General features: G+C 37.6%; 1 protein-coding gene across 5 annotated transcripts; it reads right to left on the bottom strand.

The window, feature by feature from the left end:
- Window positions 1-18,234: 18,234 nt before the first annotated feature.
- Window positions 18,235-85,258, bottom strand: PKP4 (plakophilin 4). Of its 5 annotated transcripts, none has more exons than XM_026080777.1 (21): window positions 85,112-85,258; window positions 72,948-73,060; window positions 60,062-60,096; window positions 54,334-54,465; window positions 53,988-54,178; window positions 52,594-53,140; window positions 49,645-49,836; window positions 47,912-48,132; window positions 45,322-45,450; window positions 40,945-41,158; window positions 32,474-32,657; window positions 31,005-31,122; window positions 30,312-30,503; window positions 29,965-30,138; window positions 28,845-28,995; window positions 25,604-25,799; window positions 23,801-23,885; window positions 23,579-23,696; window positions 20,656-20,787; window positions 19,184-19,257; window positions 18,235-18,597 (listed from the first exon to the last, which is right to left on the bottom strand). In XM_026080777.1, exons 1-21 carry the CDS (start codon window positions 85,238-85,240, stop codon window positions 18,349-18,351), a joined length of 3,576 nt encoding a protein of 1,191 aa, XP_025936562.1. In that variant the 5' UTR covers window positions 85,241-85,258; the 3' UTR covers window positions 18,235-18,348. The 5 variants fall into 5 exon arrangements, with proteins under 5 accessions (XP_025936562.1, XP_025936533.1, XP_025936543.1 ...); XM_026080748.1 differs by having other exon boundaries at window positions 20,656-20,792; window positions 23,575-23,696; window positions 85,112-85,240; XM_026080758.1 differs by having other exon boundaries at window positions 18,235-18,532; window positions 19,191-19,257; window positions 85,112-85,240.
- Between the last annotated feature and the right edge of the window lie 17,281 nt (window positions 85,259-102,539).

Raw genomic sequence — 102,539 nt, 5'->3', positions numbered from 1 at the left:
GTGGGAACCAAGGTTAAGGGCTAGACAGCTTTGCYAAACAAGCAGCAAGGTACAAGGCATGACCGCTGTGTGCGTGATCGGTGCAATGATTGGCTACCTGTGACATAATCTGTATGAACCACAAATCAAGGGCCAGAGCGCCGAATACTTGTACTTATAAAATAGGCAAATTGCTGAATAAAGATGGAATTGAACCTGCATTCTGTGAATGCGTATGATTCATTCCCGTCACTCCCGCGGACCGCGACACTCAGTATGTTTGTTCCTGTGGTGAGATAGTGCTCCCTGCACAACCTCTTTGCCATTAGACTAGACAGCTTTTATGGTCTTATTTGTTATTAACTGCCACCTTATCTAGCACATTATTTTATAACCGATTAGACTGGGGAAGGTAATCACTGAAGCAAAGAAAATTACATGTCAGCTAGATCTACAAAAAAAAAAAGCAGACACCTAGTTAGCATTTTCAGAGTGGCTTCCTTTTTGGTGCAGTTGGTTGGACTTTGTTGAAGACTATATTCTTAGGTTTCAAGTATGGGTCATTTTTGACCCAGTTCAAAAAAATACACTCAGAAATTTACTCAGTTAGGTTTTTGTTTTGTTATATGGGAGAAGTTAAAAAAAAAAAACAGCTGAGATTGGTTTGGCTTAGTCTTTTTTACAAATTTCATTGTCAAACAGAAACCAAAACTGGTAAAGAATTGAACAGGATGTATGTTGCAGAGAGTTACAGGGATGTGAAAGGGGTGGGATTATAACAATTTTCTTTGTAGCCCTTAGTATGTCGACCTGAGTAGAGGATACGACAGGTCAACATATCTATAACGTTTAAAAGATTTTCATTCTTTGTTTCCAGCATCTGAATGTCTAATAACATCAGCAAGCTAGACAGATTCAGATTAAATGCCTTTTGACAGTTGATGAATGGCCTGATCCCTGTTTCATTGCATGGGATTATAACTGTGTGCAATACTTGGAATTAGATAAATCCTCTTCTAAAACAGCCTAGTAACCTCTCTGGATGACTGACAACTTTAAATAGGATCTGGATCAATAGGAGTGCCAAGGGATTTACAGCCAAACAGAAGGAACATACATTTTGTTCCCACATTAAGCACTCATATACAAAGATTGATTTTTTGGGCAGAGGTGAGATTGTCAAAAATAGTCATTCAGCATTCCATGTGATACGATAATCTCAATCTCATCTATCTCTCTGGCCATCTGAGGATGCACTGGCTGATTCTAGAGTTATTTAACAATTTGAATAATTTTAGGAGATAGTAAACAATTTGTGCTCCAATGCAGTGACTTGATTATAAGCCCTTTGTAATAAGCTGGAGGTTTTTTGCACTTAGTCCTAATGGAGATCAGTCTCTTCTCATAGTATGTGATTACTTCGTGCTGATGCACAGGGAGATAATTCATTTCACACTCCTTCTAGTTAAGAAAAATGAATCTATATATACCTTAAACAACTAGCCTAAAACATAAATTATTCCATTAATATCCTGCTGCTTGTGTTATTCTTTTTCATGGTAATTCATACAGAGAACAACAGACTACAAGAAAACATTTAATGTCAACAAGAAATGGTATGTATAAGATGATTCCTAATATTTAGGGTGTTCTGAAATAGTAAGGAGAGGGGGTGTCAGAGATTGGCCTACTCTGGGACTCAAATTGGTCAGCTTCATGGCTAAGATCAGTGAACTGGTTGACCTTGACGAGTCCATGCTGCCCGTTGGATGTCTGGAAATGCTACTACCACAGTGTATCAAGGGAAATGCCTGCTTTGATTTCTACAGCAATGCCAATCCCTATTGGCATGAGAAAAAGAGAGTTGAACTTTGTTTCTTCCTGTGGCAGGATAGTGCTTCTTGCGCAAACCACCCCTAGGCTATTGGACCAGACAGCTGTTGTGACCTTGCTTGTTATTAGCTGCTGCCACACCTGTAACATTCTTTTATAACCATTTTTATTTCCTAGACTAACCACAGAAGCAAGCACTTTCCTTCTATTTTTGTAGATAATAGCTTACCTTCCCAGTGAACACTACCTTACTGTCTGCTTTTCCTGGCCTGTATTCAAAAAGGGTGTGATCAGCAACTGAAATTTCATCTGTCCACATTAACTAGTCTGCCCTCAATCTATGGTAGTGCTCCCCACGTCTTTAAATAATGCGTAGGAGACAAATTAACTTTTTATGCAGTTTGAGCAGAAAGAAGTGCTTTGATCTTACAAAGAGAACCAAAACCTTAATATTGTATATAAATGCCCATGTTCAACACCAGAGTGGGCAGTTAAGTATGATGGTATCTCTGAAGAAGCCATTGCATTCTTTTATTAAAGCTCCATAATGTACTGTCCTGTTCTGATGCTTTTTCTTGTCCTCACATTGCCCTCTAGAGCTTGCCTGTGGATGTGAGAAATTCCTCAATTTTCTGTTTCAACTATCCATCTTTTTTTAAAAAACTCACTAGGTTCCACAGACAAGGGAAGCTGTTGTCTTGTTTGGTTGCATGACCCAGCATGTCGCTCAAGATAAAAGGTGCAGATTCTTAGTATTCTCATTGGGAATGTATTTTAGAACAGATAATCATTGCCATTCTTAGAATTACTAAATCTTTTTGCTTTGGGGAAAGAGCCTATTTTAAAAATTTTTTAAATCACAGTCTTCACAGTGGAAGAGTAAATGTGTGGTTTTCTGCTCTGTGTGTATCTTAACCCTCCTTCTAATACTTCCATTGATGGAGCTATGAGTGTCTGCTGTTTAGTTTCCTGGGGTAACATTGCTGCTGGTGACTGGCGGATTTTCACTGTTCTGCATACGGTATTGTGTTAATGCACTGATGGAGCTCTGAATCTGAAAACATTCAGTGTGTTAGTGATCAGATTGGGTGAAATGGTGAAAGTCTACCCTATAAATTTCGGGTAGCCTGCAGATTAGCTACCACGTGTAAAGCTTTCATAGGGCATGTTGATTTTTCCCCTGCTTATCCTCAGTAACAAATGGGGAAAAAATATCACTTGTGTGAAAGTACTACACAAACACATGCACAATTCATCTCAGTAGAAATAGGGATAAAAATTTTGAATGTTTTTGTCTGTATCAAGAATACTTTTTAATTGTTTTCTAACATCCTTACAAAGTTTAGTATAAATGTATGTTACCTCTAAGGACATATATGTCCTGTCTAAGATATAGAGAAGTTGCCTTTAAATTTGCTAGTGTGAGTACAGCTAACAGTAACAAGAAGCTCATTGTGGATTAACAACGTAAGTATCTACCCAGCTTCTTGGATAGATTTTGAAGTCGGCACTGCGTTCTGTGCTATTGAAGCTATGTATTTAACAATAATCAAAGTAGACTAAAGCTGTAGTCCCCAAATGGTGGCACTTGGGCCACTGGGGTTCTCGAAGTCATGCTAAGTTTTTTGGAGAACTGTGCTGTCATTGTAGTGTTTCCAGTTATACATATGAGGACACAGACTGACACACAACACACATTACCAACACACAGCCATAATCCATTTTCCTGTTCTGTCCTTTAGCACAAGATACACATGCTGCAATCCAATGTAACTGTGTTACCAGCCTGTTGTTTTCAAATCTCCTTTTTATTCTATATGCTCCTCTGGCCAGATGATTACTTTCCTGACTGAAAGTTGCAATACACTAATACCATTAGATAAATGAAATCAATGTAAGTTAAGTCTTGTCAATGTAAGTCTGAACTGAATGCTCCAATCAGATATGCTTTTCCTTCTCTCATGAACTGTCATATTCTAGATATGGTTTTGTGATATTCTTGATACGATTCTATAATTCCCCATTTTGCAATTCTCCACTGAAAAAGGAGTTTCCTTTTCTATAAACAAGTCAACTCTTCTTCACACTTTTACCATTGTGGTGGGCAGTCTGTACTTGTAGATGACAAACTTGAGCAAATCAGAATGCCAAAATTACAACAGGTCCTGAAGGCAGCATCAAAGCAACAGTCTTTTGACTTGCTCACATTAAGAAGTGTTTTGGCTCTCAGGTGTGGGTCTTGAATCTTGTCCATTGTCTTTCTGACTCTTCCTTATTTTACAGTGTTTATACTTTGGTTATTTTCATTTTATCTTTTTCCTTTTGAAGGATATTTCTGAGCAGTACAAATGACACCCAATTTGATCCAAGAAAGTAAAATGTAGACAAATTCTAAAGGAGCTGTGTTAGTTTAGAGTGTGTAACACATGGGACCTGTCTTTGTTTTATAATTTAATTTATTTGAATGTAGCTTTTTATGAATTAAGTTCAGCAGAGCCTGATTTTCTCTGTTCTAGTGGGATACTTGGATAGATAGCCCATTCTCTATCTGACATGCATTTGTATTTGTAGGATTGATTATATATTAATATAAATTTACCTTACCTAACCTTAATTTTAATAGCAAAACAATTGGTATTAGAACTTGGTATCAACAGCAGATGATGCTTATTTACTGTAATAAGCTCTATTGTGGAATTTGCATTTTAAGAGGAGGGTATTGTGCACAAGTAACGTGAATATAAAGCAGAAGTGAAGGAGGGAAGCCACTTACATATAAGACTGGTATTAGTCAGTGTTTTTCATAACATAAGTAATGCATTCTAGTTGAGTGTTTATATAATACAGATTTCTGTTTTCATATGTCCGTTGTTTTCTAGAAAGTTCCTCATCCATATTGGCACTCTGCACATGGTCTCAGTCCACATGTGAGTCATTCCATGGGAAAGTGAGCATTCGGGGGCTTTGAGTTATTCAGAGACTGTATTACAAAACTGTTCCATAAAAGGGGGTAAAAGAACCACATGAAGTTATGTTAAAATCTCACAAAGCCTTAAATTACTTTTTGAGTAAACTTATTAAACATATGCAGAACTTAGAAAAATGGAAAAATGTAATGAATCCTTTCCCTTCAAAACATCCTCCTTGGCATCATTCAAGGTTAAGGAAAAACAAAGTATGACTTTATTTGTGTTTCAGATCTTCATTTGTAGCTGATTTACAGATTTCATAAAGACTTAAAGCTCTAGGTTATTTTGTTGGGAAAATATATGCTATTGCTTCATCTACCATATATGCTATAGCTGCTGAAGTAGGTGATACAGAAAGTGTTTGAGATATCGTACTATGGATGCTTTGTTTTGGCACTGCCTATTTTAAAATGCTGTGATAAGTGGAATCATGATCATGGCGGATTGAAATTAAAGTAAACAAAACTCAGAGAAGTCTCCATGTTTTCTTCTCAAAACTGAGAAGACAGGCTTTTGAATATTATGTTTGCTCTAGGAAATAATCTATACCACATGTTCTACTGAAACTTGTACCAGGTTTGTATAGATACAAATAGTCCCGCACAGATTTGAGGAAGGGTTTAATGAAGCAAATCGTCACTGTAGTAGTTAAGTAGTTCATACCTGTTCTAAGTCTGTATGTTAGTTCAGTTTCATTTATGTTGTTTTTTTTCTTAACATTATGGTTTCAGAATGGATGTTTGGTGTGGGAAGCTATATAGGTGATGATGGATTTGGTTGTCTTGTTCACAAAATCTAATCAGAACTGTTTTTCTCAGGTTAATCTAAAAGTCCTCTAGAATGTTCCAATTATACATTTTAAACATACCTGATTAGGTTTTTTGAAAAACAGCGTATCTAGGATGATTATGCTAGCATGTCTAATTATGATGCAATTATCAACTCTACTGTTAATTAAAACAGCATAAAGAAAGCAAAGTAAATTTTAGAAATTTAGCCTGAAACAGCCTAGTAAGATAGCCTGAAACACCCAGTAAGAACACAAAGGAGACGCTATTATTTTTGAAAATACATGCATTTTAAATTAATTAATGCTCTGTAGGTTGTATGTGTCTAAATATAAGGTATTTAGAGTCTCTAATAAAATAATGGTATCTTTTGTATAAAGGAAATCACAAAATATCACTGTGATGCTAATTGTGAGCAAATGAAGAACCTTGATGCTGATTTCCCTCTTCCTTTGCAGACAGTGACATCTTCCATCTATGTTGCGTGTCTGGGGAGATGTATCTTTCCCTATCCCCTGACAGAATACTCAGAACATTACCTTGCTCCTGATCTCGGCTTTCCTGAGATAAAACTTCAGGTCTTCTCCTTAAGAAGAAATAATTATAATGTAGTGTGTATTCTGCATTCATGTTGCATTGAAGGCATGTTCTAGCTTTGGAAAATGCTGTTACCTGCTTCATAGAAATTTATGTGATGGGTAGTGAACATCTCTCAATAGTCACTGCAAGGCCTGAGGCCTCTGCAGCAGATTCTTCCAAAAAATCAGTCTAAAAGACATCAAACCTTTTGCTACAGCTCTAAATTGACAATAAGCAGCTATTTCAAGTCCCCCTTTGTGCAGTCCAGCTGCCATGCTTACACATTGCTTGACAAGATGCGAGGCAGCATGTACCAGTCACCCATGTGAATTGTCTTTTGGCAGTATCATCTATTGACAACCAATAATGTAATGACATTTGTAATGATGTATTTCCTGTCAGGCTTCCCATTCACAGCAGTAGTGTGGGAGGGGTGTACAGCTGTTAGTTGTTTGTGAAGAGATTTGCAGGAACTAAGCTTTGACAGTGGTTACTTGCTGCTAAAAACCTTTGCCATGTGAGTGACAAGCTTAGTTCTATAAACTTTGCAATAAGGCGATGAGGTTTAGCCAACCAAAGCTTATGGCTGTGTTGCTTTAGCTATGTCATTTGGCTTAGTTTTTATGAGTAAAATATGGAATTTGCTTCACTAGCAGGTCAGTTTGAAGGTGCTCTTTCCTGAAACATCATGACATAGGTTTTGAGTTTGTTTATACTCGTCTTAGAGAAGAGGAAGTATGGTCTGATGTTTGTAAAGAAATGCACATGGATAGAGTGAGTGTTCATATGAATCTTGCTAATTGAGTCGCTCGAGATGCTGCTGTCTGTACAGGGTAAATGTCTACCTTACAGACATCATCATAACTCCCCTGCAGTATGAGGGCATTCCTAAATGCTGGAACTTGAATGGGTTTGGGCACATCTCTTTGGAACGGTTGTACTTTTGATACAGTTTGGCAGGGTGGCAGATCAGGAAGAGTATTGAAGTCTCCCACTGTTGCTTTTAGGTATGGGGAAAGGATGCTGCCCTAGAAGAGCTGAGAACAATGTAAGTTAACCATAAAAGGAATTTACGCTGTACAGATAAGAAACTGGATGTTTCCACTTTAGTGAAATAGAAGGCTAGTGTAGCTTCTCAGATGCCAGCTCAGGTAGGAATCAGTATGGAGAACCTATGGGTTATAAATCCTGATTAATTCTATGATTACTGTTTTGTAGTGTAAATAAAAGACAGTTGGTAGATCATCCAGAAGAAATTTCAGACCAGGTAAGTTATTCACTGATTTGGCATGTATACATTTTTTAAAAGGGAGGAGAGGGAGGACTGGAATTATATTTATTCTGCGGCCCTGACTTGTGTGCCAAAATGGGCAATAGAAAGAGTGTACAATTTCTAATTTTTTTGAGAGTAGGAAAAGGTGTTTACATTGAAAGGGTAAAACCTCCAAGTATTTTTATTAACAACCAATTATCTTTAAGGAAAGGTCACTCGCTGCATTAGGAAAATGGTGGACTTTGTGCTGTTTCTCCGCAATTCTTCAGTCCTGTGTGTTAAATCACAATCCTGGTTATGTGAGTGGAGCATATGGAAGCTGACTGTGCTTAGTATTTTATGCAGTACTTATTTGCCAAGGCACACACACATGCACATATATATATGTATAGATTTTAAAATGGGGTATAATAGGAATTTATAAACACAGGGATAGGGAAAATGTGAGACAGGAAGATAGTAAACAAATAGAACATAAAGAACATATGGCTCCAGACCGATGAGGGGGTTCTTGGTCTCACAGGGCAACATGCTGATGCTAAGCAGTCATGAGTTCTCCCTGCCAAGAGGTGATTCCATCTCTAGGAGAAAACAAAAATAGGAAAAACAGTGAGTTTTATGTATTTGCATACTCTTGTTTGCTGCCTGTGTCTAGGAAGGACTTTTTTAAATGAAAATACGCTGTTCAGGTGAATCTGCCTTGATTTGAAGCCTGCAATTGTTGCTCAAAAATAACACACCTGGACTGGTTCCAATGGAAAGAGAGCTTTCCAGAAGTACATGAATTCTATCCATATGCAGTAGTCTCATAAACACTAGTTTAGCTGTTATGCTAGAACGTGTACGTGCTCTAAGCTTTAAAAAGAGGAGGAGATACTGTCTATATCCGCTTGAAAATGAGATGTTTGCTTGTCCTCATGCAGAAGCAGGAAGCTCTGTTCCAACACTAACTGCTGTGGCGATGAGCAAGTTCTTAGTGCTTTTTCCATCTGTGGAAGGATAAAGGCAGGCGTGCTTTCCGTACAGCTCAAAAGAACATCCATTTTGTTCTGCTACACACAGCTCAAATTGTAGACCAGACAAGTCCTCTTCCTCCATCTCAGATCTTAACTGGCACATTGAGTTAGTGAACATATGCGTTTATCTGATCATGCTGTGCCAACCATATCCTCTTGCATAAAATTTCAGATTCTGTGGGAAAAGCCTTAGACAAATTTTAGCTTACCTTAAAACAAATAATCAGTGTTGAGTATTTTCCTGTCATCTTAAGAACAGGTAATTAATTGTGTCTGTAAAGACATTCAGAACACACAGACTACTTTGCTTTAAAGTAACAACTCTGACAAACACGTTTGTCAGTGTCTTTTTTTTTTTTAATCTAACAGAACAAAACCAGTAGATACAACTCAGTTTCTTCCTTTAATTTGACTTTGTCCCACAGCAGATACTTTTTGTGTGGTTAGGTCAGGAAGTTCACAGCCCCTTTGATATATCTGTGTTGAAAACCAGCCATTATGTTCAATCACTGTGCTATTTATTAATCAGAAGGAAAACATTTGCAACTATATTGTCTGATCTTAAAACTAAAATAAGCAGGGGAGAAAAATGCATCGATGTAAATGCCCCCTGCATAAAAAGTGACACACACATCCCTCAGAAGCTAGATAGATCTCCCTCTATAGAGATATTTTGGCTGTATTTATATTCTAGTTTTTTCATAATGACAGTAAAGATGACTGCTGTTCTAGATGTTTCCTCAGAAGCAAACAGTTTTGTGAATAGTAATGATCAAAATAAAGCAAGAATTCGAGAAAGTGATTTACATCGAAGTTCCAGGTACTTAATTGTAATAGCCTTTACATACTGGGAATTTCAGTAATTAGTCTCACTCAGCATAATGACTCTAAGCTTAAGTTGTTTTACATCATAAAAATAAATCTCTGTAAGAATCTCAAAAGATTTGTTTTTCCTTCTCTTGATGTTTTCAAGGTTTCCTGCTCTCCAGTCACCCTGCATTTCCACTTTAGGTCATTAACATAGGCACTAAGAAACTCAGTTTGTCTTCATTATCATCTTTGCTCATGAAGGTTAATGACAGGATGCACAAAGCTTTTGATGAGAAAAGAGGACTTCAGTTCCTAGTCTTCAGACAGCAGAGGCCTATTTTAATGGATTGTTTTTTTATATGGCTTAGTAACACATGCACAGATATAAATGTTTAAATTATAGGATTAAAGGTCCTGAGGACACCTCAGGACCTAGCGTAACAATCCAGGAAGAGTGGAAGGCAGCCATGGTCATTTGCACTAAGCTACTTCGGACAAGTACAGTCCAAGCAATCCAAGTCCCAGTTCTGTTGTCTGTTGTTCTCCCCCCGCAATGAGCCTTGGTAACACAAATGAGCTGCTGTCACAAGCCAGGAGCTTGCTAACTAGCTTGCTAATAGTCATAGTAACTAAAGCCTAATTAAGATCACACTCACTAAAGCAAATATTTACCGTGATTCATGCGACGTTCTCAACGGTGCCCCCATAGACAAATGCTGTAAGATCTTTCAGTAGCCTTGGCGTATTTTTAGAACTCTGCTAGTGTTTTTTTATAGTTGAAGGGATGAGTTGCTTTGCCTTGTCTTATACGTTCCTTTAGCGTGGCAGTAAATGGTTGTGCAAGCAGACCTGAAGGAAGGATGTCCTGTGGACCAATGTGAAGAGTACGTTGCTTTGTCCCTGCTTGCTGCTGTCTTTCACCTGCGGAAGGAATGCACCTTTTGCCTTGAAAAAGGTACTAGGTATTAATGGTAGGAATAGCAAACGTCTTGCAAACAAGGTGTCAAAATGGCTCTGTATAAAGGTATGAGTTGAAGAAATATTGGGTCCAGAATCTAGATTCCTTGGTGGGGAATATATCTAGAATAGCCCCAGTTAAATCCATACAGTAGTCAGATTTGGAGTCAAACTTTACTGCATAGGGTGATTATCATAATTAAAATTCTTATTTGATAACAAGCCCCAAAGTCTTCAAATGTTAAAAAAAGGTTTATTCCAAATTATATGTCTATTCCATGACAATGGACCAAGATTTGTATTTTTCCAGAATTATTAAAATAAAATAATATTTAAAAGGTTCCTTTGGAAGTAGGCCCCAGGTGGATTTTCTGAGATCAGATCTGGTTGTAATTACTTAGTGTTATGAGATCTGTATACATAGGATTCTTTGTGAGGATGTGAATTTGTGCTGCCTATGTTGCAAGCTGAGCAAAACCCATGTAATTGCAGTTTATCAACCCAGACTTTCAGAAGTCAAAAGTGCCGTTCAGTAACTTCTCTTACTCCAGTAACTCAGTTAAAAATAATGTTGCGTGTCTTTTTGACCTTCAGAAACATGATTGTTCACCTTAAACCTAGGAAAGGCTTTACCACATCAGACTAAGTGCCTGAGCACTTTGCTCTGATAGTGAGCTGTGGGAGTTGGCTCGGGAACAGAACAGGACAGGTGTACAGTAAAATCTTGCTGCAGTGGCTGTGTTCAACAAATGGAAGAAGAATTCATCTACTAATTTTTCAATGCACAAACTTTTAGTATCCCTGTTATCCTGGAGTAAGGCGTTTTATAGCTTAACTGTGGTGAATGAAGCAATGTCTCCTTTTGATGCTTTTGAACTTGCAACATGTTTTTATCTGCTTTTTCCCTTTTCATATTTAAAGAGACAGTGAATAATCTTTCCCTATTATGTTTTCTAGGCCACTCATAATTTTAGTAGGCCTTACTTGGTGATATCTTCAAAAAACTTAATTTGATTTGTGATTTGTAAATTTGCAAAAGTTTTGTTGACTTGTTCCAGTTGACTCTTTCCGGACTCTTCTATGTGTCCTCCTATTTCTTTCTCTCTGGGCCGACACCACCTGCTCCTGGAAATTTGTTACTGTTCACTTTGATTTTTATTCTATTGCCTCTTCTCCTGACGCTTCAGTCTGAGACAGATTTTTTTTTTACTTCCCTTATGAAGTTAAAAAGTGCTGGCATGTGATTCATCCTAAGCTACTCCAGGGTAAATGAGACTATGAAAACTGATAAAGGTGTTTGGGATTTCTTTCTTTCTTCTCTTCTCCTTCATCTCCTTCCTTCTTTTTTTCCCCTTCTTTTCCTTCTTTCTATGGCACCTTCAAGTGTACCTCTGTCAGGCTTACTGTTTCTTCAGTAATTGGTTTTTAAAGTCACTTTACAAATTGCTCTTCAAGCTCTTCCTTTGTTTGGCAGATTTTTGCATTTAACCTACCAAAGATTTTGACCCTTTTTCTTTTCCTCATTTGTTCATGGCTTCAGCCTTTTGAAGGATGAATATTTACTTCTCTCCTCTTCCCTTATCTTGCTGTTTAATCACACTGGCTTGGGATCCTTTGGAAGGAAAATTTCTTGAAAGCTGTAAGATACTACTGCTGTATATCCAGCAGTTAAGGTGTTGCCACTGGGATGGAATCTATCATCTAGACGATTTTTGAAAAGTTGTTCAAGAGCTTGAGGAATGGAAATCTCGTGGTTGCTTTTAGACTTGTGTGCCTTACATAGCAGCAGAACAGATGCCTATTCCTATTCACCATCTTTAATTCCTGCTGTCTCCCTGAAGTATAAATGATTACCTGGTGCTGAGTTAAAGCTGTGAATATCAACCTTAATGTAAAAAAAGAGGTTACCAGGGACTGAGCTCAAAACATCAGCACACTTAATCTGTAACAAATGCCTTAAACTGTTTTTGTAGAAAGCAGCCTATTTTATTTTATGGAATATTCATGAAAAAATCCATAAGCAGATCACTTCAGGGACACTAGTGAGGTAGAAATAATTTAGAATAGGGCATTTTCATGATCACCAGCTGCAATAGGCAAGGTTTAAATTAAGAACAGTTAATAAGATATCTCATAAAAATATAGCTTTTTACTTGAACTTCTCTAATCTCCAAAGTTTAAATTTGCCCAGATACACTTAATAGTAATATAACCTCATTTGCCTCAGTGAAGCATCAATTTCTTTTAAATGCCCATTGGGCATTCTGATGTAGAAACACATTTTAGCCTGGATGACTTGTTAAATTCACCCAGAATAAATTCACCTAGAAACCTAAAGAACAGTGCTCCTGTGACAGAATAGCTATAGATCCCCAAACATGCTGCTATTGCAGGGTCATAATATGCCATTTCTTACATGGTAGTTAATGACAGAGAGTGATAAGCATAACAGGAGACTTACTGCTACAAATATTTGAGCTAATTAAAATATTAAATCACTTTGTTGCTTGCCAGGGAGATCTTGGTCTGTTCTGCAGTGATAGTGCTGGGGAGCTTGCAAATGGCTTCTCATCTGTTATTCGTCCAGGCTATTTTTTCCAGACTCCCAAAAGGGTACACACTGAAAATGCCATCACAAAATCTCAACTAAATAAAAAACTCCCTCCCTTCCCTCCCCCCCCTCCTCCATGGGAGTACAAGCAAATTCCATTATGATTCTGTAATGATGTGGGAAATTATTATGGAATGAGCCAAGCAGAATATTGATGCTGTAAGGGAGAACGCACACTTAAGCGTACCATTTTAAATGACCTTGGTTACAAATAAAGGCCAAGACATACAAAAAAGCTGCCAAAAAAAGAATGATTTCAAACAGATTTTTCCATGTACTGTTTTGCAAAAGCCATCATCAACTTTTTAACAAAGTTATGACTATTTCATCAGAAAGTACAGTGACTAAGCAAACAAACAAAAGGGCTGTTAGAAATGAAACTGTGTAACTAACTATCCATACAGTATAAGGCTCAGTAAATAAGAGGCATTGTACACTCATCAAAAGAACTTAAAAACCCTTTACAAGTTAATTTAACATACATAAATGAATTGTATTTTTCTACGCAGCTGCATGATTGCTGCCCATGAATGCAACAAAAAAAAAAATTATGCATGCAAACAGAACCAAGCTTAAATTCTCTAAAATTAGTAACATAAAACTTGACATGCCAGCTGGAAACTTGTTTCTGGAAAAAAAAAAAAAATCATGTTCTTGTCAGCAATTTACATGGCTCTCAAAGTTATAGTATCCCTCCTAGAATACCTTGGATCTTCTTAAAAATGCTCTGATTTATCTTCCCCCCCCCCCCATGCATAGCTCTGTAATAGAAACTGTATTACAGTGCAGAAAGTTTCTGATTACCTATTCACAGATGCTTCATTTATGTAACCTTAGCATAGTTAAACAAGTTTTAATTCCTAGTCTGTTGAATTAGTGTTACAGGCTATGACACAGCGTGACTAAACTTCATATTTTTAAGCCCATAAACAATTTTGTTGCGCTTTCCATTTTCATTTCATAGGTGGCATAGCAGTTTCTCCCCCGTGAATGTTTTTAGCCCAGTGTACTATCGGACTGGCGGAAGTCCGGACGTTCCTAATGCCGCCGCCGTTCGCTGGTGTTCAGCTCGACCGCAGCCTGCAAGGGGCCCGTGTTTGGAAGCCAGGCGGGAGAGGCACTGTCGGTGGGATAGTTACGCTGAAGTTCTGTTTTGTCTATAAAGCGGCTATTTTCTCGTCGATGAAGACTAGTAAATCTACAAAACCAGACCGCGCTAGCTGCTCAGCGTCGTTAGGAAGGTGCCGTTGTGCACAGCAGTAGTAGAGGTATCAGACAGCCTTAACAAGCTTCGGTAAGGTCTGGCTGGTTCCGAGGGCTGGCACAGCGAAAGAAGCGGTGCAACCAGAAGTGAAGCCGTGTCTCATAGAAGATACAAGCTAATACTTATCCTCTCCCCTCTCCCCCTCTCATTTTTTTTGGTAATGAAAACTTTACATTTCTTGTGGTACAATATTTGTGAGTTGGGAAATAACACACTCTCTTCTCCCAGATACCTTAGACTGCGTTTGGTGAAGAGGGGGCCTGTGCTGACCCTGACTAGCTTTACCTGTTACTAACTTAACATATCACCTTTATTTCACAGTGTGCGATGTTTTCCTGTAGGCCTTTCTATCCAGACTTACCTATCAGATTTTTCATGGTTGGCTGTATTCTCAAAATGACAAAGCTAAAAGACTTTGAAGACTTTGTTTCCTTCTAATCCTTTAATCTACTGTTGTTGGCAGCTGTCCTAATTTATCCAGGGCCACACAGGGCCACAAAATCTTTTTTCTTTTTTAATTCTTGATTAATGTTCACATCTTTAATATTAGTCTTTCTTACAATAACACAAACAGCAGCTACAAATGACTAGCGTCATTGGATTCCTTCACTTCAGTTAAGCTGGTGTCTGTCAGCTCTGATAGTCTGAATAGTTCATCTTTTTCCAAAGCGTTTACAATATCTCTTACTAAATCTTTTTTCTGCTTAACACAGCTCACCTCCCGTGAGGCTCACCCATGCTGTGCTTTTCTTTTTTTTTTCTGTGCTGGAAAGTTTTGTTGGTGTGGTGGAGTGCCAAGTGAGACGAAAACCTTCATTAAGCCTATTCTGCCTTTGCATAGCTGTGTTGCCAAGCCATGTCTAGGTGTCCTCGCTGGAGCTGTACGCCTCTGTGAGTGTTTCTAGAATTGGTATTTTAGGGTATATTCTAGCGCATTGTGCTACAATAAGCTGAGTCAATCCATTTCTCTCCCAGTAAGCTGCCAAAACATTTGTCTGCCGTCAAGCGTACAGGAAAAATTTTAGAAGGCGGTGGAAGACTGCAGCATTTAAATAACTTCAGTTATAGGGGACTGCTTCTTATTTTGATATAGCAATCCCCCAGCTCAAGCAAAATGGATCTTCCACACAAGCTAAGCCTCTAGCTGAATATATTGGGTGCTTGATGGTTAAAAGGATAGACATCTGAGGAAAGGTACAAGTTGACTTTAGAATTAAGACATACTCATTAAGACAACTAACATTAACTCAAAGAAAATAATCGTGTGAATGCTGTCCTGAAAAAAATTCTCATCTGTCCTTTGATATGACTTCTTGTATATAACTATACCAATTACACCAAAATTTCAAGTCAGGCAGTTGAAGATTATGAACATTTTTGTACAATTTATATTGCTTAATTATTTGTTCATAATGGACACTTCTTATTCGGGCAGGAGTAAAGACCAGGAAAGAAAAATCTTTTTGCAGGGGGCAGGATTTATTCTGTGGCTAGTTAAATACAAATCTACTTTAAGCTTTTTACGAGATAGGGTAGCATGGACACAGGTTATTTTCAGCACTTGTCTCTTATCATCCTCTGGCATTTAGTGATAACAGCTGTTTCACTGGGGTCAGTGTTGCTTTGAATTGTCCTCCACAGGAATTTTTTTCATAAAGGGACGTGTACAAGTCTGCTGTTGAGTCTCACTGTACATGTTCTTGATCTGTTCTAATCTGAATCTGTTTAACTCCCTGCTTTTGATAAAGTTCAATTTCTCTTTTTCCTTTCATGCATTTACAATTTAATTGTTTGAAAGGTGGAAACAAAGAAGTGCATTTCCCAGCGCACTATTACTGTTAACCTCCAAATTAGCATCACCCTCTCCTGAGGCCATCTGCTTTTTGAAAAAAATCAACAATTTTAATTGTCCTCACTGGAATGTCGAACTGAGTGCAAAATGGCAAATATGATCTATTTTAAAAGAATTCAGCTTACCTTTATGCTCCTGACATTTTAAAATGGTCTCAAAAGCCAGACTGCATTGTGAAAATGAACAGTGAAATGAAATCTTGCCCCATCTATTTTTTCCCCATTTTAACCCATTCAGTTTGAAACTGTATATAAATGGAATTAACCAACAAATATACTGTACAGATCATTTTAATCAGTATAGCACCAAGACATAACAATGTGTAAAATACATAAATAAATGAGACCAGTAAAAAACAAAAGAAAATGAACATAATGAAATATATATGCTACAGCACAGAAGATCCAGGTTGTGGTGCTGTCCCAGATCTTACTGCTTTTGATCGTTATGAAACAGCCTCAGGTGAGAAGCAAAAATCATTCCATCATTCCATCATACAGCTGTTTGTTACACTGAAATGACTACCTTCCTTTTTTTTTTTTCTTTTTTTTTTTTGGAGAGCTGTTAGTGGATTCAGAGAAGAAAATAATGATAATGCACTATGACTCTTTTCAGAGAAACAGTATCCCATTTTGTTATCTGAAGCTAATTTAGTCTTCCTGGGACAATGAAATGCCAAATAAGTGTATCTGGCTCAGAGAGCTTACCACCTTAGTGAGTTATAGGCATACCGTATAAACAACAGTCATCTACATTTATCTGTGTACCAGCTTACAACTGACCCTGAAGGCAGCTAGAACTATGATGAAAGATCAGTGCGGAAATTGTTCTTACGAGAAAAAGTCAGAGTGAAGTAAATGGAAACTATATTCTGCCTTAAAAGAAAAAAAATAGTCTTTTTGGGAAGGCAAGGCACCACCTGCGCAATACCGGACCATATTGCCCTCAGGAACACACGTGTAGTCACACTGCAATCAATGGGAATCGCATGGCTGCATACAAAAGTTAAGACCTAATTCATTACTTTCATTGGGCTGTTTGTCATTCCTTTCTTTTCCCTTTTACAGTCGGGGGCCAGCAGCAGTCCAGCCAAGGAAGGAAAAGTGAGTGTGGCTTGCTCTCTAAACTTGGGAGCAATTCTGCTCACCTTTTCGCTTTTGATTGATGCAGTAGTGCAATGATGGGTAATGATGCTTACTTACGATTACAGACAGTGTAAAGTTAATAGACCCTAAAACATGAGGAAAGTATACAATTTAGTTACTTTTTTTAAAAAAATCAACAATTGGGATTGTAAATAGATCTAAGCAAAACATTCTTCAGGTAGTCCAAATGGAGACTGCACTTTCTATGAAAGCAAAATGATCCTGATTTTCTTTGCGGGGGAGCAAGGGAAGGAGTGGAGAAATGGTGGGAAGACAACAGGGTAGTGTTGTGAAATCTCTTGGATTGCCCATATCAAAAGTAAAAATATTAGTTTGGGGGGGGAAAAAAAAAAAAGAGAGAGGAAAGTGCGTAATTTCATGCTTTGGTATGCCAGCCTGAACAAACTGTAGAAAGCTGGGGAAATGGCCAAAATGTTTTTGACATATTCAACCTGCTTATAACATGCAATTTGACTTCACATTCACTGTATTTGTTTCTGAATATCACACACAAAATAAAAAAAATGAACAGGGAACAACTTTCCATGGATGAGACTTCCATATTTATTGTTCTTCCATGTGCATAGAAAATGGCAGTGAAGTTTCTTATGAAAGAGGCAGGGAATGGGAAAGGTGTAGATATACTGTACTGGACTTTGTGCTTCAGAATTACACTATTCATTTTAAAAAGTTTTTTTTTTTTAATTTATAACACTTCCTTGGATTTTATTTTTTGTACGATGTTTCAAATGTGTTTTAAAATGACACACTGCATTACAAATGATGGCACTTTTAACCAATGTGGCATTTCCATATTTACACCAACAAAATAAATTTACAAGACGTAATAGCATACAATCTTGACATTTAGTAATAGCAATAAAACCAGGGCATCCATTTTATTTTTTTCTGTACAAACTATCAGAACAAGACTTTTATTCACATTAAAAAAATCAGCTTTAATTTGCTCTGACCTACACACTTTCAAAATTCATTTTACTCAATTCTCAAACCTTTCATCACATCGCCCACACCCTCACCAGACTATAGGATCTACAAGTAATTATACCTAACATCTAAACAGAGCAAAAAAACCCATCCCTTCCAGTTTTTCTTGCACCTTCCTCATAATTCCTCATTAAAAAAAAAAAATCTTCTTTGTTCCTTCTTTTATTTCACTTTCACATTTCATCACCAAAACAGCAAATGAGGCCATTCCACTTCTTCTCAAGCAAGATGAGAAATATACTGTTTATTTTTATTTCTTTAATGCTACACCCAGGAGTCAGGTGAGCCTGGGTATTGTTCTGCTCTATAAGAAGATCGTCTGGTGGAATAAAAGTCTACATAATTTGTGGTTGATTTCAGTCCATATTGTGTTGTGTAATCTGAAGTAGCAGGAAAGTGAACTCGATCATCAAAATATGGGTCTTCATAGCTATGTGGAGATTGCAAATATAACCTGTATGCATCATAGTTTTTTCTGTTGGTATCCTCTTGACTGTAGTACAATTGCTGATGCTGTTGCAAAAATGAAAGAAAAATATTCTTAAAAAATAATTAACAGAGAAAAGACTTGTTTCTCAAACTTACCATTTATGGAAAGGTGGTGTATAATGTATGGAAATGCAGCTGCACCAACAATGTTAGTAGCATAGGTTTCACCCTCCATGAAATGTACCCAATGTTTAAATGAAACTAAAACGGTGGAAAACCACCTCTAAGCCTACCTGCATGACACCTTCTGCGTTCACTGGGAACCTAATAACTGTCTAAAAGTAGTATTTTTAAAGCATACATAGACAGTACAGAGTCTGACTACTCACCAAAACAAAAAAAAAAAAGTCAGGAGACTGGTTTTAGATCCAACCATAAGAAGAACAGACTAAAATAAGTGACTATAAAAAGAAAATTCACAGACAATAAACTAACAATTGCTAATATCCTTCTAAGTACAGTAATCCCCAATAACAAATTAACTGTTATAGATATATGCTATAAAAAGCTCCGATATTAAAATATATACTCAAAGACCCTTAAGTTCCATTGAAACACCACATGCTGAATCTTCTATCAATATCCTTTCAAAATAAAATTTCAAAGTCACCTGTAGTCGTCTATTTTGTTCTCTTGCTGGTGAGGAATAGGAACTGATGTAAATTGGCGAAGGTTTGCTGGAACCTGTGAGAAAACAGTTTATGGCATCAATTTTAATATTTATTTTTTTTTTACCATTCTTTTTGCTTTTATTTTACCCACAGAAATTATATGGCACCCAAACAGTTAAGTTTGCAGATTTTGGTATCTACTGTCTAATAATGTAGTCATACAGGTAACAAAGTGTCATGAATACTGGCTAAACTCTGCACCTTGCACATTGTTGCCAGAAAGTGCTTCCCTTTCAGTCTGTGTACGCAGCGATGTGTTTGACGCTTTCTGAATACAGTACAGGACGACAGAATCCACACGGCGCTGGTAAACACGAGCCTTCTCCTTTTCATTCTTACAATTTTACAAGAATATCTGTCTTAGCACTGTACTTATGAAAACTCTCAAATGCTCTGAGAACCCCAAAGTTGAGTCCTAAAAGATAAACCCTGGGTGGATGGAAAGCCTTTGCCAGTATATTCAGTCATATTTATGTAGTTACTAACTTAAAAAGTATATATATATATATATATATATATATATATATATATATATATACAGTATGCAATTGTTCCCTCAAGAGGGCTCATACAGACTTGCCATGTGTAGTTTATCATGCAACCTTTCTTTTCAAGTCTAATGCAGTATTTTAAAGTGAAACAATATATACAAAAACAAAACATACACAAAACAAACAAAATATATGCAAATATATCTACTGCAGAATAACATACCTGATTGAAAAAAAAAATAAAAGGTTGCTTTATAAACAAGGCATCACACTGTTTTCTTAAAAATACCAGTGTTTTAACATACCATTCATGGCTGTAAGGGCTGTTAAATTGCCTAGGAACCATATATCACCGTTAGTAAACGGTAGCATGAACTTTATATTTAAAAACAACAATACAAGAAAATTCTGTCCCTCAGCAATAGCTAAAATTGAAACCAGGAGGCTTTTCTGTGTTGCTGTGGGGTTTTTTTTGTTTTTTTTTTTCAGACAAATAATCATTACAACAAGGAATTTGTTTCTCCTTGTTCACTGTCATCTCATGACTTAGGTCAAATAGTATGGAGGAAAGGTGAAATCAAGTATGAAGTCTTGGTATGTTTTTTGTAATATTTATGAATAAGAGTATAATAAAATGATTTTCTGTAACAGCGTTAAATAAGATTAAATTTTCCAAATACCTCTTATCTCCTAATATGCAAACAAATCTCTTCTTATTCTGGTAGTGTGTGCAATTTTAAAGAAAATAGCACAGTGAAGACAGATGAACAGCCTGCTCTGTTCCACGTGCAATGAATATGAATAAAAATGGAAAACAACATTAAGCAACAGTAACAAGCCTGCTAATGCAACTGTCCGTACTGTGATTGTATAAACTTCTCATATGAGGAATATTTATGTATTCCTAATTGGTATCTTACCAGTATATATGTCTTTATGCGTAATGACATCACCTTGGTTATTGTAATACTGCATAGAAGGTTGTGTTCTATCATATTCAGATCGGGGTTCTCTAATTCCTAATAAAGCCGGTGATGAGGATGTGCTGCCAACTGATGAAAAAAGAAAGAAAGATTATCAGTATAGGCAATAAGAGTCTATAAAAAATTTTAAAACCTAACCTTCTCTTTCCTCCCTCCTCTCCCCTTCCATCTCCAAGGATGGGGATTAGCAAATGACAGAGATGGCCAGACTCGTGTAATGAACAAAACTAGTACATGATTCTACCGGGATGAAGCACCCCAGTGACAAAAGCTATCAACAACGAATCATCAAATTATCATTCTATATTTTTATGGCAAGTCACTGGTCCACAATGCTTACAACTGAAATAAGAGACCTTACCCATTTCAGTTTGTATATGACATCCTGAGAACTTTATTTAGTGTAGGGTATTCAAATACAAATGTAAATGTTCACTTGTTTGCAATTAGAAGATAATACTCCTGCTAGCTTTTATGATTTTATGTAAGCTATCCTTAAATACAATCTTTAAGTCCATCACATCAGCTGGGACATCAGAAACTTTACAGTCTATCTGGCTGAAATGATCCATGCACACACGTATGTTACTGTTCGTTGATCAGCATGCAGAAGTGAACCTTGGGTGTGTTGTGCTCCAGGGGGCTGGTAACCACTGTAAGAGCATAACAATGGGTTACTTATTTTTTATCCTTACAGTGAATATATAAATCTCAATTTTAGTTGTAAAAAGTTTGTTCTGGTAAATCTTTTCTCTTTCACAGAGAACTCAACTGTTTTGTTAGCTTAGACAAGCTCTACTTAACACGGGAGAAAAAATAATTTCTAGAAATTTTGCTTCAATTGTTAATCAATGATATGATCTTCCATTAGCCACGCTCATTATGTCATATCCCACGATTCTGTGTTATTATGCACAGTTAATTATTGATAGTATCCTAGCACACTGATGGTTGTAAAAAGCTAAATTTTGAAATGTGTGTGCTAATAACGATCTGTCTATAATTGAACGACTAACGAAGAACAGCTATTATAGCCCCAGTGTAACTCTTCTACCACTCATCTACTCTGCGTGGTGTAATCGGCAAGGGAGCTAGCACAGTGCTCTCTGTAGACACGTTCTTTGCACCAAACTTCCACTTTACTAGTTCAAGCCTGTTCACGTTCTAGAACAGAAAAGCAGGCACTTACTATTAGGATTCCTTATTAAGTGCTCTTTAAAGTAGCCTCTGAATATTACGCTAGAGCTTTCTATCTTATTTCCTATTTGTAGTCCCCAGAACTGAAGCAACACAGTTCTACTAGCATATCTTCGGAGAGAAAACTCTGAGATAAGAATTTGACAGTGGGTATGGAATATCCTTTTACACATCGGTAGAGTCTGGTCACTTCCCTGAGCTGAAGCCCTATTTGCTTCAGTGTCGTTGCTTCTCCTGAGAAGATTTTTTAGGTCTGGCTGTAGATACATAGCTTAAGCAGTCCAAGATTTCAAGGTGTAGTTGTGATGCCAGTATGCGCAATTTGGCACTAGGTGTAAAAGTAAAAGCTATTTTCAGTTTATGTGGTATGAGAATGACAAAGGTATGTTTTGTCAGGAAAATCTCTCAGAATCCCAAAAGACTGGGTGAAAACTGAAAATGGATCACAGTAGGACCAGAATAACAAAGTCATATAAAATTGGTAAATACAGTCTGCTATCATATGGCACTAGACAACCCCCCCCAGCACTTTATGTACTCTGGTGGTTGAGAGGAACGAGAGCACGAGCGGTGTGCTTTCTTCAACATCTTAGATACTACACGTATACTGCTAATAGGAAAATATGTCCCTGGCTGAGTCCTTGTTTATTATCCCTGTCATGAAGGAATGTGTGAGGGTTCCTAGTTCCTATGGTGTAACGAAATAAGTAATTAAACAACAATATTGTAGGAACTGGTCACTCATTTCAGCAGTCAAGGTAAATATATATATATTTCTCAGTAGTTAGAGAGATCTGTTCACATAAAAATACAGGAGTAAAGTGGATAAATCCAATGCTAAACAAAGAGGATATCAAGGAGGTTTTATACCAGCCTTCTCCTGAGATCTCCTGAAGATCTCAGTCCTAGCACTGGAGATGTTATAGGAACAAAGGGGAGATTTTGGTTAAACTGCAATAAACGAGGAGGAGTCAGAAAAGTAAGATTTTTGTATTTGACCTACTTGCCTAATTTGGCATTACATTACCAGGAATGAAAATAGGTTCCTCACTATTGGTCTGTTGCTCTCTATGCAATGAAGTACACAGGTCCTGTGAGGCTACATCTACAGTATCAAGTCGTGCACCACAGAAGGAGAAGTGGGAAACCGCTGGCGACAAAGACCTGATGTCCGCACTACGCATTCTGAGGATTTTACTTGAGAACAGGTCTCAGCTGGTCCCACGGACTGACTGCCCCTCAGCAGTTAGAGTATATTAGTGCTCGGGAAGCACAACATCTGATTTAGTTTCATGCAAAGGGGATACAATTCACACATTCTGAGACTATTTGTACTTTGATTCGCATTGAGTAAGTGGGGAGATTTGCTTCAAAAGTGCTTCTTATCCAAAGTAAATGCTAATGTCGAGACACCCACAAATCCTGTGGGATTTGAAGCCTGCCAACAATATCAGTTAAGGCAATACAGCGTACATGAAATACTTGAATAGTCTTGCTCATATATTTAAATGCAGGAGAGGGAGCATGTTTGAGGCAGAGTAACAAGTCCATGTTTTAGGCAGAGTAACAAGTAAACTGAGACGATTAGAGTTCAAAAAGAGGGATACCAGGTACCCCAAAGGAAGAAGCTCTTCAGTAAATCTCTTTATAGGCCTTGACTGACCTGACTGTATGACAGGTGACATCTGTTGGTTTGTTGTCGATAAAGAAGGATGCGATTTGAATCTCTCTCGCTCTAGTGTTGACACTGGTGTAATAAAATGACTCTGATTCCATCCATCCTATGGAGTGACAAGAAGAAGAGAACATCAAAATAAATTGCTTTGCATTAAATTAAGAGTTTTTGTGCAACTGCTTCCATGTGTATGCTAATTTTGTAGTTTACCTTTTTATAAATGCTACGGAGGTCTCGGTATTGCCATAAGGTATTCAGTACCTGGGCGGCTGCCTTGACCACTTTCAGTGAAGATCTAAGGAAGCAAAGAATATTACAGTAATACGAAGTATTCACCCCACTTAAAAAAAAAAAGAAAGGCTGGTATATGGACACGATTAGGCATGACAATTATTGCCCTCTCTGGCCTAGAAATCTTCTCTTCAGGTCATCCACATGAGAAATACAGACAGAAAGTATAAGATAGCTATTGAATAGATAGCTATTGTCTGCAAAAATCAAAAATCTTGAAAAGGAACATTTTTTTTAGCACATTTCATGAAAACTGCCATTACGTACTTGCTTCACACTGGGTTTGTTTTTAACAAAACACCTGTCCCTTCTCAAGAGGAAGGTACGAAAAGAAAATTGCTCTATCTGTTATTATAAACAAAATCATGTCACCTTTTTAAGAGAAATGGTAGTAAACTTAGTAGTGGTACTGAAGGAGTGGTTTGAAATTAAATGCCAGCATGGCATCTGTGCTAAATGTATGCCTTTTTCTGTCACTGTGAAGATTCACCCAAATTCACCCTTTGAAAGAAAACACTGAAAAAAATTGCAGTTTGTAGTGTCAGCCAATACAACCAATATTTTGGCAAGATTTTAAAATTTCTTAAAGTATCCCACCCCCTCAAAATTCTCCATGCAGATGCAACTGTACACTGTATCTCAGTATTCAGGGAGAGACAAAGTCACATAAGGGATCGCTGCATTCACAGCCACATAAATCCTGGATGCTCAAAATATAATCCATAGTCCTAGATTTTGTTAAAAATGTGGCATGTTTAATTCACACTGACCAAGTTTTGTTGTTGGAGATCCGTTTTTTCTCCCTTACCATCTGGTCAGACACTGCAACAGTACCCTGGGCTGACTATATCAGCTTCCTGCTATCCACAGAAAGGAGAACTGGGATTCCCTGGGTTACGGAACAGTCCTGCCAATTTGAGTCCTATCAGATACGCTGGGGAGTTCGGAGCAGAGATGTTGTTCAGAGCCCGACGGGGTCCCGAGGGCTTTTCAGTCGTGCCTCGGTGCTGGTCCTGCAAGACTCGAGAGCCCTTCGTGTTCCTGCTGCTTGATGCTCAGCGCTCCCGTTCTGAAAGGTCCTAGCAGCACTGCGTAAACACTGCGCCAGACCAAGGCCCGTGCTGAACCCAGCCAACTGCCCACGCACCAGCCCGTACGGCACAGGCGCTCCCGAACGACTCTGCAGAGAGCCGCATCTTCCCATCGGCACTTGTTTTGCAAACCTGCTCCAGAAAATCCCACTGGATAGACAAACTGCTCACAACCTACCGATTGGACGTGCCAGATTTCATTAATAGCTGTTGTGATACATCCCTACAAAGGTGCTAACATATTTTGACTTTGAAAAGCTCTAAATATTCTATTAATGTTGTAGGTATTCAATTGAGAGGACAGGTCTTTTATACCATTTTACATGATATCAATATTGTATATCATTTTACATGATTTTATATCATTTTACATTAATAGGCCCTATTAATATGATTACTGTATGCAACTGTAAAAGCCTCCACAAGCTTTAGATAACACACTGTAAGAGAATGGCAGATACCAACTGCTTCTTGTGCCTCAATGTGCTTCAGGCTTTGGTAGCTACTCATCAACAGATGAGGAGTGCAAAAACAGATCCTTTTTCTACTCAAAAAGCCATTTCCAACATTCTTAAAACATCTGAAATGGAACAGATAAACACTTTAGTTATGAAGTTTGTTGTCCACTTGCCTGTCACCTCTCCCTTTTGTTATGTTCACCAGTTTTTCTATTCCTCCAGTATCGGCGAGGGCTTTGGCATTTTCCATGTTTTTGCTAGTGACCTCGTGCAGAGCGCAGCAGATTGCTGCCACAGTCTCATCAGACAAGATGTTTGGACCGTTGCCTCCAGGAAGTCGGTTCACCAGATCTCGCATAGCATATTTACCTTTAAAAAAACATCAACAGAACCAAGTAAGAAAATACATTTTGGTACTTAAGATGTGTAATTCAAGTACTCATCACAAAATTGTATCTGAAAGCAATAAAAAGGAATATAGGATCAAAAAAATGGAAAACTTCCAAGAATTCACATTTTATACAAAGGCAAGAGAGACTAGACATCAATTTTTCAAATAAATTCTTTTTCTTCTGGCTTAAAAATGTGAGAAATAAGTTGTATTTGTGTATTACAGCAGGATCATTTGGAAATGGGAATTATTTGGAGGAAGCAGAATTGTTCAAGGAAAAATATTACATTATTTCTTATGATTGGAGGGGGGGTGCACATTCCTAGGTTATTTGTGGGAGGGTTAAAGAAATCCTTACAGTAGCTTGGAAGTTTTTCTTTCAGACATTCTCTTCACCTTATTTGTCCTCCACAAGAGATCAGATCTCATTTCCGTCAGATTTCAGTTACTGACTGATGCACAGGAACAATCACAATGCAAACAAATTAACTAAGGCTAAGGTAAATATTTTTCTTATGTTAGGCTGTGTTGATAATGGTATGATTATTGATTTTATTGAGGACGTATTTGTACGTAACAATGAATAATGAATAAACTTCACACAAAGCCGTTAACTACCTATTTGCATTATATGCCCACAGAAATCTTCTGCAAGCAAAGGAACTCCTTTTTATACCTACTGGAAAACTATCACACATACTTTGAATACAGTAGTGCTCTGTCATTGCCCATCTTTTAGCAAGATCACCAACAGATGTTTGCAGATACCAATTTTTATTGTTATTTACTAGAGTCCCTGATCTCTACTCTGAAATAACTTCATTTTCTTCAGAGTTTAGACCACCTATACCCATCATCCCTGCCCTTACCAACTGTGGTGAAGTCACACCAAATTGGTTACTGGCATAGGGTAGTTTATGACTCCCTTCATATCTCAAAATGTTTTGTACAAAGGTTGGTTTTGCAGTGTATCTGGAAAGCAAATAATTCTAGGCTTTGATAGGGAGAGGGAAGGCGGAGGTGCATTCCTGAACTCAAAAATTCTGCCAGGAAAGGAAAAAAAAAGTCTTGAAAAGAAAATGTCACATACAGGTATTACCTGTATGGCGCAGGTGTTATAGAACACGACTTTTAAAATAATTCCTTGCTGACAGAACACATACTTTGCAGGAAAGTATGCTCTGAGAAGCTTCAGAAATAAATAATGAAACTCTTTTCAGCTATATTTGTGTTTTTGAGAATAACTATACCCTTATCTGCACAAATAGTTCTTACACATTTATTACATTAGTTTAAAACAGAAAATTCTTCTATAACAAAAATCAAACTTTTCTATACCATGACATGGCTTGTCCACGCTTCAGACTATTACCCTCTGCTGCTCTTCCATGTGGGCACTAATGATGCCAAGGGCAAATTGGAAACTATCAAACAGGATTTCAGAGCTCTGGGGATGGTGGTCAAGGGTCTGGGAGCCCAGGTCACTTTCTCCTCAGTCCTGACAGTGAGGGGGATGGATGGGAGGAGGAGGAGACGGATTTTCCAAGTTAACAACTGGCATGCACCAGGACAGGCTGGGGGCTGACCTGCTGGAAAGCAGCTCTGCGGAGAAGGACCTGGGAGTGCTGGTGGACACCAAGTTGACCATGAGGCAGCAATGTGCCCTTGTGGCCAAGAAGGCCAATGGTATCCTGGGCTGCATCAGGAAGAGTGTTGCCAGCAGGTCGAGGGAGGTGATTCTCCCCCTCTACTCAGCCCTGGTGAGGCCACATCTGGAGTACTGCGTCCAGTTCTGGGCTCCCCAGTACAAGAGGGATGTGGCACTACTGGAGCGAGTCCAGCGAAGGGCTACTAGGATGATTAGGGGACTGGAGCATCTCTCTTATGAGGAAGGACTGAGAGAGCTGGGCCTGTTTAGCCTGGAGAAGAGAAGACTGAGAGGGGATCTTATCAACGTGTACAAGTATCTGAAGGGAGGGTGTCAAGGGGATGGAGCCAGACTCTTCTCAGTGGTGCCCAGCAACAGGACGCAAGGCAATGGGCACAAACTGAAACACAGACGCTTCCATCTGAACATGAGGAAAAACTTCTTCACTGTGAGGGTGACAGAGCACTGGAGCAGGTTGCCCAGAGAGGTTGTGGAGTCTCCTTCTCTGGAGATATTCAAAAGCCGCCTGGACGCGATGCAGTGCAGCGTGCTCTAGGTGACCCTGCTTGAGCAGGGGGCTTGGACTAGATGATCTCCAGAGGTCCCTGCCAACCTCAACCATTCTGGGATTCTGTGATATGTGTTGTTAGGATTCATTTAGGCTACATCAGTCTTAAGCTGAGGGTGAGGCACGTTCAACACTCGCCATAACAGATTCTGAGATTCCTGACCAAGGAAGGACAAATGTTTATATATTTTTTTTGAAAAAATGCTAGATGAGAAAGACACAGATGAGTGCTTCAAAGTATTAAATATTAAAATATATGAAAGGTAAACAGTAAGTTTTTCTAGCAAGCACCCTTGTTGATTATTTAATTCAGCAAAGGCACGTATATAGTGCCCTACACGTGTTCTTTCATGGAAATACTTTACTAGGAAGGGTTTCTTCCCTCTCTCCCTACCTAGTACTGTTAAATAAAATATTTACTGGTACAGCAGAGCTGTCATTTCCTCTTATAAGAAGCAAGGAACTTTGAAACTCTCTAAGAAGGTTACCATTTAGTTCCAAGGAAGAGGAGTTGTGTTTTCTATCATATTTTGTATTGATGGTTTTCTGTCTAGTTAAGTTTAGCTGAGGTGACTTCAATCAGTTGTTAAGAGATTGCTATGCAAGATGGCTAAAGGCAAACCAAAAAGACAACATTACTCTGAAAAGCTACTGCTGTCAAAAAGATTAATTTCTGTGACACAAGTGACATGGAATAGTAAAATCATTTATGCTATTTCTCTTGCTGGAATCTCACCCTAGTATTTTTTCTATATAAAGTCTGACATGTTGGTAACCTTGCTTGCTTCAGTACAGTTCTGTACTCACCAATAAGCTCCTTGTTACGAACATCTAATGCCATATTCCTTAAGGCAGTTGCCACGGAAGAAACAACTCTGTCATTATCCATTCTCAGCAGCTCCACGAGGATTGGCAGTCCTTTTTCTTTTCTGACAGCAGCTCGAATGTATGCTGCAAACTGTAATAAAACTACAGTTACTCGCAAACCTGCTACAATATTCTAATTGACACTATCTCTCTCAATATTGTAATTCTTAAGTATTTTAGGGGGGACATTTTCCAAAGAAGGGATGATAAGTTAAATGCCTGTCTTTTCCATTATTATGGAGGGTTGACTCTTTCCTGTTCTTGGCTCATTCCTCATACAGAAAAATATTAAAAAAAAAGAGTTAATAGACAAAATATCTTAACAGATGACATAATTTACTAAAGCATGAATAGTAATCTAAGCAAAAAGACTAATTTTAAAGTAGTCATAAAATGAGAAGTCTCAGCTGTTTTTCTACAGCAAAGGAAGCAACTAACTTTTTTTTAATCTCTCTGTGACAAATACATAAAATTTGTAAGGAGTTCTCACGTGGTGCCTTTGCAAATATTGTATGCAAGGGCTAAGAGCAAGAATATATGGAAATAAATTATAAAATAATGAAACAAATAGAAACAATCTATTTATGTCGATAACCAATTAGTATCTTAAGCATCACAATCTTGATTCTTGTGGGGTGTTAACATTGCATATTGTATGTTTGCATTTGGTCTGGTCTTACTTTGGCAGTACCTTCCCACCGAAATTCACAGCTAGTTTTTTTTTTTTTTTTTTTTTTTAACTCTAATGTGCACTGGAGAAAAGCTTTCACTGTTTGTTTAAAATAAATGGTACCAATGTCAAGGCCAGTTTCCAGACTGCTCTTCTTGACTGCTGTCTTTGTTTTTGCTTTGCACTGTGGAAGTAACGTTTCTGCAACGTACAAGCAGTAATGATACATGCTGGAGAGAACCGCTCTTATGCAGACTAGAAAATTATTACATGTTCCCTCCAAAACCCATTCCAGTATCTTTTTGAAAGCAAACAGCTAAAGTACAACTACAGGAGGAATAACAGGAATTCAGACACCCCCAGAATTATGAAGTGGTTTTAAAACGTTACCTTCCAGTTGCCTGCAGAAAGATTCTGGAGGGATCCCGCGGAGCCCTCTAGAGTGGCTGGATTGGAGCTTTCTGCGAGAAGCGTTAGGTATGGTTTTACCACAGATGGGTGCCACAGCATTTCCACCCCTTTGGGAGACTTGGAGAATCCTGGTATAGGGCCAACTCCATCCCACTGAGAAATGAACACGCATTTGTGAGTACATTAAACCTCTATATTTTCGTTCGACATATGACAGTTTCTGTCCAAGCCATATGTTATTGGGTTTTTTTTATCATTTAAAATATATATTTTTAAATCATTGGCTAAACAACAGTTGATATATTTGTACAAAGAAAAAGGCAAACCTGATCCTCCTGTGAAGCTTTTTTTTTCTTCTTCTTTTTTTTCCCCCAGCAACTTGGCTCTGAATCTTTGCTAGGTGATTCTTTTCCTAATAAGTCATCCAGTTCATTAATGCCCAGCAGACGTGCCTGAGGTACCTCCAATTCCAAACGATAAGAAAGGTTTCTCAAGGTACACACGCAGTTTTCCACTGTCTGAAACCAAAACATAAAGATGTCATGTAATTAGTTACTTTTTCACATAGCGATACATCAAACCAAACAAATGTAGCAGAGATGAAAAGGCATTTGGAGCACAAGCACCAAATTCTAATTCTGGGCCTAGGGCATCCCTACTTCTGTTTCTTTGGGAAAACTGAAATGCCTCTGCTGATATCCCCAGTTATGAAAATATTGGTAAAAGTCATCTCTGCTGTAGTGACTTATTTTTTGGTATTTTGAAAATAAAAAGCATGAGTGCTTTTTATTATTATTTTATCATGGAATGAATACTTTAACACTGTCAAAAATGTAAAGCACAGAACTAGTTAATTTGCATTACGCAACAGAATTTGATTGTGCATGAATAACTTCAGGTTGGGAGAGAAGACCAGTCAAGCTGAGCATATCACAGCTCTAAATTACACTATACAACTCCCAAAAGATCGTATCGGACATACGGTTTGGTACTAAAAATCACTTAGAGTATGCACACACCTTGCTGTCATAATCTGACGTGTTCACACACGTATGGATCACGTATAGCAGCGAGTCAACCAGCCCTTCGCAAGACCTCATTTGTTTTCGGGCTTCTTCGCCTGCAGAGCTTAGATTCCTAAGGGGTCAAAAGGGATAAGAATGTAAGTGAACATACAGCGCATTCACAGGTGCACATACGTACCACATTTTATCCAATAGCTTGCAGAAGTCTTTTATACAGCTCTTTGATACTTGACTTTGAGAAGTTAAAAGCAAACATACCGCTTGGTGCAACAAGCTCTTTCCCCCCCCCCACTTTCCATAAAAGATAAATATAATTTGAACTAATTTTGAGACAAAAGTGATTCACTGACAAACCAACCATAAGCAGAAATCTCTTTCCCACTGACTTTCCCATTCCAGGCTTTCTCAGCTTTAACACAGCTCTCGTGTTTGTGTCCACTGTAGAACAGATCACTGAACTCGTCTGAGTTAAAAATACCCTTTGTTGCCACTTTTAAAACCCAAATAAAGCTCAGTGATCTGTTCCACGGTGCAGTCTCGCTAACATTCGTAATAGCGACACACAGACAGACGTATAAGTATATAAATGAGGGTGTCGGGAAAGGAGAAGGCTGTAGCGTGCGTAAGAATACGCGGCAAAGGGTGGAAACGAGCATCTGCCTCCAAGGCCACCAGAACCGCCGCCTCCGACTGGGATCAGCCGCACGTCGGAAGGGTGCTGCTGCGGAGGAAGGCTGCCCCCCGCCAGAGCGGTCGCTCCCCTGCGCTGCGCCAGCGTGGCTGTGTTCAACCGCAGCGTCAGACCGGGCGTCTTGAAGTAACCCAGCGACCAAAAAAGAGGAGAGGAGAAAGGTCGCCAGCAAATAAAAGGCAATCCCATTCCGTGTATTTAAACACAGTGGCCTTACCCTGCTGTTTAATGGAACACAATCTGAAATCTAGTGAATTAAAATGATAAACAAACCTACAAATAAACAGAAATTGTTCATATACTACTCCTTGTCCTTGAATTTTCTTTTCAGATATTTTAGTTTTGCATTTTATTATTTTGAAGAATACTTCTTTCTACCTATTGTTGTTTGAGAAATCCACAAAAGGAATAGTGAAACATTTCTTTACTGATATGCATACATATACATACATAGTTGTTTTAAATGTATACAGCAATAATTACCAAATGCAGAGTTTTTTTTCTAAATAATTTCCATGAGCCATACAAATCACAGCAATTAATTCCATAATAGTTAACATCTTCCAGTGTCTAACTTTGTATTTGTCACGTTCTTTTAATATAGAAAAAAACAGATACAAAAGTTGCCTGCATGGTAGAACTAAATGGAATTTATAGAATGGAATTTATAAATGGAATATTATATATTTTGTTTTAAAGCTACCCGATAAAAAGAATCCGTTGGATAACACGGTTCCTGCGCAAAGAGAAGTCTTCTGCAACGGTAAATTACCTCAGGCATCCAGTAGTATTGCGCAGAACTAGGGAAGTCTGAAATTTGATTTTGTGGTCATCGTCAAAGGAAGCGCTGTTCCAGCCGGAGTGGGGCACTATCACAGTGTTGGTCAGCGTGGACAGAGCGTCTCTGATGATGGTCATCTTCACGGCGTCGCACGAGGACAAGTTCCAGAGAACCCCTGAGGGAAGGATTGCATTGCAGCGATGTCAGCAAAGGCTCCGCAGCCTTTGCTGCACTCGGCAGTCAGAGGGCAACACTAACAACTTAAGAGACATCGCTTTAAACAGGAGAAAAATAAATTTACCTGCGCATAGCCAAGAAAATATAATTAATTGGTCTGCAACACAACTTTTACATGCCAACAGTATTGATCAGTAAGCAGTCAGCAAAGCTGCCATTAAAAGATTCACAAGATTTCACAGACAGTTTAAAATGCCACGTGAAAAAGTTTTTGTAGCTGTATGAAATGAGGGGCTATTTGCTTTCTTTTTGTTGAGGGATATCTTTGCCTGCCCTATTTTTGCCTGAAATTCTGATCCTTGCAGATCTCACATTGATGACTGTTCTAAACTTACATTTCTGTGTACTTCATCTAATATAATCCTACTCAGGAAATGAGGATAAATAGCATGATAAAGTTGAGAGACTTATCTGCACGAAAACTTGCAGTTGCTGTCATTGACTGCACTCCTCTGTTATTAGCAATAGTTGGACATTTTTGTCATAAACTGTGTTTCTTTAGACAGACACAGAGAACATACCTTAATGTTCGCACCTACGGCGATAAGAGCCTGAATCTTTAACAAACACACATAATCCTGTCTCCAAAGTTCTAGCCAGTCATTTAAACTGATCAGATTTTAAGAATAAAAATAAAAACAGTATTTAAGGAGTATGTCTGCCTCCTGAAAAACTAAGAAACTTTGCTGGTTGTATTTAAGATTATCTAGTATAGCAAAAACCTAGATGTCTGGCTCTGCTAAAACATTCCATCATAAGTATGAAAAAATAATGAAAAAATATATAACACGGATTTAACTGTAGATAAAATGCTTTTAAATAGCTAAGATGCAAAAGATACAATAAAATACAGCACTCATATCAAGCTATGCAAACAACATTGATGAAACAGAATATGTTTTTCTCTAAACTGGCTGAATGAGAGAGAAAAAAAATAATTCAAGAAGGTACAGGACGAGGAAAGTACAATAAAAATGCTCAACAGGCTCTTCAGAGGTATAATTTAAGTTAAAAGGCTTAGATATAAGCCTTCTATAACATCAGATACCAACAAAATCAATATAAAAATCTAAATAGCTTTAATAAAAGATTCCTAAAGAAAAGTGTATAGGCTTATGCACTAGTTTTTAATTTTTTTTTTAAAGCAGATTTTAGGTACTATACATTGGAGTCCTAGCAGGGGCAGGTAAGTCCTTTCACATAGCCAACAGAAGTCACTCACTGAGGTGTTTTAGAGACCCCCCCCTCCTTTTTCCAATCCTGTTCTGAAACAATTCTTAGAATTGATATAACATCACAAATTAGGCATTAGACAAATATTTATCATGCAGGTAAAACCTGTGGATAAGCCCAGGAGAAGTCCAAAGCCCTCAACAAGAGCACTCGTGAAGAACACCAACAGTCCAAAACACCGAGCAGCCTCCTGAAGCCGGTCAGAGGGATGCTGACCCCCATCTGCCACCGTCCTTGGCGTAATGATGCTTGCAGACAGCGGATGTTGTGATCAGGATTCATCTGGAGGTCTTCGAAGTTGTTTGGGGGCCGGGAGAATTTAACAGAATATGCAACCAAGGACAGGACCAGCTGGTGGCAGCTGATAAAAGTACGTGCAGCCTTGCAGATAGGAGGCAACTACCAGACATAACCCTCCAAACACAATACCGTGACTTGCGCCTTGTCCATATTTCTGATTTTCTAGATTGAAAGCTGTACTACTTAGAGAAAAATCCTTAAATGATTGAGATCCCATCCTTGAACCTGACGAGTTAAAGCCAAATAACCTTGCTGATCTGCTAGACTCTGGTCTAGCAACAAAGAAAACAAGATTGCCTGAAAGATTTCTGTGTAAAACTGTCTATAGATGTGGGTGCTTAAAAAGAGCAGAGGTCAACCAGACTAGAGAAACTGGCATATGAAACAGTGCATCAAAAAGTTTGGTTGAACAGCTTTCTCCTACGGGTTGAGTCAGCTTTTTGTTCTAAAGGTCCTGGGTCTCTGACTCTAAGATGCTAGTCAAACTCTTCAAGTAACCTTAATATTAGAAATTTGACTATAACTGACCATGTTCCTCCCTAATTTAAAAGGCACTTACAAAAGCATGTGAAATTTCCACAAACTGGAATGGAGCAAAAAGAAAGACACAAATCTAGAACACTAGATTTCAGCAACTTAGGTTTTTTTTGGTTTTTTTTTTGTTTTTTTAAGAATTCCAAAGATATTTAGAGAAAAATGGAGATAGGGATTCTTCCTAAGAAGAAAATGACTATTAAAAAGAAAGACAAGACTCTGGAGGAACATAGTCTTCTTTTCAGTCTTCACATTTATCTCACTTTACTCAGAACTTACGTGGAGGTGCAAAGACCTGGGATGAGGAAACGTCTGCCAGTTGGGTCCAGAGATCATATTCTGTATGATGGCTATGATGCTACCTGCAACACCAGTGGGCACTGGAAACTACAGCTGATCTAGCTGTAAATAGACAAACTGGGTGAGTTTCTGTGAGGATGATATAAACGTCTTGTGTTAACTCACACAACGTGCCAAAAATTATGCAGAAACAAAAAAGACCTCAAGGCTTAGGCAGCAAGGATCCTATTTTCTTTTGGAAATGCAATCTAGAGAAGGTGATATGAAAAAGTAAAAAAGGTTTAATCTGTGCAGGATGAAAAAAAACCCAGAATTGGAACATCTGGTAAAAATGGGTTGTTTGGAATCCTTACTTTTAAAGACAAAACTTGATGTTATTGCACTTAGTGATTTCAATTGTTTTTATCAAATCCCAGTGCCTGTAGACAGGCCACAGAAATCCCCCCAAATCAATGGATTTCTCAAAAATTTCTGTAGGGTACTCTCAACTGGAGAGAAATTATTTATGAAGAGCTGTTCTTTCAACACACCAAATAGTAACAGTCTGTTTTTATAAGCTGCTTGCTGTGCAAAATGCACATAAAATCAATCAGGAGCAACATATTCAAGCTGATGGCCTTCTATATAATTAAAAAAATATATTTAAAACTCCACTGATTCACTTGCAGATTAATAAATGCAGTAGGCTTTATCTCTTATACTAAGGTATGGACAAAGACTGGCATTATAATAGCACAAATGTAGGGCTCTAGTTTACTGACTCTACAAAAGACAGCATCAGCTGGAAACTAACAGTGAAGCAGATCAGTCATAGTAAAAACTGACAGTGAAGTAGGTAAGATATAATAATTGATCTCACTGAAACACAGAAGCGTGAAACTAATGTATATTAAATTTCACTGATCTTTTTTCTGCCTTTATGTGGTTAGGTATATGGAATGCAGAAAACTGTGCAATACCAGTATATGATATATAATTAAAAAATCAATAGCTTGTTAACTAGGATTTCTCAAATTTAGAACAGTTTTGCTGTCACAGACTGTAAATATCTCATGAAAGGGAAGGTTTTGTTTTTGTTGTTTTTTTAAAGATCATTGTTTATCACAGTGATGTTACTTGAAGTCTTGGGACACTGTTGCAAGGAAAATAGTAACAAATCCATTTCTTTGAGATTCCATTTTACAGCAGCATACAGAAACATTAAACCTGGCTGCATCAATGCTAGGTACTTCACTTGCAAATCATCACTTTCGTTCACAATAAAGAATTTTCTCTCTACTTCTGGGCTGGACTTGGCCAAGATTGGCCAGCTTCGTAACAGGAAGAATTAAGCAAGCAAGACAAACAATTCTCTGTTTAGATCTTTTAGCCAACTTTGTTGGCAGTTGCTGGAGTTACCAGAAGAACTGCAATCTGTAAGCAGAAGTTTGGTTTTATTCTTTTTACTGCTCGTCAAAAGCAGGTTGGAACCTGATGGGTTTGTTAATCATTAATGGCTCCATAGGGATTATGGGGAAGCAACATTCCTTAACCAAGAGAAGTATTACACGGGAAATATCTCCTACCATCTCCTTGTCTCTAACATTTCCTTCTCAGGGAAAAATGGTAAGATGATTGTATATTGACTGTTCTGACATACAAAATGTTTTGATATTAATTCATAATCCTTCTAGACTTGGATCTACAGCAATATTTTCAGGTGACAAATCTGCCTTTTGCAATAGGTAACAATGAGGATTCAGGATAATTAAAAAACACCTTCCCTCAGGTTCAGGAGTCACTTTTAGTATCGTAAGGGGTTTCTTGGTTGGTTTGTTTTTACTGATTACAGGTTGCACTTTGAATTGGGTATATTAGTGATGTAGTCTCAGCATCTGTAATAGGATTTTAAATAATTGCTCTGTCTAGAAAATCCCTTATGTGATAGCTCTGCAAAAATTTATTTGGTTACCTAATTCAGAAAATATGTAAAATGTGGTTAGCCAGCAATTTTGTTAGGCCTAGGAGATATCCTGACGCATGCATATGATCATCAGGCACCCTGATGCATGCATCTCCAGATAACAGCATTAGTTGTTTAAAGTCAACTATTTGTGGCACCTTTTGAATTATCAGTGGCAAAGAACACTTCCTCCTCTGTATCCAGCCATTTTTTTCACTTTTTTTCATTTTCTTTTGGTTTTAGATCTCAGCATTTTAATCTCAGAAGAGTTTACTACAATGACTTCCAGTGCAGCTGCTCGCACCAGCTGGCGTTAACAAAAGGGCAGCACATTTCTCAGAGCTCTTTGGCAGCCGCGCTGGCTTGGAGGCCCCCTTCTGAGCACAGACGCTCGCATTCGCTCTCTGCCATTTTTACAGAGTTGATCACAAAGTGCTTTGGATTCTATACAGAATAGAGCAGAGGTAAATACTTAGAGTAAAACGAAGTGGTAAAAGGCAACTATATCTGTTTCACAGAGTGATTAGTTTGCACACTTGTGTGGGTCTTGCAGCTATTTCTATACCTCCTCAAAAGGTACCTCAGGTTCCTTTTCCAAAAATACACAAGCTACAACGCGCAGTGTCTACTGCTGCAGGAATGCAATCTCTCAGAAAGACGATTCTGTATACACAAAAGATCATGCTGCTGGACGAAGAACAACTTTTCTAAACTGAACTGGCTGATGTAGTAATTTGAAGAAATAAAGTGAAGAACTGCCAGGACCATCAAAAACAACCTCTTTCCACTTCCAGTGACAGAGCTTTGTCACAGAGCTAAGCTAATGATTAACTACGTCCAGAAGGGCAGAATTTGTGCTCATTCTTTCTTAATCCTAACTACAAAATCCTACTGCTTCCCCCAGGCCAGCACTACCACTCATCGGACCTCATCAGGAGTTGTTTCAGGGAGCAGCACTGACAGAAAACTAACCTCTGAAAAGACTGGATCAGAGGTCTTTCTCTGGAGAGGGGGCAGTTTATGGCTCATCTCTGCTGGCAAAGATCTGATAGAAATCAAGAAACTATCTCTATTGAGGTAGCTTCTGACTCAGTTTCACTGGAAAACACGCGCTACCGGCATACACCAATGTTTCTTAGATTTTAACATATTACAGGGCTGTTTGCCCAGGTCTCTTGATGGTAGACTCAATTATTAGAAACTGCACCTGTGTTCAAGAACATGCATATTTTGATTTTCTACCCCACAGAGAGCTGTATAAGCCTTGCAAGACACAAGTCCCTGGAATTCACAGATTGATTTCAGGCTCTGTTGACCTACTGCGAGGTAAAAACGTGTCTAGACAGACCAAACCAGCACACGTCCTTCAAGTCACTTGCTGGGGAACAGAGCTCCTGGGCCCCACCAGCACTTCCAGGGCGACAGCTGTGGAGAAGGAGCCGGTGCAGAACATGAGCTACCGGAGAGGAGGGACCTCCCTGGTGAGACACGCAGGGGGACGGCAGCGCTCCCGCGGCCAGCGCAAGCTCTTCGTTAGTTATTCCCTACACCAAAGCATTTTAAAGTTCAGCTTTTAAAGTTTGTGGGGGTTTGTTGTTCCTTCATTTTCATGTAATGATTAGGAAGAGTGATATGTCAGTTTATATTCTGAATAATCTATAGCTAATAAAAGAAGATTTGCTTTCCTCTTAAAACATTCTTGTGTTTTTGCAGTTATCCTTCCTATATTTATTTTGATATAATTTTCCATCTCTTTATCTTTCTGCATTTCAATCTTGTCATTTCAGTTACTGTTGTTATTAAATGTAGGCCCTGGTATTCCTACTGTTTTCCAACCTCTCCAAAACATGTTTGCGCTTAACACCCCCACCCCCTGCAATATGCCAGCTTTCCGAAATTCAGGCAGTCAGTCTTCAGGGCAGGTTCCCAAGTCATCTGTGAGGTTAAAAGCTTGCTTTTGACTAAATCATCCCTCCTTTCATAAATCTTATATAAAAGCATTCATGTGAAAAATATCTATGTAGATTGCAAGAAGTTTGCTGTTCCTAATTTTACTTGATAGAGTAATTTTGCATTTTAAAGTAAACTAGATGGGGATTTCACATGCAGTGATACTAGATATACCTGTTTTCTTTAAAAGGCAATGGATACCTACTAATTGATACTGCTAATGAGGAAGATATAATTTATTTACTAAGGAAGAAGCCTTTTCCTCAGGAAAAGAAAATGCATATTTCCTTCATTAGGAAATGTTACACTAGATATTCCGTATTACATGAAAAATGATGGATAAGCTGAAACAATAATGAATAGTGTTAATTTTAAACTAGAAATCAGCCATATATTGTTTCTAGTGGTATAGATTTATATTCATTTTTCTGTTTTAATAAGATTATCTTAAACTTGGAATGCCCAGTAAACTGGGTGTGGATAGCTAGTTTTAATTCTGCCACAGGTAGAGTTTTTCAATTATTAACCAAATAGTCATTGGACCTTCTCCACTTCTTTCTTTATATTGGTATGTGCTATGTATTTTTTGAAAGATAACAGACTACTTTTTTTTTTTTTTTTAATAAATAGTGACTGCACCGTCTATAAGCAAAAATTTGAATTCGGCTTTATCTGTGGAACCATCCCTCACATCTTAAAAGCACAAGTAATTCAGACACATAAAAAATGAACTTTGTAGACCAGACAAAGCAGCTAATGTGCAATTCTACTTTTAAGTATTCCATTTACATAACTATTCTTAAGGAAATAACTGTATGCTAGTAGAGAAAACACCAAACCTACAGGTTATCTTAACATTTGCTTATATGGGAAATATTTAGGGAAAAAAGCCTGCATATGAATCTAAAGTGATATGTTTTTTATACATTCTGTACAGAATCATTTTCACTGCTTAATATGCTTCCAAAGTGACTAAGCTAAGGTACACAACAGTACTCAAGTTAGAGATAAGAGAGCTCATACTGGGATCCACTCCAAGTTATTTCTTTGTTCAGAAAAGCTATTAAGATATTTTATTTTCAGTTAATGCAAAATAGCTTAATTTGAAAAAGAATGAAAAGTTTTTACAAAACCAAACCAAATGAGAGAGCTATCAAAACTTGAAATAGGAAGTTTTCAGAAAAAGCGAAAACTCTTTGCTTTTTCTGTTCTCTCATATTTTTCAGCACCCTGACCTTCATTGACACATCGCTCCCATGCTAAGAGAAAGAGACAGCAGGTGTGTCCTAACACATCTAACACTAACAAATCCAAATTGTCTCGATGAAAATGGAGCTCCTTCATGTGTTAGAACTGCAAATCATTTATTATTTCTGCCCTTTCTGTCTGCACCAAATGCCAAGTAGGTCCATGGGTTTTTATAAGCTAACTCTGTTATCTCAAAATCAAGAGATGAGAAGTGTGCACACAGCCATTTACCGTGACTCTGCTAACGGGCTGGAAACTGAGAGGCTTCGGTAATTTGAATACTTGCAATTGCCTGCCTGTACCTTAAAATACACATTTATAGTCTGGGTTTATCTTTGAATTCTGCAAGACCTTATTTAAAACTTGTCAGAAGATTTTTTTTTTTAAATCAGTAATAAAACTGATGTTAGGAGCCAATAAAGTAATACTGATTCAAGATCTAGGTCTGCATGTAGGAGAATCATACTGGAGCAAAATTTATCCTAGATGTAACTACTCTAAGATTCACTTCTCCCAGTGAATCTATACTTCTATGCTAATATTTTAAATGTCAGTAATCAAAATAAATTATTTTGTATTGACAAAAACACTATTGCACAAATTAAATTCTGGACAATATGCTCCAATTCCAGTCACTTACCAGCTATTTCAAAATTTTGTCCAGCACAGAAAAATAATCTGTATTATAGTTCTGCACTGGTTTCTATACAAAACTTACCTGTTACAAGTTCTTTTATTTCTGCATCAATAGTTTTTCTTAGCAATCGTAAAAGGGCAGGTATCCCACCAACGTTCTTCATTGCTATTTTGTTTTCATCAGTAGATTTTCCATAAACAAGGTTTCTCAGCGCACCGCAAGCGTTCTTCTGCACTTCCAAGACTCTGTGATCCAGGAGGTCAACCAGATGCTTGATTCCTCCCAGCCGACACACCTGCGAAACAGAATGACGGGAACATCAGCTCCTACTGATTTCATACATTTCACACTACAGATTTGAAAGGCCCTTTTTTTTTTTTTTAATAATGATAGTATACCCTATTCTACTCCAAGAAGAAATATTATCAAGAAATCTTAACCTGCAAAACCAAAAAAATTTTGGTTTAAATTATCACATATTCAGTCCTACTGGTGTATCTAAAGTTCTTTTTGGAAGGAAGGTTTACTCTGAAGAAATTTCTTAAAACAAGAAATCTTGTTTTAAACAAGACAAGTTGTATTTATTTTTCAATATATTTATTTTAATAAATTCCAACATTAATTGTCTGCGTTTTGAAATCTCATTTCCATGTAGTGCTTTTCTTTGTTCAAAATCACTTAAAGAAACCATAAATGATTAAAGTATTTTAGAAGTTTGTTGTAATTGTTTGCTAAGCTAAAAATTATTTGGAAAGATATAACTTTTAGTAGTATTACTTTTAAGACTAACATTAATTTTAAAATAAAAATCATCATCAAAGGCTACTAAAATATTTTCTATAAACTGTTTCGCTTTAATACAAATCTTTGCAACACACGAATACTTTAATCTGATATTGATTATTTTAGCACAGTGCAGTAACCTTCGTGCCATACTTTCCATAGGATATGGGTAACAAAGCTGGTAAAGGATTTCTTTAGAACCCCACCCCTACGGCAGCTGAAGTGCTGCTGCCCTAACGAGGGATCCCGGGCAGGAATGAGAGAGGAACGCCGTCCCGCCCGAATCCTCTGCTCGCCAAGGCTGCGGCTCCGCGCCAAACAGTTAGATGCGATATAAACCACAATATCCCAAGTATTCTGTTGTTCAGGATCAAAAGCACTTTATACCGCTTTTGGACGCTCCTTTCCTATTCTATCCTGTACAACAATTCGTTCGGCAAGCCAGAACGCCATTTCAAATAAATTACCGCATACAAGCTTTCATGGATTTTTTTAGCTGAAGAAGTTCACTGTCTTTTATTGACCATAACATGAAAAGCATAAAACACTTCTCAGTGAAAACAGTACTGAGATCTAGTGAAAGCTTTTAAGTAGATGTTTTGAAAAACAGAATCTTATCTCCATTACGTTCTTGGATATTGGTACTGGCTATCAAACTGACTGCTATCTTTATATACACCTAGAAAGAGCCAAACTGAAGAGGAGTGGAAAAGCAACTGAAATGCAAGGTTTCTGTCAACAGTATATATGTTTTTAACTTGTCAAAATCAGCTGTTAAGTAGAATAATAGAAATAAAATGAAAGGCTGGTGACTTGGAAATTTTTTAGACTTCTGTTTAAAAGAGTATATTTTTCAAAAGGAAACCTTAAAATTATTCTCAGAATAATGCAGTTTTACTGCTCTTAGAATTATATCACATTTGATAATCTACATGAGCCTTTACGTTTCAGAATACATCAATTACTAACAAATGGAAACTAGGTGCATTTGCACACCTACATGTCTACGGTGTTATAAAACACGGGCATACAAAGCCTGGCATTGATCTATCACACGTAGCCACTGCGGTGCCAACAGCCACTAGGAACCTGTATCTGAGGGCATTCAGTGGACTTAAATAAAGCTTATAGTTATTTACATGGAAAGATTTCTGTAGCTAGGAAGTTTGCCATACCATGAAAATTGTCTTGCATATTATATATTTGATACAGACTACATCGAAAGCACATACTGCAGGATGCTATAAATTTTTTTAAAGGTTTATTCATTTTTAAGGCAAATAATTCTTATTTCTACATTATTAAATAATGTGAAGCAAGAAATAACTATTCATATTTTTCAGTTAAATCTCCCTCTTGTATGTCAACACAACAGCACATCAAACTACATCTACATTACACATTATTTAAGGAAAAACAAATTTAGATAGATATTCTTTACATGCAAGTGTAATTTATTCTTTCTGTGTAATTTTGCAGGTAATTTTAGATAAGGGGTTTCCTATGCTTACCTCCAGGTTTTAGCAATGCAAGCACTTCAGTTCATTTTGCTAGGCTTGTAATACCCTTTATAGTCTAAGAAATTAATCTGTTCTTTACCACAGCAATAAAATAATAAATCTAAATAATGAATAAAAATATAAAATTAAAGGAGTACTCAGATGGGGCTTTACTGATCTGAGCAATAAAGTAATTATGATCCTTTCCTATTCCAAAGTGTTTAGCACTGGCCTCTGATTGAAAAGGAGGACACTCTTCACAAATTGCAACTTTCCTATTGCCCCAGATACCATCACATTTTCAAAACACGCTAATTCCTATCCACCATTGTGACTCAAGGGACAGCTTCTTCGTGAGAGACTGAAAGTCGGATCATCAGGAAACACCACAAAAAGCTTCGCTCTTCCAGAAGTACAGAAACATTCTCTCCGAGAAGCAAGGACAATCCTGTTCTTTCTGTCCTAATATTATAAGAATTTCTAAAATCTGATTAATTCAAGACAAGAAAAATAATGGTGCCAGTATGTGAGTCTTTTCTTTTTGAAAAAGAGAAGTTTTCTCTTTTTCAAAATTCCATAAACTCCTAAGCAGGAACGCAAGCTACATTTGCACTTTCCTCTCAGGTTAACGTAACATACCTAGTCTTCTAAATCCCAAACCATTATTTTTTCTAGGTAAAGTTTTATCAGCTCGATATCTGATATAATACATCTATAATACCTGATACCTGAACTGATTTAAAAACAAATACCAAATATTCTGAATACTAAGTAGGATAAATAATTGAGACATCATAGACATTTCAGTGCCACATTCAAGATCTGCTTACATTTTGGCCTTTCCATTTCTTTTAGTTATGTGTACTTCTGAAAAAATCAAAACAGACATTTCATAATTTCTACAAAAATCCTGTAATAAGGAAAACTGAAACAGTGATTGTCAAAAGCACAAAATCTCAGATGGATGAGCATATGCAGATAAATAACATTCCAAGAATTCCTAAATGAGCAGTCACAAAACAGCAGGACTTTATAAAACAGCAGACTACCTACAAATCTGACTACACCTGATAATCATTGCACCACATCTGATTATCACTGTTATCTTTAATGAAGATCAAAAACACCATCATCCATTCCACAGCCAGCTCTCTGCTACTTGTCACATCTTGGCCACTTTTAACTTAGTAATCTGATGGAAAACTAACCTGGCAAAACAAAAACCGCTCTTCTTCTACATCAGTGGGCTGAACTGGGTCGACAGTGGCCCAGTTGGCACCAGACTTGGTGCATACCAGGTTTGGGAACAAGCATCCAGCAGTGGACCCGGGGGAATCAGAGAGATGAAGGGAGAAGGGATCAAAGGGAGAAGTGCAACCTCTCCCTTCCAGCAACTGTGGGTTGTTATGCTGGGTTAGCAATATTCTTATAAAAGTTGTATCAATATTTTATTAACATAAGTATTCATCATGTTCATCATGAAAATAATAGATAAAACACACATGGGATAGGAGTGAGAAAGCGAACTCCACCAGATCAATAGCTTATAGCCGCTCTGTGAAAAGAGCAGCTCTTTAAATTCAGACAACTGCTAGATATTTTAACAATAAGCTGCATTTTCACTCAGATGTACCTTTCCTCCACAATGTACTGAAATAAATACTGCCCTCTGTGTATTTCTAGGATTGGGATTTCTTTTCTTTGCTTGACAGTTCACTTATTCCCTATGAGGCCTTAAAATATCTTCATCAAAACCAGAGGAAAGCCTTCAAGAATTATTGTTTCTTCAAGAATTATTGCTTTTGTTAGCCTCCAGTCATCACCACGTTACACGTACACATAGACTTCAGTAAACTTGGACTTCTACAGTTCTGCAAGACTATGCAACTTGAATGTTAAAGAGTTTCGCATAATTTGCATGTTACACAAAGACAGCGTCTTATTGGGGTCTATGTGAAGATCTTCACACACATATGAAGATCTATGTATATATATGTGCATATATTTACACACACCTATCTACGTCAACATTAACATATATCTAGTACAATCAGAAACATAAAAGGGTCCAGGATACTGTGTTACAATAAAAGGCTGAAAACAGAGGCAAAAGGTCTAGTTGTTCTTTTAGTTCTGTATCGTTTCCCCAGAAACAGAAAGGGAGTCTGTGCCGTACCTCTGTTTTTACTTTGTTATCTCCGAAGCACAGGTGCTGAAGGTAGGCAGCTGCATTCGCCTGGACCGACGGGAACTGGTGCTGGAGCATGTGAATGACTTCCGGCAGCTCTGGATCTCGCCAGGCAAACTCCCTTCATTAGACGAACACATTCAAGGAAAGGCATTAGTTATAAACATGCGTTTATTTACTAGGTAGAATTACCAGAGCGCCTTAAGTGTTTTTCAACAATTTTGTTTTTGTTCTGGAGTACCAGGGCTAGGAGGAAAAACAGGTATGTCAGAATAATTATGAGTCACCTCATGTTTTAGTCTTCCTATTGGGAAAGGACGCTTTATATCCTATGTTCTTCAGTTGGATTGGTTATGTTGGTCATACAAACAAATGTACATACTAAAATTACACCAACTGAAACACTGCAACCTATATACATCTCCCAGCATTTCAACACAGAGTGCAACAGACGCACAGATTTTTCCTAGGTCTTATACATTTAACAACATTGCTCAGGTGCATCTCTTCCACGTAGCATTTTTTCTTCAACACTTGATGTTGTTCCTCCTATGAAGTCAATTATACTTGAAAAAAAGCTGTGCAGATACAGATTTCTTCATCATAATCAGATCCAGGTAGTTTGCATAATTTGAGTTATTCAGGGATTGCAAACTTAATATCAATTTCATCAGACCTGCTTTATTAAACACAGCCATTTTATTTATGTAGACAAATCCTGGAAAAGGCATTAAGCACATCCATGCCCAATTCATAGGTTTAGAAATATATCCACTAACATTTGTTGGGCCATCTTCCTTTTGTAAAGGAAGTTTAAAAAAAAGAGTAGTATAGAAGGTTTCCTGTTCTTGAAAATCCAAGAAAGTGCAATAACTGATGTTCCAAGAACAATATTTGGGGAGGTGCTCAAAGGCTGAGACTCGCATGGCCAGTTGGGTCTCCCAAGGGTCCCGTCACAGTCACTGAAAAGGGAAAGTTGCCTAGGTGCCTGCTCTGAACCACCCAGTAAGTAGAGGTTTATTTCTCCCTGCTGACAACAGCAAGATCTTAGGGAAAATTGCCTTTCCAATAATAAAGATATCTTTCTGAATGCTCCCTCAATCTTATTGTAGAGCAATGCTTTCAAATGGCTGGGGCTCGGAATAAGACACGCTAACTTAACTTGGCAATCGCGTGATATGAGAACCAGAAACTGAAAGAGATCAAAACAAGGCAAAACTACTTCGTTGTGAAATCACAACATAAGAAAGTGCATCAGTGATGAAAAGTAAGTCAGAATTTCTTAGAAGTTCTTTGCATCCCTGTTATCAGTAAACAACTTTTATAATAACTTTTTGTAAGCCATGCCAGAATAGATCAGCAGCAACATGCAACTAGCAAGCATTAGGGGTAAGATTATTCTGTTAACCTCATTTAGATGAACATACAAATAGAAGAGTTAAATGAAATTAATCCAGTCTCTCTGTATCTATTAAAATAAGAAATATATTAATTTTCATTAATAAGAAAAATAACAAATTTAAAAAAAATCAGTGCTTTTATTTTCAAGACTGAAGGATAGGGCCAACCTAGAAAGTAACTAAATCATGTTTGTTACAAGCTTTCTGTAAACAGGAAGCCCAAAAGATTTCCGTGTAAGACTCCAGGCTGACCACAGCTATTAGTTATCTTTTTCAAAGCTGATTTGGCGTTCTAATTTTCTGTATGAAAGACTCCAGAGGCCTCACTGGAGTTCATGCCCTCCAATGTGAGCTGTTGTGCTTTCACGTTGTTTCTAAACCAGCAAAACATTGATCCGCTTTCATGACCACGCTGCTCCAGCGAACTGGCAAGCTGACTGAAACTTCTAACGATCATATACTCACACCAAAGATAAACGCCTAGTACTGTAAAGCTCCTTAAGCTTTACAAAAGCTGGTTTTGGTATTCCCATTTCAAAGTATAAGGTTTAAGGGAAAAGGGTGTCTATTAAATTGTAATGATGATATTACACTTGTCACATGTCTATGTTGTTGACATGCATTTAGATCATCAAACTAAATTCACTGTTTTAAAAATAAAAGCATGTATTAGCTTTTGCAAAATGGTACATTTATATTTTTTAAGATTTACATTGTTTTGAAGTTCAAGTAAGCTGTTCATGGAAAATTCATTCAAACAAATTAAACATGTACTTTCTAATGTTCAAAATCTGACATTTTCCCACTCCCACAAAGAGAAACTTCCTACAGTATTATAAATGCCTCTGAAGAATTACTCAGAAATACTGACAATAATTCACTCTGTTTTCATCAAATTTACCAATATTTCTTGTAATAACTTCTAAATGAAAATAAACATGGAAAAAAACTGTAATAGCATTTAAATACATATAAGTCATTCATCCTTACTGTAGCAAAGTAGAAGAAATTTATTACTTTAGCCATTCAACAGAATCTTTAAATCCAAATTAGTCACAAATGTTTAAGCAATGTAGAGCTGAAATACGCACAACAAAAGGTGCCATATTTATTCAAGGAACATGTTAAAAATCTTACTATTCTGGCAAATATGTATGGTTATGGAAAGCGGAATGGACTTGCCTGGGGTCTTTCTGAATGCTGTCTATGGAGGGCGACCGTGTCGTCCCATCGTCAGCGGGCGCCGCGTGCTGCAGCCTGCCGTACCCGGGCTCCGAGAGGCGATAGGGCACCGACCTGTAGGGCTCCGCGTAGGTCGCCGTCGTGTTCAGGGCGTAATTATTTCTTTGGTATGTGAGTGTGCTGCGCTGGCTGGATGATCTTTGCAGGTTTCCAACTCCTAGTATAAAATCAGTATTAAAAAAAAATAGATAACAAATGTCTATTGAAGAAACAAAGCAATACTTGGTGAAAAGAGTAAGCAAAAAATAATTCTAGAAAGAGTGTAGGATGCTCCATGTCCAAAAGCTATCACCAGCAGTTACTCCTAAATTTAAAATACCCACAGGAAATGTCTCTGGGAAGACAAGGCTAGTGACAGAAGTAGAGGTTTGGTGGAATCAGATTTAAACCCTGATTTACTTGACTATTAAAAGAAAGAAATGCAGCTTGTGTCTTTAAACAGAAATCAGGCTCTAAAATGTTTCCAAAGTGTTTAACAAAATTCAGTTACCAACAGTAATTTCAATTTGCCAACAGTACTAAAGAGGAAAAAATAATTAAACAAAAATTCCTATAACTGATATTATATTTTCCTTTTTCCATCTATATGCAAATTTTTCCTGAACAAAGCTAATAAGAGGGAGAATCAGGATTAAAGATGCTTTCAAAGTATTAAGCTTGGGGCTTCAGAAATACAAATGTAAACCTTTCTGTCGTGACACAGCTGATGTGGTAGTTTGTTTTTCCAAGGTAACTGATATTAAGTAAACCAGAAAACAGAGAATTTCAATTTCTAGTTAACTTTCCTCATTGTCACATCCTGACAAACATAATTTGTCTACTTTAGGTTGTAATAGACAGGACAGGATAGTTGCAAAAGCCCCTGCCTCCTTCAATACCCAATACTCTCAGTATTTCAATTATGTAAAAAACATTAAAAAGCAATTTTTAAATGTGTAAAAAATGACATAAGAATTGGACACATCTCTGTAAATGTTTCTAGAGAGTTGGTTAGTTAAATCACTCTAATATTTGGACAGTTTTTACAAATTACTCCACTATACAACTTTACAGATCAACCTTAAAAAAACACTGCATTGCAAAGTATATTTTACATTTCTCTTTACAGAAAATCAATTCTAATGCTAACTTTTTGCTTAAGCAGTTCATAATTTCAGTAAAGATTATATCCAATATCATAGAAATATGGTAGTTTCACTCCATAATCTTCAAATATAGCATTTACTATACTAAAACACTAATTACACTGCAAAAGTTGTGGTAAGTAAGTAATTTAAGTGTGCAAGCTATCATTTTACTGGACTGACAAAAAAACCAAACAAACTCAGTTGGTAAGAGAATGATGCACAAAGAATGCAAGAGCGTGCAATAAAATTTGTGTCATGAAATACTCTTTCTTTCAAGGTACTTGAGTATACAGTATCAAATGGAAAATATTCTGACTCTAAGTTGACACTGATATATAGCACCAAGTATTTCTTGCAAGCATCAGAAAACCTTTTCATTTGCTGCTGTTTAAGTCCTTCAAACCTAGCTTGTATTTCCATCGATCTGTAACATCTAGTTTCTCCTTTTAAATTGGCATTACATATTGCCATACGTTCCAGAAAAGCTCAAGTGAAGCTTTGGTACACGTTCAATGGAAGAGCAGTGGAAGTCCTTTACTCACCTGACCCCGTTCGGTACAAAGCTGACTGGGATCCTTGGTGTAGCTCAATCGTCCCATGATTTGGACTGCGGTATACTGGACTGTAATAAGTTCTGCCTTCATAGATAGGGGTGATGTGCAAGTCAGGAGACACAGTGGATCGTAGTTCTTGTCCTAGTTGACTGTGTTGACTAGCGTATGAACTCCTCAGGCCTGAAAACAAGAAGAGGTAAATATGTACATGTCCAAAAACATTGGAAAGTTCAAGCTCTTCAGTTCTCAGTTTGAGGGTTACTCAGCACAAAGCCACAGACTGTTACAGAACATTTAGTCCTTTTTGATGAGAAATGCAGACATTTTATATCCAAGATATCAACTGGCAGGTTGATTACAAGATTCTACAAACGATGCATTAAGTTCAGATTGTACGCTACAGAAGTAAATATAGGAATATTTTGTTTAACTTCAAGTGAGAGCAGGATCCAATACACTGCAATCCTTTCCTTTAGAACCAGATAGTAATGAATGTAGTTCGAACTAAGTGCTTAATAACAGCTATAGTCTTAGCCTTAGTCTTAGCCCAAACCCAATTATTTATATTTTATTCAAATATCTAAAAATATAACCAAAAAGAAACTATAAAAGAGTCAAAAATGTTGTGATATTTACTTAAGAAAAAAAAATCCTTTAAAATATATAGATCAAACTAAAAGTCCCTATTTTTCAGTGGTTATGTTCAATATATTATTTTGGAATGCTTACAAACTTTACCTGTTCTAACAGTGTGAATAAAGCAAATTGCAGCAATGCATTAATGGCATACTAAAACCATAAATAACAGGCCAGTTTGAAGAAAACTGAACATTAAGTTGAGATAAATACATTTTACAAAAGAGGCAGCACTTTCAGAATCACAGCTATTTCAATATCTTTATTTCTGCTAATGAAGTAAAAATAAAAATGGGACAAGATCCAGCTCATCAAAAATCAGCTATCTTTGATCTTGATTTTAGTACAGCGACAGTTGCTTAAATCTCATCATTTATACACGTCCATTCTAATAATGTAATTGTAAAATTCTCTAGCCAATTAGACGATAGCAAACTTGGTAAATCTTCAAGAGTTTATTATAACTTTATGGGAAAAATTCTTTATGATGTTTTTTTAATTTAACAGTGAAGTCCAGTCATCCACTACCTTTATTGGCCGTTAAAATGCAAAGGCACATATTTTATTCCATTCACTAAATCCTTGTAGATTGCTGAAGTTGTCCTGGACAGTAAAAGCAGTCCCATTGCCTGTTACATCTTCTTCCTCTTTTTCAAATGAGGGAATATTGGGACCCATTTCTTGTATACAGCAGTCTTAAATTCTCCAGAGCGCCTAGCTTGCAGAAAGTTATTTGACTACAGATCAATTACAGCATCCTCACTATTCTAACCAGTGCTATCAAGATGCAGTCTAGCCATAGCAGCAGAGATTTAAGAAGGTGAAGAGAAGCCATTATAAATGTTTAAATAGCCCATGAGATATTTTGCTCTGATGCAACTGCACGAAATTCTCTTTTTCCCCTTACCTTTTGCAACTGGATGGCAGCTTTCCTCTACCTCACACACTCCACAGCATCTCATTAAAAGCAACATACAGACTGGCATAAATATATACATTTATATAAAATCAAATGACTTCCTGTTGTCATAAAAACTGTCCTTTTACTACTCATTACTTTCATTTATGAATATGCTGAACAGCACAGGCCCCAACATGTCCCTGCAGACTCAGCTGGTGACATGTCCTCACTTTAAAAAAAATCTTACCATTAATTTTTCCCTATATTGCTTATCTGCTAACCAGCTTCTTATCCGCGGCAGCTTACCTTCTTCTTCAAAGAGTTTTTGTGATGGGTCTTAATGAAATACGCTCCTGAACTCTAAGTAGACTATATTAATCTTCCTTTAAAGAACTCCAACAGATTTGTGAGGCATGACTTACTTTTACAAAAAAACATGCTGACCTTTCCCTGAAGTATCATATTTATCTCTGCATTCAATGATTCTGCTCTCCTTCAGCTTCTACAAATCCGTCTGTTACAGATGTTGAGCTAACTGGTCTGGAGTTTCCCAGATAGATCTGGAACTCTCCTCAAAACTTCAAGTTTTTGTCAACTTAAAACTGTCCCAGTACCAAAAGATTGTGAGTGAGATATTGCACATCAAGTTAATAGTTCAGCTCTTTCACCTTCCACTTTCTTTAAAACTTGTGGATGAACACCATCTGGTCCTGATTATTTGCTACTAATGATTTTGTTGATTTGTTTGGTAGCCCCTTCCACTGACATTTCAATCGGGGACAGATCCTTTGATGCATCCCCTCTAAAGAAAGCTTCTAGATTGAACTTCTGCACTGTGAACACACATACAAAATTGTGCTTTTGCAAATTGCATCTTAAACCCTTTTTGTCACTCTTCACTGGACCTGAAATCTTACATCCTTTCCCTTCCTTCTCATCTATACACAACTTTACCTTTTTGAAGGATGGCTTTTTACTTTTAATACGCTCCCTTACACTAGTGTTCAACCACACTGACTTTTTAAAAACGTTTGTGAAATCATTCTATAATGCATGGCATGCATTTTTTCTGGTCCTCCAATGTAGCATCTTTAATTACATACAACCTGCAAATACCTTATCTTTCGTCTGTCCCTCTCAAGTTTTAACTTATCTCTGTCTCGTTTAACTTAAACACCTCAGCAGCAGACTTCCTGACTGCTACTGGTGTTCACTGTGAGCTTACAGTAGCATTGGCACATATGGTTTGACATAAGCATTTACAACTGATTCGAAGAATCCACCACAGCTGTGTCCTAATGCCACAATGTTTCATATATAGAACTGTGATTGCGGTATTGGTTTTCTGAACTTGTAGGTTGGTACTAAGGTTTAAGCTGCGTCTTTACCTTTTTACTAACCTGTAAGGCTGTCTGGACGCGGAGGGACCATTCTCTCATATATATCGTACTGTTGTCCATACTGTTCCATATCATGAACGGTTCTTTGCAACGTCGTTCCCAAATGCTGCGGGACCGCAGTCATGCCAGAGCGTTTTGGGGAAGAAGATCCTAGCTGGGTTTGAGAGGGAGAAGCTACCCTGGCTTGTACATCAGTGAGGGCCAGAGGGGAGCCGACCCTGACCGACGTTTGGTACGAGGCGGTGCCACCGTTGGGATTCGACGCCTGTCTGGATATCCGCCGCGCAGCTGTCGGGGAGGCAGGTCTCTGTGTGGCATATGGGGATGCTGCCCGCTGCACCGGCAGCGTAGTGGATGCATACGCATTAGAAGCAAGGGCTCTTGGCTCGGTGACCGATGGAGAGCCATACCCACTACCCAGGGACGTTCGCAGCGACCCCCGCGAAGGAGAAACGCCTGTGCTGACCACGTAAGAGGGAGACTGCGCTCTGGATGGAACTGAGCTGACACGTCTCATGGCTCGGTTGGCGGCAATATTTCCTGAAGGCTGTTAAAAAACGAAAGCAAAACGTTGGTTAGTTTTATCTTTTAGGCCACATAGTAGATATTTTTCCTCCATAAGATATAAGAGAGAAAAGTCAACAGGAAATGTATACAACTTAACAATATATAAAAGCAGCTGAAGAGTAAGTTTTACCCTAAACATCATTCATTCTTTAAGTTTTCCTATAAAATATCTCACATTTCAATTCTTCACCTTTTTTCTAGCCAGAATTTCCTAATATACAAAACAGTAATTTAGTATTAAAAACCCTCCATTCCTCATTCTTATTTGGCTTTCTAGGTTAACATAGTTATGCTTTCTTTAAAAGAAGGTACTACACTGGAAATTCAGGAACAGTTCTGCAGAGAGTTCTGGTATAGCTAATAATGCTTTTTTGATTACTACCTTAATATCAACCTGATAAATGAAAAAGGGGGGGAAAAAACAAGTGGTAGAAGGTACAAGAACACAAATACCTTCTTTCTTTAAGCACATGTTTACATATGGGCTAAAATGTAGGATATTTTGTCCAATATCACGCTGAAACAATTTTAACCGAGTGATACTATCTTGATAGTATATTAGCAGCATACTCTGTAGTCAGGAGTCCTCAGAAGTTGTACTTAATTTCAGTTGCAGTAAATGAATCAGATCATATGAATGCTAACGTGAGTGAATAAGTCTATTTTGCCAGACATTTACACTTTTTAAGCAGTGAAGATGTTAATTAAAACAATGTAACTTAATAACATGAATTCCAGCCTATAGGAAGTGTAGGTCCAACTATATATCTATTGTCTTTAAAACTGTGTTACAGACAGTAGAAACAAGAGTACTATTTTGAGCATACCTGAACTAAAGTCTGTCCTTCAGCTCGTGAACTTCTCACCAAGTGGTTATTAGCTGTTCCAATAAGGGAATGCTGCTGTCTATTTTCTGATTTGCTCAAGTTTTGGCTGTTATGGAAACTGCTTACTTCCTGGTACCCGCTGTCAGAATAAGAATTCATTTGTGTTGAACTTCTTGAGTTACCTACAGACCCTGTAGATATGAAGCCAGCATAGGAATAAATGCATTGCATACCTTTATGAAAACGAAGTATTACATATTTAGATATTTATTGCATTCATAATTATATTACATTATTATAGAATCAATATAGAAACATTCTAGTATTTAAAATGCATACAACAGACCCTCACTTTCATGGAGAGATGTCTGTTCTGGAGAGTAGAGGTTCCCTTGTTCTGGTTCTGTTCTAACGTGATAGGCATTGGTATGAGCGCTCTCTGACACGCGGGGTTTGTTTACACTGGTGGCTGGAGCATCTGAAAGAATAAATTAATTAGATAAATCCAATGTTACTTATGTACATTTCCTGCAAATTCAATAATAATTATTTTCTCATGCACGCTCTAACGAAGAGCTTCCAGCATGATATGTCTATAAACAGAGTCTGTTGATAGACACGTACCATCTGCCAAACTAACCAAAAAGAACTTATTATTAGCTTAACATGTGAGGATCTGACTTCCTGTACTTCTGAAGAAGTTCTACAGTTCTCAGTTTTTAAATGTTCTTTCCAAGCTAACTGGATGAAAAATGTAACTGACTATCTAGAAAGAATGTACCATGCTTCTGCTCTGAAAAGCAACTGTACTGGAGTACGCAGAGAATAGCTATCACTTTTTTAAATTGATAATAGTAATGTTACTGTTATCTAAATAAACTTCATAATTAAAAGGTTGGGTTGAATTTTATCCATACTTGTGTATCATCAACAGAAATAATTATAAAATGCAAAATATTTATAAAATCTATTGCTATATTTTATGTGACCTAGCCTCTTCAAGCTGTTAAGAGACTTAAAAATTCATATTTTTACTCTAAATTTTTATTCCAAATTTTATAAATTTTTTACTTCATATACTACTTCAAAATGTTTGTTTTTAATGACTCTTACATGTAACTTCAATTCTAAGAAACTGAACTTTAGAAATTGCACAGGAAAATCTCATCATACATCAGAGAAAGCAAAGGAGACAGTAGGATATAAGGACATCACAACTGCATTATAAAAAAATAAGAAGTTAAACAGTGTGGAATACAAGGACAAGATGAGGATACAAAACAGTAAGAAAAAATAAGCTGAATCAAAATGATTTTGACAGAAATATTAAGCATTCAGTTGTCATTATGTTAAGTTTATATTGATGAAGAAACAGGCATCAGATGCACAGTAGGAAACGTGGATTACATTTAAGGGTAACACTAGATATGTAAATTATTGCTGAAGAAATAAATGAATTCACCTAAAGGGGAAGCCAAAAATAACGTTAATGTCAAGAAGCAGTGGTCTAGCAAAAACTTCAGTGAGCAAAAAGAGCAAAAGTTGTCAAAAGTTGCAAGCTGTGGACGCTGGAACCAGCCAAGTGCTCTCTGAAAGTGAATGTAATGCATGTTCGAGGAAGAGGAAGAACTGTTCGGAGCCTGTTGGTTTGGTGCCGGTGGCTGAGGAGGTTGATGGGAAACACGCTGAAATAAATTCTACGCAACAGTTGATGAAATCTCTCTCAAACTGACAAAGAATGGGCTTGACACACTAGCTAGTAGCACTCAGGAATAAAAACAGATAAGCTTTTAGAAATTCTTTGTTAAAGCTGTTATTACACTATACTTCAAAAGAGAATTCTAAAATACTGAGTATTTGTTTGTATTTGTATCTATCAAGCCAAAAAGAAATATTCTGACTTTTAATAATAAATAGCTGTACACATAACACTGGTGTCTCAATAACTGTACAGTTTGCCATAATGGAATATCCGTACTTAAAATGTTACTCAGTAAGTGCTATTACAAGCAGTGTTTGAATACCATTCAAATACCAGATTAAAAAAAAATAAAAATCAATATCTCTTATAGACAGTCAGCATAGTTACTTGACAGTAGTACTTTCTTTGGTCAAAACCATCTAGTAATTTGATGGGAATCAATTAATTATAATAAAAAGTATTATGACCAAATTAAAATAAGACTTGATAAGAAATGTTATTATACTCCCATTAATTTCATCATGGGTGTCCCTAGAAATGATGCAGAAAACCACACTAAAATAACTGATTTTCACGGCTCTTGTAACACCAGCTTGGAAACGGAACATGAGAGATATAAGTGGGTATTAAAACATTCTTTAGAATAAAAGAATTCTGAGGATTGTACATTTAAATTACTCTCTAGTTATCGTCAACATCATTATTTTAATCTTCAAATTTTTTGGTTAAAACAATACAAGACCTTGTTATTTTATTTGGTATTACATGATACTAGATCAAATTCAAACTGACAATCAATTTCAGGAGAAACACATAGGAAGAATCAAATTCATTTGTGCAGTGCCACACAGATGTTCCTCAGACAGAGGTCTGAACCAAAACCTTGGTTCAGTCACGCATTTGCCACCAAGCAAATGCTTTCACAAGGCTAAAAAAATAAGACTGTTTGGGCTCTCTAACAAAGGCAAGAATGCACAACAAAATGACTTTTTGTCTCCCTATCTCTTTGTGCTACTATAAATCATGAGAAGAATGCCCTGAATAAAATAATAGCCTTTTATAAATTGCTGCTGATCTAATATTCTATTTATGAGCATCTGCAAAATAACATCATGTTATATTTCTGTTAAAAATTCTGTATAGTTCAACTGATGCTTAAAGTACTTTCAGTAAAGGTCACATCTTATCACATCATCCACTGATGTTTTTTTGATATAAACCACTATCTGCACACAGGAAAAAAGATGATTTAAGGGAGTGTTTTCATTTATCTTTAACTTCAGTATTTTTCAGATCATAGATGGTAAACCATCATCCACTGACATTCTTTAAAATAAAGCTTAATAGTAAATAAGTAAGCAAAATCACTACGTAAATGTAAACATTAAATGAAACGTATATCAACTTAAATTCTAAGCAAAATCTTCTCAAACATACCCACTTCTGAGCAATTACTCTAGGTGAACTGTACTTTGGATACATACAGAGATGTGAGGAATTCTGGATTTATATTAATGCATACACTATTTAAACAGAAATACAACTTTTTAAGGAAAAGCAATATATTTGTAAGCTACTTGAGTTTAATATTAGCCCTGTTCTTTTTTTTAAAAGAACTGCATTCCTAGACTTCTTGGCTTTGCTGCTTTCTCAAGTCCTACCATTTTGCAGAAACTTAAGTTTTCCCTCCTAGTGGCAGTGTGTACAGAAGACTTCTAAGGGAAAAGAAAACACAAGTGGCAGGAGAGACTTGAAGGATAAGAAAAAAGTAAGAAGAGATGGATAGATGAAAGGAAGAAAAAGGAACTAATAGAAAGTCAAGGAGAAAAAAGAAACAACAAACAGAATACACTGCAGAAAAAAACTACGGAGGAAATAAAATAAAGATGTGGAATGAGATGGAACGCAAATGGATGAGATGAAATCACTAAAATAAAGACTGAGATCTGTCAAAAGATATCTTTTCCAGTTGTGGACAGTCATTGGAATACTACAGAACCAAGGAAAATAATGTGAGAAGAAAATAGGAGTTTTCAAAATGAAAGAATGAGCCAAACTAATTTCTGAATTACTTGAAAAAACAAACTTGGCTTTTGTTTAAAAACAGTTAAAAAAAAACATGAAAAGCACCACAGTGATTAGCAAAATTTAAATACAAAGGCAAGTAAGTAGGTTGTTGAAAATAATGGATTTAAAAAAGGAAAAAAGCTAATGTGTGCCTCAACTGAGCTGAGGTGAAACCATGATGGCAACTGAAACCATGTAATTACAATTATTATACACTACATTTAAGAACTTAATCTCTAAATAAAAGAAAACAGGAAGGAGAAAGGAGGGTAAACAGTTTGAGAGATATTATAGGGAAAGGAGCAGAAACTTTATGCTTCTGATTTCGACTTGCACAATTAGCACTCAGTCTGAGAATAAGTCCTCAGGTGCTGTAAATGAACAATGGACAAGAAGAAAATAGAAGAGCCCTTCATTTATCACAAAATTTTATATTCCATCGTGATTCTGAACAATCTTATCTAACTTGGAAATTGGATCCAATTTTGAATTTGGTTCTTCTCTGGGGAATGAGGGGGCTGCTGGACCAGGCTACCTCCAGGGGTCCCTTCCAACTAATTCTTCTATAATTCCATGACCTGTCACATTCAGTATATTTTTTCTCAGTTGACACAGGAAACCCTATCTTAAAACAGCCCTAGATGGCATCTAAAATTGCCTAGTTTTCAGCATAGGGAAAGCTAAAAAAAAAAAAAGATATATTCTTTGAAGTGATTTTTAGGGAAGGTAGCTGCTTATGAGAGTGCTTTTAGTCTTAAGAACCTTTAGCACTGGGAAAAGTAAACCTATATAAGCTTATCTTTAATCTAGGCAATGATTCCTTACTTCTGGTACTATAACTTCTGCAATAGTAATCTAATACCAGAAGACAGCTGTTATGCAAGAAAAGCCTCGTATTGCAAGAAATGCAATAAATAAATAGGAAATCATGGAAGCATAGTCAAGTATTACTATAAAAAACTTCACACTAATTAAATAGGAAATTCTTTGCCTCTTTTTTTATAATTACGGTGAAATTATTTTCTGGTTTGAGATGGGCAATATGTTTTAATTTTGGAAAAGCTTTTTTTTTTTTAATTGAGCTATCATAATTTAAGGTGGAATATAACAGCAACTTGCAGAAGTTAAGAAGAGTATGCAGGTAGAATCCAAAGAATCTGGAATAGCCATAATTCCAAATATGCTCCAGTGAATAAGCAGATGACTAAGAGGTGTTACTCTTTCTACAGCAGAAGCTGGATAGCTGTGAAAACTGCATGCATTACTTACATAATTAAATGCTTTCATCACAATACAGAACTAAGTTAATAAACTCTTAACAAGCAACCTAAAATTATAATTGCATTTTTATTACATCAAAACAGTTTTGCTTAACCTGATATTCTTTCAAGAGCACACAATTGAATTTGAGTAACATGATCCAACGCAAAAAGCGGTAAGCAGGGAATCAAGGTCCTATTTCGGGTCCTGCTGTGTGTTCTTGAGATGTTGATTTCTGCACATCCACTTCATCACTCTAAACAGACTACCAACTGTTCAGAAGATTGGCTCTTCAACCACTAAACGTTGTAATTGATGCAAAACCCTCATTAGCTAAATGCTCTGATCTGTGAAATTTGAAGGTCAGATTAGATTATTTTAACAGTCCCTTTTGGCCTATACACTTAAATGTTGCCTTTAATAAACAATCCTATCCGCTCTCACTTAATATACTCAAATGAAGAAAGATGTAAATGTACTGCAAGACTAATCTTTCATTTTGGAAAGAAAGTTCAAGTTATGCTGAGATACAAAAATAGAAAAATTACTCTTAGGAAAACCCTCAAAAAATGACAGTTATCTCAGTTTAACTAAGAATATCCGTAAAAAGAATAATAATCTTCAAGTTTAAAACACACTATTATTTGCATGACCCTTACCAGCCAAGGGGAAGACTGAGAAGTATTTTTGAATTAATTGTAAAGGAGACCTAATATACAGGAAGATTTCTGTTACCATCACATCTCTCACAAAAATTCAAAGGAACAATAAGGTGTAGTCCAGGCAGAAAAGAACCTGCAATTACCACTATTTAAGCCAAAATGTGCTTTTGCAGGAACAGATGAACACACAAATGTCTTTGTATCTGAGAAACAGTACATTAATGTTATAGTTTGGAAAAGATACTTGAAAAAGATACATAGCACCACTACTGTAACAAAGTCAATGTTCAGTTTACTTCAAAACAAGCAATAAATGCCAAAAAAAAAAAGTTTGGGGGCCTTAAGGCACTAAGATGGCAGAAGGTACACATAAAAGAACATACCTGATGATCTCCAAGGAAATGATTTCTCAGTAGAGCTGTAGAAAGGAAAAAAAAAGTCACAAAAATGAACCTGAACCAAGTGGCTAGTTTGGATTCTTTCTTAAACCAAAGCATAGAAAATTGCACAAAAAACAGTAGACAAAGTTCTGATACGCCATGTAAATAATACTCTGCAGCACTTTACACCTGAGAATTTAACCTTTGTGTATTTAATTTTTGTTTTTGTATCAAACGTAGGGGATTCCTTGTAATTTACTGTATTGCAAACCATCAGGAGGCATAACCTATTTGCAGTACAACAGGTAAGAGCGTGACTTACGACATGCACTTCTTATTCAAGGCGCGATGGCGCAAATAAAGCATACAGCAGAACTTCCCAGGTGGGCACATGCGTATGATTAGCAGGTTCTGTGACTTTGTGAGTTCTGTCATTCCATTCCAGTGCAAAGTCAGAGGGATTAGTTTAAACTATCCGTAGTGGCATACTTTAAACTGGGATTAAAACCAACCCAGATTTGGCATGACACAGAACCTGTTAAGGCATTTCAGAAAAGGTCATAGCCTCCAGCTGACGGAAGGTAACACACCGCTGTTTCTTAAACTACTGTAACGTTCTCCGCACAAGAACGTCAGACTAAATTAACACGGTACAAAAGCTGCACAGCCCTGCAGAAAACCAGAGGCATCTAGACACATTTGGAGCCCTGCCCTTAAGAAACTGTACTACCCTCACCTGGTTACTCCAGAGCAGGAAGCAGACAAACCTCAATTTTTGCACAGCTGCCTTGGGATAAAGTCCTTTCAATTTAAGTTAAAGGTATTTCTCATTTCTAGTACATCATCCGCTGAATGCAACTACTGCATTAACTTCAGAATGTTTTTTCAGCATATTTTGGGGATTGTAACTACATGCCAAAGTAAATTTTGTGCAACTTTAGCAGCTTTTGGCTTGCAAGCTGAACCTTGCACTTGTCTTATTACAACCTTTAAAACTATTTCTGTTGTCAAAAATTCAGGAGAAAAATTGTACCAAAATTCATATTGAATTCAACAGAATTTGTATAAAAGTGAACAAATTGTAATTATCCAAAGCTGAGTTTTGCATGTTAGTCAATCTACATGCATACTTTACTGTTTATGATCTTTACTCTTTACTGAGTAAACTCATCAAGACACAATGGGTTCTTAATCAATTCCTATATGCCTATTCATTAATACTTTGTTTCACTGAAGGCTTTTTGACAGATGTTGTGAATACTGGTCTGAGATTCTTAATGCTACCTGAACATCAAATTATACACACTGTACCTCCTCTTACTTTCTTTCTCCGACTTTAAAGAAACTCAATTTCATATAATGAGATGACATCATTCAGTGGTGCTAGCAAAAAAAAAAAAGTGCTAAGCATATAGAAATACTGTATTCTTGCATATACAAGATTTAAAAATATATAATATATATAAATATTATACATTTTAATATATATAATATATACTTTATATATAGAAATATATATACACACACGCACACATAAAAATGTATCTCTCTACCAGACACATCTGTCTAACTGAAATTCTTTATATGTACAGGATTTATGAAAGATAAAAGTTGCTCTGACTATAGGCCAGAAGTAGAAAACTACTCCATAAACAATTAAGCCAGTTAAGAAATTGATTTAACTTAATTTTCAATAACATTTTTTGTAAGAAGTCCAGTGTCTACCACCTAGTGACTTAATCATCTAGTTTTTGTTACCTTACTTTTTTGAAGTTACCAAATTTTTCAGCTTTGATAAGCATGTCTGATGCATTTTATTCCATTCTGTCGTTAAAAAACAAAGTAGTCAAATACTGCCCTACCACTGAGAAGCTCTGCAATCATTAATTTAACTCGTCATGCTGTCTCTTCCTGATATTAATGTGTAATCTAAAGTGTCCATAAATGTTGCACAGCACTTCTAAAAATACTTAATTTTAGCCTGTCTTTATCCTTGAGAAAGAATTAGATTAGTAGGGTAGACATGCAGAAATTATACTTTTCTTTCACAACAGTTTGTTATAATGTGTACAGTTTTGAAATAAAGAAGAGATAAATATCGTTACAGTACAGTATCTATTATTAAATGGTATTGAAGGAAAGCATAGATAAAACATCAGACACAGGGCCACCTATTTACACGAAAAGAATTTTCTCTTTCCTTCTCAGTCTACTTTGCAAGGTAATAAAGAACAAGGCAAGTAAAAACAGCTCTGCACTAAGTGTACATAAAACACAAACACTGAAACACACTGAGTTTTTTAGCTACTAGCGGAAATATTTGGTAGCTGAAAGTGTTACATGCATATCAACTCCCTTGAAATAAATCTATTCACTTCTTTTTAGGATCTTTCTGTTGGCTTTCCCCCCATCACTTCTCACTTCTACTTCCTAAGTATCTGCCAGTTTTCCCCCTTTCTTTTATACTTTTTTTTGCCAGCTCTTACAGTTTTATTTCAAAGTTGATGTCTTAGATACGTAATTGACCTAGCCACCAGTTTGGAAGAAGAACCTGATAAACTGGAAGATTTTGGTCTAAAATCGTTTAGACACAAAACATACTACGTATCGCTAGTATCATTTTACATTCTTCAAGAGACAGGTCTCACACAAACACTTTCCAGCTTTGCATTTCAGAGTTAGAAAAGGTTGTCAACATTCATTAACCCATTTCACAGACGTGCAGTTGAGGTGCACAAAAAGAAGCAATTTAGGGTCACCGAGCCAGCCTACGGCAGAACAGGGACCGATTCCAGCTCCCCTACGTCCCAGCCCGGTGGCCGCAAAAGCTCCCGACACGGCTGCCCTTCAAAGGCCGAGCCAGCTGCCGGTCAAGCTCACAGGCAGATCGCTGACAGTATCCGCGTACGGGATGAAGAGGCTACTGGAGCAATAGTAGAAAGTTAAGGACTTTTTATTTTTGCTAAGATATTTTAAGCAGTATACTATTTGAAAAAATTAACTGTCACAATTATGATGTGTGGCTTCTGTACTGGAGAGTTAGCCTCAATTCTTGGTGCTACATACATCTTTTGCAGATACTACACGACATGTGACAATTCAAGCCTATTGCTTAGCAAGTATTCCATAAGATGAAATATATTTCTACAATTTAAACAATATTCCATGAAAGGAAATTAGCAATTTTCATTTATATTTATACTGACCACTTGCATACACCACTGTTGTCATAAAAAAAGGGCAACAGTGGAAGAAAATGAAGTATTAAATTATTTTATTAAATATATTTTATATATTAGATACATTAAGTTATTCTAAAATGGTGGAAAGCTGTAAAAAGCAAAATCTACAAGTTTTGTTGAAAATTTATGTACTTCACACGTTTTGCTTTAATATTTTTTAGTTTATTATTTGACTAAGCTTTCATCATTGGAAGATATCTATTCCATCAGACAGCCAGTGGCAAACAGTTTCTTCATGGGGATTCATGCTTGTTGCTTCAGCAGAGCTGTCAGTCAAAATATGCTAAGTGCCTGTTAAGACTGAATATATTGTTTCATCTGTCCTTTATCTTTCATTTTAAATATCTCCACCAAGAATATATTTATGATTTTATGCACTATAAAGGCTTCAAGATTGTGTAACTGTAAATTCTTAGTACAGGGGGATTTTTCCAATAAAGTGGCATATATTAAACTCCATACACTGAAACATCACAAGTAACTGGCAACCATCAAAATCAGTATAATGAGATTTCACATTTTTGCTGTTTTTGGTTGATAGAAGTGAACGGACTTTTTCACAAATATTTTAACTGAACTTCAAGATAGCTGTCAGAGAAGCTGAAGACTAAAAACTATCTTCTCAATTTCACTCAGATGCCTTATTCCCGTCCCCACTCTGCTAGGCACTGTGTGAGGTCCATGGCCACCTCGCGTCCCACGCAAGACCGACCGGCTCTGCTGCGGAGCTGCCAAGAGGGCAAGTGGCCGGCGACGCAACTCGTTAGGAGGGGTTTTCAGCTGACAGAAGCAAGTGGGAGCATCCTGGAGAAGAATTTAGGAATGTGTCTGCGGGAAGCTCTGCCCAAACCTGGTCATTCGTAGGGAGGTCGCCGCCGCAGTTGGAGCCCGCGTGCCGAGACGGGACCAAACCTCCGGCACCCGCGAAGGCGCTGCAGAACGGTGGCGGCTGCTGAGCGTGGGACGATGCTGCCCGTGGGACCGCGCTGCCCACCACAGGGAGCGTGGGACGATGCCGCCCGCGGGACCGCGCTGCCCGCTGCAGGGAGCCCCCGGCACTGCTGCCCCGCGGGTCCACGCTCTCGGACCCCTCCTGCAGCTGGCATTGCGATAGCACAACACCGTACATACACCACCCACCACCGCATCTACCCACCGGTACTGCAACACCCACAATGACTAACGTGAGACGCAGGTGTCTGCGTATCTCCTTATCTCCAGAAAGGATTAACAGTTCTGTAAGCATTGCTGCAGCTAAACAGCGTGCCATAGCGACCGCCACGACGCTCGCTCTCCTTTCGGTGAGTTCAAGCGTTCTAGAAGTTATCAGAGGCTGGCAAGTTAACACATGCTAGTTGACTTGTCACAAGCGTCTATGAGGGAGTTTAAGCTATCTGGCGTATGTCATAACATGGGAGCACTCTCATGGACGGTCACCGTAATTCAACTGACCTGGAAACCTAGTACATCTCAGTCTCTGCTGCGAATTCACATCTCCTGCACACCAAGAATAACGATACTATTTCATAGCCTGGTCTGCCACATTGGATAATATAACAACTATTTATAAATGCAGCTGAAGTCAATATTAAATCATGGCCCTCTTCAAATTTATCAGCAGCGCCACTCTACAATTTGTTTTTTTCTATTTGAACATCTGCAATCAAACTGCATAAAAACCAGACTAAACTCTTCAATTCTACTGGCATTCAAAAGCTTTGACAAAATTCCAATCAGGCCCACAGAAACAGAAAACAAACTAAAACACACAAACACCAGACCTATAACAAGCAACTTGGCAAATTTCACTTATTTTCGATGTAGACATGCAAAAAAATAAAGTTAACATTTTATTTTTAAATTTCTGTAGATGTAAGACAGAATGATGGCATATCTTGTAACTTCAAACGAGCAGTTGATGTTGCCTGAGTGCCACCAGTGAAGTGCTGTGAAATACAGTATTCAGCAACCAGAGAGATTGATGGGAAAAAAAAAAAGTCTCCTTTTCCCTTAAGCAGTTCTTCACTAGAGGACTATTAAAATATTAAAAATGGTAGTGCTAAAAACTATTTAAAGACTTATACAGGAAAGAATTTGGAAAGAACTTAAGGAAGTGATTGAGTTGCTACTAGTAAAATATGTCATTTCTCCACTAAAAGCAATTATTGTTCTGGTGATACCTCTGAAGTGTACAGTAGGCAATACTGAATATATTCGATATCTGAATTTTCAATTAGTTAACTGAAACTAATTAAAATCAGAAATATATACCACTTAATATTCTGAGATAGAAGCAAGCCAAGATATGTTTAGGAAAAGACCAACCTGCCTCTTTAATCTACCAAAATTCTCTGACTGGCTGAAAAGAGAAAAAAGAGCAGCAAGCCTATTAATTTTTTATTTATACTTTCAAAGGTTTCTGACAAAGTCTATGACAAAGAGTCACTTAGATAACTGACTAGTCTTGTCAAATTAAGAAAAATATTTCTGTAAGATTAGAGAATAGCTAATACAAAAATATACTTTATATTTTTTAAATGACAAAAGATTCCTGTAGAATATTCCTGGAACTTCTACTGGAATGAGTGGTTTAACTACTTTTGCACAGAGTACCGAGATCTGTAGATGACATTATTTTATTAATGACTTGGTAATAATTAAAGGGGATAGCTGTAAGGAAGGTATTATGACAAAAAATTTAAGAGATTACAGGCAAAGAAAGGAATATTAGTAAGAGCTCATACACCATAAATTGTATGTCCACTTTAACCACTAATCAAAGTACCCATAAGCATCACTCACTGCTACTCACATTCACAGGACTGCCCCAAAACCTGAAAAAAATCTAAAATCCCCTGTAGCAAATAAGAAACTGTACAAATATGGAAGGAAATATGCCAATGAAAACTTCTGTCTAACATGTAGGTACAGTCAAAAGAAGCCAATAAACACTATGTTGTGAAGAGAACATGAAAAAAATACTGAAAATTTGCTGATGTTGTTATGTAAACTAATGGCCCTTTTCTGGTTGTCCTTTCTACCAGGGAAGCAGCAGAAATGGAAGATGAGAAGAAATGAGTTATTTTCCTAAGATAATTCAAAAATAAGAGCATATTAAAGTACATAGTGTAACCAAATGGTATAGAGAGAGGAGGAGACACTCAGTGAGATTGATGGTTTTGGGAACAAAAGAACAAACAAAACCAACACGATCCAGTTAAGTTCTGTAATCAAGGTCAAAAGACATGATTGCATTCTAAAACGTAATAAAATAAAACCCAGATATTTATCTATTATTTTTTATAATACAGAAAATAGGAACTCTATGGTTAGATTAAAGAGGATTTATAACATACTAAATAAGAACTATAAAGCCTAAAACAATCGTGGCATGCACCAATTTCTAACAAAGGGACATTCATTCACTCTGCAACAGAGATGGTTTCTTCCCCTGCAATGGTTAGTACCAGCCACTGTCAGGAAACCTGAGGACCAGTTGTTTTATCTAACGTGGCAAGTAGTTCCTAGCTAGCTACTAATAATCTAATCATTATTCCCTCTAAATTTCTTGGATAAATGGAATATTTATTTAGGTGCCAAAAAATGTTCTTCCAATAGCTCTATAATGTTCAGCTAGGACATCTTGATTTAAAATTATTCATATTTTACTAAATACTGTGAAATACATTTTATCCCTGCCTGCTTTTATTGTGCATTTAGCTCTGCAACAAAGATAATTAATTATATCTTTTTGTATTTACATTTTATATTTATTGCAGCTGCTTGATTTTTTTTGTTTTCAAATTTCAATAAGAATACTAGCTTAATAAACGATTTAAATGACTGTGATTTTTTTCCCCCTCCAGAAAGCACATACTGCTTATAAAGGTAATTTTTATGGACATTATAATTAGCCATGAAAATTTGGTGACATCATATATTACCATATATGCAAGAAATTTCAAATAGGCTATTTGAAATGTCTGAAATATTTGGTATGTTATATGAACAAAATGAACCAGTTCCTGCAGGAGTAATTAAAGCCAGACGGGCTCACTGCGAACACCCTTCTCGGGAAGCGGCGTGCTGCTGCACGCAGCGGAACGCCTGGAGCGCGGGGGCGGCGCAGAGCCTGGAGACGTCGCACACGTTACAGACCCGCAAACGAACAGAAGTTGCCCGGGGTAACCCAGCAGTGTGCTCTCTTTCAAGCAAAACCATTTACTCTGTCTACACTCCTTATAAGCATTCTGCCGTTACATAAGAAATGTGTGTGCAAGCATAAAGTGCAACATATGGTCATTCCACAGAAAAGTATCAATGCTCAATTGAAGAGTGTAATATTTTACTGAATCCCTCTAGAATATTTTTCACTACTGCAGAAACTGCACATAATCTTCTTTTCTCAATACTAATTAAAATATAATCTGTTATGTAAAGCAAAAAACTCCACCATTCTAGTAGCTATAAAATACATTTAGTTTTATAAAGCCCAGAAGACTTCATATTGTCACACTACTACTCAAATTAAATGAATACTTCAGATTAATGAAAATATTTTGCATGTACTTGAATATAAATGACCTACAGAAAATCAGGTATACATGTTTAATTCCAGCTGGTAGGAGCCATTACTATATTGTAGTTAATGCTGCAGTTTTGGATTTTTTTCTTACATCCCAGATGAAGCTGACTTGTGGCACAAGTTTTATGATCAGAATGACAATGAGAAGCAATTAAAAATGGCCTTTCAGAAGACTTGCTTGAATGAACTGCTCTGAATAGAACAGTGCTTCGAAGGATCTCCATCTTGAAATGTCAAAATATTTTTTGACTGTTTACTGTCCTGCCAACAGGACTTGCATTCTTTAAAAGATAGAAGTCTACTGTGCCACTTACGTCATTTTGCTTTCCTTTGTTAAAGTGTTTGTGACAAGCATCTGAGTGCAGTATTTTACAATTAAATTAATAAATATGAGCCTTTTCGTTCCCAACAACCCTCAGTTTTGACAAGTTAGATACAATAACTCGTGAAATCAGTAAGAAAGGTTTACTGTGAGAGTCATATAACCCACTTGAGAGGGTGAGGCAACCTGTTTAATAAAATGAGTACGACTCCTGAACCTCGATACCTATAGACCTCTATCTGCATCAGCACGTGCTGCAACACGCCTGGCAGCCCAGAACCGAATCTGAATCAGTCACGTTACTGATTTGAAGTCGAGAGCAATGCGGAGAGGGAGCCTGAACAGCCTGCTTGCTTCTTTCCAGGGAAACGTGCATGCTATAGGATGAAACAAGTAGTAAACGGATATAACTGAAACCTCACATTGTTCTTCCCAGCCATCTAAGACCTTGTAGTGTCTAATACACGTAAAATATTTAATTATGTATAACACTGACATTATCCTGAGTCATTTCAGTCTCTTAAGAGGCTTGAAAGTGTATGGGATGTCATTAAAGATCTTAGAAGGTCTGAGCAGATTACCCATTTATAAAAAAATTATGAGAGGAAATAATTTTAACAGGCAGGTAACCTACAGATAAACTAAATAAAGACATACTGGAATTCTGAGCTACGTCTTACCTACTGCTTCTTTCTCCACCCATTACTTTATAATGCCTGAGGATGTGAAGATCTGCTCTTGTACTCATCCTTCACTCTCCTTTTAAGGGAGCAAAACAGTCAGCTATTCCTGCATGTTGCTTGCATTTACAATTTGGCTGGAAAACAGGTGGGCAACATAAAAACAAACTTAAACCAAAAGTACGTTCTTTGATGGCCAGTTCTTGTCCTACTGCACCAGGAGGATTTTTTCCTCCTACGTCTGCATGGAGGACCATGCGGAAATATTTATTAGCAGGTAAAGTGATTAATTCTAAGTGGTTCTGCTTTGAAATAAATCATTTTGTATTTGCTAAACATAAGGAAAATGTCAAGGTGGGGTTATAGGATATTAACTATAAAAGAATGCTTTTGAAGAGTTTACTTCATGTAACAAAAATGCTAAAGACCTGGTTTAGGTCAGACAAACCAGGCACTGTGCTAATTAATTTTTCCAGGCTTAGAAAATTTTTTATTTTTGTCACAAGACAAAAAAAGGAGTGTTGCTTTCCAAATATTGATGGATAGTTAACCAAGCCACCCTCTTTTATGTGGCCAGCTCAAATGTCCATATGACTATCATTATTATTAAAGTCCAGTTGTAGTCACTATCCATGGTGGACTAGAACAGGAATGTTTTCCTCCTGTGCAGGCTCAGTGTGAACCAGTAAACCCACCCTGTTTAAAACAAAGGAGCACACACATTTCCTGAGGATCCAGCAGTAACGAAATGGACTGTGCCTCCGAAATGAGAGTCCTCCTTGGTGTGCTCCGTGCGTGATGCTCCGATCACCTGGGCCTTCTTCCAGACAGAGCTACCCAGGCACGCATTCGTGGACCGTCGCCACATTTGTGCTGCCTGTGCTCCACACTGTCGGTGCTCGGCTCCGTACCACCACGACCTGCTGAGAAGCTAGACGTACTAGGTGCAGAGAAGTTTAAGCTGATCTAAGCTGTTGATGTTGTATTTCCCCATTCTCTCGCCAGCTGTGCCCACCACTTCCCTTAAGCTGGCACCAGCACTTGTGCCCCTGGGCGATGAGCTGGCTCAGAGGAATGAGTTGACTGAAACACAGACCAGAAATTTTTTTTATTATTATTTTTTCCACATTTTGGCTCAAACACCTCTCTAAGCCATCTTAAAGCCAAAGCCACCACATCTGAGACAGGCTCACGCTGCCACAGAGGTACCTGTGACTCTGGGTCAGCGTCCGTCTGCGTGAGCAGCACTACGTCCGGGCCGACGCTTGCTTGCAGAGATCTGGTTTATGAGCAGGTAAATTAGAGGCATTAGCACACCACTGAGGTCAACAAAAGCTTCAGCTGGACCTCCAAAACAGAGCCTTACGCTCCCAAATGTTTTTAACTGTGTTAAAGGGAGAGACAGTGCACTTGAATCCCTGACATTTAACCTGCAAGCATGAGGAGATTAAAGCGCTATCTTTGATACAAAGCATTGCTGATCTCAGGAACAGAAAACCTGAACAAAGGGTAAAAATAAAAAGGCCTATACATCTTATACTTCAATTTCACTTTTTTTTTTTTCTTTTTCTTTTCTTTTCTTTTTTTTTTTTTTTAAGACCCCCTCAGGACAGACATTGTACCTGGCTAGGAAAAACAGCTCATCTTGCTTCCTGGATGCTCAGGTCTCTGTGTTTCTTTGCTGAGGCTGTTAGCCTTCCCCAGCCTCTCTCTCAAGACAGCATTCAATTTCCAACCTTCTCTATGCCTCAGGTGCCCTCTTACTTAATTTCTTGGCAGCCTTACAAAAACATTTGCAACACCCAGTTTGGGAGAATACACATTTTTATGGCTGTAAATTTTGCTGTTGTATTTGTGTCTGCTTTGACACCCCTCATTAAGCTATTGTTTTACCTTACTTGATTCTTCCAACAGCTCTCTTAGAACTAGCTCCATGGGAAGCAATTGTGAAGAAATGGAAGCATCTCATATTCAAATACAGATTTTTTCTGCTTCTCACACATCTCTTAGAAAGCATATGCACATTAAAGGATAATGAGTCAAAGAATTAACCAAGGACACACATCTCTCAGAGCATATTGTCCAGATCCGAGTTTTAACCCAGTATCCCGCTGTAATTGTAACACAGCACATTATCATTGGTACAGGACTAATTCTATCTGGGATAAGAAAGTTTAGAAAAATAAGAATGGGGTCAGAATATAGGGGTGCCTGTAAGAATTAAGAATATAATTAGGTTTTATTTTTGAGTCTATGAAGTACTTTATTAATAACTATGGAAAACTTATGGTCCCTGAAAACATGTGCTTGAAGAGTTTAATTAGACTCACAAATTTACACATGCTAATATACATAACAAAATAACTTCATTCAAGTGCTAATATTTTCTTCCCCTACACTTCCATTATCTCTTTTATACAAGTAAGTGCCATTTAGTTGTAAGAAAGCAACCAAAAGCAGAAATTACTCCATATTTACAAATTCTGTAAATTATGTTTTCCATCCTGGTAAATGATAGTATTTGATACAACCGTTTTATCTCTAACACATTGAATAGACTGGTAATTGCATATTATTTCAAAAACTGCACTGACCATTAGATTATTTAGGGGATAAGATAACTCTGGTCTTCTCTGTGAAATTTGCTGGATTGGGATGCAGAAAAACTGTTTTTCTTTTATACTGCTCAGGCAAATTAACTGAAATTGGATACTAAGGACTGAGAGCTACTTGGAGACATAAATAATAATGACTGAGGCTTGTATCTTATGCTCTCACATGATCTTAACTTTTTTAAGGTTTCAAAGCAACATTTGAACAACAGCTGTGGAATATTTTGATCCAGAGGGAAGACAGAAGGGGGAAAATGGAGGGTGGAGGCAGGCAGGAGGGTATAAAATAGTCATTTTGTTCAAAGAATATTCTTGAATATTTCAAAGTTTCTCAAGCAGAAGAGTTAGCATGCCAATAACAATACTGTCAAATGACAACTCAGATCAAGTAGTCTGAAGTTTAAAGCAATCGTTAGCTGGTACACCGGATTTTTTTTTTTTTTTAATAATTGCCTCCTTTTTCTTAAGTTTTTGCAGGAACAACTTTCCATTTGATTTGCAGAAATGTTTGTTATTGCCACAATTCAAAATTGAAACAATTCAAAATGATGCCTAAGTTTATTGCTGAAAGAATACAGAGACAAACAGTATTTAAGGCAAGAAATTATAGTGTTCAGAAAATATTCCATATATATATATGTATATATCAACATGAAGTTTGTTGTAACCTGAAATGCAGATACAATTGTTTCATAAGAAAGTATATTGTTATCAAGATTTTCAGATTCAAGAGCTACCAATCATTTAATATCTTTGAGACAAATGACCACCCAAACGCATTTAGTTTTAAAAAGTTTGCTAAAGAAATAACAATAATAATAAACCAGTGTACTACTTGTAGTTAAAAAAATAATAATAATAAAATACGTTGCTATAGTTATTGTCGTTGTATGTTAAATACATTAGGTATGTTTTGCAATTTTTAAAATATGCTAACAACATGCATATAACAAGATATTCCCTGAAACAAATTTAACAATAGAAAGTACTTTAAAAGAGCTGGATAAAACTAGATAATTAATGCAGAAAAAACAATATTGTAGATTACTTCATTTAACTAGTACTGTTACTTTGATACAAATATTTATAAGCCTACCACATTTTTCTTTGGCTAAATCTTAAAAACAAACTTCAGCAAACTTAAAACAAAATTGAAGCTTTACATACACTATACTGAAAGTGTAATCAGTAATTAGAGAGGCCTTTTTAACACTCTCATAACTCTTCATAACAAATCTTCATTTTTTATACTTAAGGTACTAATGGGAGGTGAACAGCTATCCATATGTGTGTATATATATGCATATATAAGTGTGTGCATATGTGTGTGTATATATGTGTGTGTATATATATACACACACACACATATATATATGAAAGACATAAGCACCACTAAAAAGCCCTTTAAATTAAGGGACATATGAAAGTAAAGTCATCAGGACTTGTACCTTGTGCTGGCGATACTTGGTGATTCTGCTCCAAGCCTACATCTTTCTAGCTGATTAGCCACAATTTGCCTTTCCACCTCCAGTTCTCTGGTAAGTCTTTGAAATTGGAGCTCCTGAAATTTCAAAATAAAAAGAAAAGCATTCTTGATGTTAAAAAATGGGTGCGGATTAATTCTGCAGCAATCAGTTTCTTGTTTTGACTCTTCCTTAGTGGAATAAATTATTAGAAGATTAAACTGGGGATTTAATGGTTCTTTAAAGCAATGCTTCATGCAAATACTAACTTATCACCTGTTAAAAAAGGAAAACAGTGTTCAAGCATCTGTGGTTTTTATTTGTCCTGCAATTTAAGTTTTTGGTATCTCCTTCTGTTGCCACAGCCTAATAAATTGGAGTCTATAAAGTCAGTCTTTGTTTTCATCTATAACAGAGGTGTACTGGAAAATACCATATCCTATCCTTTCCAGTTGCAAAACTTCAAATTCTAAACTACTGTGTTGTGACTTCTGTATCTAAAATTTTAAAATTTATTATTTCAAAATGGCTGAGGGTAGAGACATGCTATTTCAACTTTTCTGGTTTCAGTTTTTGTTATATTTCTTGGTAAAGGAACCAACCCTTCCCCCTTTTATAAATGCTGACTTTCGGAAAATAACGCTCAGAGCAAAACACAGGAAATACAAGTGGCTACCCAGAATATTTATTAAAATCTAGAAAGATTTTCTATAAACAGAATATTCTAAAATCTGTACTATGTCATCAAGGGATAAGAGAGACCTTTTACTTTACAGTTAGCTTTTGTTAATGATAGAAAAGGATTCTATCAGAGCAATGGTATTATTTTTCAAATTGGTGTTCCACATCCACTGAATGTTAAGTAAACTGTTTAATACTATTTAAAATTAGATAAATTATATGATTTAAGAATTTGATAAATATTGGACCAAGTCTTATATCAAAGTCCTATATAGCACAGAAGTGTCTTTTAATTTTAAAAAGTAAATTACTAATGAGCTTTATTTTCTGAATGTATGTCATGTAATTGTATTACATAGTAGCTACATGCCTTGCCGTATTACAGAAGTCACTTCAGTCATGGATTATAGATAACGCACGCTGTTTTTTACACCTTACATTAAAGAGAAAGGAAACTTAAATACTTTATTTTCATTAATGAACCCTAAAAGAACTCTCTACTTCTTGCAGTTTGAACACCTTTTCAGCAAGAAAAAGAGTGCTTCGGCAAGACCCCCGTGGCTTCTAGCAGCCTGCAGGTACCTCTCCCCACCTCTAGCAGCCCTAGCTCCGGGGGCTTTCACAGCACTGCGAGAGAGAGGTCGCAGTGCCAGGCTAATAACAGACCACTCCAAAAACAAGAATTACCTTGCAGAAGAGGGATATAATTTTCTCTCCTGACCTCTCTAATGAGGCTCCCTCCAAGCAGTTCCCCATAAAGCCTAGGTAGCGCTGATTTCATCAGCGAAGGCTTCATTAGAAAGTCAGTTGAGGGCTGAGCCAAATGGCAGATGCAACACTGATGTGCTGAAACTGCTCTGATGAAGAGAAAAGCGACTTCTGAAGGTCTGATTCAAGCTCCATACATCAAACTGGTCTGGTAGAGACATGCCATAGAAGCTACTGTCCCTCCCAGAAGATACAAATAATTGTAAGTACTTTCAGACATTTCTCAGAGTTCACTAACCAAACTGAATGAATATATCCCAATCTTCCAAATACTGCCTGACAAAACTTTTTGTATCTAGAATGTGGAACTAATATTAGATGAGGGAGAGCAGTGATGTTGTCTGCCTTGACTTGAGGAAGGCTTTCGACACTGTCTCCCATAACATCCTCATAGACAAGCTCAGGAAGTGTGGGCTAGGTGAGTGGACAGTGAGGTGGATTGAGAACTGGCTGAATGGCAGAGCTCTGAGGGTTGTGATCAGCGGCGCAGAGTCTAGTTGGAGGCCTGTAGCTAGCGGTGTCCCCCAGGGGTCAGGACTGGGTCCAGCCCTGTTCAGCTTCTTCATCGGTGACCTGGATGAAGGGACAGAGTGCACCCTCAGCAAGTTTGCTGATGATCCCAAACTGGGAGGAGTGGCCGATACGCCAGAGGGCTGTGCTGCCCTTCTGGAGAAGGGAAGGCTGAGAGGGGGAATCTTATCAATGCGTTTAAGTATCTGCAGGGAGGGTGTCAAGAGGATGGGGCCAGACTCTTCAGTGTGCCCAGCAGCAGGACGAGAGACAGTGGGCACAAACTGAAACACAGGAAGTTCCCTCTGAACATGAGGAAAAGCTGCTTTCCTCTGAGGGTGACGGAGCACTGGACCAGGTTGCCCAGAGAGGTTGGGAGTCTCCTTCCTTGGAGATATTCAAAAGTTGTCTGGAAATGGTCCTAGGCAACGTGCTCTAGGTGGCCCTGCTTGAGCAGGGGGGGTTGGACTAGGTGATTTCTATAGGTCCTTTCCAACTTCAACTGCTCTGAGAACGTAACACTACTGCCATAGAATACAGATATCAACAGAACATGATTTAGTATTTTTTCTGCTGTTCTGCTAATAATACTTCAACAGAATGGACTATTTAGTAGTAGTGTCAAAAATGTTCAGTGTCAGGTCTAGCATCTTCATAGACTTGACTTCACCCTCACCCCCGTTTTCTTTTTTTAAAATAAGGCAAGTTGCAAGGTGAGATTATTTGGAAACCACTGGATTTCATCTTCAACAAATCAAATATCCAGATATCAACAGAGTAATACTTGGGAGTCTAAAAGTTCATCATAATTTTTTAGACTACTACACAAGAAAACACTGACATAGACTTCAAGGAGCAAGTAGAAAGAGCAGTCGTTACATGTAATATATTTCTTTGATGATAGCACAGATAGTTAAGTTCTAAATTAAGAAAAACTCATCAAAACCAATTTTGGGCTTCTATATCAAGCAAAACTTTAAGATGTTTCATTTGCCAGGGTAATATTTTAGAACCTTAAGATGGCTTACTGATTGTTTTGGACTCCGTTAATCAAAAGAACCCTAAAAATAGCCATCTGGATTCTGCAAGTCCAAGCATGACATTTTTCCTTAAGGCACAAAGTATTTTTATTTTGAAATAGTTGCATGCTTATAGTAAAAGCCCTTTCCTCTTTCCACAAAATAAATGCACAAACCACAGGGCAGGTAGGAGAGCGATGTGGTCCTTGACTCCCTCCTGGCAACCCAGATCTTTGGCTGATGGAGCGAATTAACTGCTTATTTACAGTACAGCCTTTGAGAGAAAACAATCCCTTTCATTAGGTTGGCATATACTGGCAAGCTTCAGAATAAGAAAAGCTCTACAAAGTCAGACATGAAAAAGCATTTTAGGGCATATGTCCTAAATGTGCACTTTATTAGAAGCCTCTTCTAAATGAAATTCTAAGGCTAAGTCCTTTTAATCCTGAGACACGATACAAGAAGCCTTGTGAATATCATAACCTTTGGACCATAAAATTTAGGGGCCTATATATGGACCAGAAAGTATGGATAGCGTGAGAAGGTTCGTACAACACACATAATTGCATCCAACAGCAAAGATCCAATCTTTGGAATATGACAGCAAGTCTTAATGGGGTATAACTTCATGTTATATCAAGAGGTACACATGTATCCTGTCACTACTCCTTTAAGACAGTTTGTGCTTTGGAAAGAAAGTATTAAAAATGCATGTTAAGCAAAAAAGCCAAAGAAATTTATAAAGTTTATTTTCCACTTACAAATCTGAATATAGATGAAATGTTCATTTAAAAGTTGGTTCACTAGCCAGTCATTAACATGCTAGTGGGAAATGCCATGATTTTCAAAAAATGTTCATGTGCTAAAGCTCCTTACGTTTTGAAACAAGTGGTGGCAAGATGAGGCTTTTTCCAAGTAAAATATGATATATTATAGAGCATGTATTATATGTAATCAATTTTAAAATAAACTTACTTAAAATAAAATTACACTCCTTACTTGCAGTGATAATATATAACATTTACCCTACGGTTAAGGCTCTTTCCTGTTCCTTACTTTTAAATCAATATTTAAATAGCAACATCACTCATAGCAATGTCATTTGTACAAACTATGAATTTGAACACAAGACTCAAATTGCATATTTGTTATTCCAACAATTACTGATCTTTTTTATTAGATGAATAAAGTTAAACAGATGCTAGCCATTATTTGCTTCCATTCAACTGACCTCTATTAATTTGCCTGCCATTACAGGCAGAGGCATTAATAAAAATATTTTCTAGAATAATGTTATTACATGCTACAAACACGTATTTATTTGAGCTCTCTCTCACCCCTGTGCCGTCTCCTGCAGTCTAACATCGTCCTTTGAACCAGGTCATGTGCATTTCTGCAGCAGGGGAGAATGTTATCATTGGGCAACTTTTCATTGTTTTGTGTTCTGGAAGAAACTGAGTTACCAAACCCTACAAGCAGGTTGAAATATTCTAGAAAACCTTTTTACATAAGGTGAATCTACTAAAAGGGAAAATATACCAAAGGAAACGAGAAAGCAAAATGGAAAAAACAGTTACAACAGTAGGAATCAGATACACAGGAGAGAGAAAATAAAATCCAGGCTTGTCAACATCTACAAGAACACACCTTTTAAAACTAATTTGTTACCTTTCTGTCCTCACGGAGTTTAAGAGATGAACCATATGATCTTTCAGACCATAAGTCAGTAATGATTTACGCTTTACAGGTGTAAAACAACTACAGGTTTAAAGGAAAAAATAAAAGCTCCTCACCGAAACTAAAAGAACGACTATTACAAGACAAGTCTTCTAAAACACTACAGAAGTTTAACAGTTGCAGAAAATATTAATTTTTGTAGAGCAGAAAAATGATAAAAACCAAAAAGGGAAAGTGGAAGATATGCTATGTTTTTCCTATTATACTGTTTAAAGCAAGTCTGCTGTGAAATAGGTATACAGTTTCTCTCCCATCCTCCATGAGAATTCCATAGAGTAAATTCAAATTTTGTATCTGGAAACTAAAGCTCCACCACCTCCCAAAATCACCTCAGTTTAGAGATTTGAGGATTTCACGCAAGTAAAGAAGAAAAAAAAAAAAGATTATTGAAATTTAACTGAAAGTATCACAGTAGGAAAAGGCAAGGAGTCTTTTCTTTCTGTGCCCATGACTGATTTTCTAACTTGACATCACATTTCTTGAATATAGGCAGTTTGGTCTACGCAGTAAGAGTGGAATCCCTATCTAGAAAGTTATAGGATTTGGTTCTGATTGGCAGAATGGGGCAAAGAGACCTATATTCAGCACGGGCCTGCTCTGTGGCCTGCACAACAGAGTTCTTAGAGACAATTTTTCTCTTAAAAAACCCCCAAAAACTTTGTGATATAAAAACTGGTATAGGTAGTTATACAAGTATCCAAAGTAACAAATGTTCCATTAAAAAAAAATTCACACTGCAAAAATCCAAAGCTGGTTACAAGCGCATTGATCACACTTTCATAGTTATTCTTCTTTCTAATGACATTTTATACTGCCTCCCTCACATCACTCTGCTCCACCCCAACCCTTAAGCTTGATTAACCATCATTTATCCTTCATTTCAGACCACAAGGTCAGTTCTGATGTCTCAAATTCCCTTTGCAGTAGTAGCACATTTTTTCCAGCAAGAGATGCATTACCTATGTTAATGCTGTTATGTTAATGCTAATCATAAAAAAAAAAAAAGAAAAAACAAAAAAAACAAAGTATGCATCTTTTATTTATTTAAATATCAGCTATATGCTGATCAGGAGAAATCGGGGGGGGGGGGGGAAGCAAATACTACTCTGAATTGATACCTACCACCAATATCGTAGTGCTGCCTATCTATCGGACAGCATGCTATTGCAGGAAGGTATCTGAATTTGTTTCTCTAGCCCGCTTCTCCGAAAGGAACGGCAGAGCATGTTCCTCATACAGGAGCATTCCTGTACAAAGCCGGTTGCTAGTAACGGAGAAGCAGCTGCCCCAGGCAAAACTCACAGTTAACTAAGTTCTATAGTACTGGCCTGCGGGAAAGTGGTAGGAAAGGAGTCGCAAAACAACTAACAAGCTATTTTTTTCTCTTGCAGAAGAACATCTGTGCTGCAAGGCCATACTAGAAGCCTGTACGTAGGTGGCAGAATTCACCGCCGCACTGCACAGGCACATGCTACCCAAGGATACCCCCGAGCCTTCTGAAACACGCAGTCTACAATGCAACGGCCAGAGCTACCTTTTTCAAAATTATACGGTATACATTGAGGAAAATACATCATACAGGTAAGTAATGGGAATGTAGCTTGCATGACTGATCACAAAGATTATCATCCTGTTACTTGTAGCCTTTGGATCGTAGAACAAGGTTTAGAGTTGATTCTGTGCTTTCTATACATGCACCCCGTTATGACACAATATTGCAGAGACCCAGGATTTTCATTTTGGTGAATCAGGAAACTTTTCTCCCTCAGTAACATGGATGAAAATGAAGAGTCTACATTCAGAGTGCTGAAAAATAGAAATTAGCTTCTTTCTGCCCTGTTGTGATTTGAAAACTGCCAAAGCACAGGCAAGTTAAAGCCCCTAGACAAACAGCGGAAGGTCCAACTGGCTAAGTGAAGATTTTACAGTTACAGCCACGCAAGAACCAGCAGCCGCAGCACAAGCAGCAAAGACAACACCCGAGCGCTTTGCGAACGGCGCACGCCTGCCAAGTCAGACCAAGACGGGAATGCTGGACGTCCCGGGAGATGGAGCTCTGAGCGGCTGCTGACGCAGGCTGTGGGAGCAGGCAGGGGGCTAGGGTGGGATGATATTTCTGGCTGTAGTACCGCTGAGGTATGCTAAATTGCTCAAGTTGCCAAATGTCACCAACTTTGCGCAATGTTCAGAAGTAACTGTAAGTGGAACTACGGAACATCTTCCCAACCAAAAAAATTTTGGTGGTTGAATGATTCAGTCGAGCCTCTTCCGAGGACTACTCAACAGTAGTCCGAGAGCGGATGAGAATAGCTGATGACCTAGAAAGCGTACTTAGCCTTTTGAAAGGAGTAATTTACCTGGAATTAGCTATTCCTCCTTCACCTGCAATGTGCAGTGCAGAGCCACACAACTCCCATTGTCTATGAAAGTCCAATGGTGCTAAAGAAAAAAGGCAATTACATTTTGGACATTTCATGATACAAACATGGAACAAAAGAGAACAAACAGAACGCTGTTCATTTATACTTCCTTCACATTACAAATTCCAGCACATGACTGATCTATGCAGACTTCTACGTTTCCACCTGCTGTAATTCTGAGATACATTCAGAAACTGACTACTTAAAAATACATTGAATACTGTATTTTTCCAACCTGAATACCATATGGTAGTGACCCAGTATTTAAATCCTCTAAAAGAATCTATCAAGACAAAACTTTTCACTGACCATATTAGATCAATCTTAATTTATTTTTTTTGGAAAAACAAAGTTTACTCACACACACAACTGCATTTGCATGCATTCAGTATCTCAGTATCTTCCAAAATAAAAGACAAAAGATATAAAAAAAAATTGGACAGGGTAAAAAGAACTGCAGATTGCAGAATGTGAAATGACACAGCTACAATTATTGGCTGATCTCACTTACTTTGTATTCAACAGCAGTAGACCATTAAAGCCCTTAATACTTCTGTGCCTACATTGTTCACTAGTCTGGTAAAACAGTTTAGTGCTGCTCTAGCAGATAAGGGATCAAAATTTAAGGAAAATGGCTAGCAATTCATAGAAAACACTGATAAGCAATGACAGAGACAGCAAGGAAGAAAGCCACTTGAGGTCTTCACTGACTTCTTTTGGGCATTATTCTCTTTGAAAACTGTTACAATACATTAGGTTGTTTTAAATTGGAGCTGAAGTAAAGTATACGGCTCTGTCAGCTGTTGGCTAGAATTGTGTTGTTGTAGAGTAGATAGGCAGGTAATCTAAACATAAAAGTGTTACAAAAGGAGTAAGTATTTCAGTATTTTTTAAGGGTACCCCACAGTTCTAGGTGGGCTCTTTTTCAAGGCTTCTCCACAAAACTAACAATACATTTTGGAAAGAAAAATCAATTTCTATACTTTCATATTAATAAAGCAGAATGCTGAATTTTGGTCCAGGAAATGAGTTAGCAGTTTCATCTGAGAAAGGAGCGTAAGATATTTTTTTCTAGAATAAGAGCCTTAGAAAGGAGATTTCTCAGACTTGATTTTACTGAATATGGAAATGGTTCTAAACAGCAGAAGTAGTAAACTTCAAAGTTAGGGAATTAAAAACAGCAAGAGAGTTTAAAAAAAGCCTCTTCCAGTCACTCACAAAATTTTGGCAAGGGTTTTGTTTCACTCATGCACAGCTTGCTAAGCAATTAAAAGAAAGAAAGAAGGAAGGAAAGAGAGAGAGAACGACCTCCATTCAGAACTGATACATATTTGTCCATCTAATTGATCGCTGGATGCATGCAAAGCACAATTTCAAAGTGATACTGTTCAATTTTTTTGTCTGGCAACCAGAAGTTCAATTAGCAAGTCTTCCTTCAGGTACCTTGTTGAAGTTACGTGTCTACACAGATTATGCAGTACTTCATAGCAAATTGCTCTGTATCCAAGTTGGTAAAGAACTCTCCCAAACAAAATACGCTCATTTTAGTAAATATGAGTTTTAAAAATGCAATCATAAATCTTTTGCTATACAGAGGATGCATTTTCTCTCCCATTTCCATATCAAAAAAAGATTTCTGCTTAGTTCTCTGCACATAAAAACCCTATGAAAAACATCTTGAGAAATAAAGAATTTTGTACTCATACAATGAAGAGGAGAAAAAAGCAAAGCACACAGTTTCTAAATATAGGGTTCAATACAGTTATTGAACAAGAAAAGGTTTTGCTCAAGCATTAAACAAAAGTGAACACTTCAAGGAAAACATTTAATCACAAGTCTCTTGGGGTTTCCTATTCATCCGAAAGCATACCAGTCATTCTTAATCTATTACCACCCATTTGTAAAGGAAAAGACGATGAAAAGCTGTACAGCTATAGATGTCAAAAATATTTACATTCATGTTGGTTTTTAAAGCTGGAGCAAGCTTTTTCCTGCAAGACCTTCCTCTCTCTAAGCCCAATCACCAAAAAGGAAAAGTAACATGCTAAACAGGAAATTCAATTCTGAATGATCCAGTCACACATTTAATCTTGCCAAGTCAGCAGCAATTCATTTTAAATTCAGTAGCATAAGGTTTGCACGTGTAAAGTAGCAGTGACTCCACAAATCTATACCTTCATCTTGAGAAGCAGTTGGCAACTAGCTGCCTTTACATTTCAAAAGAAATTACTGCTGTGATGTTGCCTTTCCAATTTGTAATACCCTGCCATTATAGTGTGAAAGTACTCAACTTACTTTAAATATGGATGAGAGGCTCTCTATAGAGCTAAACTTTTATCCAAGTATTCCCCAGGATTAAGTTTCCAGAAATAAAGTCACATATTTTAATGCTTTAGTTTTACATAAAACTAGTTTCAGCATTTCCTAAGATGCTTCTATCCATAAAAGCATGCAAACTTCATAGTATTTTAGAAGTGAAACAGGTGGAGTGGGAAAAGAAAAAACACATATCTAATTCATATAGCTATTGCAAAAAAAGAGAGAAAAAAAGAAAAGGCCAAAATGCATTTTGGCTTCGCTACAGTTGTACAGTCTTAGGATTTTGTGCATTCAAAATGGAAGTCCTCTAATAGAGATGCAACATGTGTGCGCATGTGTGTGCGTGCCCTAACTTATACTAATTAGGGATGTGATTTCATGCTGAAACAAAAACTAAGTTTTGTCAGAAGAGCACAGACAAAGCTGTAGAAACCTCAGCTGCACCACAGATCGCACTTTGTTCTGCACCTACTATTTTGTAACACCAAAAATGAATAGATAGATGTTTTTGATTGATAACTTTGTCTCAATGGAGGACTTTTCAGAGTACAGGGGACACACCTACTCTAGCTTGGTAAAAGTGTTGCTTTAAGCTGATTTGCAAACACAGGAAAAACACACAAATGGACAGTTCATTCAGACTACCTTACAAAGCTCATGGGACAGTTAGTGCAACTTTTTATATAAATATGTATGCCGTTATGGTAGACGATGCTTAAAGTTATTCAGTGAATTAAATCTTCCCATTTCAGAAGTGCTGTAGTAATTTAAATACTTTTTATTAAGTTAAAACTTCGTATAGATCAACAAGGCACAATAAAGATTTTTTTCTGAATCGTGGTTCCACTGTAATAAGTGTTTCTAAAGTACTGAAGTAATAGTTAAGGTGTGGCAGCTCTATTTTACAAACACAGACCCACTGCAGATAAAAGATTCCTGAATAAGAGGAAGTTAAGCCATAGCAAATAGCATATTAGTCTCTGTTCAAGCATAATAAAGTAAATAACCACACTGGAAAATATTCTGTTCTGGGCTTTCTGCCATACAGGAAGGGTGTTGAACATGTCAGTGTCCACAATCAATATCAACAGTAAAAAAGATCTCAAAAAGCTACAGTTCAGTCCTCAACACCTTAGCTTTACCATTTGCAAGAGAGGTACTATTTTCATTTTCCTCTCCCTCCCATTCATTCTAAAGTGTCCATATATATTACACTTAAGCTATAGTTTTGAAGTCTGTGTTTCACCAACTAGTTTTTCCTCTTTGATCAGAATGGAGTTACTTAATAATCCATATATTTATTAGTCTTTCTTTGAATGAAAAAGGGAAGAGGTTTTAGCCTCCTTTTAAAAATGAAGTACTCCATTATAATTTTTTTTCCTCTAAGAACAAGAAAAACAATTCTTGTGTAGAAAAGGGGATGTTAACAAATGCTTTTTTATTATATGTATTTTATTATATGTATCATGTATCAATCCAATATAGATATTGTGGTCATAATTGTATTTTCAGTTTAAGCAATCACTGTTGCATTAAAACTGCACAAAACTCACTTTTGGACAGCAATTGCAGCAATAAGATTATTGGCAGGTGATCACTAGGAGTTCAAGTACTGCAATTTATTGGAATGCTGCTCATCATCTGAGCTACGATTACAAGCATGTTCTTTGTCTGTTAATTGCAAAAGAAAATGGACTAACTTAAAATCACCACAAATGTATTTTAAGCAAACAAGTCCTTTTTGACATTTGCAATAGGTTAAGACTGCACAAGGGCGATTGCTGTCTCAGGCTCAAGATCACAGGAACCCAATTGACTGTGATTATTCATATCTCAGGAGCCTCCAGCATTAACATCCTTCATACTGGCAGATCAGCTTTAATACCACTGAGACACGATTAGGGTTGCTATTGCCATCTTAAAGATCCCTATTCAGATGTTGCAACTTACATATTAAACCAAGGCAGAAGATCATTATTTATAGTTCTGACAATGAAAAGCCAACCTCTTATCGCCTTCATTTTCTTTTTAAACTTTGGTTAGGAAGTTTCTTTGTAAAACTGATATTTTTCCTTAAAATAACCTCCCAAATTAAGCTAACTTGATTTCAAACACAAGTTTTACTTTCTATAGAGGCTATAACTAAGATTAAGTCCATAAATATATGTCTATAAATAAGTTATAGACTTAAAATATGTATTATTTTGGTGGTATTATCTAGAGCTAAAACTGAACTCAAAGCTCAAACCATTCTTTAACAAAACATAATTAACATCTCATACCAAATCTTCATCTGCATATTTCTGTAACACTGTATGCATGTACAGAATGGACAAAAACGATTTGTTCTCAGAGCTGCATCAACTTGACACTAGCTTTTACGCACTAAACCTGCATTTCAAGTCTGATTTACAGCAACAGTTCAGTGCACGCATTACAATGGATACAGATTATCATAATGATGCTTCTGTTTATTGCAATTAAACGTACCATTTCTGTTCAGATTCTGACACGTTTCTTGCCTAAGCTAGTACTTGAATAACTACAACATATACTATATTAAGGGCAGGAAACACATTTTAGAAACAATGATATTTCTTTTCAGTAATGCAATAAAGGACAATAATTAACACATACTGAATTCAACAGTTAAAGCATACTGAATTTCTGAATTGCTAAGAAATAAGAAGCATACCTGTTCCTTTACAGAAGCTAAAATGGTAGTGGCAGTGGTCTCTGGTTCCATGCCTGGGCCTGTGGAAGTTTCCTGCGCTGTCTGTGGCAGCCCCTCCTCCACCATCGGGGTCTGCTCAGGGGCTGGCATTTTGCCTGCAATAAACAATATTTTAAAATAGTTTATATTTTGAGCCAGTGATGCTTAAATAAACCCAAGTCTTCAAGCTTACAGATTATTTCTCTTGTCTTTGTTCTGCAACCTCTTCAAACTTAACCAAAATTGCAGAGAACTTCATATTATCAGTATCAACATACGTTGCTATTACTGTGCTTCACCTTCACAAATTTAAGTCAGGATTATGTACAGAACTTGAAGGCTAGGCACAGCAATCTGGCAGGATGAAGTTTAAAAATTTTTGCAAAAATGCCATTTTGTGGTAGATATTAAAGGCAGTAAAATCCAAGATGTATGTAGAATATTAACATTAAACTTCTAGTGATCCTATCCCTTCTTGATGTTTACCATGTACGCTTTTTCAGCATAGAAGAATGACAGGCAACAGAATACTGCTTTGCTGTTAAGCACAAACCACAGAAGAGACTAATTATGACAATAAAAGGTCAATGCAAATAATGCTTCTACTGCTCTTGTTGGAGAAGAGGAAGTTAAGACAGTAAAGTCAGAGTGATCTCCCTGGGCTATGGATAGCGTGGAAAGGATGGTCAGGGTTAGTGCTCCCGAACCCCAAGCTTCCCTTCCACAGAGGCAGGGCAGTGTAACAGTTCCAGTCCATGTAAAAAAAAAAAAAAAAAAAAAAAGACAAATCATTTCTCTAACTATAGATTTTACTATTAACTAACATTACAAGGACTGTTATGACATGTAAATGTTTGATAGTTTTAAAATAGTATGTATGCAGTATTCATTTGTCTTCTGTACATATACCACGCTTTAGCTTCCTTAAAAAGAAAATAAAGCTCGTAATGTCTAATTTTATGTTATAGTAATCAAAATTCCATTCTAGATTTTCAGAATGGACAAACTCTGTGTACCTAGAGAAGGTAGAAAGTAAGCACAAACAGCAGCTTCCTTCTCTTCCTCTCGCAAGCAGCAGCTTACGTTGCAAACAGCCTGCAAAGCCAGGAACAGACTCGTCAGACCTCTGGACCCCAACCCGTTTTAACCACGACCATCCCTTCTCTCCCACCTGCCTTTTAAATGCGGGATCAGCATAAAACTGGGGTGGGAGAGGTTTCTTGATGCATGAAAAGACCAGAACCGTTTACAACAGTGGACGTACTGTAAAACTGCAAGTTTCTGTTTTGGTTAGAAGAGTAGTTCACTAGATTTACAAGCGATCTCTTTTGAAATCGCTCTAAAGGATCACTCCCTTTAGGACATTTTCTGCATTTTATATTTGTTTCTATATACAGAGACCAAGTACAGGCACAGAGCTGTTTTGTCAGAGGACTTCTGTGCTATTAGAGGCAGTCTTAATCAGAAAAGATTAATGGAAACCAGAAGAGAAATGAAAATACAAGTGTAAGAAAAAGCACTTTCTTACTGCTTTATATAGTGACACTTTTGCTGTGAGAGGGATTATTTCTGTTTAGGTTTGTTAGCCCATTAAATACATTAGTAGGTGGTCTTCACGGGCTACAGCGCTCTAGACTGTTAACAGAGTTGGTACCATATGTGGCAATAAATAACAGGTAATTTCACACGAACCACTGAGGGAATCAAGTGATATGAGAAACTAAAGCGAGACGAGTGATGAAAGGCTGTGGAACAGCCATGAGGGCTAATGTACGGTGCAGGAATCTGGTCACCTACCGGCTCCTGTCATAACAAATGGAAAAAGACAAGTCGCTCCTAAAAGCACCTTGGAGCCAAAGCCTAACACGGGCTTGGTTGCTTCCTGGAGCAGATGCTTTCCTCCCTTCAGGGAGGAACTTGTACAAGCAGGACAAGGAGACCAGCCAGCAGCCTAGGAAGAGTCTGTAGGAACAGCCCTTCTTCACCCCATTTCCACGTTACATTTAGCTTCTGGAACGAAGAAAAAGAAATTGCACGCATAGCACGCTACCAAGTTTCCAGGCATCAGCGTCACAGAAGGAAAGCCAAACACGCCAGTTCAGCAACACTAAAAGACCAGTTGCCGTTCTTTCTCTTTCTTCCTTCACTGGTCATTTTCCAAAAAAGACCAAACCATAAATGCGACAACATAAACATCATGCCACGCTCTGTCCTCCCCCCATACAAAATATTTAAGTCCAGAACAGGTATTTCTTCCTCTCCCACCTGCAATCATAACGCCTCCAACCTCTAGCAAAGCCCTCCCCCAAATCCCGCATCCTCGTTCCCGAGGAGCCCCCTCCTGCTCCCCGTGCAGTGCCGACAGGACCCCGGCCTCGTGAGCGCGCCTCCAGAGCTGCTCCTTGCTGCCTGCTGCGGGGCCGGGCTGCAGCCCCGCTGCCCCAGCCCGGGCCATGGCGCCTCGGCGGGCAGGAGTCGAGGAAGAGGCGGCGGCGGCAGCCCCGGCAGCTCCCGCTGCCGAAGGCCAGCCTGCTCCACACCGCAGCCCGAGACCCTGCTCCTCTCTTCTCCCGCGAGCCCCTTCCCAGGCGGCTCCAAGTGGAAAGTGCGCTAATAGTCAAACAGTACGACTTTGAAGAGTCAAAGTGAAAGATGTAACCCCAGGGTCACAGGAGATGAAAACGTATGCCTTTAAATCTTTACTTGTAAAAATCAGCTCTTTCGTCAATTAGTAATAACCCAAACAATCATAGAACACATGCTATAATTCCCTGGGTCACACCCTATTTTTTATATCACTTTCTGTAGTTCTTTTATTACCACAACTCAGTGTTTCAGATTTCTAAGTGGACTTTCAAATTTGCAAGCATATCATGAGGAAATAAAACTACAGAGTCAGGCTTTTCCTATCACTAATCAACCCTTCAAATCTCATTCAGGAAAACTTGTTAAGTAATCTAGAGTCCAAACCTCAAAAACTCCCACAAGTTACAACTGGGCTTCTTTCAGAAATGCGCTGGTTTTGTCCATACGTCCCAAAGCTGCCGGACCTGCACTGTAACCAGTCGAGCGTCTGCTGCGCTTCAGAACTTGCAGGTGAGAAACACAAAGTACAGTTCAAGAATAAATAAAGACAAAGTTTTAAATCAAAAAAAGTCAGCACTGGATTCTCAATTCTGCAGAGTTATGCCTGCATGTAATTTTAATTCAATTAAATATTGAGATGCCACCATCGTCTTATTTTTTTTAAGTTTTCCAAGTTGGACTGCAGTTTGCAGAAATAAGATACGAGATACCTAACCCCATTAAAATCACTGCTACATTTAGTCCAACAAAAGAGTTCTTAGTTTTCCTTCTTTAAGGCAGAAGGGGAAGAAAAGAGCAGCTTTTTTTCTATTCTTAAAAGTAAAGCTTGACCTTTTGAAGCTCCTATTTTCTGCCAGGTTGGTATGGAGATGCACATACATGAGAAGATAGGTAGGAATGTAAAAAAAGTGCAAATTCAGCATCTTCCTCAATCAGTACATGTATGCCAATACGGGAAATGTCTTTACAGTTTGTATTTCACTGTATCTATGGAAATAGAGCAGATATAGTTAAATTTAAGTACACAAAATCACATACCTTTATCTATGATGTACAACAAAAGTACTATAAAAAAGTAGCGTCAATTCCTTACAATGGGTCACTTTCAAAGTAAAATGTAATATAATGAACAGACACGAGACAACCTCAATTTGTCCTCTCCATAATTTTATCAACCTGTCACTCACTGTGTTGGGATGAAAAGAGAATAGAGAACCTCTCAACCTATCTATAGTAAATTTCTGTAAGAACCCAGTCAAGAAAATTTACATCTGAATGAGCTGAAAGGTATGGTAATTTCTCTGAACAGGAAATATACCCCAAATTGAGTCTCTAATAATAATGCTCAGATGAAAACTCATCAAATTAATTATTAATGAAGATGTCAGTGTTAAATGTACATCTATTTGAGTGTTAAGAGGTGTAATTAGAGAGCTATAACTTTCCAGAAAGGCAGTTGTTTCAACTGCTGCTGTTTCAATTAACACATTTCTTGGCAAAGTAACTGATTCTCTAATCTTGATTTCGAGATTAGACAACTGTTGGCTTTGATCCCACAAACACTTATGCACCTACTTAACCTAACCGAAACAAGTATTCTCGTTTACTCCAGCCGATGGCAGGGCCGGGCAGCTGCAAGACGCAGGAGCCTGGGTGAGGCGATGCAGGAAGGGGAGCAGCCGGGGCGCAGCTCGCCCAGCCGCAGGCCGGCGGAGGACACCGCGCCCCAGCCTGTGCCGCCACACCGCTGGCTGGGCACCTGGCTGAGGGAAGGAGCTCACAAATTCAAATTAGATTCTCATATTCACCTTACAGGAATAGGAAATAACTAAATGTGGGATGCGCGACAGCCAGGTACTTATGGGGAGAGCCTTAAAATCAGCCATGAGCAAAACTGGGAAGAGGTAGATATGAAATCCTCCTCCTTACGCTTGCTTATGCGAGATTGGGACTTACTGCCTGAAGCTACTTCCTGGACTCATTTGCTTCACTCGCTCCTTTGGGTGCAGATAACTGGTTCACTACTGGGAAACAAACAGCCACTTCCCACCCCTCAAAAAAATTAGGTCAATAGTTATATTGCCTGCCTCTCGTGTCACGGCCTAGTAGTTAGACCTTGCCAAGAATGGGAGACTCGGTTCTGTGTCTTTCTCTGTCCGTTCAAAGCCTTATCCCCCAAAATCTCCCATTAAGGTTATCACAGCTACTAAGCTACAGTCAGGACTGATGCGGGGTTGCTTTCTGCAAACCTGCCGGAGATAAATCACTGTAGGAAGTAATAAAAAGATAGGACCAAGGAACACAAAAAAAGGGATAATGAACACTCTCATGGGGACAGCATTCCCCTGCAAAAGGTAGGACCTAGGTTCTGGTCCCTTCTTTCAACAGGGATTAAGTAACTCTAGTGTACAAATAAGCAGTTCTTAGGGCATGGTAGTCCCTATCACTAAGCTGAGACAGGCAAAGGGAAAACCTTACCGCCTCCAGGCCGAGCAGCTGCTAGAGTGGCACGTAAAGCAGAGCTCCGCTCCCTCTCAGCAAAACACAGCTATTCTCACAAGAAAGATGGCAGGAAGGAAAAGGGGGAAGAATGGTTCTAGCAGGTTAGGACAGCTCCATTCTTCCTCCTTTCCTTTTAAGGAATTAAACAGCTCCCCGAACTTTTCTCACTTCTGTTTCATCTCTGCAACAGCTGGTCTTCCAACAGAGTGCGGGAGTTAAAGCAAAGTGCGTATATAGAAACAAAAGCAGCTGGCTACCACTTTTTGAAGTAGATTATTAAATGCCTATCTAGCTACTTGACTTTTTCCTGGTACAGAATTTCTATCCAAAAATCCTCAGTCCAGATAGAAAATAGCTCCTTAACTTTGCATAACTGTAGCTCAGGGTTATCTTCAAGCATTCTACATCTACAGAAATTTCCATAATTTTGGAAATCTTTCAGCCACCAATGTCTCTTCAGGGCCAGAAGTATGTTTGGACAGCCAAGGGCTGAGCTCTGAGCTGTCCATACATTAACACAGAACTTCAGAGATACAGGATATGAAGAATGCATAACAAAATATTTTACAGTAAACAGCTATTTGAGCTTTCTGTTAGTTGTCACTTCTGTCAGAGTTGAAGTTATTCAGCCCTTCATGACTGCTCTTCCTTTCATACATAGTATTACACATACTCTCTTCCAATCTCCTACTTAAGATAGTCCAAATTTCCACTCGACTTGAATCAGGGATTTTTTTCAGCATTTAGCATCCAACTGGGAGTGGTGAAGAAGGGGAAAGACACACAGATATATATCTTGACCTGCACAGTACAACATATGCGATCAAAGCAAAACATATTACAGCTGAAGACCGTTAGGGTCCTGAAAGCAGCACCATGGGGCGAGATAGAGGGGTATGACAGCCCTAAAGGAATCCACACCTGATGAAAGCAGATTTCGGTCAACAAAAACACATTCAAAGGCTTCTGAAAAGCCCATGCTATAAACACCAAGAATCATACTTCCAATAAAAAAACTCCAGCTTAGTCAGAACCTACAGAGATGGATACAAAAGATCTGCTACAGCCATTTATGTAAACTGTGACTACATGAGGGGATAGCCACTCGAAGGAAAAAAAGCAAGCCAGCAGCGCAAGAACTTCATGACACCGAAGCAGCGAGACCCAGTAGCTTTCTACTGGAAATGTTTAAGAGAACCCAAATTAACAGCCCAGCAGGGAGTGAAATGTTCAAAAAGTCCTGACACAGCGGACTTCGTTCCAGCTTTGTGCATCCGCAGACCTAAACTTTGAAACCTCCTTCTGTTCCCTTTCAGCATTACACAGGCCCTACCTGGATTAAAGTGTTTATTAATAATTAAAGTAGGCTACAGTCTTTTCATTTGACACAGGTATACTTACCTAACAGAAATAATCCTCTCTTTTGAATTCCAGGGGAATCAACTGCCTTGTAATTATTACGGCATTCTCTCACCCAAGTAAATTATTTATAATGCCTATATATTCCCCTTTGGCTGTGAATCAGAGTCCATAACAACACTGACACTCTCAAGGCAGCATCACCTAATTTTGAGCACTGTCAGGAAACAAAACATTTCTAGGTGAAACAGCAATTCTGCTCATCTTCCATGAATCTTTGATTTTTTGCTTTGTCACTCTTCACCTTTGAGTAACACTCAAAGACATATGTCTTTATGCTGAAGTACAGGTGACATTCTCCCTCTTCATTTTACTGGCGTTGTCACACTCAATGACTTCAGCAATGAAATTAATTCATTTTTCTCTAGAAGTACTAGAGCTGAAACATTTCATTACTGTATTTCAATTGACAAATATTTTGTTCTTCCAGTGCCTGTGCCTGATCAAATAATAAATAAATAGCAACAAAAAAACTAAACAAATTCAAATCTCTGTATTTCTCACTGGTCAGAAAAAACTCAAGCTAGAACTCTGCCTGTACCTGAAAAAACAGAATTTAAGAAGGGTTCTTGGAATTACTGGAGAGACCACATATGAACTCAACTACTCATGACTTAATGGGCAGATACACATTTTCTTAAACAGGCTTGAGTAAGAATTGAATTTGTTTTTATAACACCATTCTTATAGTCATCCTACAGTCTTCTCCCCCCCACTCCTTTTCTTTTTAAATAACGAAGGCCTGTACAACTGAATAATCTGACAGCATTGCTACACAGAGGATGAATGAAGATCAGTGACAATGATTAAGGCTGGTAAAACAAAAAAGCCAAACATGGAACTATTATATATTATGCAGAATTAAAACAAAGAGGAGGAGGGAGGCTAAAGGAATTTAGTTGATTCCAGCACAGTTTACTTATCTTTTTCCCAATTCTGTAGCTAGAAATAGGATGGGAAACAGACTGCATTGCTTCTATATGACTTCATTCATGGAATAAACCTGGTTTACACAGCACTTAAACTGTTTAGAGGATACCCAGTGCCTCCGCTACCACTTGTCAACCCCCAGCACGCTAAAGCGGCAACTCCTAGTCCTCCCTCACTTGGGGAGCAAAAACTCCCAGATCTTCTATTCTGCAGAAAAGCAGCACGGTTCTTGCTTTGATTATGCTTTTCTATGCTTTCTATGCTTTTTTTTTTTTTTGGGGGGGGTGTTTTTCTGAACCAATGCATCTGCGTCCATATAATCACCGATGCAAGGAAGGAATGAGAATATTCAACTGAGGAGGAGAGGAGAAACACAACAAATCACTAAATCGGGTATAAGAAATGATGCTTTAATTCTCCTTTGTTCTTGCTAGTTTCCCCACCTTTCACTGCTTCTCCTGTTACTCTCAGTGACATCCAATAGCTTCCCCAGCGTTTAGTAGTTCCTCTCCTTGTGGTGTGGGCAGGAGAACTCAGACCTTTCCAGTTCTCCTGGAAGACAGCAAAAATGGTGCTTTTCCACAGCTTGCGGCTTGCTTCCCTTCGTATTCCTCCTGCTCCACTTACAGAGAGGATTCTCCAAATTTTCTCCTTCCCTGTGCTCCCTATTTTTGAGCCTCACAGTGCTGACCTGAAGCCGTTTTCCTAGGTAACAAAAGCCCCCAAATAAATTGCAGCTAAAGAGGTAATATAACTCTTATGAACACAGTCAACCAGGATAGGCTAGACTGCATATATTTCATGAGAGAAACATGAGAAAAACAAAGAGCAATGTCTCATCACTAATTATCCTCATATTTATATAGCCACAAGATTAACTCAGGCAACAAAAGTAAATCACTGTAAAAAGCACCTGATACATTGTTTGAGAAATGTGGGAGATGCATTTAACTACCTTATTAGTCTCTTCCTCATCCCTTTTTCTTAAAAAAACAAAACAAAAAAACCCCACTATATATATATATATTTATATATGATATATAAAAGTACATTCAGGTTCAAAAGGCTTCTGGTGCTACATGCTTTTTAAAATGTTAAAAACAATTACCCTAGTCTTTGGGCAAATTTATTTTTATTTTTTGCTACAGCTCATAAGAAGAGGCAGGCATTTTTTTTTTTTTGCCGATGGCAACGTACTTTTACTCCATTCTAGTGAGCAGGCAAGATTCTACAACCACAAAAATCCAGTTGTAACATGCTCACAAGATTAGTGTTTTTATAGCTTTCAAACTAACTATTCAAAAGAAGAGATCAGACAGGTATAGCAAGAAAGCCATTTTAATAAACGCATACTTATGATGGTATCCTTCAAGGCCTGAGGCACCATTTGTAGCTCACCTTAGAAAAGGAGAATCTTTGTCATCTGAAGGGTGTCTGGGCAACATTCACACTTCACAAATGTATGAAGTACCACAAGCCTCCAGTGCCATAAAGGACCCCAAATCCGAATCTTTTCCTTTGGACCATTCCAAATCTGTGTTTCTCTGTTCTGACTATGTATTTCAATTCACTGCTGTTTAGAAAAACCTCATTGGAGCACAGTGCTCAAAAACAATTCTATAGACTAGTAAGCACATTTATTTATAGCAATAAATGTTCAATCTTATCACAGTACAGACTGAGAGGGAGGGAAAAAATGTAGCGAGTATCACAAAGATTTTAATTTTCCAAACAGGCTGCCAAGTGATAAAGACGTTCATCAATTATTCATCCTTCAGAAGTATAAATCCTTAGTTTGGCGTTGGAGTATTCTCAGTTAACTCAGGGTATGAAGTCATTCACAATGAATATCACATAGCAATACGATTTAAAAACTGTAACAGCTGAGTAACTGTAGTGAACGTATGCTAAGCTGTACTTTTACCAGATACTTGGAAAGTATATGAGCGCCAAACTGGTCAAACTTTTCAGTCTCCCATCTGAAAACTCTTACAAACAAGCAAACAGGAGTAAATTGAGAGTAATTTTAAGCAAAGATAGAAACACTACCAAGTATCACAATGGTTGCAGGAGCTTTACAATTTCTATTTATATTTCCTCTCAGTCCTTTAAAATTATTACTGCAGTATTACTCTATACATTATTGCTAGATATAATACACACTACCTGTAGGCAGCTATTATTCAACTGGCAGCATTATAAAACCATAGCTACTTTATATGTGTTTATGAAAATGCATCTCAATTTTGTCATATAGTATGTTGAAAAAATGCATTATATAAAAGAATCTCCAAATTAAATTTACAGCTACGAATAAATGCTTTAAAGACAGCTAAAGAGTTCCACACCTCTGCACTGCAATTTGCTCCTCCTGTTTTGCCAGTGCAAGTGTTTGAGGGATGCGGTGTAAGCTGTATCACTGAAGTGGTCCCGAACTAGACACCACCAACCTCCTGCTGCATCCTGCCTTCAAAAAACAAACAAACAAACAAAAAAAACCCAGTCTAGCTAGTACAGGTGAAAAATCCCAGGGGGGAAAGGGGAGGGGGAGAAAGGAATAACTGTTAGAAAGCTGTGATCAAAGCAGTAGTTCACTTGCATTGAAAGGAGGCATCAGATGGGGTTCTGCCATGAGTCTGGCATTGCCCAGTCACTGTTACCGACATAGCATAGATGAGAGGAAAGACAATTATTAACATTTTGTAGATGACAGCTGGGGGTGAGGAGATTACACATACCTTTAGTGACAGCTTCAGAATTCAGAGATCATGACATCTATTTTTAGATCATTTCTCCTATTGTTCAAGCGCATAAGCAACTGGTCCTATCTCATACTGAACTTTAAAAACTGCTACTCCTATTTTAGGCTTTAAGAAGAGTTTGCATGCCCAAAAGCTTGTCTGTTCATTCCAGCAACGCTCATTAATTTCAGATTACCTCTGCGTACAAATCCTGCCTTGCCTATATCCGAGCTCACCCGGGCTACAAACACTATCGCAAAGGAACAAACGCAGCACAGAAGACAACCAGCAAGGCAACACCTCCAAGGAAAGCAACGCGAAGCTGAGAGGCCCTGTAATCAAAGCACACTTTTCCGTGACAAAGAAAAAAACCAGACCTTATTTATCACTCCTGCTTATTTTACATTTCCCTCTACATGGAAATACACAATCTTCCCAATCTACTTAGGTGAAGAAGTATATCCAGTTTTGGGCATGACATTTCGAGCTGGATCAATTGAAAAGTTAGAGGAGAGCAACCAAAACTCTGCAAAAATTTCTGTTGTAGCTGCCTGTGCTTAGTTGTAACAAAGACTAAGGAAAAGAGTGAGAACAGCTGAAATATTAAACCACTACAGGAAAGGCAAAATGCCAATCAAGGGTAACATTTAAAAGTTACTGTAATCTTCTTACCAAATATCAAACAATATCAATGATTATTAATACTTGTTACTTTCTTCTTCTAAATAGGATACCGGGGTGCTTTCCCCCCTTCCAAATTCAAAGAAACTTTTTTTTTTGGCTTTTTGATAACTACAGACAATAGAACAATTAAATGGTCACAGTTATGATTTAGATATGCCTGACAATTAACACTGGTATATTTAAATAAACAGATCTCTTTCCCAAGAGAAAAGGTTAAGACTTTAATCAGGTAGTTCTATTCTGCATTAATGAAAAGTTCAAAATCAGGATTTTAAAAACACACATCTACCAAAAGCAAATCCTCTCAATAACACGAAGGAGTTGAAAAAGTACAGAATTTGAAGTCCTAAAAAAATTTTAAGAATTAATTACTGTTTTAGGGGATTTCCACTTTCAAAATACAGAAACCTGCTGTTGCTTGCACTATGCAAGTCCAGGAAAACATCAGTATAACTACTCAGGAAATACACTCACGGATGACAACAGTAGAAAAGAATGCACTTCCAGGACTTGCGAGATTTATATTTTATATAATACTTAAACAGTAAGCATAGCTAAAGACGTATCTTCCCATTTTCAGAATAAGTCTTACTTTTGATTTATAAAAATACCTAATTTCCAATAGCTGATATTGAACTGAACTTTCTGAACACCAAACAGTAAGGAGCAGGAGCAGCTGAGCACCAGGCAGGAAAGCACCCCAGGCCAAAGAGCCAACTGCCCTTCTGCAGAGGAAAGAGTTAAAAACAGTCCTATTTGAAAGGGCAAAATCAACAAGGAACATTCATATAACTTTATCACAGAAGTTGAAAATATTTGTTACATGTATCAGTTAGGCTACCCCAAACTGAAACACTTTAGCCAGGTGTTTACAGTCAGTTACTACTTACCTTTTCAATACCACAGACAGCAGGGCAAATTGCAGATGCCGACGGGATAAATCTCTAGTTAATTGCATTTTTTGCCTTGCTATTTATGAGCGGTCTCATTTCAAATGCAGAAATTTTAAAACAGAGCTTTTGAGCAAAGGCATAGACGATGCTCTGCAGAGGGTTCAACTTTTTTTTTTTTTTTTTAATGCTCATCGAATACATTCTTTATTAGGTCAGTTCTCATATAACCAGACATGTGAAGCTGCAAATGGCAGAATAAATGTTGTCTTAACATGCCCAACAAAGGAGGGGCAAAAATAGGGCTCAGAAGTCACCCTTAAACATCTCTTTCTGGAAGATAACATAATCCTACATTTGTTTTTTTGTCAAACAAAAGTACAATAAAAGCATTATGAATAATGTCTGCATATATAATTGCTCACTATTTCTTCAAATAACATTTTTAAAGACATTTCTAACTTACAGTGGTGAACACAGTTCATATGTTCTGTTTCTTTACGGTAACACTGCCAGTTAACTCCAAATAACTCAACACACCTTCTGATGAGCCTTGTTAATTTTTTTTTTTTTTTTTTTTTACATCTTTTAAAAAAAGATTTCAGCTAGGCTATTAATGCAAACTTCAGATCAACATGTCCAAATACGGCGAGGTGGACACACGCGCACTCACACACTACCTTATCCCATTTTTATCCTGTTTTAATTCTGCTATTATTGCCGCTTGTCAACATCCTCTTGTCGAGCCATAGGAAGGATATGCACCAACAATTTTGTCAGATACATGAAATAACCCAGAAGTCCCTTGAGTTGTTATTTACAATCACCTTAAAAGACAGCATTTACGTACGACTAAACCGATAAACATCCACACTTCGCTGGAAAGCCTCCTTCCTCAGACTAACCAAGTGCCCGACAGGGATCCGTGCCATAGCTGCATTTGATAGACGCCAGCACCCTCTGCAAGAGCTGGCATTTCTCCAGCGCAGTGAAACGCAGAGATGCTGTTCTGGATTCCCGAGGACAGACTAACTGCGCTAGAGTGATCGCTTAGCCCAGGATAACCCAGACCTCTTCCCGAAGAGGAGCTGCTGCTGCCACGCTCCCGGCTCTTGGCTCCGGCCGGAGGACCCCTGCCAGCACGGCACCACGCGGCACAGCACGCAGCCAAGCATGCCAGCACGCGCCCAACGGACCCGGAAAGCCGAACCGAGAGAGACCAGTTCCCTCCCTGCTATGTTCTCTGATCCTCTGGGAAGCTGATTCTGGCAATGGGGCAGATGCCACTTCGGGTATAATGGAGGCGGTGGGAAAACACAAGCACGCAGGGAGGATTCGCTTTGCTCTGCTATCAGGCTGCAACCTTAACGTCTGAACTCCTGAGCAAAAAACCACAGACAAGTAGTTTTCTGCAAGTATCCTCCTCTGTACTAAAATGACAGGTGTTATGTGGAATGAAACAAGATCAAGACTTAAACACTTGCTTAAACAACTATTTCAGCTTTTATTAAAAGCAATGTAATATGCCGCCTGGGACAATCAAATACCTTAAGTCAAACAGGAGAAGTACAATTTAAATTCACACCACACACTATGTTTTGATTCAGCAAAGTCGAAGTTTAGAACTTATTTCATAACCAAAACTTTGTTTTTAAAACATACTGAAAAACACATATCAAAAAGAACCACAGGCAATTCCAAAATAACCAACAGATGTGTGCTAGTCACAGTGTGATAGACCCACGCTTTTTTTCTTGTTAAAACAGCCTTAAAGCATCAACACTTTAGATGCATACCAGCAGACATGGAGAGGTACTTTAGCAGTAATATTCTTTCCTTGTTTCTTAACTAGAAATGGTGGTCAGAAGCTTAAGAGAAGACTCACACTGAAATCAGCTGTAGAAAGTCATCTTTCATTTTCAAGAAATTTCATGAGTTCCACAGATTTTTATGGTAAAATGTCTTCATGAAAGTGAAAAATTATACTTACTGGGATGGCAATATGAACTTCAGGCTTTACACTGAATTTAAACAAAGAAATTCTTACTTAATAAACTACCGATTCACTGCATCCTTACAACAGATTGTTCAGTGGGTCTTAAACACAATTCACCAGTGAATTTACAGCTAATATATTGGAAATATCACAAAACAAAGTAAAATTCAAAAGATAGGAATAGTCATGTCACCAGTTTTCAACTTCAGAGAGAAGTCTTCTCTCTGGAGACTGTTTATATCCGTAACTGGTCATACAGATATGCTCCTCTAACTGAGGAAGGACAGAGTGTACAGCTTACGCGTTTTGTGAGTCTCCAAGTGGAGAGGAGGAGGCTGCTGCTGGTAGTGGCCACTCTAAAACCTTGGGGGGAAGATCTATCAGAAACAAACATCACTGGAAACTGCGCTGCATAATATTTAACTTTTCCAGACATTGATTGAAGCATGAATAATTGTCATAATGGTGGGGCACAGATATTTATTTCATAGATATGGTATCTAAAGAGCATTTAAACCAACAGAAAGATTATTTACTCAAGCTCAATCCTGAAAGACATCACAGAAAAATCAGCTGCAGAAATAGCCATGGACCACATTATTATGAACTGTTTTAAATTTAAAATGGAAAGATAAGCAAAAGTAGACAGACCTGTAACTGAAGTCCTCAATTTCAGAAGAACCAATCTTATTAAATAGAAAACTATGTGGTAAAATCAGCCAGTTGGGGAGCTCAACAGAGCAGCCTGATGCTAGTGCTGTCAAAAAAATAAAAAATAAATCTGTATCCATCCAAAGCGGTGGGAGGGAAGACATACAGATGTATGCAATGCACATCTAAGCCAGCAAAGAAATACTTCTCACCCGGGAAGCTACCTACCTTAAAAGAGATGCAGGTGAAAAAGTAGAGCACCCTAAAGGGAGAGGAGAAATCTGCACATCTAAGAAGTCCGAGAACTGTTGTTTCACGAGTCAAATAACAATGGAATGAAGTGAAAGTTACAATCAAGCTATACAAGACTTGCTAAAGAAGCAGGGAAATTCCAAATGAATAACAAAATCATCTGGCCAAACAGAAAACACGGTCAGTAGTGGCCTATTGGGTACCTAAGACAGGGAACAACCCAGATATGGTCTATATGTTCAGATGATTACGATTGCATACTTAGCCTGTTTATGGGAGGGAATACAAAAAGATAGTGTTAATGAAAAGCCGCACCTGGAAGGAGGTTTCTGCACTAGGAATTCCCTTGGGACTGAACTTGATTAGCATTGTCGGAAAAACTGGCCTTCAGATGCTTTACAAATTTGTGGGGGTTTTGGTAGACAAGGAGGGTTTGGGGCATTATGCAGGGATGTTGTTATGGAAAATCCCAAGGAATTCATCTTGCTGCTATGTAGCCAAGCAAGACAGACAGTGACAAGTAAAAGCTTCTGTAACAGACATTAAGGTTATCACAGAGAAGGGATTGGTGAGACCAGTGCAGACCCCCCAGCTGTGTCTGTAACATAGCACAGCAAAGACATGTGCCACTGCAGAATACATCAAAAAACATACTTCTAGCAGAGGTGCTGGAGTGTTAATTCCATTATAAAGAAATACAAGATGACTCAGCGTCTGGTCTTGTTACTCACATTCAAGACTGGCTGTGCTGCTCTGACTGAATTCAAGGCTATGACGATGAGCCAGGGACCCAAACCCTGCTTTTTTGACTTCTTGGCCTTAAAAACAAAGACTGAGGCAGTATTATTGCTTTCTCTGAATTCTTTGGGGGTAAAATTGAAGGCAGGAGAAGAGAAATTTGAAATAAGGAGACATCTGAGACAAGACCAAGCAGGTCTTAACTGACCACAAAGAAATTTAAACTATAAATGAGGAAATTTCCCATCAGTGTAATAAGCATCCTGAAAAAGTGAAAAATACATACTGAAGTTAAATATGTTTTGATAATAGGATTATTGGTGGCAATGTTTAATTACTATTGTATTTACAGTGTTATGATCCTTACAGTGGATTCTTATCATATTGGTATATCCAATTCCTTTTCTCTTATGGCAAAAGGGTACATAGGTATACATATAAAATTATATCTACCACAAGGGAAGTTAAACTACTTTAATCACATCAGTTAAAACAGCAGAAAGTAGCCATCTCCTCTGGGATGTGTTTTACAGTCAGCATTGTTTTGACTTGTATCCTGTTGGCTCTTTGCAATTGGAAAAAGTTAAGGTCAACTCAAGATGCCAAACACGTTTTAATCTGTAGCAAGAGGTAGTCTCATTTTAGTCAGGGCTCTTGAATAAAAATATACACAAATATCTGAACAGTAGCTGGACTTATTAATTAGCAAAGGTATTACTACATTTAGCATACATCCAGAGCATTGTAACAATGAATGCCAAGTACTTCTGGACTTTAACAGGATTTTCACAATCATATATTCAGATTCACACACAGGCAGAGCTGTGTATTTTCCACACAGCAAGTTTACTGACTTTTCCAGTGATAGAGATGTGCTCATGCCATTAGCACACCGTCAAGATAGATGGAGCAAGTCATACTTCAGCAGTTAGTGTCTTACGGGGTCATGCTGGCAAGCTACAACAGCAAGAGGGAAAAAAACAAACAAAAAAACCCAACCCACTGATATTTTGGATATTTTGCAGGATCCAGACCTGTCATGATGTTAGGTAACTAGCTGCACCCAACCCACCTAGTTTGACACCTGGCTCTAGATCTTGCAAAAGATTGAAAAAAAACACCTGCAAACTTATTATTAAAACAGTCAAGTTGGTTTTCTTTCACTTCTGACTTTCAACTGACCTTGCAGGTACTGCACTGATACTCCATTTTTAAAGGTGTAAATTTAACAACACTTAATTAGTTCAAGCCACTGTATTTCCCTCTGCTGGCTTTCTGATAGACTTCACATTTTGCTTTAAGCTCACCAGGGACTACAGGGGATTCTGGCACTGCCTGTTCAATTTAGAATGAGTCAAGGTGGCCAATGCCATAGCTGCTCTTACCAATCCAAAATGAGGAGCATGGGAGGAAACCTACACAGCTGTAGTTGTGTCATGGTAAATGAGAAAACACTTGTGTGAAGATGTTGCATGTCCCCTATCCAAGTAAATTTGTACACGTAAATTATCATTCTATTTGAATATAAAATACAAATCTATACATAAATCTTATACCATGAAAACAGTTTTACAGCCACATATCCTCTGATCTAAAGAAGTGTTCCTGAGGTTGGCCAGGTGAGAGACACGGTCACTGAATCTTCAGATACACACTTCTAGATAAAACAGTTAAAACTAAAATAAAGCCACCCATTAGTGTCACATCATTCAGTGTTACTAGGTCCACTTCCAGTACACTAGATAAGATTAATTATATTGAGCACTAACTCTACCTGTAAGGAAAAGGAGAGCAGAAAGCTAATGTGTGCTTCAAACTGAAAAAGTACAGTTGTGTTTGTATACCCATAAAGTCATAACTCATACTAATTTAATGCATCTGATCATGAGGCACCATCACACCAAACTTCCACATTCATGGAAAAAAAATACACTGGTGAAAAGTCTAAATTTTGGACCATGCCAGGTTCTCCACCATCAAGGTGACCCAGGTGGTGGAGGAGCCAACAAGGAGAGGTGTGC

The sequence above is a fragment of the Apteryx rowi genome, unplaced genomic scaffold, assembly GCF_003343035.1.
Source record: "Apteryx rowi isolate R43461 unplaced genomic scaffold, aptRow1 scaffold_1157, whole genome shotgun sequence".
Taxonomy (NCBI): Eukaryota; Metazoa; Chordata; class Aves; order Apterygiformes; family Apterygidae; genus Apteryx; species Apteryx rowi.
Note: the sequence above shows the minus strand (reverse complement) of the source record. Positions and strands in the feature narration are given on the sequence as shown.

Bases quoted from the DNA above. Each gene is read 5' to 3' on its own strand.
- PKP4 (XM_026080748.1), bottom strand. From the start codon at position 85,240: ATGCCAGCCCCTGAGCAGACCCCGATGGTGGAGGAGGGGCTGCCACAG. The intron at 49,837-52,593 runs GTTAGTAAAAAG...TCTTGTTTTCAG, and splicing joins GCGTCCAGACAGCCTTACAG to GCCTGAGGAGTTCATACGCT. The intron at 19,258-20,655 runs GTAAGATACCAA...GTTTTCTCACAG, and splicing joins GCATAAAGACATATATACTG to GTTCCAGCAAACCTTCGCCA.